The sequence below is a fragment of the Balaenoptera acutorostrata genome, chromosome 2 (assembly GCF_949987535.1).
Source record: "Balaenoptera acutorostrata chromosome 2, mBalAcu1.1, whole genome shotgun sequence".
Classification (NCBI taxonomy): Eukaryota; Metazoa; Chordata; class Mammalia; order Artiodactyla; family Balaenopteridae; genus Balaenoptera; species Balaenoptera acutorostrata.
In genome coordinates, this window is record NC_080065.1 from 59,238,208 (window position 1) to 59,382,386 (window position 144,179).

The 144,179-nt window shown below is 41.0% G+C and overlaps 2 protein-coding genes and 1 non-coding gene across 3 annotated transcripts; 2 read left to right on the forward strand and 1 right to left on the reverse strand.

The window, feature by feature from the left end:
* Nucleotides 1-833: 833 nt before the first annotated feature.
* MCCC2 (methylcrotonyl-CoA carboxylase subunit 2) lies at nucleotides 834-71,926 on the forward strand. The gene is made up of 17 exons (XM_057540246.1): nucleotides 834-1,118; nucleotides 4,468-4,534; nucleotides 12,261-12,345; nucleotides 14,516-14,617; nucleotides 16,764-16,891; nucleotides 19,968-20,080; nucleotides 38,055-38,168; nucleotides 44,910-44,974; nucleotides 49,920-50,019; nucleotides 50,130-50,225; nucleotides 53,397-53,469; nucleotides 56,419-56,499; nucleotides 59,362-59,424; nucleotides 63,455-63,611; nucleotides 64,495-64,609; nucleotides 66,464-66,549; nucleotides 69,255-71,926. Exons 1-17 carry the CDS (start codon nucleotides 990-992, stop codon nucleotides 69,370-69,372), a joined length of 1,692 nt encoding a protein of 563 aa, XP_057396229.1. The 5' UTR covers nucleotides 834-989; the 3' UTR covers nucleotides 69,373-71,926.
* TRNAY-GUA (transfer RNA tyrosine (anticodon GUA)) lies at nucleotides 12,470-12,542 on the reverse strand. The gene has a single exon. It is a non-coding gene; the product is annotated as a tRNA-Tyr (tRNA).
* CARTPT (CART prepropeptide) lies at nucleotides 66,468-115,392 on the forward strand. The gene is made up of 4 exons (XM_007175950.2): nucleotides 66,468-66,549; nucleotides 113,275-113,492; nucleotides 113,906-113,989; nucleotides 114,858-115,392. The coding sequence occupies exons 2-4, from the start codon at nucleotides 113,337-113,339 to the stop codon at nucleotides 114,963-114,965; spliced, it is 348 nt and encodes a 115-aa protein (XP_007176012.2). The 5' UTR covers nucleotides 66,468-66,549; nucleotides 113,275-113,336; the 3' UTR covers nucleotides 114,966-115,392.
* The last annotated feature ends 28,787 nt before the right edge of the window (nucleotides 115,393-144,179 follow it).

Here is a 144,179-nt window from a genome sequence, read left to right on the forward strand (position 1 = left end):
CCAATGTAATAGAATACAGAGTCCAGAAATAAACCATTGCTTATGAAATAAGTTTTCAAAAGGGTGCCAAGACTATTCAATGGGGAAAGGACAGTCTTTACAACAAATGATATTGGGAATACTGGATATCTACATACAAAAGAATGAAGCCACACCCTTACCTAACACCATATACAAAAATTAACTCAAATCTAAGACTTAAGTGGACTAAATAAGATTAATTTTTCCTCACTGTCCAGTGGATGAGAAATTGTGAGGAAGCTCAGATTTGTTATAGGCAAAGTTATATAAGTACGTTATAATTGTACATCTAAGTTGTAATTTATCCTACTAGAATTTTTATTTTTATTTACTTGTTTATGTTCTCTCCGCTTTACAAAAGAGGACGCTTTGCCTGTTCTCCACTGTATTCCCTGCTCCAGAAAAGCACTTGATAGGGGACATTAAAGACATATTTGTTGAATGAATGGTTATCTCCTTAAAGAGTTTCTTAGGGCAGCTTAATAAGCCTGTTCAGTTTCCAGCTCTCATATAAGGATAAGCTTTTTCAAGCCCCGGAACACCCTTTCTAGCAGCAGGGGAAGAAGAAAACAGCACACAGAAATAGCACGGAGGCCGACAACAAGGAAACTCAGCCGCAGCTTCTAAGCTCAGCATCTCGGCAGACTGGGAAGACGTAAAAGGGTCGCTCCACCCCGGTAACCGCAACGCTCCGGGGCTCGCGATGGGACAGGCCTCGCGGGGCTGCACCTCTGTCCCTTATTCGCTGAATTCGGGGGGCGTGGTGCTCAGCGCTGACCAATCACGGGCGGCGTGCGCCGGCACGTGCCGAGGCAGGCCTCAGAATCCGGGAGGTTTCAGACGGGTTGGGACTGCAAAGGCCTCGGCTGAGCTGTATCCCGAAGCGTGGGAGTTGGAGGGGAAAGCCTCGGCTCCGGACCGGCGCAGGCCGGTCTCTCACGCTCTTTCCTGCCTCTGTGCCTGCTGCCATGTGGGCCGCCCTGAGATTAGCTTTGCGGCCGTGCGCCCGCGCCGCTGCCCCCGCGCCGCGCGCCTATCATGGGGACTCTGTGGCGACGCTGGGCACCCAACCGGACTCGAGCTCTGCCATCTACCAGGTAGGGCGGGTGAGCGGCCCGGGCCTGGAGTACCCAGCCCGAGTCAGTGATTCCTCTTCACCGACGGCACAAGGCGTTGGCCAGACTGGGAAGCAGGTACAGGGTAGGCGCACTTCAACAGTCGCTGCTCTTTTCTCTGGATCCCCTGTCATGATTCTGGGACGCACCAGGGGTCGTGAAGTTTGAAAAAGAAAACAATTCCAAATCAGATACATTTTAGTTCACTTTTAGCACTGGCACTATACTTTGTATCTTTAAAATCAGTGGTTCTCAAAACCAGTGGCTCTCTGGTTTAGCAGTCACCTGGGAGCTTGTTGAATATACGGCTGCCTTAGCCTCACCCTGGACCTTTTCCGTCTCTGGGGTGGGGTCTTGGTGTTTGCATTGTTAATGAAGTTGGTGAGAGGGGAGGGCAGGGCCTTGGTGGCAGCCAGCTTTGGGAACAACTGGTCTAGCACAGCTGACCCTGGGTTGTGCTTATCAGACTTGAAATGGTTGGTTATGTTAATAGAAAAATATTTATCTTTAAATGGCTTTTCTTGGAATTGGGAGGTATCACAGCGTTAAAAAAACAACTCCTGGTTTGTGAAATATCAGAGCTGGAAATTTTCAGTCTGTCCCATGGTTTCTAAGCCTGTACAGATAACATTTAAATTGTGCAAATAACTTTCAGAGAAGACTTTTTCTGGCCACGCCGCTGCGGCAGGTGGGATCTTAGTTCCCCGACCAGAGATCAAACCCGCACCCCCTGCATTGGAAGCTCAGAGTCTTAACCACTGGACCAACAGGAAGGTCCCTCAGAGAATACATTTTAAATAATTCCTGCCTTTGGGAAGACAAGGAGGTTGAAAGGAAATCAGCAGGCTGAGGCAGAAACAGTATCCAGTGGGAGACTTCCAAAAGTCTTTAGATGTCCTGGGATCAGGAGAGAATGTTTAATTCAGAAACTTTAAGTGGTTACTGTGGTCTAGCCACTATTTTAGGTATTTGGAATAGATGTGTAGGAATGGAATCATAATTTTGTGGGGGAGGTGACAAGAAAGCAATGCATTGTGATGAGTGATGTCTAAAGCTTAAAAAAGGTGGTTGCAGGTAGGAGGCAAGGAGTGAGTTGGATCTTGAGTTGGGTAAGAACTGGCCAGGTTCAGGATGGAGAATGGGAGGCAAGATTATACAAACTAAAGGAGTTATGAGAACATAGGTACCAAGTTATGAAAGTGGTTAGTGGGAGTGAGAACTTGGAAGTCCCGGCCAGGGTGGGGAATTCATGGAGTAGATGGGATTGCTTATGCAGCCAGGTAGAGGAGGGAAGCCATGTGTAGAAGCCACATTTAGATTTCACCTTGCAGTCTGTCTGCTAAGATATTTAAATAGAGAAGTGGCATGATCCTGTGGACATGGTAGAATAATCAGTGTGACTGCAGTGTGGAGAATGGGTTTCCCACCATTTTGAATATGGCTTCTCGGCTGGGTGTTCTCTTGGTTGCTGTAGACCTCTGAGTGTTTTCCAGAGCTCCTGTAAGGTTACTTTAGCCAGTTTTGGGTTGTTTTGTGATGTCTCTGTGGGGGAATAAGGGCCTGGAGCTTCCTGCTCTGCCGTCTTTTTGAAGTCACGTCTCGGCTGATATATTTGACGGTGGCTGCTAGCTAGGGCTTAGGGAGTGTGAGCCTGAGATTATAACTTCTTTCTCTGTGTAAAATGTTGTATGTTCTGGTTCAGTCTGTGCGCCAGTAATTAGAATAGGGAAGTAGCTGTGCTATGGTGGAAAAAGCACTGGCTTAGTATTTCAGGTATGTTTAAAAGCTAACAAGCAACATATTTCCTGAGGGGGAAAAAGACCTGATGGAAATGTGCTAAAGTGTCAACAGTGGCCCTTTCAGTGGGCAGAAGAGACACTGTAGCATGTTGCTTTAAGAGCGAGTTTCTGGAGTTGGTGGATTTTGGTTTAAATCCTAATTCTACTACTTGTTAGCTGAGTGACCTTGGACTAATTACTATATTAGCCAGATTTTGCTTCAGTAATGCTGAGTAGCAACCAATCCCAAGATCTCGTTGTTCAAAAGAACAAGTAGTTATTTTTTGTGCTTGGATCTATGGGTTGGTTGTGGCAGTTCTGCTGTAGGACTGTAGTAGATTCAGGTCTGCTCTACTTGTTTCTTATTCCAGGACCCAGAATGAAGGGGCAGTGGCTGCTGTGGGATGCTCCTCTCATAATGGAAGGCTGGGGCACAAGAGGAGAGCATGGAAACACTTTGTCCTTCTTTAAGCCTCTTCTTGCAATTGGTACACTGTCACCTTTGCCCACATTCCACTCATCAAAGCAAGTAATACGGACAGATTCAGAGACTGTGGGGTAGGGAAGTGTAATCTCACAGTGAACCTTGGCTAGGATGGGAGGGAAGGAAGAATTTAAAATAAGTAGTACAGTTTACCTTATGGTCTAAGATGGCTGCTTAAGCTCCAGCTATTATGTCTGAGTTCCAGGTGCAAAGGAGGAGAAAGGGTGAATAGGTAAAAGGACACCCTCACCTTCTTGTCCTTTTTTTTAAGGAGCCTTTCTAGAAGTCATACCTAACAACTTCTGCTTATATCTCATTGGTTAGCGTTTAGTCACATGGCCACACTTGTCTGAAAAAGGAGGCTGGGATTATTTTATTTTTTTATTTTTTGGCCGTGCCGTGTGGCTTGTGGGATCCTAGTTCCCCAATCAGGGATTGAACCCATGCCATTGGCAGTGAAAGTCTGGAATCCTAACCACTGGACCACCTGGGAATTCCCCCCTGTTCCTTTTTAAACATAAAATAGAATCCATTTTCCCCCTGGGCTTTGTTTTTAAGTGTAATTTGTCAGTAAGTGTAAAACAAGTATTTCTGCATTGGTTGGAATCTCCTCACGATAGTGGTTGACGGGACAGAAAAAATAAGATGGCATTCTAACCCTCAAAGGGCTTATATTCATTGACAAAAGAAAACAAAACTAGAGATCAATTAAGTTCTGTAGATGTGTAAGGAAGGAAGTTGTTAAAATGAGTGGGAGTAGCCAGAAATTGTGTTGGAGATGAGATGGAACATCAGTTAGGCTTTAAAAAGGGGGTGAGATTTGGATAGATGGACCAGAGAGGGCGGTGGTAGTGCAGAAGAGCTTGAGCAAAGACAGAGAGGCACGAATTAATCTTTTTTACACGTTGGAGTTGGCCCAGCACGGAGGCCACACGGGTGGCAAAGTGGCCCAGTGTGGAGGCCACATGGGGTTGGCATGTAATGCTGTTCACCTTAACCCTTATTATGGTAAAAAAAAATCATTGCTTTCCTATAATACTCTCCCTCTTTTTCTTTGCTTCTGTTTTAGGAAAACTATGAGCAGATGAAAGCACTAGTAAATCAACTCCATGAACGAGCACAGAACATCAGACTGGGTAAGCACTCATTTATTCTTCAGTTTATGCTTTTAATTAAGATGTCCCTTGTAATTATTCATTTTAGGAAAAACTAGTAGCATCAAGCTTTTGACTCTTCAAGACTGTGCATTTGCTGTTGCTGGGAATGTAAATTGGGGCAGCCACTATGGAACACAGTATGGAGGTCCTTAAAAAACTAAAAAGAGAGCTACCATATGATCCAGCAGTTCCACTCCTAGGCATATATCTGGAAAAGATGAAAACTGTAATTCAAAAAGATACAGTGCACCCCAGTGTTCATAGCAGCACTATTTACAAGAGCCAAGACATGGAAACAACCCAAATGCCCATCAAGAGGCGATTGGTTTAAGATGTGGTATATATATCCACATAAATATATGGGTGTATACTCAGCCATAAAAAAGAATGGAATATTGCCATTTGTAGCAACATGGATGGACCTAGAGAATATCATACTAAGGGAAGTAAGTCAGGAAGAGAAAGACAAATATTATATGATATCACTTATATGTGGAACCTAAAAAATAATGCAGATGAATCTATATACAAAACAGAAACAGACACACATAGGAGACAAACTTGTGGTTACCAAAGGGGAAAGGGAAGGGGGGAGAGATAAATTAGGAGTATGGGATTAACAGATACAAATTACTATACGTAAAATAGATAAGCAACAAAGATTTACTGCATAACACAGGGAACAATATTCACTATCTTGTGATAACTGATAATGGAAAATAATCTGAAAAAAAAATATAAAACTGAATCACTTTGCTGTACACCTGAAACTAACACAATAATGTAAATCAACTATACTTTAATTAAAAAAACCCCTGCATTTGTTGGCATGCAGACATCTTATTTTTTCCTATTACTTGGACAGTTTTTCTGCTCTTATAGCACTGCCATTATTTGGGGGAAAGTAGAAATTCAGGTTCATCAGTTTCTTTTTTGGCTGCACTGTGAGGCTTGTGGAACCTCAGTTCCTCTACCAGGGATTGAACCTGGGCCACGGCAGTAAAAGCACCAAATCTTTACCACTAGACCACCAGAGAACTCCCTCATCAATTTTTAAAACTATTTCTTCTTAAGGTTTTTATTTCAGCCACAGCATCACACTGAAATTTTTGTTTCACTTGAAGCAACTAAAACATTTTCTGCCCATTAGTCATATTCATACTACATACCACCTTTTGCGTAATTGTGCATTTTCTGCTGTGTCATGTAATTTGGAAATAATTTCTATATGGGTTTACTGCTAATTAAATAAATGAGATATCCTAAAAACTTTGTAAATTGACATTTTTTATTTTTAAATTGTGGACATAATAGACATTTTTTTGCTTGGAAGAAATTGCATCATAGGGAGGAATATAAAATATTAATGTATAAACAGGTACCACATCGCATTCTATTGTGCCCTTATTGGTGTATATGACAATTTAGAAGGCTATGTGACTTGAAACTAATGGCCATTTCCAAAGTAAGAGTCTTAATATATTACAGTACCTAACTGAGAAGGAACTATATGAATTTTACAGCCTTCATTTAAAAAGAATTCTCCCCAGTGTCCTCATAAAGAATCTATTTTATCTGTAAACCTGTGGTTTAAGGGTATTGTTTCATTCCTGGGTATGATCTTATCACACTCAGAGGACAGACTTTCAGTAGAAGTCATTAGTGAAATAATTTAGCAAAACCTTGATAGATTTCTCTTTAGTTTAAGTAAAAATGTTTTTTATATTTTTTTCCTCTGAGGACTTTAAGGATGGAGGCAAGGTAATTAATTAATGGCAGATGAACAGAAAGACCATCCAAAGTTGTATATTCACTTGTGTAGGTGTTAGGGAAGAAATAAGCTCAGTATTTTGGTTCTTTGTAGAATTTTGAGGGTGGAAGGCTGGACTGGTTACTCTAATAATTAAGCAACTTTGGTCCAGTTATTTAGTCCCTCTTGTAAATTTTCAGTACCTCATTCATAACTTGAGACTTAGGAGTGGGTCTATGAATTATAGGCATTATTCATTCCAAGCACACATTGCTGTCTTCTTTTGACTTAATAGATTAATCAAAATTAATTGAAAAGACCAGAAATTAAATCCATTTGGAATATCTTGGTCTCTGTCTTTTGTACTATAGTAGTTTAGGATCAAAATCAATTAAATCCTGTAAAAGTTACCATGACATAAACAAACAGATATGCAACTCAGTGTGGGACCAGTTGAAGCAAAGACTTCATTCAGATGGCAGTAATTGCTCCCATTCTATCTATGACGGTACAGGGGAGAATTAAAAAAAAAACAAACAAAAAACTTCATATAGCTCCTTCTAAGTTAGGTATTTATAATATATGAAGAATATTGTTTTGTTGATGGCTGTATTCAGTCCCTTTGGATTTAAGTAACAAATATCCAAATCAAACTTGTTTAATCCAGAAACCAACAACCAAACCATGGAAAGGAAGTGCTGAATGAACCGGGGGGCTCCAGCCCCTCCAGGACTCACTGTCTCTGCCCATCTTCTCTCATTTCAGGATGTGTATGTATGTGTGGACTGCGTTCTCTCTGGCTTCTCTGTGAGGTGGGCAACCATGTTGCTGGCAGGTCAGGGATTACATTCTTACAGTTTACAATCTGAAGGAAAGATCTAGTTATCCTTTCATCTCCGATTTGGAAAACTTTGATGGGTTCACTTGGGTCCCATGTTCATTCTTTGGCCCAGCCACTATATCCAGGGGGATATAGTATAATGGTGCCAGCCTGGACCCATGTCCACCAGGGCTCAAGTGTACTGTGGCTGGCAGCTCCTGGAACTTCATGGTGGTGGCAGTACTGTTTTCAGGAAAAGGGGAAAGGAAAGCAAGCAGTCAAAAAGCAAAGAATGTCAATTACACTGTCCCCAGACCACCCGAATTTCTCTCTAGGGAGAGAGGGGTGTGTAAGTAGGAGGGTGACTTGTGAAAACAGGGGTAGTGGACATTGGTCATCCTTTTTGACCAGGTAGCTCTCGAACCCCTGTTCTAAGTGTGAGGAAATGGTGTTAAAAAATGACATGAGTTTTTGTCTACTGGGTATGATTCGAGAGGCAAAATATCCTGCTGGTAGGCTTTTCAGAATGATGACTAGAACAATGACTAGAAACCGTCTTGGAATAAGGTCTTGTCTCCTGAAGAAGACCCAAAACCCTTGTTGAGATGAAAGTATGTTTTGTTAGGGAGCAGAATTGATGAATTGGTCATTCCCTTTGGATGTTAAGACTAGAGGGTTTGAATAAGAGGCGGTAGAGTCCTCCAGCACTGAGCATCTGCTGGGGATGGCGGGTTCTCATCATCTGACGGTCTGGGCTCTAAAGGGGAGGAGAGGTGAGCATCTGCTGGGGATGGCGGGTTCCATCATCTGACGGTCTGGGCTCTAAAGGGGAAGAGAGGTGAGCATCTGCTGGGGATGGCGGGTTCCATCATCTGACGGTCTGGGCTCTAAAGGGGAGGAGAGGACTGAGCAGCGCTCCTTGGGAGGGAAGCCAGGAAAGGACAAAGCCTTCTTCACAGTGTTGCCTGGAACTAATACTGTTATGCCAGGAAAATGGATATTACACAGGTATATATAATTTAAAAGTAATATATGCTTATGTTATATAATGTATATATTATACTTACAGAAATTTTGGAAAATAGAGAAAAGTAGAAAGAAGAAAAAAAAAATCACCTATCAGTAATACCTCTAAACACACATTTAAAAAAATTATATTATGGAAGTATTGTTGATTTACAATGTTGTGTTAATTTCTGCTGTATAGCAGTCATTCACGCATATATATATATGTGTATATATACACACATTCTTTTTCATATTCTTTTCCATTATGGTTTATCACAGGATATTAAATATATTTCCCTGTGCTATACAATAGGACCTTATTGTTTATCCTATATGTATATCCTATATGTAATAGTTTGTATCTGCTAATCCCAAACTCCCAACCCATTCCTCTCCAACCCCCTCCTCCCTCGGCAACCACAAGTCTATTCTCTGTGTCTGGGAGTCTGTTTCTCTTTGTAGATAAGTTCGTTTTTATCATATTTTAGATTAATATGTGGTATTTGTCTTTCTGATTTACTTCACTTAGTGTGATAATCTCTAGGTCATCCATGTTGCTGCAAATGGCATTATTTCATTCTTTTTTATGGCTGAGTAGTATTCCATTGTGTGTGTGTGTGTGTGTGTGTGTGTGTGTGTGTGTGTATTTATATACACACCACATCTTCTTTATCGATTCATCTGTCAGTGGCCATTTAGGTTGTTTCCATGTCTTGGCCATTGTGAATAGTACTGCTATGAACATAGGGGTGCGTGTATCTTTTTGAATTATAGTTTTGTCCGGATATATGCCCAGGAGTGGGATTGCTGGATCATATGGCAACTCTATTTTTAGTTTTTTGAGGAACCTCCACACTGTTTTCCATAGTGGCTGCACCAGTTTACATTCCCACCAACAGTGTAGGAGGTTTCCCTTTTCTCCACACCCTCTCCGGCATTTGTTATTTGTAGACTTTTTAATGATGTCCACTCTGACTGACGTGAGGTGGCACTTCATTGTAGTTTTGATTTGCATTTCTCTAATATATAATTAACGATGTTGAGCGTCTTTTCTTGTGCCTGTTGGCCACCTGTATAGACATCCTGACTTTTATTTATTTATTTATTTTAAAAATAAATTTATTTATTTTATTTATTTATTTTTGTTTGCATTGGGTCTTCATTGCTGCATGTGGGCTTTCTCTAGTTGCAGCGAGCAAGGGCTACTCTTTGTTGCGGTGCGTGGGCTTCTCATTGTGGTGGCTTCTCTTGTTGTGGAGCATGGGCTTAGTTGCTCCGTGGCATGTGGGATCTTTCCGGACCAGGGCTGAACCCATGTCCCCTGCACTGGCAGGCAGATTCTTAACCACTGCGCCACCGGGGAAGCCCCATCCTGGCTTTAAAATTCATAAGATTTCCTAAGTAATTTTCAGATAAGAAGAAGGGACAGTGTTTCAGGTTGCTTCGAAAGTTAATCCTTGAAGTTTTCATTTGATAGAACTTCTGATAAATAAAAAGGTTGACAGTAATGAGTGGACTCTTGTCCTCCTTTTTGTCTTTTCCTTTCTTTCTGCCTCACTGCTATCTTTGTTTCAGATTTCTTCTCAGGGCACCGTCTTTGCTATCCCCTTTGGTTCCTGTTGGAGCATGTAGGATTGCTAGGAGTGGCTTAGTCATTTCTGTACATGTAACAAGGATTAACCCAGCTGTGTTATTCGTGGTAGCCAGAACTAAGTACTTTGATTAACACAAGTTAATTGAAGGGCTCTAAGTGTTTTGATAGATTCAGAGTGCTTAGTTTTTCTAAAACTGGGTAGTAACTTTATTGATACAGAAAAACACGAATAGTTTTTGGTGGTTGAAAGGGGGTCTTTTAATGACCTTAAGATAAGGCTTGTGTAGTTTTTAAAAAACTTACTTTACTGAAGTATAGTTGATTTACATGTCATGTTAATTTCTGCTGTACAGCAAAGTGATTCAGTTATACATATATATACATTTTTCATATTCTCTTCAATTACAATTTATTACAGGATATTAAATATAGTTCCCTGTGCTATACAGTAGGACCTTGTTGTTTAAGGCTTGTGTAGTTTTTGAAAACATTTGAAAATTCACGTTAAACTGCATGCAGGTAGTTCCAGCAATGCGTATAGCACCATTGAAGTGACCACACTTAGACATTTGTGCTGTGCACCCAGAGGCAGACAGCTATGTCGCGACTGCCCCCTGGTGACAGAGATGAAAAGATGCTATAAACTGTAAAATGCTTCCTGATTTTAGGGGTGTTAAAATGTGAACAAAATGTGTGTTTTAGAATCAGTGCAGTATGGTAAATGAGATAGAAGGAAAACATCAGGCTTTTCTGGCTCTGAGTCTGTGGGAGTGGAGATAGTTAATGCAAAATCTTTTAAGAGTAATCCTTGGAAAACTAAGGTGCTGTGACATTCTGTCTTTTTGTGGTGGTCCACATATCCTAGGCCAGTTTAAATGCCAGAGGAGCTGAATTCTGTGACCTGAGAATCCGTATCAAGGATAGCACTCTTTCTGGGTTTTCCTAATAAAAACAGAATTCACTAGGTGCTCGGAATAGCAAAGTGAAGCTCTAGGCAGAATTAGGAATAATGTTGCTTTAAGTACTAAAAAAAAAAAACCAAAACACAGATATATTTTCTTATCTCTTTTTCATCCCACCCTCCCCTGCCATGCTTTTCCCTGCTAGCCCCTTAGTGGATGCTTATGTCGCCAAACTCTCCAAAGACCCTCACCCAAGCCTGGTCTTCTTTGCAGTGTCTTAGGTTTATTTTTCTTTAATACTTACTTTTAAACAGCTTTATTAAGGTATAATTGATATAAGCCGCATTATTTAAAGCGTACAGTTTGATGAGTTTTGACATATGTATACACCCGTGAAACCGTCACCACAATCAAGACGATGAATGTGTCACTCTCAGAAGTTTCCTCTGCCCTTTGTCACTCTTTCGTCCTCCCTCTCTCCTATAACTATACACACCTCAGTAGGGCACTCTGAGTTCTTGGTGGCTGGGAGAAAAGAGGAAAGCTGTTTGATTTAATTCATACTATCTTGTAAGGCTTTGCCTCCCAGAATGATTTTCATTTTAAAAGATTAGATGTATGTTATGATTTTCTTAGTTACCTTAAGGCAGATTTAGTCTTAAAAATATGCCCTCTACCTTTTCAGAAAAAAAAAAAAATCCCCTTAGACGTAGGAAAGTCCTGATTTGAAAATAAGGTTGCACTACTTGGAGGCTTGTTTGAAATCTGTATGAACTTATTTGCTCACCTAAAAAACAAATAGCTTTCTTCAACAGCTGAACATTTCAGTAGACAAGGAGTATATTAAGATGGAACTCTTGGGCAACAGTGAAGGTAAACATATTAAGGTACAATTTGATCATCTGTTCTGATTATTTACCTTGGTTTGCTGAGAGTGGGTTATGGATATTCCCCAGGTACCGAACCCAGCTGTTCTCAGGCTGGGTGAGGTTTGGTGTACCCCTCACCTCAAGCAGCCTCACTGGGTTGGTTACCCCAGCGGACTCTTCAATTATTGTAATTTCCTTTAGTCTGGAGCAATGTCAGGAAACTCCGAAGATCATCTCTGATTCAGGATACTAACAAAAGGGGACTTTTAAATTGCTGTATAAGGTGTTCAATTCTCTCCTATTTGGGGGCCTAAAAATAGCACCTTTAGCTAAGTTTTGTTGTGCTTATTATGGAAATCATTTCTAAAATAATGCTTTTTACCTGGTACAAATGAAGTTAGGAACTTTTCAAATTTCACGTAGCATATAGGACAGTGCTAGTATTTATAGTAGGTGTAATAAGTGTGGTGGAGATGAGACAGTATTTGCAATGTATGAGATGCAGAGAAAAGTACTGCGTTATTTCCTTAAGTAATTACTACTGAATTTAGAAAATGTATAATATACTGTGGGCTCAGGGATAGATTGATTTTAAAAAATGCCAGTTTGAATGATCTGAAAAATTAGCTGTTTTTCACAGGATATGTTAAATTTTTTAAAAAGTACCATATTTTGGATTAAGTGTTATATGTTTTTCTGGTATTAAGTTTAATGGAGACCTTATAATGAATTCATCTAATCTAATCCTATTTTTTATCACAGGAGGTGGTGAGAAAGCCCGAGCACGTCACATATCAAGAGGAAAACTGTTACCAGGAGAAAGAGTTGACAATCTTATAGACCCAGGGTTGGTACATACCCAAGTTCTGGCTCAGGGTGTTCTCTGTTCCATGGTGCTTTCTTAGTTCTTTTTGGTTTTGTATTGTTTTGTTTTGTTTTTTGGCCATGCCACGTGGCTCGTAGGATCTTAGTTCCCTGACCAGGGATTGAACCCAGGCCCTCGGCAGTTACAGTGCAGAGTCCTAACCACTGGACCACCAGGGAATTCCCATCTTAGATAGTTTTATAAATAAATGATTTTAAATTCTGGTTCTTATCGTAAGATTCAACAACAGATGTTTATTGCGAGGCTACTGTGTGTCAGGTGCTGTTCTAGGTGCTAGTGATACATCACTGAACAAAATAAACAAAGTTCCTTGCCCTACTGGAATTTACATTGTAGCAGGAGGAGATAGAAAATAAACGATAAGTGTCATAAATTATATAGTATGTTAGAAGGTGATAAATGTCATGGGATAAAGAAAAGGTAGACCAGAGTATGGGAGAGAAAGATGAAGGTCAAGTTGTAGTTTCAAATGAGGTGGTTAGAATAGGCCTCATTGAGTTGGTGACATTTGAGCAAAGATTGGAAGGAGTGAAGAGAGATGGGCTCTAAATATCTGGGGAGAGAGCGTTGCAGGCGGAGGGCAGTGGCCAGTGCAAAGGTTCTGTGGTGGGGGCAGGTCACAGATGCTGATATGCTAAAAGGGCCAGAAGGCCGTGTGGTGTGGTGGAGGGAGTGAACGGGGGAGTAGCAGGAGACGGGCGATTTCGGTAAGAGGTTTGTAGGCCAGTGTAAGAGTTTGGGCTTTTACTCTGACAGAAATGGGGAGACTTTGTAGGCCTTATCTGACTTAGGTTTTAAAAAGTTATTCTGGCTGTTGTCTTGTGAGTAGACTGTGGGCCTTGAGGGTGGAAGCACCAAGACCAGTTAGAGAGAGGGACTTCCCTGGTGGTCCAGTGGCTAAGACTCCACGCTGCCAGTGCCCGGTCAGGGAACTTAGATCCCACATGCCGCAACTAAGACCCAGCGCAGCCAAACAAATAAATAAATAAACAAACAAACAAATAAATCATTAAAAAAAAAAGACCAGTTAGAGAGAGAAATGAAGGCTCAGAAGTATTGTTTCTGGGGACATGCACACACACGCCCAGCCTGGAGACAAACACCGTTAACACCTAGTGTGTATTCTTCTACACTGTTTTTATGCAAATGTGAATCACTTTTTTTTTTTTTTTTAAAGAAAAATGGAATCATACTAAATGTGGTGTTTTATAACCCCCTGCCTCCCCCTGTCCCCCGTCCCCCCACTGTATCCTGAACATTTAAGTGAGAGAATAATGCAGTGGTTAAGAGCCTGGTCCCTTATTACGGAGCTTATTAAAACCCAACTCTGCCACTTACTAGTAATTGTGTGACCTTAGACAACTGACCTAATCTCTGTGTTTCAGTTTCCTCATCAGTCAGTGGGGATCATAATAGGATCCATATCAGGAGGTAGTTCTGAGGAATGAATGAGTTAGTGTTTCTGAAGCTCCTAGGAGAGAGGCTGGCACGTGGTAGGTGCTACGTAAGTGTTAGGTGCTATTCTCTTTCTATATTAATAAACACATCTGTACAACATCTTTAAAAATAAGAACCTAGTGTTCCTTTGTATGGCTATACCGTATAAATCCCCAGGGTGGTCACACTAGATTTTTTTTTTTTCTTTTAAATTTATTTATTTATTTTTGGCCGTGTTGGGTCTTCGTTGCTGCTGGCGGGCTTTCTCTAGTTGCGGTGAGCGGGGGCTACTCTTCGTTGTGGTGTGCAGGCTTCTCATTGCGGTGGCTTCTCTTGTTGCAGAGCACAGGCTCTAGGCGCACGGGCTTCAGCAGTTGTGGCTTGCGGGCTCTAGAGCGCAGGCTCAGTAGTTGTGGCACACAGGCTTAGTGACTCCATGGCATGTGGGATCTTCCTGGACCAGGGCTCGAACCCGTGTCCCCTGCATTGGCAGGCGGATTCTTAACCACTACACCACCAGGGAAGTCCCCTAGATTTTGTTTTTGACATTTTTTTGGTAAATTTTATGTCCAACACGTGTATTTGAAACATTGCCCCATTAAAGAAAAAAATTTCCTTTTCCACATGTTAACTGTTTAAATATGATTTTTTGAAAAACGACATTAATTCAAGCAGCATCTTTTCTTCCGTTCAGGTCTCCATTCCTGGAATTATCACAATTTGCCGGTTACCAGTTGTATGGTGATGAGGAGGTCCCCGCCGGTGGCATTATTACAGGCATTGGGAGAGTGTCAGGGTGAGTATTCTGCCCACACTCTGCCATGTGCTTCAGGAAGCAGGCCGAAGAGGCAGGGTGTCCCGCACTCACTGCTCTGCATGTGAGCGTGTGAGTTTTATGCTTGTGATATTATTTAGGACTGAGGCTTCCTACCCAGACATGTGTTAGATTCATCTGTGGAGTGTGTGCATTTTAGCTCTTGAGATTCCGTGGAGGCAAGGGCCAGGGCAAGACTGTTTTTATCTTTTCACTAGAGCTGCTCTAGTGTTGGATAGTATGACTGAAAAAGATTTCACTCGTTTAAAAAGGTCTAAAGTAGTACTTCATAGTAATTGAAATTGACCTTTCTTACATAATCATATGGTTGAATATGGTCAGCACTCTTTCTCTGGCAGATGATAGATGTGCAAACTAGTTTAAACCAAAAAAGAATTTATTGACTCTCTTAACTGATAAGTCTGGGCCTAGCTGGGTCGAGGAGCACAAACGGTGTTACCAGGTCACAGGCTGGGTTTTGGTTTTGTTCCTAGGCAGGCCGAGCTGTCCACAGGCATCCTCGGCTTCTGTGCTATAAGCTTAGCAGCTGCAGTGGGCTGAGAGCTCCTGAGGGTGAAGGCCTGGAACCAGAGCCCATTGTTGAGCCCACAGCGTGGATGCTGAGTAGAAAGGCCTGGTCCTTGGGCTCACCTCTGAAGATGGGCTTTGGGGTCAGTCCTGCTAGAGCCACATGGATCAAAAATAGAGAAAGGGCAGTTTCTGAAAGAAAGTTTAGTTTTGTCACCAAAATAATAGATGCTGGGTAGGCAAAACCAATAGATGTCTAATACAGTATTTTTGTGGACTAATTTTATTTCTCATTCTGTAACATGTCTGTGACCTTTTAATAAGACAAGTAAAAGTGGTTATGTCTCTTGTCCAAGGTCGCATATATAGCAAGTGGCAGAGTCAGAATTTCACCCTAGCTTTGTCTGACTTCATAGCGTGGGCTCTTTCCTGTACCAGAGCTTCTTAAGCTTTTCTAGTGCAGCGCCCCCAGGGCGGAGGAGTGACCATACTCTGGAGATGTGGGGTTATGGCCCAGCACCCGCCAAAGCCTAAATTCCTTTTGAAGTCTAGTTTGTTCAATGTTAAAGTCATTAAAAATGTACATCCCACTCTATAAAATGTTAATTATAATGTGGAAAAAGGCTTTATATAACCTAGTGAATAAAACTGATGCTCAAAGGAGAGGAGCCACATACCCTAATAAAAGAAGTACAACACCACCTGAGGCCGTGTGCTCAGTTGCTGTTCTCTACTTCATTTTCAGCAAGGATTCAGTAAGTTTCTTTTTAGAATTCTAGAGAATATAAAGTGAGGTTAAAAAAAGCATCATAAATATAAAGATTAAATTTTGTAAAGACCACACTGTTGTTCTCTCCAGTTTCAAGCGAGCCTCTGATCTTCGGGTTTCCTGGCAATACTAAGCAGCCTCCCTTACTGGCCCTCTTCATTCACTTTCCTGCTTCTTGCGTGTTACGTGTGGGCCATGGTAGCTGACAGACTGGTTTTGGTGAGAAAGGGCACCACTAATGACTCATTATAGTATATGCTTTCAAAATACTATTTTAAAGTTTGTACTTATTGTTACTTTAAGCAAGGTAAGCGTTGTACTTTAAACTTCTTTTAGTTTTATAGAAAAGCATATGGCAGTGACATGAAGAAAATATGAAAAATAAATACTTTTGATGGATCAGTTTTCCTTTTTGAAAATTACCTTCCTAAAAGGAAATTTTAAAGGTTTATCATGAGGGATTTTCTCACCCCGAGACTTGGATTCCTTGTTGTTGTTTTTGTATTATCTTATTAGGACCCCTTCATTCAAAGAACCATTACGAAATGTGGCTTAGGTTGTTAGTTTTTCTCTACTACTATGGGGTGATGATTCTTTAAAAATCAAGTTAGAGTTTGTAAACTTATTAAAAGTGGTTCATTTTATATAAATAAATATGTGAACAGTGATTAAAACTTTCATATCATAAGATTGTCTACTAATGGCTGTCACTGGGGATATGTACTAGAAATTGCGAGGCTGTATTGGGAGTGTCTTGTAATGAGATGCAATTGGTCTTTACTTTGAAGAACTCTCTCATGTTCTCTTTCCGATGAAATTTCTGCCTTTCAGAGTAGAATGCATTATTGTTGCCAATGATGCCACTGTCAAAGGAGGTACCTACTACCCGGTGACTGTGAAGAAACACTTACGGGCACAAGAAATTGCGATGCAAAACAGGCTCCCCTGCATTTACTTGGGCAAGTCATGAGAATTGTAAAATAAATGATTATTAGCTAGAAAAATACAAGATTGTTTAGAAGTCTATATATATATGACATTATCAATGGATATTTTTAAAAAACTGTTGGCTTCTCTTATAATTACGGAAGAGACGCATATTCTTTGCTAAAAACTCTGGGAGAAAAAGTAAACAAGCACCACCCATAATAACATCACTGAGGAAGAATCCCTGACAGTATTTTGGGGTTTGCCATTTTTTTCTCTACATGAGTGGTGTTTTTTTCTTCTATATATTGGGTGGGCCAAAAAGTTCCTTTGGTTTTTGAGTAAAAATAAAAGACATTTTTCATTTTCACCAAGAACTTTATTGAACAATGTATTCACCATTTTGTTCCACTACCTTCTGCCATTTTTCAGGCAACTTCATAATTCCATCTTCCCAAAACTTTTTATTTTTTTGAGCAAAAAACTGTTCCAGGTGCTTTTTACAGTCTTCCAGGGAATTGAAATTTTTTCCATTAAGAGAATTTTATAAAAACCTAAATAAATGGAAATCCGAAGGTGCAGTGTCTGGTGAATATGGTGGATGAATCAGAACTTCCCAGCCAAGCTGTAACAGTTTTTGCCTGGTCATCAAAGAAGCATGGGGTCCTGCATTATCCGGATAGAAGATTATACCTTTTCTGTTGACTAATTCGGGATGCTTTTCCTAGAGTGCTGCTTTCAGTTGGTCTACTTGGGAACAGTACTTGTTGGAATTAATCGTTTGGTTTTCCAGAAGGAGCTCATAATAGAGGACTCCCTTCCAATCCCACCTTATACACAACATCACCTTCTTTGGATGAACACCGCCGGCCTTTGGTGTGGTTGGTGGTGGTTCATTTCCCTTGCCCCACAATCTCCTCCGTTCCACATTATCGTACAGCGTCCACTTTTCATCACCCGTCACAATTTGTTTTAAAAATGGCATGTTTTCATTATGTTTAAGTAGAGAATTGCATGCAGAAATATGGTCAAGAAGGTTTTTTTCCACTTAACTTATGTGGAACCCAAACGTCAAAGCGATTCACATAACCAAGCTGGTGCAAATGATTTTCAACACTTGATTTGGATATTTTGAGTATGTCGGCTATCTCCCGCGTGGTATAACACTGATTGTTCTCAATTAGTGTCTCGATTTGATTGCTATCAACTTCAACTGGTCTACCTGACCATGGACCATCGTCCAGCAAGAAATCTCCAGCATGAAACTTCGCAAACCACTTTTGACACATTTGATCTGTTGCAGTGCCCTCTCCATACACTGCACAAATCTTTTTTTGCATTTCAGTTGCGTTTTTACCTTTCTTGAAATAATAAAGCATAATATGCTGAAAATGTTGCCTTTTTTCTTCCATATTCAATATTAAAATGGCTACACAAAAATTCACCAATTTTGATAAGTTTTTTTAAAAAATGCACTGCTGATATGACAGCTGTCACAATACAATCTAACAAAATTGTTTCGAGTGAAGTTAAGGACAACTAAGCACTAGTTAGAACCATGTTGTGGAAAAAAACGAACGAACTTTTTTTTTTTTTTTTTTTTTTTTTTTTTTAAATCTTTTATTTATTTTTGGCTGTGTTGGGTCTTCGGTTCGTGCGAGGGCTTTCTCCAGTTGCGGCAAGCGGGGGCCACTCCTCATCGCGGTGCGGGGACCGCTCTTCATCGCGGTGCGCGGGCCTTTCACTATCGCGGCCCCTCCCGTTGCGGGGCACAGGCTCCAGACGCGCAGGCTCAGTAGTTGTGGCACACGGGCCCAGCTGCTCCGCGGCACGTGGGATCCTCCCAGACCAGGGCTCGAACCCGTGTCCCCTGCATTAGCAGGCAGACTCCCAACCACTGCGCCACCAGGGAAGCCCCGAACGAACTTTTTGACCAACCCAATATTTTGTTTTTCTGTTCACCATAATGGGTTCAAACCATGAAAAAATAATAGCTAATATATATGGGTCTCTTGAGTGCCAGGTACTAGGTTAAACGCTTGATTATGTACATAGTTTGAGCAGACGTAATTTAAAGAAATTTAATATTCAATGAAAGTAAATTTATATTTGGAATGAAAGTACATTTAAATCTAAGGATATTTTTAAAAGAACATAAAAGCAAGGCAGTTTAAAATTGGTACTTCCTGGATATTGGCTTAGTTTGTAAAAACGCCAGTATGTACTGTTCATTTTTATGGATATTTGAACAGGTACTGATGAGAATTTTTTCTCCTATGAAAGTGAATTTACCTCATTGACTCAGAGTGTGAACTGCTTTTCATGTATAGAAAACAGCAAATGAGGCCCCACTGCTTGCAGGTGCTGTGCCCAACACTGTAGGGGATGCAGTGAAGAGTATTGTGTTGTCCTTGTCTCTAATGTATTAAATATCAATAGAAGACTTCGTGGTTGCAGGCAAGAGTGATCGGTGTAAGACTAGCTAACTTTTTGTAACGTTCACTCTGTGCACTCACAGTATGTGCTGAGCTAAGTGCTTCACATACACTATTTCATGTCATCCCAATAACAACCCTATGGGATAGCCACAGTTACCTTCAATTCACCGGTGGGGAGACCGAGGCAGTAGACTGGTTCGGAAACACACCTGTGATCACACAGCTGTGAGGTAATGAAGCTCTGTTTTGAACTCAGCTGACATTCTTATCCACCATTGTAATCTGCAGTAAAAAGAGTACCAGAGGCAATGTGCAATAAAACTATCACATGAATTCTGTAGATGATTTTCAGATTGTTTTAAAAGAGAGATCCAATTTTAGCTGAACTGGTTAAGGATTTTTGGTGTTTCTGGGGCTAATCCTCAAGGGAGAGAATGTCCTAAACATTTCAAGTGGAATTCTGCACAGGGGTAGGAGAGCCTAATGTGTTTGAAGAAAACAGTACATTTTGGGGGGCTGTATTGAAGGATTGGAGAAAGAGGCTGTAGAAGAGTTTAGAAAGATAGGGCAAGTTTTTTGCGAATGTAATTAAGAACTGATGTTATCATTGAGATAAGTCTTCCTGTGTGTAGCATGTTTTGTTCATTGAGATATACTTATTTCTCTTCAGTTGATTCGGGAGGAGCAAACTTACCTCGACAAGCAGAGGTATTTCCAGATCGAGATCACTTTGGCCGCATATTCTATAATCAGGCAGTTATGTCTTCTAAAAGTATTATACAGGTAATTTCTCATTAATGAGATGTATTGCTTTTTGCATCAAATGTCTTTGCTAACCAGGTATTCTGAGATGACTTAAAACAGAATTTGTTTTGTTTTTTATTTTTGGCTGTGCCATGCAGCTGGCAGGATCTTAGTTCCCTGACCAGGGATTGAACCCAGGCCCTTGGCAGTGAAAACATGGAGTCCAAGCCACTGGACCGCCAGGGAATTTGCAGAACAGAATTTAATACAGAATTTAGTCTTTCTCCACAGAAAGCATCATAAGGATATCTCCAGTCAGATTCATCTGCTAAATATGGGAATACTGTTATGCTATAATAAAGGTTATTTACCAAAGGAAAAGAGTTTTTAAAAAGAAAGAACACTGAGTAAAATTGCTTTTTTAGGACTATACTCTGGAGGAGTTCTAGTATATATATGAGGAGACATGTACAAGAAAGTTCCTTGTAGCATTGTTTGTTATAGCAAAAGTTAAAGAACAAAGTAAATGCCCATTCATAGGAGTTATAATAGTTAGCTGTTAAAATGAATGAACTAGAATTGTGTGCATCAACAGAAATAAGCCTCAAAAAATATGTTGGGTAAAAAAAAAAAGTGTAGAATAAATGTATAGCAAATTGCTATGTATGCAAGTGTTAAATATATCAAATAATGTATTATGTATAAACAGGTACATGGGAATGATAGACTCAACTTTAGAACAGTGGTTACCTTTGAGGTGGGAGGGAGGAGGAGAATAAAGGCCAAGTAGGAGGTCTATAGAGGCTTCAACTGTATCTGAAACATTTTATTCATTTAAAAAAATTCAGAAGTAAGTTTGACCAAATGTTAAGATTTATTAAGACTGGGTATTAGGTAAAGAATATTTATTTTACTATTCTAATCTTTTTTGTATGTTTGAAATACTTCATAATACTGCTGCAACTCCTTTGTTTTTGTTTTGTTATTGAATTTCTTAAGTTTGTAGTAGTTTTATTAGTATTCTAATTAATTAGTCATCACTTGCAATTATTATATCGCTCTTCTTTATAATCTACCAATACAATGTGTTGTTATTATTTATTATATATTTTACTGTTATGTGGATACCTTGCGTATATCTATGCTTTGTTTATCTAAATAGAAACTTCAGCTTTGCTCACTTTTGCCCAGATGGCCCTTGCATCCATTATCTGTTATGAAATTCTTATTGTGATCTTTTGTCTTATAGGGGAAATTAGCCCATTTAACCTGGTATTATAATTTATATAGCTATACGAAACTTGTATTAGTTTCCTAGGGCTGCCGTAACAAATTACCACAAACAGGGTGGCTTAAAATAACAGAAATTTATTCTCTCAAGTTTCTGGAGGCTAGACATCTGAAATCAAGGTGGCGGCAGGGCCGTGCTCCCTCAGAAGGCTCTAAGGAAGATTCCGATCCTTGCCTCTTTGAGCTTCTGATGGCTCCAGGCGTTCCCTTGGCTTGTGGCTATGTGACTCCAGTCTCTGATTTGGTCTTCCCATGGTCTTCTCCTCTGTGCCCTCTCTCCCTTATAAGGACACTTGTCACTCGATTTAGGGCGCCCCTGGGTAATCTAGAGTGATCTTATCTCAAGATCCTTAACTTAATTACATCTGCAAAGACCCATTTTTTTTCGAATAAGGTCACATTCACAGGTTCCGGAGATTTGGGTGTGGACAAATTTGGGGCTTGGAGGGGCACCATTCAACTCACTGTAGACCTCTGCCACCTTGCATGCTTATTCTGTGCTCTTTCTCTTCATGTAGCTTTTGTGGGACTATATAAAACGTCAGCCCATCTAACAGATATTTATGGAGAAGCTACTGTAAGCCAGGCCCTGTACTAGATGAATCAAACCAGGTAGGGTCTCTGCTCCTGTGGAACCTGAAGCTTGAAGTGCTTTAAAAACTAGGTCTTTTTAAAATTAAAAGTGTCCTTATAATTTTGAGTAAGCAATATCTGCTTATGATAAAAAAATCTAAAATATCTAAGGGACATTTGACTGAATGCCTTCAGTTTGCCTATTTAATTTTTGTTTCCTAAAAATTTTAACATCAGTATTTCTTTAACTGAGCCACTTCTCAGCATTTATTTTAACCCAATAGGAAGTTTGTGGTTGAGGTTTGCCTTCTTATATTCTTATGAACCTCGTGGAATTAAAAAAAAAATCTTATTGTTATTGTATCCTAGTGTCCATGGTGCCTCTTCTCATCTTTTCCCCTTTTTTTATAGTTTATGAACTATAAACCTGATATCGCCACTGAAGCTATTGCTTCCTACTTTACTGAGAAAGTCATGTGTGAGCACTGTTCTATTAAAAACAATACTGCTTACTCTGTCTTTTTTTTAATCCCAGGAAGAATTGTCTCTGTTCTCCAAGACTAGACTTGTCATTTATAATCTTAATACTGATCCCTCATTTGTGCTTCATCATTAATCCTCTTTCTCTCTTTTGCTTTAATATTTCACATCCACTTAATTTTTTTTCTCACAGCCAATAATCATGTTGACTTCCTCTTTTTTTTTTTTAAAGGAAAAAGTAGCAAAAAATGATGCACAAAGAAAAGGACCTTTTCTAGCTTCTGCTGTTTTTGAAGCTTCTCTCCCTCCCTGGATTACCAGACTTCTTAAGGATTGGCCCAGCATCTTCGTTCCTGACCACTCACTTTCCTAAAAACCTTGCTGCCCTCGGAGGGTCCCGCTAACCTTAACCTCCTAGAGATTCTCACGCTGTACAACCTGTTGGTTTTGTTATTGTTCCCTTTCTTGAAATTCTCCTTAGGCTTCGTGCCACTGCTTTCCTTCTTCTCCCACTCTCTTCATTTAATCCTCCCAACCCCATTCAAGAACTTGTCCTTAGTAGTTTAATAAAATCTAATGATATACCTGTCATTTCCATGATCATTCTCTGGTCCTGGCCTCCATCCACCTCCACCTACCCTTGGGGTTCTGTTGTTTGGTTAGATTTCCTGCTGGTACCAGAGGCTCAGAGTAGACATTCCATATTTTTTTTTTTTTTAACATCTTTATTGAAGTATAATTGCCTTACAATAGTGTGTTAGCTTCTGCTTTATAACAAAGTGAATCAGTTATACATATACAATATGTTCCCATTTCTCTTCCCTCTAGCATCTCCCTCCCTCCCACCCTCCCCATCCCACCCCTCTAGGTGGTCACAAAGCACCGAGCTGATCTCCCTGTGCTATGCGGCTGCTTCCCACTAGTTATCTATTTTACATTTGGTAGTGTATATATGTCCATGACACTCTCTTACCCTGTCACATCTCACCCCACCCGCTCCCCATATCCTCAAGTCCATTCTCTAGTAGGTCTGTGTCTTTATTCCCATCTTGCCACTAGGTTCTTCATGGCCTTTTTTTTTTCCCCTTAGATTCCGTATATATGTGTTAGCATACTGTATTTGTTTTTCTCTTTCTGACTTACTTCACTCTGTATGACAGACTCTAACTCCATCCACCTCACTACAAATACCTCCATTTCATTTCTTTTTATGGCTGAGTAATATTCCATTGTATATATGTGCCACATCTTCTTTATCCATTCATCTGTCGATGGACATTTAGGTTGCTTCCATGTCCTGGCTATTGTAAATAGAGCTGCAATGAACATTTTGGTACATGACTCTTTTTGACCTATGGTTTTCTCAGGGTATATGCCCAGTAGTGGGATTGCTGGGTCGTATGGTAGTTCTATTTGTAGTTTTTTAAGGAACCTCCATACTGTTCTCCATAGTGGCTGTATCAATTTACATTCCCACCAACAGTGCAAGAGTGTTCCCTTTCCTCCACACCCTCTCCAGCATTTATTGTTTCTAGATTTTTTGATGATGGCCATTCTGACCGGTGTGAGATGATATCTCATTGTAGTTTTGATTTGCATTTCTCTAATGATTAATGATGTTGAGCATTCTTTCATGTGTCTGTAGGCCATCTGTATATCTTCTTTGGAGAAATGTCTATTTAGATCTTCTGCCCATTTTTGGATTGGGTTGTTCGTTTTTTTGTTATTGAGCTGCATGAGCTGCTTGTAAATCTTGGAGATTAATCCTTTGTCAGTTGCTTCATTTGCAAATATTTTCTCCCATTCTGAGGGTTGTCTTTTGGTCTTGTTTATGGTTTCCTTTGCTGTGCAAAAGCTTTTAAGTTTCATTAGGTCCCATTTGTTTATTTGTGTTCTTATTTCCATTTCTCTGGGAGCTGGGTCAAAAAGAATCTTGCTGTGATGTATGTCATAGAGTGTTCTGCCTATGTTTTCCTCTAAGAGTTTGATAGTGTCTGCCCTTACACTTAGGTCTTTAATCCATTTTGAGTTTATTTTTGTGCATGGTGTCAGGGAGTGTTCTAATTTCATACTTTTACATGTTCCTGTCCAATTTTCCCAGCACCACTTATTGAAGAGGCTGTCTTTTCTCCACTCTATATGCTTGCCTCCTTTATCAAAGATAAGTTGACCATATGTGTGTGGGTTTATCTCTGGGCTTTCTATCCTGTTCCATTGATCTATATTTCTGTTTTTGTGCCAGTACCAAACTGTCTTGATTACTGAAGCTTTGTAATATAGTCTGAAGTCAGGGAGCCTGATTCCCCCAGCTCCATTTTTCGTTCTCAAGATGGCTTTGGCTATTCGGGGTCTTTTGTGTTTCCATACAAATTGTGAAATTTTTTGTTCTAGTTCTGTGAAAAATGCCAGTGGTAGTTTGATAGGGATTGCATTGAATCTGTAGATTGCTTTGGGTAGTAGAGTCATTTTCACAATGTTGATTCTTCCAATCCAGGAACATGGTATATCTCTCCATCTATTTGTATCGTCTTTAATTTCTTTCATCAGTGTCTTATAATTTTCTGCATACAGGTCTTTTGTCTCCTTAGGTAGGTTTATTCCTAGATATTTTATTCTTTTTGTTGCAATGGTAAATGGGAGTGTTTTCTTAATTTCACTTTCAGATTTTTCGTCATTAGTGTATAGAAATGCAAGAGATTTCTGTGCATTAATTTTGTATCCTGCTACTTTACCAAATTCATTGATTAGCTCTAGGAGTTTTCTGGTAGCATCTTTAGGATTCTCTATGTATAGTATCATGTCATCTGCAAATAGTGACAGCTTTACTTCTTCTTTTCCGATTTGGATTCCTTTTATTTCTTTGTCTTCTCTGATTGCTGTGGCTAGGACTTCCAGAACTATGTTGAATAATAGTGGTGAGAGTGGGCAACCTTGTCTTGTTCCTGATCTTAGTGGAAATGGTTTCAGTTTTTCACCATTGAGGACAATGTTGGCTGTGGGTTTGTCATATATGGCCTTTATTATGTTGAGGAAAGTTCCCTCTATGCCTACTTTCTGCAGGGCTTTTATCATAAATGGGTGTTGAATTTTGTCGAAAGCTTTCTCTGCATCTATTGAGATGATCATATGGTTTTTCTCCTTCAATTTGTTAATATGGTGTATCACATTGATTGATTTGCGTATATTGAAGAATCCTTGCATTCCTGGGATGAACCCCACTTGATCATGGTGTATGATCCTTTTAATGTGCTGTTGGATTCTGTTTGCTAGTATTTTGTTGAGGATTTTTGCATCTATGTTCATCAGTGATATTGGCCTGTAGTTTTCTTTCTTTGTGACATCTTTGTCTGGTTTTGGTATCAGGGTGATGGTGGCCTCGTAGAATGAGTTTGGGAGTGTTCCTCCCTCTGCAATATTTTGGAAGAGTTTGAGAAGGATAGGTGTTAGCTCTTCTCTAAATGTTTGATAGAATTCACCTGTGAAGCCATCTGGTCCTGGGCTTTTGTTTGTTGGAAGGTTTTTAATCACAGTTTCAATTTCAGTGCTTGTGATTGGCCTGTTCATATTTTCTATTTCTTCCTGGTTCAGTCTTGGCAGTTTGTGCATTTCTAAGAATCTGTCCATTTCTTCCAGGTTGTCCATTTTATTGGCATATAGTTGCTTGTAGTAATCTCTCATGATCTTTTGTATTTCTGCAGTGTCAGTGGTTACTTCTCCTTTTTCATTTCTAATTCTATTGATCTGAGTCTTCTCCCTTTTTCTCTTGATGAGTCTGGCTAATGGTTTATCAATTTTGTTTATCTTCTCAAAGAACCAGCTTTTAGTTTCATTGATTTTTGCTATTGTTTCCTTCATTTCTTTTTCATTTATTTCTGATCTGATCTTTATAATTTCTTTCCTTCTGCTGGCTTTGGGGTTTTTTTGTTCTTCTTTCTCTAATTGCTTTAGGTGCAAGGTTAGGTTGTTTATTCAAGATGTTTCCTGTTTCTTGAGGTAGGCTTGTATTGCTATAAACTTCCCTCTTAACACTGCTTTTGCTGCGTCCCATAGGTTTTGGGTCGTCGTGTCTCCATTGTCATTTGTTTCTAGATATTTTTTGATTTCCCCTTTGATTTCTTCAGTAATCACTTCGTTATTAAGTAATGTATTGTGTAGCCTCCATGTGTTTGTATTTTTTACAGATCTTTTCCTGTAATTGATATCTAGTCTCATAGCGTTGTGGTCGGAAAAGATACTTGATACGATTTCAATTTTCTTAAATTTACCAAGGCTTGATTTGTGACCCAAGATATGATCTATCCTGGAGAATGTTCCATGAGCACTTGAGAAAAATGTGTATTCTGTTGTTTTTGGGTGGAATGTCCTATAAATATCAATTAAGTCCATCTTGTTTAATGTATCATTTAAAGCTTGTGTTTCCTTATTTATTTTCATTTTGGATGATCTGTCCATTGGTGAAAGTGGGGTGTTAAAGTCCCCTACTATGATTGTGTTGCTGTCAATTTCCCCTTTTATGGCTGTTAGTATTTGCCTTATGTATTGAGGTGCTCCTATGTTGGGTGCATAAATATTTACAATTGTTATACCTTCCTCTTGGATTGATCCCTTGATCATTATATAGTGTCCTTCTTTGTCTCTTGTAATAGTCTTTATTTTAAAGTCTATTTTGTCTGATATGAGAATTGCTACTCCAGCTTTCTTTTGATTTCCATTTGCATGGAATATCTTTTTCCATCCCCTCACTTTCAGTCTGTATGTGTCTCTAGGTCTGAAGTGGGTCTCTTGTAGACAGCATATATATGGGTCTTGTTTTTGTATCCATTCAGCCAGCCTGTGTCTTTTGGTGGGAGCATTTAATCCATTTACATTCAAGGTAATTATCGATATGTATGTTCCTATTCCCATTTTCTTAAATGTATTGGGTTTGTTATTGTAGGTGTTTTCCTTCTCTTGTGTTTCTTGCCTAGAGAATTTCCTTTAGCATTTGTTGTAAAGCTGGTTTGGTGGTGCTGAACTCTCTCAGCTTTTGCTTGTCTGTAAAGGTTTTAATTTCTCCATCGAATCTGAATGAGATCCTTGCTGGGTAGAGTAATCTTGGTTGTAGGTTTTTCTCCTTCATCACTTTAAGTATATCCTGCCACTCCCTTCTGGCTTGCAGAGTTTCTGCTGATAGATCAGATGTTAACCTTATGGGGATTCCCTTGTGTGTTATTTGTTTTTTTTCCCTTGCTGCCTTTAATATGTTTTCCTTATATTTAATTTTTGACAGTTTGATTAATATGTGTCTTGGCGTGTTCCTCCTTGGGTTTATCCTGTATGGGACTCTCTGTGCTTCCAGGACTTGATTAACTATTTCCTTTCCCATATTAGGGAAGTTTTCAACTATAATCTCTTCAAAAATTTTCTCAGTCCCTTTCTTTTTCTCTTCTTCTTCTGGTACCCCTATAATTCGAATGTTGGCGCGTTTAATGTTGTCCCAGAGGTCCCTGAGACTGTCCTCAGTTCTTTTCATTCTTTTTTCTTTATCCTGCTCTGTAGTAGTTATTTCCACCATTTTATCCTCCAGGTCACTTATCCTTTCTTCTGCCTCAGTTATTCTACTATTGATCCCATCTAGAGTATTTTTAATTTCATTTATTGTGTTTTTCATCATTGCTTGGTTCCTCTTTAGTTCTTCTACATCCTTGTTAAATGTTTCTTGCATTTTGTCTATTCTATTTCCAAGATTTTGGATCATCCTTACTATCATTATTCTGAATTCTTTTTCAGGTAGACTACCTATTTCCTCTTCATTTGTTAAGTCCAGTGTGTTCTGAGCCTGCTCCTTCATCTGCTGTGTGTTTTTCTGTCGTCTCATTTTGCCTATCTTACTGTGTTTGGGGTCTCCTTTTCACAGGCTGCAGGTTCGTAGTTCCCGTTGTTTTTGGTATCTGTCCCCAGTGGCTAAGGTTGGTTCAATGGGTTGTGTAGGCTTCCTGGTGGAGGGAACTAGTGCCTGAGTTCTGGTGGATGAGGCTAGATCTTGTCTTTCTGGTGGGCACGTCCACGTCTGGTGGTGTATTTTGGGGTGTCTGTGGCCTTATTATGATTTTAGGCAGCCTCTCTGCTAATGGATGGGGTTGTGTTCCTGTCTAGCTAGTTGTTTGGCATAGGGTGTCCAGCACTGTAGCTTGCTGGTCATTGAGTGAAGCTGGGTCTTGATGTTGAGATGGAGATCTCTGGGAGATTTTTGCCGTTTGGTATTACGTGGAGCTGGGAGGTCTCTTGTGGACCAGTGTTCTGAAGTTGGCTCTCCCACCTCAGAGGCACGGCCCTGATGCCTGGCTGGAGCACCAAGAGCCTTTCGTCCACACGGCAGGGACTGACTTCTCCCTTGATTCCTCTGTAGTGATGGAGACTTCCCCGCTGATGAAAAATTCCCTGGGATTGCAACCTCCAAGCCAGACAGCTTTCCTATGGACTGACAGAGAACTTGTCAAGATGAAACACCAGTCGCGTTTTTCTTCTGCACCATCTTGTCCATCTTCTTGGCAGTGCGGACCACCTCGTCCTCCACGGCCCCGGCAGGCCTGCCCCGCGCCGGGCCGCGGGGGACGGGAAACTAGCGGAGCTGGCGGGGCGGCGGGTAAACCCAGGCGTCGGCGAGGGCCCTCAGCAGGAGTGACCGAGGCGCTTCCTCACTCACGACGACTGCGACGGCGGGGGCGGCGGCGGCGGCGCTCCTCCCCCGCAGGCAGCGCCAATCAAGCTCCCAGCTCGCGGCGGCGGCAGCCGACATTCCATATTTAGCTGCCCCTGCTGATTTGTTCCTTCACCCATGTTTCTGTGTGCTGTTGATGGTACTTCCTTCTTGCTCTTTTCTCTAGGATTGAAACTTTGATGTCATCATTGACTCTTCTCTGCTTTTTCCCCTACTTAATCCTTTTAGGTCAGAAATATATATCTTCCGCATTTTTGTACCCCTGGGAGGTCCTTTTTTTTTTTTTAAATTAATTTATTTATTTTTGGCTGTGTTGGGTCTTCGTTTCTGTGCGAGGGCTCTCTCTAGCTGTGGCAAGTGGGGACCACTCCTCATCGCGGTGCGCGGGCCTCTCACTGTCGCGGCCTCTCTTGTTGCGGACCACAGGCTCCAGACGCGCAGGCTCAGTAATCATGGCTCACGGGCCCAGCCGCTCCGCGGCATGTGGGATCTTCCCAGACCAGGGCTCGAACCCGTGTCCCCTGCATTGGCAGGCGGATTCTCAACCACTGCGCCACCAGGGAAGCCCCCTGGGAGGTCCTTTGATGCTGGGCAGATAATCAATACATAGTAAACCTTTGATGAATCAAGTCATGTTGGTTTTTACCTTTGGATTGATCCTCTCCACTCCATTCCTACTGCCATCACCATAGTTAGTTCAGGCATTTTCTGTCTATTGTACACATTACTATTAGATTATTCTTTATCTAGTTCCCTTGTTCCAGACCAAACTTCATAGCCTGATACTTAAGACTTCGTGTGATCTGGTTCCAACCTAACTTTCTAGCCTTACTGATCATGCATTGTAAACTGCCGTCAGTCTGAAGCGCTTGTTATTTTTCATGTGCATCGTGACCTTTATGAGTTTCTGCTCAGGTCCATGCCGGACTCTCTTTCCCCCAGTCCTTCCATATGGGTTGATCTGAGTCTCCAACCCATTTTCCAAGGTGCATCTCAGATGCCACCTTTTCCAGGAAAGGTTCCCAGAATCCCTTACCGGAAGTGATCTTCCCCCACAACTCGCATAATTCTTGAGCTATACCTTACTAATGGCATTTATCCCTTTTATCTAGACATATCCTGACTAATTTCCCTTACTAGACTCTTTGCCACTTGAGATTAGAGACAATATTGGATTGTTTATATCCCAACGCATTTACTTACCTACTTAATAATTTATTATTTGAGTGAAACTCCTTAATAACCATTAAAGTGATACCTAACATACTGAGTAGTTCTATTTCCTATATTTTAATGTATGTTTATTATTATTATTATTACCATCATCATCGTTATTTTTGGCTGCGCCACATGGCTTGCAGGATCTTAGTTCCCCGAGCAGAGATTCAACCCAGGCCACAGCAGTAAAAGTGCCGAGTCCTAACCACTGGACGGCCAGGGAATTTCCAATATATTTTAATATTTATTTAAGACTTCGGTTTAGGTGGACTGTTAAAAACAATTTTTCGTATTTTCTACATAAAGCAATAACTGTTGTAACTGCAGTTATGTTATGTGTGCATTTTGATAGTGAGCACTAGCTTCCCTTACTTGTTCAATTCCTCTTCCTCCCCAAGATTGGTTTTTATTTAATGTTATTAACCTTGCCCTTTGTAAGTCCATTTATCCACTGATTTCTAAGAAGTATGTCTCTTGACAACCATATCTCTGTTTTTTCCTATATTTTTGCAGCTGTAAAGATGTGGCCAGATTCCTACAGACCTCCCAGGTTCAACAATTTTGTTTTTGCACTTGAGAAAAAACAGTTAACTAGGTAGTTACCTTTGTATTCTCTTCTGTTTCATTTTTCCTTACTTTCTGGTAGGTTTTAGGACCCTGGTTTGTTTTGAAGTTTAAAGACTTGGCGTATTGGTGTCCAGTGGTCTTTCTCTGAGCCTCATGTCCCGAGGATACCTTCTCTGGTCCTTCTCCAAAATCCATGCCTGATGCCGTGATGATCTTGGGGCTGTGCTTCTTTTATTTTCCTGATGTGGTTCCCATGTTGCTGGCTTTTTAAATGTGAGACTTACAGTTCTCTTCAGAAGTGGGATCTTGGTGTTTGTTTTCTTCAAGTCTTACATTACCATTAATTGTTATAGTCTAGTGAGAGTCTAGTCTAGACTGGTTTTGCTCTGATGCATTAATTCTCTTCCTCGTTTTACTGTGATCCTTACCACACCAGCAGCAAATGTTTCTGTTTTTTATTAACAGTTTATTTCTTCTGAAATAGCTGTTATTCACCTAGCTATGCTTAGTTGCAGCTCCTCAGGCCTTTCCCCCTTTTTTCTTCTTTGCACTTCTGCCTGTTTGTTCTTCTTTTTGGAGATGTGCCTAAAATTATTCTCAAGTGTCCCTCCCTTCCTCTTTTCTTAACTTTTCCCTCTTCCCTCCTTGGCTTAGCTCATTATTTTTGAAATTTATTTTCTTTGCTTCAGACCTTGGTAATTGTTTTGAGGGTCCTAGTTAGGATAAACACTGTATGTTATTATTTTAAAAAATGCATTTCAACCTGCTCATGAAGCCAGATAGGGTCAGGGGTAGAAGAAACCACTCTGTTTTTTTTTTTTTTTGTTTTGAGGCTCTCTGATAAAAAGATTGAGGAAGAAACAGAATGTTCTGGGTGAGATGGACTTTTTGTTCTCTATGTACATTTCATCCTATCCAGTGAGCACGGATAAGCATGTACGTTCTAGGGTCAGCAGTGTGATCGTTGGTATAGTTGATAATGTTCTTAAATTCTGGACAGCCATTGAATAGATACTTGTGTATTATGGCTTTTAGTTTTTAATGGTGACTCTTTAGGCAGAGGAAGAAAAAAGTGATACAGGCAGTATTTGCTTTCTACAATACTTTGAATGGAAAAAGAAGAAAGATGAGAGATTTAAAAAACATATAATTTTAATGGCTTTTCCACCAAGCAACTGGAAATCTCCCTCCTCAAGTTCTATTACATTTATCACAGAGAGCCTTTGAACTAGATAGTCTTCTGCAATTTTTCAGTGGAAAGATGGAGGTCTAAAGTTCACACAGCTTCTCAGAATTGGGTATGAAACCTCTTGACTCCCTCTCAGACACCCCTTCCATAGGGCAGGCTGCTGACCTACAATATGTAATTTGTTTTTGGTGTGATGAGAACCAGCCTCTACTTGTGCAGGCAAGACCTGGAGGGTAATGAAATTTTGCCCAAAGTTTTTCCAGACTATTACCTCTGTTTTGTAGCCTCTCGTTTCCTTTCATTTCCAGCTTTTGCTGTGCGGTCTGTGCCAGTGATGACAAAGATTGTTACTGTCAGTTACACATCATTCTTAGCCTACTTGCTGTTTTCTTGCTCTGGATTCAAGTGTTTGAGTTGCCATGGGGCTCCTGACCCTGCAAGAGGGATCTCTTGGCTTGTCCTTGTCACAGAGCAGGCCCACTTCACTGGTGACAGGGTGGATGGTGGCCTCTCAGTGGAACTCGTGGGAGCTGTCTTTTGTTCTGATGCACATGAGGGGCACAGTCATGTCTCTCCTGACATAGTGCCTGGGATTTGCCCACACAGCCAAACCTGTACTCTGAGCACGGTCGGAACAGCTTGTGGTCACGCAGCTTCCTTATGTCCCTTTAATGTCCCTTTAGTACAAGAAAGCAGCAGAATTTTCTTTCTGGGGTTCTGAATCATTTGTCCAGTGTGGTCCAATGTAAAGTCTTCATTGTACTACAGACGAATGCTTTGGGATGTGGAAAGTCATTGGTGCTGTTTGGGCCCTGGGGTCCCCATGCTCTGTGAGAAGCAGCAGTAGACACAGTGGCGGAGCTCTTGGTGCACGTTCACTCTATTTTGTGAGTGAAGGGCTCAGAATTAAATGCAGAAGAGGAGATTGTGTGACAGTGGTGACTTAACTGTGTTATTTTATTTCTATTGAGCTATATATATATTTTTTATAAATTTATTTATAAATTTATTTTTGGCTGCGTTGGGTCTTAGTTGCTGTGCACGGGCTTTCTCTAGTTGCAGCGAGCGGGGGCTACCCTTTGTTGTGGTGCGTGGGCTTCTTATTGCAGTGGCTTCTCTTGTTGCGGAGCATGGACTCTAGGTGCACGGGCTTCAGTAGTTGTGGCACTCGGGCTCAGTAGTTCTGGCTCACGGGCTCTAGAGCGCAGGCTCAGTAGTTGTGGCGCACAGGCTTAGTTGCTCCGCGGCATGTGAGAGCTTCCTGGACCAGGGCTCGAACCCGTGTCCCCTGCATTGGCAGGCAGATTCTTAACCATTGTGCCACCAGGGAAATCCTTGCTTTAGCAGTATTAAGTTTTGTGTCTGTTAGATACTTGGAACTAGAATAGCCTCTCTTTCTTATTGATGAAAAATTTGAGAATTTTGATTCCTGTATACTTAGTGACTCTAGCTCTTGTATTTTTTTTAAATTTTATAAGTTTTATTGAGGTGTAATTTATTGAGCTATAATTCACATACCATAAAATTTACTCATTTAATGTGTATAATTCAGTGGTTTTTAGGGTATTTACAGGGTTGAATCAATTTTAGAACACTTTTATCACCCCAGAAGGAAATGCCATACCCACTGGCAGTTAATCTCATTTTTACCCAGTCCCACCAGCCCCTGGTAACCTATGGATTTGCCTATTCTGGACATTTCATATAAATGGAATTGTGCTAAGTGGTCTTTTGTGCCTGGTTTCTTTCACTTACCATAATGGCTTCAAGGCTTATCCACGTCTTTCTCTTGGATTTTCATCACTCTCTGGGATGGTACAGAATGCTGATGCTGGTCTGTCTCCCATCTCTGGACTAGAGGAATAGTTCACAGATACATTAAAGAGCAACAGCGACAAAGCACTTCAAACAGAGACTTTCCTGGGTCTTCAGATGGGCCTCAATTGCAGGCGCTTAAGGGAGATGGTTTTTGATCTCTGTATTAGTTCTCTATTACTGCAGAACAAATCACCCCCAAACATAACAGTTTAAAACAACAACATTTATTATCGCACAGTTTCTGTGGGTTAGGGGTCTGAGCACAGCTTAGCTGGATCATGGGACTGACTGCAGTCCTCTCAAGGCTCCGCCCCCTACCTCGGTCATGTGGCTGTTGGTAGGATTCAGTTCTTTGCAGAAACCCCTCAGTTCCTTATGAGCTGTTGTAGGTTCTTTCCTGTGTGGGCCTCTCCATACAGCATGTCACAGCATGTCCGCTAGCTGCATCAGAGTAAGCAAGCAGGTGGGCGAGAAGGAGGGCCAGCAAGACAGAAGACACGGTCCCTCATACCCTGAGCACAGCAGTGATGTCCCATCACTTGCCATATTCCATTCATTAGCAGCATGTCACCGGATCCACTGCACGCTCAAGGGGACGTGATCATACAGGAGGTGAATACCAAGAGTCTAGTATGGCAGGGGGCAGGGCGGTGGCGTTTTAGAAGCTGCCTACCACAGTCTCCTACTCTGTTACTGAGCAGAAGTCTTCTGTATATGTTTGTGATGCCTCACCTGGTGTCTGAGAAGTGGATTGTTGATTTCCTTGATTGCAGAGATTCTGTGGCGAAAAGGCATCTGAAGTGTTCTTAGGAATATGGTAAAATTCATTTTGTGAGAGAGCATTTGTGATAGTTAAAAAGGGGCTTGGAGGTCTCAAACCATAAGTTTTAAAAACAAGATAGAGGAGAATACAAAGTGAGTATGGTATTCTCTTCCCCACCCTCCACCCCCAGTCTAGGTTCAGAGATGGGGGAAGATCAGCCAGCAAGACAGAGAAGAATCAAAGGAGGTGGGACTGGGGTTTAAATGGGTCCCTGATGTGGAGCCCGGCAGCACTGCCCCTTGGAGCTGCAGGGTACAGAGGGGCTGCAGCATGATCGAAACCCTGACTGCCCATCTCAGACGGACATTGGAAGATCCGAGGGCTGGAGAGACTGTTGTTTGCCTTATGTGCTAATAATTTGTCAGCTATTGACTTGAGAGACTTTTCTGCTAAATTGGTACATCTTTTCTCTCTACCCTGAGATGACAGGATGACATTTAGTTTCATTTCCCTCATTTTTGTCTTACGACATTTTGACAAAATAATTTGTCTTTGCTCCATCCCCACCCCCCAACCCCCAGTCCTTGGTCTTGGAACACCACTTGCTGGCAGTTGCTCTTCTTTTCTCTCCTTTTGCTCAATACTTGTTTTCATGGAACCCTGCTGTGCCTCTTTAGTTCTTTAGAGCTTACTTTTGAAAATTGTCCCCTTTCATACTCTTACATCATTGTGACTCTTCTCTAGTTCCTTGACTTCTTTTTTTGATGGTGGATTCTAGTGTTCTAGCGCAGAGAACAGGGTGATAAGGTGAAATCGTGTCCTTTGCTTCTGATATAAACTTAAAGAAAAACCCATAAAATATTTCAAACTTGAAGAAAGTACAGAGAATAATAGACCAGAACACTCATGTACCCTCCACTTGGATTTATGAAGTACTAACCTTTCCTGTGTTATTTTTTGCCCCAGATTTTTAAAGAATTTATTTATCCACAGTATCCCTTTCAAAATATTGTATTGACGGACATGTTGGCTATTTGCATATTTTGCTATTATAAACACTGCTATGATGAATGTTTCCTTGTGCTTGTGGGCAAGAGTTTTTCTAGCCATAGATATCTTTAAAACAGACTTCTGTGGGGAGGTGGGGTGTGGGTGGAGGGAGAGAAATAAGTGAGGGGGATTAAGAGGTGCAGATCTCCAGTTGTAAAATAAATGAGTCATGGGTATGAAATGTACAGTGGGGGGAATATAGTCAGTAATTATGTAATATCTTTATATGGCGACATACTGTAACTAGACTTATTGTGGTGATCATTTTGAAATGTATAGAAATATCAAATCCCTCTGTTGTATTACAGTAGCTAACAGAGTGCTGTAGGTTGGTGATACTTCAAAACCAACCAAAGAAACAAGCCCATAAAAAAAGGGATCAGGGCTTCCCTGGTGGCGCAGTGGTTGAGAGTCTGCCTGCCAATGCAGGGGACACGGGTTCGAGCCCTGATCTGGGAGGATCCCACATACCACGGAGCAACTGGGCCCGTGAGCCACAATTACTGAGCCTGCGCGTCTGGAGCCTGTGCTCCGCAACAAGAGAGGCTGTGATAGTGAGAAGCCCGCGCACCGCGATGAAGAGATGGCCCCCACTTGCCACAACTAGAGAAAGCCCTCGCACAGAAACGAGGACCCAGCACAACCATAAATAAATAAAATAAATAAATAAAGACTTTCTATTTAAAAAAAAAAAAAAAAAAAAAGGGATCAGATTTGTAATTACCAGAGACGAGGGATGGGGGGAAGGGGAATTGGGTGAAGGAGGTCGAAAGGTACAGACTTCCAGTTATAAGATAAATAAGTAATGTGATGTAATGTGCAATATGAATAATATAATTAACACTGCTCTATGTTATATATGAAAGTTGTTAAGAGTAGATCCTAAGGGGTTTTTTCATCATAAAGAAAATATTTTTCTTCTATTTTAAATATTTTGGGGACTTCCCTGGCGGTCCAGTGGTTAGGCTCCGCTTTTTTTTTTTAATTTGCCACACGGCATGTGGGATATTAGTTCCTCCACCAGGGATTGAACCCGAGCCCCCTGAAGTGCAAGCACGGAGTCCTGACCACTGCACCACCAGCAACGTCCCTAATGGATATTTTCTATAACTTACTAAGAATCATTTCATGCTATATGTAAGTCAAATCATTATGCTATACACTTTAAACTTATACAGTGCTGTATATCAATTATATTCCAATAAAACTGAAAGAAAAAAAACTGGGTGATTGATAAGCAAAACCATAAATGATAAACACTTCTGTAGTATGTTGACAAAGAAATGTTACAGCCATTTTTCATAACGTTACATGAAATAGGGGAAAATGCCTTTTGTGACAGCCATTTAGATGGAAAAATGTTAACTCATGCTGCCTTTCACTTTTGGATTAATACTAGTGTGGCTTTTTTTTTTTCCAGAACAGATACTTGTATGACTAGAAGGAAAACTGATGGCATATTGGAATTAGCAAAATCTACTTTCATGTGATAATTTAAGAAAATATTCACCACATACTTCTCTTATTTTTCTCTGTGGTTTATTCCTGTCTAGGGGTAATCAGCAAAACCCATATTTATTATGTGTCATACTAATCTCTAAGCAAGAATTTTTTTTAAGCTTTTATCATGGAAAGTTTCAAACACACACAAAAGTAGAGAAAATAGTACTGTGAACCCTCAGGTATGCATCACCGAGCTTCAACACAATGGACTTTCTTTTTAGCAAGATTTTCAATTGTGATGCTAACATTAGTTTTATATTTAGAAAGTCTTATATTCAGGGTAACACAAAATTAACATTACTCATTTGGAGAATTATTTCAGTATTCCTATGAGGTAAGTGGCAATTGTTTAGAGGACTTACTATTACTGTTGTTATTATTATTAGATTTAAAAGTTGTCCTTTTAATATAATTTTGCTAATTTATGGATGGATTGTGAGTTTCTTCTCTCCATTAGTTGCTCAGGGTAAAGGTCTGTTTGGCCAGTCTTCTCTTTAACAGGGAGATTGTCCACAAGCTTTGTAAAGTGTGACATAAGTCCTTCAAAATGCTTTGATACAAAAGTTAGGAAACTATTCTAAACACTTAGAGGACTACATTTTAAAAATGAAACACAGGGAGTTCCCTGGTGGCCTAGTGGTTAGGATTCTGGGCTTTCACTGCCATGGCCCGGGTTCAATCCCTGGTCGGGAACTGAGATCCCACAAGCCGCACGGCACAGCCAAGAAAAAAGAGAGAGACACGGGTACAAGCTAGTAATATCCCCTGGTACTGCAGTGTTTGTGGAACTGTAGATCCAGGGACTGTATAAATTCACTGTCTGAGCTGTACTGCATGAGTTTCTTGTGTGCTTGGATTCCAGATAGCAGTGGTCATGGGCTCCTGTACAGCAGGAGGAGCTTACGTGCCTGCGATGGCTGATGAAAACATCATCGTACGCAAGCAGGGTACCATTTTCTTGGGAGGACCTCCCTTGGTAAGAAGCTAGTTGTTTGTTTGTTTCTTTTGGTAAGAACATAGTCTTGTTTGCTTACTTGCTTGCTTGATTGAAGTAAAACATGCATAATATGAAATTTACCATTCTAACCATTTTTAAATATACAGTGCTCTGGCATTAAGTATATTCACTTTGTCGTGCAACTATCACCACCATCCATCTCCAGAACGTTGTTATCTTCCCAAACTGAAACTCTGTCCCCATTAAACACTAATTCCCTATTCCCCACCTCCTTCACTGCCCCGACAACCATGATTCTACTTTGTCTATGAATTTGGCTCCACTAGGAACCTCATTTAAGTGGGATCATATAATATCTGTCCTTTTGTGTTTGGCATATTTCACTTAGCAAAATGCCCTCAAGATTTATCCATGTTGTAACATGTTTCAGAATTTCCTTCCTCTTTAAGGCTGAATAATACTCCAATGTATGTACATACCACATTTTGTCTGTTTATCCATCAGTGGACTTTTGGGTTGCTTCCACTTTGGGGCTATTTGGAATAAAGCTGCTGTGACCATGAGTATAGAAATACCTGTGTGAGTCCCTGCTTTCATTTCTTTTGGGTATGTACTCAGAAGTGGAATTGCTGAATCATGTGGTAATTCTATGTTCAAATTTTGGAGGAATCACTTCATTCCTCTTTATGGCTGAATAATATTTCATTGTATGGATAGGCTGCATTTTGTTTATCCATTTATCAGTTGATGGACATTTGGGTTGTTTCCACTTTTTGGACATTATGAATAATGCTACTATGAACATTCATGTATAAGTTTTTATATGCGCATGTTTTCATTTCTATTGGATATAAACCTACAAGTACAATTTCTGGGTCATATGGTAGCTCTAAGGTTAACATTTTGAAGAACAGCCAAACTGTCCAGAGCATATTTTGCATTCTTGCCAGCAGTGTGTGAGGGTTCTGATTTCTCTACATTCTCTCCAACACTTGTTACTGTGTGTCTGTTTGATGGTAGTCATCATAGTGGGTGTGACATGGTACCTCACTGTGGTTTTGATTTTCATTTCCCTAATGGCTAATGATACTGAGCATCTTTCATGTGCTTGTTGGCTATTTGTATATCTTCTTTGGAGAACTGTCTATTCAGATCCTTTGCCCATTTTGTAATTGGGCTCTTGTCTTTTTTATTGAGTTGTAAGAATTCTTCATGTGTTCTGGATACAAGTCTCTTATCAGATGTATGATTTGCAAATATTTTCTTCTATGGGTTGTCTTTTCACCCTCTTGATGGTATTTTCCTTTGAAACATAAATGTTTTAAATTTTGATGAAGTCCAATTTTTATATTTTTTTCTTTTTTTTTTGCTTGTGCTTTTGGTGTCCTATCTGTGAAGGTATTGCCTATTCCAAGGTTGCAAAGATTTAATCCTTTGTTTTCTTCTAAGAGTTTTATAATTTTAGCTCTTACGTTTGGGTCTGTGATCCATTCTGAGTTGTTTTTTGGTGCGGTTTCAGGAAGGGGTTCGACATTTTTCTGTACGTGAACATGCGTTTGTCTCAGCATCATGTGTTGAAAGGACTATCCTTTCCCCCTTGAATGGTGCTGGCTGAAGAAAAATACTTGTACTTATCTTTTCTTCTACTCAAGGTCAATAACAAACCAATAAATTGTTAAGTGAAAACAGCAAGGTGCTTACACATAGTGTGTTCACTTTTGTGTAAAGTGAAGGGGGGGAATTATACATTTGTAAGCTTGTATACGCATAAAGAAACTGGAAAAGATAGAGTAAATGTTGTTTAAATGCAGAGGAGATGAAGCAGGGTAGGAGAGAGACCTTTGACTTTCCGAGTCTTGTGAAAACATTATCTTTTCAAAAGGTTAAGTCCCCCCACCCCGCAAGAAAAAAGAGTTAGAATAGCTATGAGTGGTGCTCTAAATTTTTAATACTAGCAAGCTTTATGCATCACTGGTAGGGCAGCTACATGATTTGCAGACCCCAGTGCAAAATGAAAATATGGGACCCTTTGTTCAAAAAGGAGAAAACTACTGTTAAAGATACTAAAATATGAAACATGTTCCCTTCTTCTGTGGTCTTTCTACCAGTCATGGTGTTTTTATTTGTTATTTAATGACAGGCCCCACCCCCCACCCCTGCCCCCGCCCCCTCCAGGCATCTCTCCTTCCCATGGGCCCACCATGTCCCCAAGGATGTGCTGCCTCCATGTGAGAATGTGCTTGGTACCCAGATGGGGAACGAGCAAAAGGCTAGCCCTCAGCATCCCCCCCGGCGCCCCCCCCAACACGCAGAGTGGCCTGTTGGAGAGCACACCTCAGCACTGCCAGCCCAGGACAGTGATGGAGCTGCCATGCTCTTCCCTGAGACACCATGGGGGGCACACCTGACCTCTGATCCTCCCTACACCTGTGTCAGGCCCCCACTGGGGGCGGGTGTAACAGGTGCTAGGCAGGGGTGGGGAGGAGAAGGTAGGGCAGGACCCAGGGCCCAGGCACCAGTCAGCAGGGAAGCAGGGAGCCAAGAGCCCATCCCAGGGAGATGGGGGGAGGCAGACTGCGCAAGATCTGAGGCTCTAAACCTCAACACACATGCTCCATTGTCCCATCAGACTTCACTTACAGAACACAAATTCAAAGATAAAGTTAGACTTTCACTAGGGTGACCACTGAGCATTAAACCCCAAGCACAGGGCCCTTCTGAGAGTGGGACCCTGTGCAACTTCACTGGCCACCTGCCCGTGATGCAGGCACTGAGGACTGGATTATGTCATCCTCGGCGCTTCCTCGTCTCTCCTTTGGACGTCTCCATTGTGATTTTCAGGAAAGCAGTTGTCACCCTGCTTTGCTTATGTCACAACATTATCCTAGACTTCAGAGTGATAAAGAGAGGCTGGGTGAAGACACAGGTAATTTCTACTGATTACAACAAAGCATCCCATTATGTAAGTAAAATCCAAGAATATTAAATAGGTAAAAAGAATAATGTCAAGGGACTTCTAAAGCTATAATAAACCTACAAGTGGAGTAATTCAACCATAAAAAGGAAAGAAGTTTTGACGCATCCTACAACATGGACAAACCTTGAAAACATTGGGCCAGACACAAAGAACAAATATTGTGTAGTTACCCTGCTATGAAATATGTAGAATAGGCAAATTCATAGAGACAGAAAGTAGATTGGCTGTCGCCAAGGACTGGGAGGGGGTAGAATGGGGAGGGACTGCTAATGAGTACGGGGTTTCTTTTGGGAGCGATGAAATGTTCTGGGATTAGGTGGTGGTGATGGTTGTTATACAGCCTTGTTAATATAATAAAAAACACTGAATTGTATTCTTTTAAATGGTAAATTTTGTGGTATGTGAATTATATCTTGAAAAGTAAGTTTATTGCTTCAAAAGTCTGTCGGGGCTTCCCTGGTGGCGCAGTGGTTGAGAGTCTGCCTGCCAATGCAGGGGACACGGGTTCGAGCCCTGGTCTGGGAGGATCCCACGTGCCGCGGAGCGGCTGGGCCCGTGAGCCACAACTACTGAGCCTGAGCGTCTGGAGCCTCTGCTCTGCAACAAGAGAGGCCGCGATACTGAGAGGCCCGCGCACCGCGATGAAGAGTGGCCCCCACTCGCCGCAACTGGAGAAAGCCCTCACACAGAAACGAAGACCCAACACAGCCAGTAATAAATAAATTAAAAAAAAAAAAAAGTCAAGGAATTATCTGGTTTTGGAATATTAACACAAGTTTATTAAAAAGAGTACATTAAAAGATGTTATACTTTGATGTAAAATAAGTGTATTTTCCAAATGATTGTGTTAATTTTTAATAAGTTTTACTGAGGATCAGATAAGCCTGAAGAGCTGCCTTTTCAAATGCATTAAAAGTCTCAAGGCTTTATTCAAAAAGCCTACAGCATAATATTAAATATTATTCTTCAATATTTCTCTAGCTATGTGTGATAGCAATCGTTGGTTAATTTACCTATGTGTAGTAAACTTTCCTGGGTAATTCTTGTTTATTTTTCACTAGAGAATAAGTAAAGATATGACTAAAATTTTAAAACATCTTTTTGGGAATATAGGTAGTATCATAATACTGAAATAATGCTAACTGTTTTCAAGAGAAGATTTTGTCTAAAGGTCAGCATTACAATGCCTATTCAGTGGATTCAGATTTAACTTGTGCCTCAGAAAGAAGCAACGTAGCAGCTGAAGTCTGCAGTTCTGTTAGAGAACTAAACCTTGTTCAGTAGTCTACCATCAAAAGGCTGTATTTACAGGTAGAAAAAGAAGCAGCAGCAGCCTTATCTGCCTGAGAATTCTAAATTTTGATGCTTGTTTCACTGAAAATTGAGAAAAGGCTTTGTAGGTTTCACACATAATGTGGGGTTGTAGCTTTCAGTAGCTAACCTGGTTGGAAAAAAATGCATACTAATAAGATAAATTTTTTTAACTTCTTATTTTATATTGGAGTATAGTTGATTAGCAATGTTGTGATAGTTTCAGGTGTACAGCAAAATGATTCAGTTATACATATACATGTATCTATTCCTTTTCAAATTCTTTTCCTATTTAGGTTGTTACATAGTATTGAGCAAAGTTCCCTGTGGAATAAGACAAATTTTTGAAGGAGTTTTTTTGTTCTCCTACCTTTTGTTTATCATCCGAACTTGTTTTTTAATAGAATGAGCAGTTTTCATTTTCTCTTGGACTTTTATCATCTTTATACATATCACAGTTTCAAACATGTTGTGGGTGTTCCATAAATATTAACTGATGACAAATCTTTATTTTTTCAGTTGCTATCAGTCAGTTCCCTGAAAATGAATTATCATATATCAGACGTTTATTCGTTTTTATAACTTTAAATATCCAGACACCTCTTATAAGTAGTTATTGTCTGGACTGAATGTTATTTTACACCAAATTTTTTGGGAAGAAGAGAATCAAGAATTTAGTTCTGGGGGTGCATAATTGGAGGTGAAAAATTTAATTACCTCTCCCTGTGGAATAATATTTTATTTAAGACAGAGCTTTTGATGTAGTGAATAAGTAATTTCTATGCTGTATTTTAGATTAGTGTTCCTTATTCTAATAAAAGCTTTTCTTTTATTACTTGAAGAAAAACAAATCGACCACCCCAAAGAAGTAGGAATCAATAAATGATTCCTAAGGGATCAGGTTGGCATTTAGCATTAAATGATTTTTCTTGCTTTTTCTTGTTCGAATTTCTCAGGCTATAATTGTCATTCTTTTTAAAAATTATTATTAATTAATTAATTTATTTTTGGCTGTGTTGGGTCTTAATTGCTGTGTGTGGGCTTTCTCTAGTTGTGGCGAGCGGGGGCTACTCTCGGTGCGGTGCGCGGGCTTCTCATTGCGGTGGCTTCTCTTGTTGCAGAGCACAGGCTCTAGGTGCGCGGGCGGCAGTAGTTGTGGCTCGCGGGCTCTAGAGCGCAGGCTCAGTAGTTGTGGCGCACGGGCTTAGTTGCTCCGCGGCATGTGGGATCTTCCTTGACCAGGGATCAAACCCGCGTCCCCTGCATTGGCAGGCGGATTCTTAACCCATACGCCACCAGGGAAGTCCCTATAATTAAGTCATTCTTAATTTATTACTTAAGGTTTCTTTCTTTTTGGTCATATTATGCTGAATCTTAGATGTGGGTAATCATGGAGATTTTTTTCCCCCATCTTAAAGATATTATACCTTTAAGAGTTTGTTTTTGATAGTCACTGGAATTTTTCAGCAAAGGTGAAAAAATAACGTTACTTCAATATAGGTAGTGTGTCCAAAGATGAATAAATCACAGTTTCTGCCATCAAGGAACTCACAGTATAGAGGAGATGACAGAGACACATGCAAATTACTGACATATAGTCTGGTAGGCGCCATGTTGGAGGTGTAGGTGGAATGCTCTTGAACCACAGATGAGCAAACATTGCTCTGTTAAAACCATGGAGTGTTGTTAATGGTTAAAAGGCCTGGGCAGGTCAGGGAAAGCCACACAGAGCAGATAGGGCTTGAAGGATAATTGGAGATTCACCGGGTGGGTGAGAGGGAGAAGGGAGCCCAGCAGTAGGATCAGCATGTGCACCGACACAAAGGCTTTAACATGGGTGTGGAGGCAGAATAATGTAGGGGAAAGAGAGTGTGCTTTCAGACCAGGAATGTCTGGGTTCAAATCAGGTTCCATCCCTTGCTCAGGGGCTGTGGGCAAGTTCCTTAGTGACTGTGGGTTCATGTTTCTCGTCTGTAGACTAGAGACAATATTATCTAGGTTTACCTAGCTGGATGGGATGAGAAACAAAATGTCTAGTTCTAGGGAAGAAAGAATGGTAGGTATAATCAGGTTAGGAGGTGTGTAGGACAGCATTTTAATACAGTAATTCCCCTACATACGAACCTTCAAGTTGCGAACTTTTGAAGATGCAAACGTGCCCCTGTATGCCAGCTGTTGTACTGTACTACTGTACTTTTCAAGGTACTGTACTGTAAGACTAAAAATATTTTCTTTATTTTTTGTGTTTGTTTGTTTTTTATGTATTATTTGTGTGAATAGTATTATAAACCTATTACAGTATAGTACTGTATAGCCGATTGTGTTAATTGGATACTTAGGCTAACTTTGTTGGACTTAACAAACAAATTGGACTTACGAACGCGCTCTCAGAACGGAACTTGCTTGTTTGTAGGAGACTTACTGTATCTCTGATGGAGAAAACTCACCATTGACTTTTATCCTTGTTGTAGGTTAAAGCAGCCACTGGAGAAGAGGTGTCAGCTGAGGATCTTGGAGGTGCTGATCTTCACTGCAGGTGAAACAGAAGCAGTTGTTTCTTTCCAAGATTGATTGTCACTTGTTTGTTTAAAAGAAGTGTTAAATTATTTTTTCCAGGTGTTAAACTTGCCAGATCAAACCAGTTTATTTGTTCTAGATCTGCTCTTTTAGGGTCCCGTTCTTTAGAGTTCCATTTCTAAGCAAGAACATCAACTTTTTCATTATAGCCTAGAAAGACTGGAGAAACAGGTTTCTTATTTATTTAACAAACATCCATTGAGCACCTGTTATGTGCCAGGCACTGTTTAGGTATTTGAGATAATAAGATAGACATTGTCTTTGATCTCAAAAAGCTTAGAGTCTAGTCAGAGAGGTGGGCAATAAAGAAATAATCACCAAAAAATTATATAAATACGTATACATGATAAGGGCTACAAAGAAGTATAGGCATATAGAAGGTGGGGCTAACCCAGTGGTGTGCAGGCATTATGCCTTTGTTTAATTAACACTTGTTAAGTGGAGCACAGGGTGCTGGATGGTGAGCCGTGGTTCAACAACAGACCACAAGAGGATTTGAAATAGAGAAGTTTATCAGTCACAGGTCCTGGAGGAAGTACACAGCACACCTTGAGGGGCCACATGAGGCAGTCCAGGCAGAGTGCCCAGAGAGAGAGACAGGACCTGGGGTACATGTTTTTATTAGGGTCCATGGTTGGAGTGCTTTGGGGTCCCCTGACTACAGCTGGATTGGTCAATCAAACCAGAAGATTGGGGTATTGGTAAGTTCCATGGGGATTTTATCTAAGCATACAGGTGCAGAGAGGCAGGGGAGACTGTTGATCTTAAGGACTGTTGGGGAAGTCATATGAGGACTTAATTTGCTTGTGACTGAGCTGCTATCTAGGGCTTGCTTGAGGGGCTAGTGTCCATTGAAGGTCCATGCAGACTGCTTGCAATGCTGGGGAATAGCTTAGCTCAATAGCAGGTAAATGCTTAGCTGATTCACTGAGGAGGGAAAATGTCCTGCTGTGTGGCATCTGCCAGTGTCTGTGGTATGAATTATCCCGCCATAGCTGATTTTAAGCTACCAGCGGGACACCACTGAACATGGAATCAGGAAGAGATGCACACAGTTGGCTCTCATGAGTCAGGCATGAGCCGCTCCATCACATCGCTGGTCTTCCCATTTCAGGTTAGAGTTCAGGAGTAAGAAGATCATCTACCTCCTAGAATTTTGTGAGAATTAAATGAGATGGTATGTGTAAATTGCTTGAAACAATACCTGCTTTAAAATAAGTACCTGTAATTGTTAACTGCCATTATTATTATTGTTTATCTTCGTAATTGGTCATTAAATGTTTTGGACTTTTTCTTTTATGAGCAATTAGGAAACCATCGAAGAGTTTTAAGGAGAGATTGTGCTATTATTAAACATTTCATTAGAAAAGAAAAAAAATCCCTCTGTCTGCTAAATGGAGAATGAATGCTTAGAGGGTTGGCAGTAGTGTGTGTGAGGGACCAGTTGGGTGGTTGTATCAATAGCATACAACTATTGCTAGAGTTGGGTGAGAGGTGCCGGTGGCTTAGATAATTATGGTGGTAGTGAACGGAGGAGGGGAGTAATCAGATTTGTGCTCTATTTTAGCGGTGGAATTGAAGGACTTGTTGATGGATTTCATATATGGGGCACAGTAAAGTGAGGTGACAAAGATGATAACATAAAATGGTTTCATTTCCTGAGATTGGGAAGATGGGGGGAGGGGCAGAGTTGGGGATAGGGCAGGGGGGTCAAGTGTCGCTTTTGAACCTGCTAAGTTAGAGATGATCCAGACATCCAAGTAGAGATGCCGAATAGGCAGTTAACTGTAAGAGTCTGGAGCCCAGATCGGTGCTCAAGAACCATCAACATAGAGGTGGAATTTAAACCATAGGACTAGGTGAGCTCACCCTGAGGTGAGTGTAGATAAGGAAGAGGGCCCAGGACTAGACCCTAAAGAATCCAGACATAACTGACAGGTAGATCTAACCATTGAGCTCGGTGGCCTGGGAGGTGCAGTAAACCTTTCTTTGCTTTGCCAAACCACAAACCACGGAGGCAGGTGACTGTGGGAGCAGTCTAGTAGGTGGGAGATGGAAAATAGGTACAACGTTTCCACCCTCCTATCAAAGAACACTGCCTTGCCTTTTGAAGAGTTGGCTAAGGAACCTACCTTTGCCTCAGTTTTTCATTCAATCCTTTCTTTTTGAGCACTTATTTGTGGATAGATTGATTGTACTAAGTGTTATGAGTAATACAGAAAAATTTCAGGCCTAATCCCTGCCCTCAAGGATTTATAATTTAACTCGGCAGGTAAGAGATATAAATGAATGAACTAAAAAACAATTACAAAACAAATAAGCTATTATGCTTCCGGTTTTACAACTAGAGGCAAAAGGAGGAATGATTAAGGGAAGAGCTGGAGCAGAAGGGAAGAGCTGGAGGTAGGCAGAGAAAAGCTTCGAGAGCTTGAGTTCTCTGCCTGGGTTTAAACAGAAGACTTGCTTATTTCGGTGAACGCTACTGTGAGCAGAGATGCAGCATTTCTCTCTTATCTGGCCATTTACTGACCATTTCAGGGAGACAGTGAAGTAGATGTTTCAGCCTGGAGAGAGAGAGGATGTGGGTAGAATAGAAACAGGACAAAGTGGGCTGCCACTGTTTGTAGGTGCTTAATCAGGGGAAGGAGATGAAGATAGTATTTGAGGAGCATTAACTAAAAAAATTTTTTTGACAGTTTAAAAAAAGTCATCTGGTGCCCATAAAAGGTGTAGGCGGTATATCAAGTTAGGCGTGTAGGTTCTAGGATTCATCTTCCATTTGCCTCACTTGTTACCCTTGTGACTAGACAAACTACATAACTTCCCAGAGCCTCATTTCCTCATCTGTAAAATGAAGATATGAATAGTTCCTGCGTCACAACACAGTGTCTGTGGCATACTAAGTGCTCTATTACTTTTAGCTATTATCATTCATAATAGCCTGTTTAAAATCATGGGACAGTGGTTAGATGGTGATGGCTTTTTTGGGAACAGTGTCATAAAATTTACTAGTCACAACTTGCTTTGGGTTCTCTCCGTCATTGTAAATACGTATTTGTACGTCTCTGATTCGTCATCCTTCATAGTTAATTTGACACAAAGCTTTACATAGTAGAGTGTCTCATCAAAAGTTTTCCCTTTCCTGTTGTTTTCGTAAATGCTAGACAGTTTTTAAAAGAAGGCATTATAGGACTTCCCTGGTGGCGCAGTGGTTAAGAATCCGCCTGCCAATACAGGGGACACGGGTTTGAGCCCTGGTCCGGGAAGATCCCACATGCCGCGGAGCAACGAAGCCCGTGCGTCACAACTACTGAGCCTGCGCTCTAGAGCCGGCGAGCCACAACTACTGAAGCCCACGTGCCACAACTGCTGAGCCTGCGTGCCTAGAGCCCGTGCTCCACGACAAGAGAAGCCACCGCAATGAGAAGCCCGCGCACCACAATGAAGAGTAGCCCCTGCTCTCCACAACTAGAGAAAAGCCCATGTGCAGCAATGAAGACCCAATGCAGTCCAAAATAAATAAATAAATAAATAAATAAATAAATGGTTATTAAAAAAAAAAAAGGCAGCATTTTATTTTAAATATTTACTGATTTGGAAGCAGTCCCTTCTGCTTTTCTTTGCTTACTGAGTTACTACAGTGTAGCTAGAAGTCAGCAATTGTAGCTGATATTTGTGAAGCATTTGGAAGACAGGGTCAGTTGTAAAACGTCCTACTAAATTAAAGAAACTGAAGGGTCTGCTATTTGCAAAGGGTTGGAGGACTATAAAGAGGAGCACACATGGTCCTTGCTCTTGTTGAGGAGCACCCAAGCCCGAGGGGGACAGTGACATGAAACCACTGTGAGAGCCCAGTTCTAAGACGTCGCCTAAGGAGTTGGTGTTTTCCTTAGACAAGACATCAAAATTTAGATTGCGGCAGCTTAGTTCTTGCTCATAAAATGAACTAAAATTCTGTTTTTTTCAGGGGTTGTGTGTGTGTGTGTGTGTGTGTACACACACACACACACACATATATATATATATATATATTTTCTATTTTTTGGCTGTGCTGCGTGGCACGTGGGATCTTATAGTTCCCTGACCAGGGATCGAACCCGTGCCCCCTGCAGTGGAAGCGTGGTGTCTTAACCAGTGGACTGCCACTGAAGTCCCTTTAGGTGTATATTTTTGCCTGACTTCATAGTTTTTTTTTTTTTAATACTTTATTAGAAAGTCATAGTACATCTACAAGTGAAACAACAAGCCATCTAATTGGAAGCAGAGCACGCCCATGCTTTATTCACGTTGCACTTGAAATTGAGCAGGCCCTTACCACAGTTCCATGTTATCAATACCCATTTTCACCATTGATCTGAGGAACAGCGTTTTCAAGCCTTCGTGTGTGCTACCTGCAGCAGCTTACTCTTGGGGTGTAACTTGGTAAGGAAGGCCTCAGCAGTCTCTCAGAAATGAGAGGCCATAGTTGGCATCTTCACTGGGGTCTCAGTGAGGTACGAACACTTTTTGTTGTTACCAACTACATCACGAAAGCATGCCAGCTGTGGTTGAACTTTATCATATGCGATTTTGTCTGAGGTGTATGGGATGAGCATTAAATAAGGCCCTGTGGTCCAGTAGAAGAAGGTCAAGATTGAAAAATAGAAGGTGTGGGTTCTTATGCAGGTACTGGTGGTCCTAGGACAAGGTACTTAACTTTTGTGTACCTCAGTTTTTCCTGTTTGTAAAACAAGGTTAATACTGTTTTGCCAGGGACGTTATGAAGATCAAATTAGATGACAGTTATTAAAGTGTTTTGGAAGTAAAAAGACGTCATCCTTAGATGAGAGAAGATACTTGGGGTTTAAGATTTAATTATTTTCCTTTTCCCTGTTCTGATTCTTTTAGTGTGCTTTACTCTGTAGAAAGTCTGGAGTAAGTGACTACTACGCTTTGGATGATAATCATGCCCTTCACTTAGCTAGGAAGATTGTAAGGAATCTAAATTATCAGAAGAAAATGGATGTGAGTTGGATCTGTTCTTATATTTTTTATTTTCCCAAAGCATTTTGGCTTATGTCACCTTGAAATAATGTCTTTAAATAGGCTAATGCGATTGTTCTATATTTCTGCAGGTTACCATTGAACCTTCTGAAGATCCTTTATTTCCTGCTGATGAATTGTATGGAATAGTTGGTGCCAACCTTAAGAGGAACTTTGATGTCCGAGAGGTGTGTAAAGTGGAACTGTGAGCTGTAAGCTATGCTATCATAGTTTATGACATGTGTTTAAACTTTGTTTGAACTATAGGCTGTGTGTATCCGTTTTCAAAGCTGAAGTCTGTTTTAGGTATGTTCATCCCTAAACTAAGGGACTGTTGTGGGTCTCAGTAAGGAATGACATATAAGGGAAAGATATCTTACTAAAAGAAAGAGGGCAGGGAAAACCTCTTAATTACTGGAAAGTTTTCATTGCACGATGACTAAGCTTGCTTTGTTCATAACTCCATATTCCTGTGGACATTAGGAATGATGTAGCACAACTTTATAATTTCCATCTATTTCTTTTTTGGGTTCTTATTTTGGGAAATGGATGAAATGTCAGTAAGTTGTTGAAAGGAAAAAACATACCCTTTTAGATCAATATGACATGAGCAAAGATTAGACATTTGATTGCAGTTGAAGATGTTGCTATGGTTACAGATTGTCTTCTGTAGTCTAGATTGACAATTTTTAGTGCTTGCATATAGCATGTAGTCTTTTATTTTGTTCAGTATCCATATCTGGTAGGATACTTTCTAAATTAGGAAATTGTCCTAATATCAGATTCTGTGCCTTAATATTTTGTTATGTTTCCCCTTGACTATAAAACTATTATGTACTAACTGTGAAAAATATAGAAAATACAGAAAAACATAAAGTTGCTTGTAATTCCACCATGCAGAGAAAGCAGCCAGTATTTTTGGTGTTTTGGCTTAGTGTGTATGTATACATTTTTATGTAGTTCAGATAGTATATACATACAGACGTATATTGATATATATATATTTAATTCTACTTTTTCCAGTTTAAATTAGAAACATCTCCCCATTATTTAAAACTTCTTCATGAAATGTTTTTTGTGGTTAGGTCCTGATTCTTATACTAGTACCTGGTGACATGGTAGGCACTCAGTAAATATTTTTTTGGATGAATTGAAGAATGTAATATCTCACTTATGGATATGTACAAATATTTATTTAGGCAATACCCTATTATTGTTAGAGGGTCTTAAATGCTGGATTTTAATGGAACTTCAACTGGTACTTCACTTTAGCAAGGTAATTTAGTTAACTGTAAGTTTTAGAATTAGGTTTTTAGTTTGACTTTTTAATTAATTACAGGCACAGAAAAAAACGGCACTTACAATCTGACGTGCCTGAAAAATGAGTTGTTCTAATAGTCAAGTTTTCTAGGTGGCTAAGGATTCATTCTTTCAAGCATAATCACTTTTTTCATTTATTCGACAGTATTTATTGAGTGCTTTTTCCGTGAAGGTATTGTTTCAGGCACTAGGGGTACAGAAATGAGCAAAACAGATGTGAATCCATGCCTTCATGGTAGTTCAATTTCATTTTAATGGATATCTTTTTATAAAGATAGACTTCTGCCTTCTTAAATTGTATCCTGGACTTCTACCTTTTGCTGATTCATGTTCATCATTGTGATGTTAATTTATTATATTTTTCTGTAATTGCAAATAAGCCTTGTATGGAGGTCTTACTAGCATATGGAGCTGTGGGACAACATTGGGATATTAATTGAAAAACCCAGGTTCTAGTCCTTGTTTCCCTAGTCAGTGGTACTGGGGTTGAACCTCTCTTGAGCATTGATTTCTGCTCCTAGAAATAGGAGTAGTGCCATATGATATGTCTGCTTCCTAAAGTTTGAGTCTTTGTGAAGATGAGTTAGTATATTTTATGTGGCTGAGTGGACTTCATTGTAAAGCAAATAGAAGGGGGTTTCACGTTAAGTGGCCCTAGGTTGCTCTGACCTTTTGAGTGGCTTTGTCTTTGTGTGGAAGAATGGTCGTTGCTATGTGTTTGTTTTTCAAAACGTGTAATTTTGGAGCCATATAGCACTTAGGCAACTGTTATATCTCCATTATATTATTTGACCTTTCAGGAAAATAACTAAAATATAATTCAAAGTAAGCTATTCACTCATTTTTCAGCCTTTGCAGCTTATAAAATAAGGCTTTGATTGATGTGGTAAACAGGAAAAAGGAAGCTCAAACTGGATTGAAAAAATGATGTGTAGCATCTAAAATAGTTTCTGAAAAAATTTGGAATATGCTTCATGTTTAGAACACTTTGAAATAGTCCTGATGTATAATGATGAATATGGAGGATAAACTAGTAACTTTGACTCTGTGTAGATTAATTATATGTGTGTATGTGTATGTGTATCAGATTCAGAATCAGTGAACCTTTATTGAAGGCTTAATAATAATAGCTACCTTTTGATGAGTACCAGGCAATGTTATTAGCTCTTAAGTATTATTAGTATTGTTATTACTTTTTTTTTTTAAACAGATGAGGAAACTGAGGCTTCAGGGATTTTAGGTAACCAGCCTGTGACTCTAGTTTCCCAGTGGTAGAGCTGGGAGAAGCTGGGAGTCAGAGCTGGTTCTTCATCTCAGCATTATTTTCTTAGGTTCCTTTATTACTAGTTCATCATATCTTCACAACTTTGTTCCATCTTTGCAGAAGTGAGAACCGAGACTCAGAGGGGTTAAATGCCTTACTCCAGGACACATAAATCATATGTTATACCCTAGGTTGGAGCCTAAGTCTTCTGACTCTAAGGCTGGACCTTGCTTTCTTTCTTCTTCTTTTTTTTCTTAATATAATCTTTTAATTGAAGTATAGTTGATTTACAATGTTGTGTTAACTTCAGGTGTACAGCATGGTGATTCAGTTATATATATATATATATATATATATATATATATATATATTCTTTTTCAGATTCTTTTCCCTGATAGGTTATTACAAATAGTATTATTCCCTGTGACACGTAGTAGGACCTTGCTTTCTGATTGAATCCCTGATTCTCAGCCAGTACATTTGACAGCCCCTGAAGCTCTGAGTCTAGCAACCAGCCCATGTAGTCTCTGTGCTTCTCTGGTATACAACATGGAGCTGTTGCTTTTATAGTGAAGTGTAAAATCAGGGCCCAGAATGACTTCAGGGGATTAACCATGCATGTCAAGTGAAATTCTACTGAGAAGACTTTCTGAGTAGGGTGAAATTTTGTGAAAGTGACAACTTCATTACAAATTTGTTTTCCTTACAAATAACTTGAATGCAAAAATTCTTTTATGATATAATTGCTCAGGGACATTGTTATTTTTCCTCTTAGGTCATTGCTAGGATCGTGGATGGAAGCAGATTCAATGAATTTAAAGCCTTATATGGAGACACATTAGTTACAGGTATAAAGATGAAGAACTGAAAATGTGAACATTTTATGCTGCTTTGAAAATAAGTGATCTTTTGTCTCATGGCCCTGATGCACTTGGCATGAGCTTTGTTATTTAGAGAGGTATAAACGTGTGAGTCAGTACTCAAAAGGAGCTGTTTTGTAAAGATCACTTGTAGCTGAATGCCTTCATGGATCCAGAATTTAAAATGATGAGGGCAAGGTGCTCTGATCCAGACCATTATTCTGTGACTTTGTAGCATTAACTGTATAAAAAGGCTCTTAGCATAGTAAAATTAACAAAAATATTTGTAGTTTTTAAAATTTCTCTGGATGACTATAATTATTTTGAAAATTTCAGCACTGTCTTCTTTATTCTTTAGTCTTCAGTTCGACTGTGAAGTTACGTGTGATGTTTTAGTTTCCCAGAAGACTGTAGACTGAGTTAAACCTTCTCACCACCTCTGTGTAGGTCTTATGCTGATCTACACAAAGACTAGATTGAGAATACAGGACAGAATACCAAGTCTGAAAAAAACAAAATAAGAATGTTTATAAAAGTTAATTCATTCACCTAAACTGTTAACGTTTGTAGGCCTTTGAAGAAATATTTGAAACATAGACACCAGGTCCATAGTAATCTATCTTGGACAAATGGCAAAACAAATTTGGGCATTTTACTTGGTCTTAAAGAAGCTCCAAAATGTAGTAGTTAATCTGAAGACAGCATATCAGAGTAGAAAAAACAACTAGCTGCAAAAATCCAAATTGCAAATATACATTGAGGCTTAAGGATAAGTCACAGCAGTTTCTCCTGGTCTGATTTATGAGCAAGAGAAGGGTTCACACTGGAAGTGGAATTTATGTGTTTGTATTTAGGTGTTTAAGTGATTAAGAGCTTTTTCTTTGATATATAGACAGGATTTGTCACCAAATAGTTCAGGATGTAACCCTCATTGTGCAGCAGTTTAAAACAAGTCAGAAGTGTTTCTGCTTCTTTCTCAGAGACGGATGGGCTGTCTTTGTCATCTGTTTTTATGTATTTGCCCTGGACTTGCTAAAATGCTTATGGTACCTTTGCCCCCTAAAATACCAGTGGTAGATCTACCAGATGGCAGATCTCCATCTCTTCTTGTCTGTACTGGAATTCAAATAAGGTTTGGGGCGGGGGGTGGGGGGGGAGTGAGAGGGAGAAGAGAGGAATGAGAGGGTGAAGGGGGAAGGAGAGAGCATGAGGGGAGATGGGGGGATGAGAGGGTGAGGAGGCAGTAAGAGAGGATGAAAGGGGGCATGAGGGGGAGGGGGCATGAGGGGGAAGGGGCATGAAAGGAAGAGGGAAGGATGAATGCGGGGGCCATGAGTGGGAGTGAGGAGGGAGAAGGACAGATTTTTCTAAGTATCAGGTGTCTCTGGCAGTTCTTACAGCTTTCCTCCTGCCCCTGCACTTGCCATAGGTAGGCCTAGGAGTTTCGTAGACATTTTGCTTTCTTGTTTGGCCCATAGGAAGTTGGTGAAGGTGCTTCCTCCATGGGTGACCCTCGTGTAGTGGGGCATGCGCCCTACTCAGCAGGACTAAGGGTGGATGGAAAGTTTAAACAGCTCACAGGACAGAACACCTTCAGGGGTAGCACCGTGCTGCTGAGACACGTGCGAGATTCCCAGCTCTTTTTGTGGGATGGGTCAGGACTCAGAGTGGATTGTTAGAACTTTGGGGAGGTTTGCCCCTCTCTGAATTGCCTCTGTAAATGGCAGTGCCATTTAGGCTGTGTAGCCTAGGGTTTTGGCTGGGATTTTAGGTCTGAAAGACCAAGAGAAATCAAGGTGACCGGCAAATCAGTGTTTCATTTTAACATGTTAAATAAACATAAGGATTTAAAAAAATAAATCAAGACAAAGCCAGAGTAAAGAACAAAAATAAGTCTTAAAAATCTCGGTGTTCTGGCTTGTCAGTAGGTTGACATTCTCTCTTATCCATTCACTCTTCGAGCACCTGCTTTGTGTTGGGCGCCCCATGCCAGGGGCCTTAGTGGCAGCCTGTCCAAGCTTGAGCTTGGACACAGAGCCTGGTCCAGGAACTTTGGCATTGAGCTTCCTGTGACCCCTCTCACAAGCACAGTTTGTTGACACTTGGCTTCCAAGTATTTGACACCTATTTTTAGTCAAGTAGGTTTGTTGAAAATCACTCTTGGGAAGGTCTCTAGTCACATCCTTCATATTTACAAAATAGCCTCCTGGAATCACCTAAAGTGTCTACTTCACAAAATAACAGGGTTTTCTTCCCCCTTTTTCTTCTCTCTTATTTCTCTGTGTGTGTGTGTGTGTGTGGAGTGGAAGTGGTAGTGAGACAAAAAACTTGTGGAAAGGAGAAAGAAAAAGATGCAAACACAGAGAAAATGAAAGTGTAGTGATTTATTCTTCTTCTAAGCTTAACTGGATTTCTTACCTTAAACTCGGTTACCACCAGGCTTGACTGCATTCCTGCTTTTTAAAAAAGTTTGTCTTTGTTGAGTTTATCCCTTTTATTTCAAGGGCCTGTCATTACCTCAGGTGTTTTAAAGCAAGCTAGTCACCTGAAACTGGCTGATGGCTCTGAACATTGACCTTTAAAGGGATCTGTGTCTCTGATTTGTTCTATATCAGAATACCCTTCATGTCTGGTACATAGTAGGCACTCATATATGTTACATGAATGAACGGATGACACACTAATCCAATCATCTAACCAAACTGGTTGGTCAGACAAGTGGATAAGTTTATATGTAACACACCCCTTTCAAGAAAGCAAAAAACCCAGACTCCGGTACCTTAGAAATAAATTAAGCCATGAGCTATTTTGTACCATAGACGAAATCTCTACATTTTAAACATTGATTTGAAATTAAACAATGTATAAATATGTCTGTTCGTTGTGAATTAAAAGCCCTCTGAAATACATACATCTTTTTTTCAATTTTCTTTTGAGGATTTGCTAGAATATTTGGATACCCAATAGGTATCGTTGGAAACAATGGAGTTCTCTTTTCTGAATCTGCAAAAAAGGCAAGTACTGTTAAAAATGTTTCAAGGTTTTTCTGTTTTAATTTAAACGTTATCAAGTAATGAATGAAAATTATTACATAAAAGCTTTAAAATATTTAACCAGATGCCTTAGCAAACAGAACATTGTGTGCCTATACGTGTGAACATGTATGTGTGTGCGTGTTAAATGTTTGAAACAGCTTTAGGGAGGTTTACGTGAATATGATGAACTGTCTTGAGCACTGTTAAAAATACAAATGTTTGTTTTAGGTAAGTTCTTTTAATACTTGAATTATAACTGCTGTGGATGACGTATACATTTTCTAAGAATATAGGAATACTTGTCTTGAAAGTGTTTCATGCACTCGAGGGGTTCAAGCATACTATTCATATGGTTCTGAGACATGATCTGCTCTATTCTATCGCGTAATCAGTTTAACTTGATTATATTTTCACTTTTTGGAAACGGAAAGATAATGGGTCTTGTTACTGAAGCTCTGGTTTTAAAAGAGGGAATTCATGAATATCTTTTGGCTTAGTATTCAATTTCATACATCATTGTCTCAGATTTACCTAAACTTGGATAAATGTAATTCATGTACTTACTTTTTTTTATATATATAAATTTATTTATTTATTTATTTTTGGCTGTGTTGGGTCTTCGTTTCTGTGCGAGGGTTTTCTCCAGTTGTGGCAAGCGGGGGCCACTCTTCATCGCGGTGTGCGGGCCTCTCGCTGTCGCGGCCTCTCCCGTTGCAGAGCACAGGCTCCAGACGCTCAGGCTCATTAGTTGTGGCTCATGGGCTTAGTTGCTCCGCGGCATGTGGGATCTTCCCAGACCAGGGCTTGAACCCGTGTCCCCTGCATTGGCAAGCGGGTTCTTAACCACTGCGCCACCAGGGAAGCCCAATTCATGTACTTACTTGATAAAATATTTTCTTAAGAAAATAAAAAGGTTTAGCCTTGTTTTTCCTCTTCAAATGATAGAGTGAATAACAAGGTAAAAGTTCTCTTACTGAGGCAGGTAACAGGCAATTAAGCACTTTCATACCCTAATTAGGAAGAATTTGTCTTTGGCAGAATGTTTTATTAGTAAAGTTAGTTTCTGGATTTTGCTATTCATTCTTGTTCCCCCACTGAGATTATAAGACGAAAATAAGAGAGTAAAAATAAAGAAAATAAAAGTCATCTACATTCATGCCAGAAATAACCTTGAGTAACATTTTATTATGGTTCCTTAGTTTTTTCTATTCCCCTTCTTTTTTTAAACAAAATTGGTTTTGCCATATATAGAGAAGTTTTGCTGGTTTTCACTTAATAGTATGTATAGTGAGCGTTTCCAAAAAATTAAATATTTCTAATACACTGAGTTTCTTTTTAAAGTTTATTTAATTTATTTATTTTTGGCTGCATTGGGTCTTTGTTGCTGCATGCCGGCTTTCTCTAGTTGCGGTGAGCGGGGGCTACTGTTCGTTGCAGTGCGCGGCCTTCTCATTGTGGTGGCTTCTCTTGTTGCGGAGCACGGGCTCTAGGCACGCAGGCTCAGTTGTTGTGGCGCACAGGCTTATTTGCTCTGCGGCATGTGGGATCTTCCCGGACCAGAGCTCGAACCCGTGTCCCCTGCATTGGCAGGTGGATTCTTAACCACTGAGCCACCAGGGAAGCCCCTAATACACTGACTTTTAATGACTATATAATATACTTATTTCAATAGAGGGTATGTCAGACTGAGGCCAACAAACGCCACCTTGTTTTATTTGTTGGCTTGTCACAGATAAATCCGGGAGGAAAGCTATGTTTGGCCTCTGTCTGACATTTCATTTGTTGAAGTAAACCCCACAAGTCTGTGTGATTTCCTCATTCTCACATTTGAGGTCGAGCAATTGCTTTGCAATCTTGTACTTGCCAAGGCATTTCCAGCTAAGTTAAAGGCATGTGCAAATAGAGAGTAAAATATAAAGGAAACAGCTTTAAGTGTTTTCTTACTCACATAATCTTTAGAAGATAGGGAAAGGAATAGTTATATTTTTGTGTCATTAAATAACTAATTTCCTAAACTCAGGGTTAAAAGGTGTCTAGCAGTCATCTAAAATCCCATTTGGGCTTCCCTGGTGGCGCAGTGGTTAAGAATCCGCCTGCCAATGCAGGGGACACGAGTTCGAGCCCTGGTCTGGGAAGATCCCACATGCCATGGAGCAACTAAGCCCGTGAGCCACAACTACTGAAGCCCACATGCCTAGAGCCTGTGCTCTGCAACAAGAGCAGCCACCGCAATGAGAAGCCCGCGTACCACAACGAAGAGTAACCCCCGCTTGCTGTAACTAGAGAAAGCCCGCGCGCAGCAATGAAGACCCAACGCAGCCAAAAACAAAAAAAAAATCCCCTTTATTTCAAGTATGTTGGTAAGAAAGATATATTTTACTATAATCTTGGTGCATGAAAGAATTTCAAGTGATCGTCAAAACGTAGGTATCCCAGCAGGGTTTATATTCTATCTTTTTTAAAGTGGAGAGCCAGAGAATTGCCTTACGGTGAGGCTCAGAAATTCTCATTGACAAGCAGTTCTTTCTTCTCTGTTCCTGAAGTTTCACTTGCTGTTTGGAATATTAGTGGTTGACTTCATCTCTGACACAGGAGTTGGCCTACAGTCATGTGCCAGTGATCACACAGGTGCCTGTGCAAAACAAGTACAGTGCAAATTGTAGTCACATGTTCCATTGACAGTGGGTCCCCATGGTAGTATTATTATTACTGTTACTATAAGGTCAGACTAGCCAAGCAAAGGGTACTCTTTCTTTGACCCAAATGTGTTGTTTGCAGGGTAAATGATGATTAGATTTGTTAACCTCCCACTAAAAAGATTTTTATTTTATTTGTTTATAGGGAGCTCATTTTATCCAGTTATGCTGCCAAAGGAATATCCCTCTGCTGTTCCTTCAAAACATTACTGGTAAGAAAATAGCTTGGACTTCTCTGGTGGCCACGCAGTGGTTAAGAATCTGCCTGCTAATGCAGGGGACATGGGTTCGAGCCCTGGTCCGGGAAGATCCCACATGCCACAGAGCAACTAAGCCTGTGCGGCACAACTACTGAGCCTGTGCTCTAGAGCCTGTGAGCCACAACTACTGAGTCCACGCCGCAACTACTGAAGCCTGCACGCCTAGAGCCCGTGCTCCACAACAAGAGAAGCCACCGCGATGAGAAGCCCACACACTGCAATGAAGAGTAGACCCTGCTCTCAGCAATTAGAGAAAGCCTGCATGCAGCAACGAAGACCCAATGCAGCCAAAAAAAAAGAAAAAGAAAATAGCTTAACCAGTTTGGTTGCATTTATTTGAGAGCTGCAGTGTCCAGTATGGCTCATGTATTGGACAGTGTGGACATAGAATGCTTCCATCATAACAGCTTTATTGGACATGCTCTCTCTAGATTATCTTTAAAGGTTAACACTTCAAGAATCTTGAATATTTGGGGGAATTTATCCATGTTTTTGAGTGAAGCAATTTCTGAGTTTCAAGTGTATCACAAACATTTGAGTGGCCTTCCTTTACTCCTGCACATGTGCACCCACCCAGCCAGAAAACAGTATTCTCGGCCAGTAACACTCTCATTAGTGCTGGATGGTGTTATCTGACCCATGGTCTCTTTCCCAGTACTTTGTTCCCCATAAAGGATTTTAAGTACATGCTGTGGTCCTCCCTTTTCCTTATCTTTCATTGTGCAGTTAATTCTACCTGAAGCAACATCTTTTTTTTTTTTTTTTTAAACATCTTTATTAACGTATAATTGCTTCACAATGGTGTGTTAGTTTCTGCTTTGTAACAAAGTGAATCAGCTACACATATACACACGTTCCCATATCTCCTCCCTCCCGCATCTCCCTCCCTCCCACCCTCCCCATCCCACCCCCCAAGGCGGTCACAAAGCACCGAGCTGATCTCCCTGTGCTATGTGGCTGCTTCCCACTAGCTATCTATTTTATATTTGGTAGTGTATATATGTCCATGACACTCTCTCACCCTGTCACATCTCACCTCTCTCCCTCCCCATATCCTCAAGTCCATTCTTTAGTAGGTCTGTGTCTTTATTCCCATCTTGCCACTAGGTTCTTCATGGCCTTTTTTTTTTTTTTTTTCCCTTAGATTCCGTATATATGTGTTAGCATACGGTATTTGTTTTTCTCTTTCTGACTTACTTCACTCTGTATGACAGACTCTAACTCCATCCACCTCATTACAAATACCTCCATTTCATTTCTTTTTATGGCTGAGTAATATTCCATTGTATATATGTGCCACATCTTCTTTATCCATTCATCCGATGATGGACACTTAGGTTGTGAAGCAACATCTTAAATGGACATGCACATCCTGAACCAAAGTCTGGGATTTGAGGGTTTTTTTTAAAGATTATTTATTTATTTATTTAATTTTTGGCTGCGTCGAGTCTTAGTTGTGGCATGCGGGCTCTTTCGTTGTGGTGCGTGGGCTTCTCTCTAGTTGTGGCAGGGGGTTTCCTCTCTCTAGTTGTGGCGCGCAGGCTCTGTGGCACGTGGGCTCCAGAGTGCATGGGCTCTGTAGTTTGCAGCATGCAGGCTCTCTAGTTGAGGCACATGAGCTCAGTAGCTGTGGCGCACGGGCTTAGTTGCCCTGGCATGTAGTATCTTAGTTCCTTGACCAGAGATCAAACCCACGTCCCCTGCATTGTAAGGCGGATTCTTTACCACTGGACCACCAGGGAAGTTCTGCAATTTGTGTTTTGACTCCAAAGAATGATAAGACCAATGTCAACTGTCTGATTTCATGTTCCATGGGTGATCCTAGCATGACGGATGAAATGATTTTTAAGGGCTCTTAGGGTTCTAGAGTTCTTCTTCCTGGCATTCTGTGATTCTCCTATTTATACTTTTTGTGTGTTGCATGGTGCCTGACAGATAGGAGGCACTCTGATACGTTGATTAGCTAAAAAAATGTTTCCCCCAGTCTTCTAAGTCAGGGGTTCCCACCCCCGGGCCGTGGACTGGTACTGACCCATGGCCTGTTAGGAACCGGGCCGCACAGCAGGAGCTGAGCGGTGGGCGAGGGAGTGAAGCTTCACCTGCCACTCCCCATGGCTCGTATTACTGCCTGAGCCTTCCCCTCGCCCGCTGCCACCCCGCTCGTGGAAAAATTGTCTTCCATGAAACCGGTCCCCGGTGCCAAAAAATGTTGGGGACCGCTGTTCTGAGTCACGTGTGGTTATCTCAGGTTCGAAGGAAGGAGAGGTCCTTAATTAGTTGTTGGGATCAGGCATGCCTTTGTGAGAAGGAGTTTGGCCTTGACAGTCAGCAGGGCTTTACATAGTACTGGTGCTAAAACATCTTCATCTGGTGCTGTTCTTAAGTTTAAGATATTTGGTTAGATGACTCTTGAGAGGAGTTATATCCAGATGGCAGCCAGAAAGGGCCCTATGTGGCAAACCTTCTAAGAGGGCAGGTAAAAGTACTCTGAAGCTTCACTAGGCCAGAGACCTTGTTTCTAATAATGACTCATGATTTATTAACCACCAGTAAGTTAAACCGTGTGCTTGGAAGATTCCTACATTTTCGCTGTGCTTTATTTTTTGTTGGGTTGGGGTCAGAGAGCAGAGTTTGAGTTTGGTTTTGCAACATTGCATTTGAGGGACCTCAAATGTATCCGTTTGGAAATATATGGTGGGCAGTTGAAAAGTCTTGAGCACCGAAGAGGTGTGTTAGCTGGAGGCGAACGTGGAGACATCCTCAGAACATGGAGATGGCGTTTAAAGCTGTGGGAATAGATAACACCCAGAGAGAAGAGAAAGGGCTCAGGGATAATCTTTGAGTAACTCTAATTTCTTCCACAGAGATGAGAGTAAAGGAAGAAAGGCAGCATGATTATGTTGTTCTTTATGGTGAGAAAAAGAAGGGTTAGAGAAAGGCGAGTGAGATGGCCTCGGTCTTCTTTTTCAAGGCAGAATCACTCACGGGGACTAGACACACAGTGGGGTGATAGGGTGGTGGGTGGTGGGTGAGGGCTTTTAAAGAGAGTCGATATTTGAGATAGCTATTGTGGGAATGTTACAGGGAGTCCAGATAAAATAGATAAAGGAGTCTCTGAGCTATTCTGAGGGCCCAGTTCAGAGGGCAAGGCAGGTGACCAGGGGAAGCAGATGGTGCCTGGTACGGGCAGGGCTTGTTACATCAGTACTGTTGTATCCACAGCAAGTACAGGTGATCCATAAAACATGGTTTAATTGAATTGGATTACCCATTGCTGGAGATTTGCAAAGCAAGAACGGCGACCATCACGTAGGCACGTGAGTCTTTGGGTGCAGAGGGAGACAAATGAAGCCTGATGCGACGTTTATAAGGTGAAGAGGAAGAACCCCAAGGCCTGGAAAGCCCAGTGACGCTGCAGACCAGTTTCAACAGAGCTGGGTGGGAGCTTGGAGAAGTAGAAGGATCCTACAATTATAATGAGAATTCTTTTATCTTGCTATTGAGTCGCTGACAGGGACTCAGCATCTCTATGAAACATTAATTTTATTTCATCAAAGTGTTAAAGCAGCACTTCAGAAGGAATAATCTATATTTTAAACCAGGTCGGTGAATCCTAAAGCCCTCACAGTTGGGCTTGCCATAGTACTTTTTCCTTAGCTTGCCATATCCTGTTCTTTCATCACCAAGCTATTGTTCTGAGATAATTTCTTGAAGATACGTTGTATTCTTATCTTGTTTGAGGATCTCTGTGTGCGTCCAGATGAACCATTTAAACAATTTTTTAAATGATTAGAGAAAATTTTATTTTACCTTTTAATGCAAATTTATGGGGGGCATATTTCACATATAAATATTTTATTAGGGTGAGAGGCCTGTTGTAAAATATAAGGTTGACAAGCTGTCCTTCTAGTACCTTGGTGAAAATGACTTCTGCGCACTAATCTCATCACCCTGAGGCTCTCTTTCTGTTCTTTTCTCACAGGATTTATGGTTGGTAGAGACTACGAAGCTGAAGGAATTGCCAAGGATGGCGCCAAGATGGTGACTGCCGTAGCCTGTGCCAATGTGCCGAAGATAACTGTCATCATCGGGGGCTCTTATGGAGCTGGAAACTATGGGATGTGTGGCAGAGCATTTAGGTAGGTGGTTGTCATGATTTTCTCTGAAAGAATGAATCATACTTCAAGTATCATTATGAATGGTCAGTTTACTTCAAGGCTATTTGAAATATAGAATGACATTCACAAATCTTAATCAGTATACCATAATTTGTATCATCTGGAGGGGTGAAATGAAATTCAATGCTAAAAGTACCACTTGGAAGAAATCCACAGTGGGAATCAGGAAATATTTTGAAATGGCTGATAATGAAAATACTACATGTCGTAACTTGTGTGATGTGTCTAAAGTCTTGCTTTGAGACAGGTGTGTAGACTTAATTATATATTATATACTGGAAGAGAAGTAAGGCTGAAAATCACTGAGCCAAGCAGCCAGCTGAAGAGGTTCAAAGAAGAGCAGCATATTAAAACAAGAAAAATAAAAACAGGACATAATAAAGTACAAACATTATAAAGATAGAAGAATCAGGAAAGCCCAAAGTTGCTTTGTTTAAAAGGGTTAACAAACTTGAGAATCCCCTGTGAAAACTAAAAAATAAAGGGAGAAGGCACATATCACCTATTTTAGGAATGGAAAACAGCACATAACTGCACATAATAAGAGGATATTTTGAATACCTTTTAGCCCAGTAAATTTGGATGAAATGGAAAAATACTATTTATCAAAACAGACATCAGAATCACCTGGAGAGCTTAAAAATTCTACCATGCTGAAGCCCCACTGATGGAGATTACTCTGGGGTGGGTTCTAGGCATTGTTTTTTTTTTTTTAATCCCCACATAATTGTAATGCGCAGCCAGAATGAAGAACCACTGATTTAAAAGGTAAACATGGGCCTCTGAAAATCTCTGTGTAGTACAGTGAATTCATTTGATCATTCTTTCCTTTTTCCCCCCATAGCCCAAGATTTCTCTACCTGTGGCCAAATGCTCGCATCTCAGTGATGGGAGGAGAGCAGGCAGCTAATGTGCTAGCGACAGTAGCAAAGGACCAAAGAGCACGGGAAGGGAAACAGGTAAGTGCTGTTTCTTTGTCTCCGGGTTTGACTTTCACCAGAACACTGTGGAGCCAGGGAGCAGCATACCCAAAACCCCTCCAAGTTTGTGGCTAGGATTCCAACATTCAGGGCCTGGCTCTATCTAGAAGACGCTGACCTGGAAATTGTTTTAGCAACTTAGACTTACACATTCTCCATCTCTCTTTTTAGAGCCATTTCACTTGAAGTACCTTCTTGTGGTAATTTACAAACTTTTCAGGATCTCCAAGAAAACACTTTAACAAACTCTTGTCTCTGGGTGCCTGAGGCATGAAGATGTTTGATTCTTAGTCATTTGCAGTTAGTGAGATTTAAATAAATCTGACTTATGTCTTTGATTTTATGACCTAAAGCAGCAGAATTTTGTGTCTCCTATTTTACTTTTGGATTGTTGTTAAGGATACCTCTAGTGGGAGGTCCCCGTCGTGTAATGAGAATTGAATACCATTATTATACTGTGAAAGTATCAATGAAGAAGGAGAGAAAGGGCACTGGAAGCTTAATGAAAAGCAAATCAGCAAATAGCTGCTTTTGAGATGGATTCTTTTGTTTGTGTCTCTGTTAGAGATTCATCTGAAATTTTGCCTTACATTTTATTATAACTTACAACTATTTTGTGTAAGCAGCAGGCCTATAAAATGATTGGTGCATGTTCCTAAAGTTGCTTAGGGGTACTGTTTCATCGTAACAGGGCATAATGTGGAGGAGGCCCTGCCTTCTCAGACTCTCACTTCTGCCATTTAGAGATTGATCATCTGGTCAACCGCCTAGTTTGTGGAGTGGGGATAATATAAAGCCAGAGGGTGGTTCCTGCCTCCCTGAATGCATCGCATCCATGCCTCACATCCCCAGCTATCTTTTCCAAGCAACAGTAACTCTGCAGACTTAAGTTGAAGTTTCAGGTGCACTTTAGTACTAACTAGTATCCAAGCAAAAGGAAAGCTTTACTTTTGTGTGTATGTAGTGGGGAGTGGGGGATATGAAATTCTACCTGATATTTTGAAGGCATGTCTTAAATTCTAGCCCAGCATGGTGATATCTTATTAAATAGTTGTGCTTTGATTAATTTGATATACAGATATATGAATTCATCTATTTTTATATGTGAAAGGAAAGTATAGGATTTTAGTGGTTCTCCCTCCAAATTCTGGACCTATAAATGATATTAAACGATGAAAGTACATAAAAGGTTGGATTTATTTGAAAAAAAAAATCACTTGGTTTTTGGTGTGGAATATTTTTTAAGTTGAAAATACTTTTCAGGATTTCAAAATTAGTTTGCATAAAGATTTTAACATCTGAATTATCACTTGTTTCTGGCAATACGGATGGGCAAGCCATTAAATTTTTAATTAGGGAAAAATCTCAGCTATCTGGGAAATTGAAGAGGTTATTTAAAATGGGCCTTATTGTTTTATCCCTTTAAGCTTTAAAACGTTTAACATTTTAGCTGTTTTGAATGAAAATACCCTACTGTTCCACCTCCTTATACAGAAACTGCAAGATGTAATATAGCCCTTTGTTATATTGTATAATTCACATCCATTGCTATACCCTGCTGGAATATGTGATACCTTTGGTTTTGACCTGACATTAAACAGCCTCAGGACATTGGCTCTGGTAAGGGGGATATAACAGTGCACTAATTTGATACTCATGTCTCAGGTGAGATCATGTATATTAAAGCATCCCACGTAATCGATACATCAATATGCAGATGTTGGTTGTAACATTATCGTTCATGAAATCTGTTGCCCCTTTTTTCTTGAGGTTCTCTTGAGTGGATCTGTTGTTCCCCTGCAGCGGCCTTACTCATTGTGCCTTTTCTTTCAGTTCTCCAGTGCTGATGAAGCAACTTTAAAAGAGCCCATCATTAAGAGGTTTGAAGAGGAAGGAAACCCTTACTATTCCAGTGCAAGGTGAGAGCCAGAGAATAACTGACTCCTTGATGGGCACATCTTGGCAGTCAGGGCAGCAGCTTTACAGAGATCTGAGCAGTTGGTGTGATCCAACCCACATGGGAACCAAAAAATAACGTTTGGACACAATTTTGTACTGTTGTTTCTATAATGGGAATGCTTAGTGCTGAAATGCCGCTCCTTCTCCCAGGCTGGGCTTTGGATCCATCACCATTGGTCTGATTCTGCCACTCTCCACCCCTCTTCCCTTACCCCGCTCCTAGTTGAAGTGGTCCAAGGCCTGCAGGAGCACCGTGGCCAGAGGTGGACCGCACTGGGGCTGGGAAGTTGAGAGCTATAGTTCTGGCTGTGTCACCTTCAGGAATTAGTTCTGCACTAATGGGTTCCTGTCATCCCCCTCTCTGATTATTTTGTTTTTACCCCATTTAAAGATGAAAATGGTTGCACACTTACTGACACTTGTTAACAAGTGAGCTTGTGCATTCAGAAGGTGATTATTCATAGCCAGGGTCCACATGTCAACACTAAGCAATTACTTCACACACCATGGCGGCTCTTATTCTGTTTGTTTCTTACACCACTTAAATGAGGTAATAAATTATCACAGCTGTCCCCGTTGGAGACATGCGTGTGCTTTCATAGCTCTTTTTTCAACAACTTCAGTGTTCTACATTCTGAAGAATAATTGAAGCTTCATGTTTTTCTTTTATCCCTTGGGCAGATGGAAAAAAGAAAATAACTATTTGTGTCCTTTAAAAATTGGGTTATGCTGTGATTTATGCCGTTTACTGTGAAGGCAAACTGGAGAGGAGGGAGAAAAGAAAATCAAAAGTTAGAATCCATGTCAGTTCCTGAAATGCATCTTTTGTGGCAGGCACTGCTCCTGATGTTGGGGGGCAGGAAAAATTGAACATATTTATTTCTCAGAGCATAATTAGTTTCAAAATTCAATTAATACCATTTGGGATTTTTGAAAAGCCTGTTTTCTCTTCTTGTTAATATGTATTTCTACAAGCAAATGTACAGGTATATTTTGCTGTGGTGGGTCATTGATTCACTTAATTAAGAACAAAATATTTTGTAGTCTTTGAGAAGTAAACGTTCTTTTTACCATCACTTAAATAGGCTTACATAGTAGCCAGTAGAAGCAAAGAGGAAATAGAAAATCATATAAAAGGTTAAAGAGAAAAAATACATTGTAAGCTCACCTATAGTTTTTCGTTTGTTTTTACATAAGACTTTGAAATTCACAAGGACAGTTAGAGTATTACACTTTGAAAAATAGCATATTTTGTGTGAACCATTAATTTGTTTTTCAGCCCTGGCTAAGTCATCTCTTAAGAAAGACTGAATCCTTTATTATTTTCATACTTACGTTATTATTGTTTTTAGTGGATTATATTCAAGACAGGAGAGCATGTGGCCCAGATAGACTTATCTTTGGAAATTAATAGTGAAAAACAACAAGGTTTTTCTTCTGCTGTGTGGATGTTTGACCCTTCTGCTGGAACAGTTGGTGGCACGGAGACACCAACTTTGTTTCCAAGATGAAAGGATTTTCAAGCCAGTTTATGGTGCCTTCCCTCGGTTAATAAGTCTCAGCTTGACAGTAAAACCCTGTGGTCTGTTTAGGCTTCAACGTGGCTAGACCTGTCTCTTCGGAGAGCTCTGTCATCATCTGTACAGTGCTGTATAACCTCCTATGTTTTTCTTAATCCTTACGTGTTACATGTACAGCATGCCAATTTTCTTCTGCTCAGTTGTTTTTATAATCAAGCGTTTCCAGACGTTTGATTAGGGCCTCTTACCTGGAACGGCCCCAGCACCATCGTGCTTGCTATGTTACTCTGCTGTAGGCTTCAGAAGGGAGTGTAATCAATTGACCGGGTGACAAACTACAAGAGAAATATTTTTTTTTTTTTGGCTGTTGATACTTTAAGATCCCTATTATGAATATTTTATGAGCAATGATTTGATTCATGGTCTGTCGATGTAAGTATGGTTTAATAATTGATGCTATGTCCAGATACTGAAGGCAGTTTGTTTAAAGAAAGCAAAACTGCCACCCACTAATGACCTTTAAAAACCAATATTTCTTACTCATTTTTTTTTTGTAAATGTGAGGTTGTCCATGGAAAGCAAACTAAGATTTCTACTTGAGTTTCTTCTGAAAGCAGTTTAAAGCCATTACTTGTTTTTCCTATTGTAGCAAAAAATAAAGAACTACGTATGAAGGTATTTATTTTATTAATAAAATGTACTGAAGTCTATTCAGTAATTTTCATAGTTTCTTAAGAGTTTGGGAGTTCGGAGGAATATACCTTTTCTAGTAGGGACTTTGGTTGGAGACTGTTACCGTGGTTTATGTGGCTCTCCATAATAATAACAGTAATATATCAACTTGATTTGTATGTTTGTGTGGGCGGAGGAGGGACAGGAAAGTTTTTCCTGAAATAAATAAAACCAGGGTTTATTTTGAAGTTCCTTGCAGTAAGCTGTTCCTAAAGCTGTGTAAGAGTCATGTTATTTTTCTTTCTCTCTTTATTCCCCTCTTGAACATTGTTTCCATTGCGAGATTATAGTAGCTAATCAGTAGATCCACATATTACCTGAAGGAAAACCTCCTTGGCACTTTTGGGCATAGGGTGTATAACTGGTGGTTTGGTGGTGGACTCCTAATCACTCGGTTTTTCTTCTTTTATCAGGCTGTGGGATGATGGGATTATCGATCCAGTGGACACCAGGCTGGTCCTGGGTCTCAGTCTTAGTGCAGCCCTCAACGCACCCATCCAGAAGACTAACTTCGGTATCTTGAGGATGTAATTGGAATATAAAGCATCTTCCATTGGACATGTACCAAAAATTAATAAATTAGTAGCCTTAAAATTTTAGACTTTTTCAATATGTGGCTATTACAGTAAAATTGTTTTCTTACCACAGTGCATTATACTTTTCTACCTTTAAAAAAAATCAGTGAAGATATTTATTTGATGCAGCTCAATTCCTTGTAAATTCTCTTAGAGAAATTTTTCTATGGCTCAGCTTTACTACCCTGAAAAGGAAGAGAATAACTTAGAGTTATCCTTTCTAAGCCATAAGTACTATGAAAAGTTCTGTAATCTGTAAATTCCAGGTATTGTTGAGATTTTTAACATAAAGTTGTATTTCCACTGAACTGATTGCTTTGCAGATTATGCATGGTGATATTTTAATGTACTTTTAAAAATAAGCATCTGTTACTTTTCCCTCCAGCCACCACCATCCTCCTCTCCACAGTTGTCAGACTTCTTGTCTGCACTCTGGGCTCTGTTTCCTACCCGTTCTCTCCTCACCCTCTCGTTTTCTGGCTTCTACTGCCAACAGCCCTCTCCAAGGTCACCACTGACCTCCATGTTCCTGAAACCAGTGGGTCCTTTTCTGATTTTACCTGATTTAATTCTCTGGGGCATTCAAATCAGTCAAGCACTTCCTCCTAGAAATTCTGTCCTTAGCTTCCATTGCTGTAACACTCTAGGTTTTCCACCAGCCTCCGTGGCCATTCTTGTTCAGCTTCCTTTGCAGGCCCCATTTCCTCTGCTCATTCCTCCTTCCCTTTACCATTTGTCTTGATTTTTCATTAGTCATATGTGAATGCATTCTTATTTTGAAAGATACAAATAGCACAAAAGTATCTCATTATTTAATTATTCTTATTAAAATAATAATTGTGGTAAAATATACGTAACATAAAGTGTACCATTTTAACCACTTTTTTGTGTGCAGTTCTGTGACATTAAGTACATTTACATCACCACCATCCATCTCCAGAACTTTTCATCATCCCAAATTGAAACTCTATTATTAAACAATAACTCCCCATTCTCTCTTCTCCCTGCCGCTGGCACATTTCCTTTTTCCTTTTTTTTAAATTGAGATATAATTGAATATAACATTATATTAGTTTCAGGTGTACAACATAATGATTCAATATTTATCTGCACTGCAAATGATCACGAAAATAAGTCTAGTTACCATCCATCATCAAGCACAGTTACAGACTTTTTTCTTTTTTTTCCCCTGTGATGGGGACTTTTAAGATTTACTCGCTTAGCAACTTTCAAATATGCAGTACAGTATTAACTATAGTCACCATGCTGTACGTTACATCCCCAGGACTTATTTATTTTGTAGCTGGAGGTTTGTACCTTTTGACCCCCTACACTCATTCTGTCCACCCCACGTCCCTCTCCTTTCTGGCAAACACCAGTCTGTTCTTTGTATCTATAAGCTTGGTTTTCTGTTTTGCTTTGTTTGTTTTGTTTTTTAGATTCCACATATAAGTGAGATCTTATGGTGTTTGTCTTTCTCACTTCACTTAACATAGTGACCTCAAGGTCCATCCATGCTGTTGCAAATGGCAAGATTTCATTCTTTTTTATGGCTGAATTTTATTCCTCCTCATCCTTGAATGTATGTGTTTTACATGGCTTGATTTATTCTCGCTGGGCCATTTCAGCCCTTCTTATGGTTTTAGTTGCCATCTAAATGGGGATGATTCCTGTGTTGACAGTTCTTAACACAGTTCTCCCCTGAGCTCCAGACCTGTCTGTCTAACAGGTCTAAGGAACCTCAGACTCAATCATCAAGTTCTACTGATTTTTGCCTCCTAACTGTCCCTTGAATTCCCCTACTATTTTTGTCTTTTATGCAGGCCTTAGAAGGGGTCTACCTGCATCCAGTCTTACCTAGTCCAGTCTCTCCATCACTCTGGAATTAGAATGGCCATTCTCAGGTGCACATCTGTCGTGCTGCTTCCTTCCTTACTTCTTTCACTGGTTCCCTGAAGGGCCAGACTCCTCATGGCCTCCACGGGTCTTGATCCTCAGCTCTTCAGTCTCATCTCCCTGACTCCTCTTTTCACTCTGGGTGCTCCACCCATTCTAGACTTCTTCCAGTTCCTTAAACCTATGAAGTCCTTGCCCCCTTAGAGCCTACGAGGTTCCCTGTGCCTGAACCGTTCTCTTCTCCCTTCTGCTTAAACACCTATCTTTTGTCTCTGTGATTTCCCTGGGCTGGGTTAGACACCTGTTGTGTGCTCTTGTAGAGCACCATCTTCTTCCTCTGTCACTTCCTCTGTCTTATATGTTTATAAGAAATACAAACATTTCTTTAATATTGCCCTCCTGCTAGAATGTAAGCTCTGTGAGAGCAGGGATCCACCTGTTTGGCCTGTATCTCCAATGCCTGGCACTTGTAGATGCTCAAATATTTGTTGAATGAATGAAAAGTCCATATTTTAATTGTATCCTCAGGCCACATCATTTTAAAATAAAGTGATTGATCATATGATCTAAAGCAACTATCAAATGCTTTGCTAATAAAATTAATATTTCAAACATTTGTGTGTGATGTTCAGTTTAGGCTGCAGTGTGTATCAGAAGTCAATTTAGTTTTTTGAGAAGTATATAGATAGAAGATCACAATTCAGGGGTAAGTTGCATTTTCAGAAGAATGTTGGAGGAGGTCATGGGGAGGATGTGACTGCCAGTTGACCCCTGACCTGCTAGATGACCTCTGACCCAGAACCAGCCAATCAATCGTTGGCTCCTCCCCGCCTCCCCTACGGCCTACCATCCCCATAGCTTGCAGGACGAAGCCTTGAGAGAGTAAGATGTTGCTGAGACCACCTGGACTAAATACGTGACTGAACCCCGATAAGGCCTCTATATAAACTTTGAAGATTCTGGCTGGCGGGCGGGGAGATCCCCTCGTCTTGCGGCTGCCACCGCCAAGCCTCATTTGTGAGTTCCCTGGCCTATTAAACCTGCCACCTCCCAATCTGGAGCGGCTGCCTCTTTCCTCAGCTCTCCTAGCCCTGCGCGTATGGCGGCTAGTTTGCCAACCAACAAAGGAACACGGTGAGTATTTTTAAATAGTAAATTATATTAAAATTTCGGTTAACATTTACAACCAGGTCAGAAAACAAAATGATTTTTTATCAAGACTAGTTGGTATTCCATGGGTAGGAACCATCCACAAGTCAAAGATTCATGAATATTTTAGGAGTGTTTTTACCTTTCTCTCTTTAGGAAAAATCCCGGTCATCACTGGCACCACACTTAAATTAATTAAATTATTTTGTATGTTTTATCTGATAAAAAACATTTATAACATTTTACCAAAATAGGCAGCCTTTTTTGTCTGCCCTTACGGCTATATTTACATAGAATTGACATACATCATTATGTAACTGTAAGGTATGCAATGTGATCATTTGGCACACATATATTGTGAAGTGATTACCTCAATATGGTTACTTAGCACATGAATCACGTCACGTAACTACTAATTTTTTTTAATGAGACTTTTTTAAACATTTTAGTTATTAAAAATAATTTCAGCTAGGATAATATGAGTAACTTAGAATTTTGAGAAATATACAGCTAATTAGTCTCTAAATTAGCCCTTCTGGGCACTTACAGAATGAAAAAGAGACAAAATTACTTCTGTTTTTCAGTTTTCAAGAAAAATGTTTTCAAATGAGAATTTGTTGCACTAGCAGAAGGCACTGTTGAATGTGCAAGTGAAAAACTGATCATTCACCAAACATGCATGGTTACGTGCAAGGCACGACTAGAGGCCGTATATTACATTTACAGGGCCAAGAGCAGGTTTTTGAATGATTTCATTAATAAGACTTTTGGGAGGGGAGATCACGTGGTTCTTGTTAGTTGTAAAATGTATTGATAATGGTGTTCTGGAAGGATGATTGTTGACTGTCCTGATCAAAACTGGATCTCTAATGATGGGCTCTGAAATTCAGTATTTAGAAAAATGGCAAGAAAATGAACTAGACACTTATGGTCTCCTGTCATTTATAACATTTATAAATGGTACAAATTAAATACAACTAATATTTAATGATGACATTGTTTTTTTTTGTTTTGGAAAAAAGCCTTTCGACAAACACTTAAAAATAATTTATTATTTAATGTACCTCGGATTCTCTTGTATCTGGAATCAGGATGCTAAGGATAAAGTTGTTCTTGTAGCTAAATGAAATTTCTGTCTGCCTTTGACCTTTGTAGGCAAATGTGCATTCCAGATGAGGACGCTTATAATCAACGTGACTGTATAATTGACCATTCACTCTGGGCCACTTGAGAGTGAAAGGGCCCTACTGCTAATAATTACACTGGGAAACAGGTGTGAGCCAGGACTGACCAGGCAGCCTGGATGTATGGTTGCTCTCTCTGTAACTCACTATCATGGACTGGGTACTGATGTTACACGTCAGGTGTTGATAATTCTTACAAGCCAGTATTCCAGATAGCTGCTTTGTAGCTTTCGTTTTTTAAAAAAAAATTGTTTCATTTATTTATTTTTGGCTGCGTTGGGTCTTCATTGCTGCGCATGGGCTTTCTCTAGTTGCGGTGAGCGGGGGTTACTCTTCATTGTGGTGGCTTCTCTTGTTACAGAGCATGGGCTCTAGGCGCACGGGCTTAGTAGTTGTGGCGCGCAGGCTCTATAGCGCAGGCTCAGTAGGTGTGGCACACAGGCTTAGTTGCTCCGCGGCATGTGGTATCTTCCTGGACCAGGGCTAGAACCCATGTCCCCTGCATTGGCAGGCAGATTCTTAACCACTGCGCCACCAGGGAAGCCCTGCTCTGTAGCTTTTTAGTGGCTTAAAACAGAATTATTCTCTTACAGTTCTGGAGATCAGAAGTCTAAAATCAAAATGGCAGGGCTGCATTCCTTCTGAGGCTTTGAGGGGAAAATCTAATTCCTTGCTGATTTCAGCTTCTAGAGGCTGTCTGCCTGATGTGTAAATTTTAATATAGATTTCAGTATGATATCAAACACATGATATGCTTTAACATTTTAGAGAGCTATGTAATTGACTCAAGAGGAGAATTTACCATAAGGCAGGGGTAATTTGATTTTCTGTGGCAGCCAGCATTTCAGTATGTCTGGAAGCTTTTTCTTTCACAAAGATGACCCAAATCACAGGTTTGAGCTTATGTTAATGGAGGGGAGTGTCTGAGAGAGGACAAGGTCTTAGAAGGTGGGGATTTAATGGAGAACTTATTGAAGAGAAAACGTGACCAAACTACTTGTCAGAAGTAAGCTGGAGAAAAGACATTTTTTTTAAATGTGTAATTGAGCAGATATTAATTGTAAGATGTGAACAAGTAGAATTTTGGAGAACTCAGACTAGTATCAAGAGGTTTCTGTAGAAGATGTATTTGATATTTTCAACTATAGCTCTATTCATCACATTCCTATAGCTGTAGGATAATTAAAAATAACTTTTGTTGCAAAATTATTTATAATTAAAAATCCAACAATGTTATTTGTAAAAAATTTAGAGACAGTGAAGAAAATAAAGTAAAATTCTCTGTAATTTCACCACCTAGAGATAACTGCTATTAATATTTTCTTGTATACTATTCTCTTTTTTCTATCTGTAGGAATTTTTTTCACAAAAATGTTATTCTGTAATCTGCATTTTCACTTAATGTAGTATAAGTGTGTTGACATGTTTTCATGTCATTTAATATTTCCTCTACAATAATTTTGTTGTTGCATGATATTACATTGTATAGATGCCCTGTTTGATTTAACCACTCCCTTATTGTTGGATACTTAGGTTGTTTCTGGTTTCCCACTATTATAGATAATGCTGCAACAAATATCTTGTAGTTTCTTTATATGACTGTGATTATTTTGTTAGTACAAATTCCCAAAAGTGTATGCAGACTTTTAAGGCATGTTGCTAAATTGTGCTCTATAAATGTACATTTATGGTACAAGTACTGCTGGATATAATGATGACCCTGGTGCTTTCAGATACTGAAATAGCTTCTAGTAGAATTAAATGGTTTACAAATCGAGTGTTTCCTTTAATTTTTAAAAATTGTGTCTAGGTGACAATGTCACATCAGTAACAAGTTGTGAAGACTCAGCATAAATGCATGGGAGACGTCATGGTCGTGGAAAGAACACTAGACTGAGAAGGACTGGGAGAGGACCAGTTCAGTCCTAGTTCTGCTACTAAAAAGTTGTGTGAACTTGGGGAAGATGGCAGGGGACCAAAATCAGCCTCTCTGACCTAGTAGTTTTCTTTCTTTTTCCAGAGGCCCAAGTTTTCTTTCCACCTCCTCAGGTCCCCTTTATCTCTGCCAGTACTAGGGCAAGTGGGCAGAGGAGGTGAGGATATGAGGGAAGGGAAGGTCTTAGAAGGTGGGGATTTAATAGAGAACTTTCTGAAGAGAAAACATGACCAGAACTACTTACTAGAAGTGAAGCGGAAGGGGAAAACAAAAAGGGCGTGCTAAAGACTTTTCTTAAGTTAATTTTTTTTTAATATTAATTAATTAATGTATTTATTTTGGCTGTGTTGGGTCTTCGTTTCTGTGAGAGGGCTTTCTCTAGTTGTGGCGAGTGGGGACCACTCTTCATCGCGGTGCGCAGGCCTCTCACTATCGCGGCCTCTCTTGTTGCGGAGCACAGGCTCCAGACGCGCAGGCTCAGTAGCTGTGGCTCACGGGCCCAGTTGCTCCGCGGCATGTGGGATCTTCCCAGACCAGGGCTCGAACCCGTGTCTCCTGCATTGGCAGGCAGATTCTCAACCACTGAGCCACCAGGGAAGCCCAGGACTTTTTAAATTCTACACGTAAGTGTATGCACTAGCTGGCTTGGTAAGACTGATGGTGGAGAACATTTAGCAGGATGATGATGCATTCTTCAGCTTTGTCAGAGTTTATTTTATTCAAATGAACAAACACTTACTGAAGGCCTACTGTCTGTCTGGCTTTGGGATGGGATGCAAAGATAAGTAGAGCACGCCCCCTGTCCTCTTGTAGCAGTGAGGCAGTGACTTGGAAGGGTCTTTCCACCTGCCTAGTACCCCTTCAGCTCCTCTGCACCTTCATTCTCATTTGGGAACTACCCCTCTCCTGTGCGATCTTGGTGAGCATGTCAAGCAGAGAGTCCTGGTCCCTAGCCGAGAGCTGGACACATGACCGAGGCTTGGCCAGGCTGACTCTCTCCAGTGCTTTGACTCTTGAGCGGAGGGACAACGATGGGAGGCGCCTGGCCCTGAGTTGTTCCAGTGGAGTTGATGAGGCTGGTCGTTCATTCTTGCTCTGGGCTCCCTGGCACTAACCTGGTTGCTGGACTCTGTGAGCCCGGGGTATCCTGGCATCCTACATTTTCCCAACAATCTTTGAAAAAAATTTGCCACCGTCAGGCTCCAGAGCTTGTAGCAACAAACACTAACTGGTAGCATGTTCTGCAAGCCATAGGTTAAAATAAATTCCTCTATATTTTCCAACTTGGTGAAAGCTTTACTGCCTGCACTAAAAACAAGACTTTTCAGAAATGAAACCATTGGAACACTGAAACTAAGTAAAAAAGATAATGTAAACAGAAAAGTAAACTGAAGGTATTGACCCTCAGACTCAGAACATTCAAAGGAGAGTTGTAACTTCTCACCACCGTCAACAGTGAGGCTGGATTGGGTGTTTAAATTGCCACAAGGGAAACTCAATTATTTTATTTTTAAGAACGCTGATTTATTTGAGTATTTCTACTTTGTATATTTTTTAAGGATTTATTGTTATTTATTTATTTTGGCTGCGCCGGGTCTTAGTTGCGGCACGCGAGATCTTTGTTGCGGCATGAGAGATCTTTTTTTTAGTTGCAGCATGTGGACTCTTAGTTGTGGCACGCATGCGGGATCTAGTTCCCTGACCAGGGATCGAACCCAGGCCCCCTGAATTAGGGGTACAGAATCTTACACACTGGACCACCAGGGAAGTCCAAGGGAAACTCAATTTATTGCAACCTTTTGATTGCTGAAATAAGTCACTGAATAAGACTTTAGGTTACTTTTAATTGGCAATCTGGTTAAAAAATCTGACAGTCTTCCATTGGGGATAATTTAAAGCCATATCAAGAGACAGAAAGTAGAACTAAGTGACTTCGTAGATAGCCTTAAGTGACCTTTTGGGTAGCCTTAAGACCACAGTGCTGGTCTTAAATGAATGGTAAATATATTGTCCATAATCCCTTCTGAAACGAAAACACTTTGCATTTATTATATGGATGTTTGCAAGTATTTGTGAGGCTCCTTTTTTTATTTTGGAGGTATTGGTATTTTTATTTTATTTTATTCCTACTTTGTCTTGATTTTAATGTGGCCTGCCTTCTAACCTTCTCCTTCCACCATGAGGGATATAGGAAAGGTAACCAGAGGATCAGGCTCCTAGAACTGAGCCCTATAAGTAAAGGGACAATGGAGTCTTCAGACTGCGTCACAATTTAAATCTATACTAGAATGGATCTAGCATTCTGAGTAGGAGAACTTGAATTGCTTGCTGGACAGAGAGCTCAATTTGGGATCAAGGGATTTGGGCTCTTTTCTAGCTGGTGGTACTAACTAGCTGTCTAATCTTGGGCTAGTCTTTCCTTATCTTTTAATATAAGGGTGGGACTAGATTAGTGGTTTTCCACTAGAAACAGCTGAGGAGGTTTAAAAAAAAAATCGTTGAATTAGAATCTTTGGGGCATGATGGGATATTGTTTAAAGCTCCCTGTAACTGCTCTAGAACAATGGTTCTCAAATTCAGCTGATAGCAGAATGGCCTGGAGGACTTCTTAAAATACAGATCTCTGGGCTCCACCTCAGATTCTGATTCCACAGGTCTGGAGTGGGCCCCAGACTATGCTTTTCTAACACATTTCCTGCTGATGCAGATGTTGCCCATCTGGGGATTGTGCCTTGAGAACCACTGACTGCTCTAGATTATCTTGAAGTTCCTTCTAAAGTTTTAGGATTCTAAGATCAGTTTCTGCTTTGGTGATATGATCATTCTGGTATGTTTTTGGTTAGGTACATTTCTCTCCCTCTCCCATTTTCAGGGTAGGGTGAATTTGTCTTAAATTCTAAGCCAGTGATTCACAGCCTGGACTGAACATTAGAATCACCTGAGGAACTCAGCTTACGAAAAATTCTGCTGCCCAGGCTGGACCCCAGATAATAAATCAGACTCTTTCAGCTCAGGATGCAATTAGTAAAGCTGCCTCAAGTGATCCCAGTGTGTGGCCAAGGCTGAGAGTCACTTCACAGGGTAAGGCGAGGTCAGGAGATTTCAAAATGGGGCCACTGTGCATCTCAAGACACTTCCATAAATTTACGATCTTAAATTTCAGATCGTATATACATTTTTTTTTTTAAGGTATAGCTCACAGCTCAGATAAAAGTTTGCCTTATTTTGACGTCTATATGTACCTTATTTCAGGCTATTTGTTGAAAGTGGTTACCAATAGCTAAAAGTTTCTAATGAGATTTTTTTCAAGATGATGGAAAGAAATAAGATCAGAGCAAAAACAAACACCTAAAAACAGGAGAAGTATTCTGCATCATGGGCCATAACAGCAGCTGATATTTTGCTTCCACAGAATTGTTTTCTGAGTCAGTTCTTTATGCCTTAGTGCCTTTGTTGTAACTTCTCAGTGAATTAAACAGAGGGTTTAAGTCTCTGAGGACTTCTGTCAGTTCCTCACTCCCAACCAACCGTAACTAGATAAAAAGGGGAATATTCATCCACATGGATGGTTGATAACTTGAGGTACATTTAAAACATGTTTTGTTGTGGCAAAACATACATAAAGATTTTCCATTTTAACTATTCTTAAGTGTGCAATTCAGTGGTAGTAGGTATATCCACACTGTTGTGTGGCCATCACCACCACGCATGTCCAGAGCTTTTTCATCATCCCAAACTGAGGCTCTGTATTCATTACAAAATAATTCCCCATTCTTCCCTTTCCCCCAGGCCCTGGTAACAGCTATTCTATTTTCTGTCACTATGAATTTGCCTGTTTTAGGTATCTTATATAAGTGGAATCACACAATGTCTGTTCTTTCGTGTCTGGCTTATTTCACTTAGCATAATATCTTCCAGGCTATCCGGAGATTATTTTTGATCAGTTGTATCCGTGCCACAATTGAGTTAGGTCCATAAAGGTATCAGCCTCATTTCAATTAAACACACACACAGGTGATGGAGAATACTCCTATTTCCCTGGAGCCTTTAGGCAACCATGTGGGATGGGCTGAGGCAGTATATGGGATGGTCCTGCGCCAGGCACCAGCATCCTCCTAGTTGCTCAGTCCAGATACATGGGTGTCATTGTGATTCTTCCCTCTTCCTTACCCTGACATCCTTATTCTTGCCCAATAAATGTTATTGATTCTACCTCTCAATAGCTCCCTAAATCCTCCTTCTTTATCTCTCAACCAACCTCAGTTCAGACCTCCATCTCTTCTCACTTGTATCAGTACCAGAGCCTCCTAACCGGTCTCCCTGGTTATCACTGCCATCAGTCATTACATCATTAATTCACTCAACAAATATTATATTGCACGAACATTTCTTGTCAGGCATTGAGCTGGCCTCTTAAGTTACAGAGCCTTGTGTATAGCCATTTGAGCCATTTGTCTCAATAACATAAATCTGATTGTACCCAAGCATGTCTGATTCTAGAGGCCAGCTTTCCCCAGTCCATTCACTGCCTTCCAATAAAGGATGGACTAAAGATTCAAGACTCTTGACAGGTGAAATTAAGGAGTCAAAACATCAAGAGGAATTTTAAGAGTAATAAGTGCATAGTCCTACATCTAATTCTAAAGGAGGATAAAGAGCTTATGTATAGAACTGGGGAAACCTGGCTTTGCAGCAGTTCATATGGAAAAAAAAAACCCCTGAAGTTTTGGTTATCGGCAGGCTTAATAAGGGTTAACAGTGTGATGAGACTCCTTATAAGAGCTAGTCACACTTTAGGCTGCTCTAATTATGGCCATAATAATGCCTATATTTAAGGCAAAGCATTGTCTTCAGCTCTATAAGCTGTATTCTAGGGAGAATATTAACAAACTAGAGGGCATGCAGAGCAGTGGTTCTGAGGCGTAGAACTGGGCCTTGGCTGAACTTGTGGAGTATGTAAAAAAACACAGATTCCTGGGATCTACCCCTGGGTATTTTCAGGTGATTCCAATGTACATATTAGGTCAGGGACCACTGATATGAACGAAATAAACAGTATGATCTGGAAAATATTGAAGGAACTTAGAGAGGGAGGACTATGGGGAAATGTAATAGGTGTTTCCAAAATCTGAAGGGCTGCCATTTGCAAGTTGAGATGGCAGCCCGAGGGGAAGGTGTAGAGTGATCAGGGAAGCTTTAGTAAGAATTTACTAATAATGAGAGCTGTGTGGTTATGGACCTAGCTGCCCCAGGAAAGATTAGAGGAGCCCAGATGTCAGGGATGCTGTAGGGTGGTAATTCAAACTTTAATGTGCCTATGAATTGCCTGGGGATCTTATTAAAATGCAATTCTAATCTACTAGGTTTGGGGTAGGACCTGCGGCTCTGCATTTCTATCAAGCTTTTACCGATGCCAAGACTTCTGGTCTGTGGGCCACACTCTAGTAGAAGACTGTAGGGGATGCTGGTACTGGTTGGCCAAATGACCTAGAGGATGTCTCAGGGCAGAGTGGGTATTTAGGAATGATTCGTTAATTGAAGATGGAGAAAGCACGCTACCAAAACTAGACTGGTATCCTTTAGAACTTTTGGTGTGGACCATGCTTTAACTTGTTTAGTTTACTTCTTCCAATTCTCTAGAATCTAGTTATTGTAGATGAGTGACCAAGAGCATGATCTTCAGAATCAAATAAACTTGAGTTTGTGTCTTGCCTTCCTCATTACTAGGATTATGAAGCTGAGCAAGTAACAACCCACCTGAGCCTCATTTTCTTCATCACTGATAACCCCTCGCTGAGTTTTTACGAACATTTCATGTGCTAGTGTATGTAAAGCGCTTAGTGTAGAGCAAGTGCTTGAGGAATGCTGTCTGTTATTATATTTATTATTCAGTTAAACATGCATGGGCTCTGCATTGTTACCCTTCCTGGGCCTCCTATGTTCTTAGAGGATTCTTGAGTGCTCTGCCCACGGAGTGTGCCTGTGCGATCTCAGAAACCAGGTGTTCTCCCAGATTTCTATGAGATTAACTGGAATTACGTTTTTGTAGGTCTTATGTCCTTACTGTTAGCATTTTCTTACTTTCACCTTCCAAAATCAGGATATTTTCTCTACTGATTTTGAACAAAATTACCAGTTAATATAGTTTGATTTCCTGACCCCGTAAGTTAGTTTTTCCATTGAGATGTTGTAAAGGATGCTAATGGATGTCTGCCCAGTGTCCATCCTCCTGTTTTCTCTCCTGTGGAGCTCTATTTGTTCTTTCTTCAGTTGTTCATACTTATGAATGCATGCACATGCCTCGGGGAAGCCGGTCAGCCCTCAGCCCCAGGTGGGCCTTCCTGGTTTCCAGGTTTCCCATTCTCTTCCCCAGTGATTAGCCCAGGAATTGGCATGGGAGGAAGTCTGTAGAAGGGTGGTTCTAGGAGATGTTTCTTTGCTCCAGGGAAAAGCCAGAAATTTGGTCTCTTTCTTCTTCTGGATCTTGTCCTGTGGGGATGTGGCTCTGGGATTGGAGACTTGTTGCTGCCCATCAAAGGATGAAGCTGACATTGTGTGTGGCAGAGCAGGATGAAAGGATCTGTGTCCTTGGTCACAACATTGAGTCACAGAACCACCATTTTGAAGCTCTTCCCTCCTCTCTTTCTTTGTCCATTCATACCACATAAATATTTGGATTAAAATTTAATGGGGAATATTTTCAAATATGATTTGCAAATTCAGGATCAGTTCAAAGACTATGTTAACTCTTGGTCATCTCCCTCTCCAAGTCCCACCCACACATGGCAGCAGGGAAATGGGCATGGAAGTACCTGAGGCATCTGAGGGGTGCTATTCAGATCCTCGTTCTGTCCACACCTTTATCCCATGGCCATTAAACCCCAGGAATTCATCTTGTCTCTTTGGTTCTTAGTGGAAGATTTTTTTTTTCTAAACCTCCAGATTGGGCTTCAGTACAATATGGGGCCATATATAACTCTTTATACCCCAAGGTAATAATGATAACTGATAGAATAAATGAAAAAGCCTGTGTCAGTGTGCTGTCCTACTACTTGAGAGCTGTGTGAGGTATGAGCTTATGTATCCTCACTGCTGGAACTTGGAATTGCAAGTGAAATAGGTCCTGAACTACTGAGCTATGGGAACCATGAGTGTGGAAAATAACTCTTTTCTTTTTTTACATTAAAAAAAAATCTTTATTTTTTCAAGTTTTATTGTGTACAATTGACAAATAAAAATTATATATATTTAAGGTGTGCAACATGATGTTCTGATACACATATATCAGAAATGGTTACCACAGTGGAGCTAACATACCTATCACATCACATAGTTACCATTTGTGTGTGTGTGTGTGTGTATGTGTGTGTGGTGAGAACACTTAAGATCTAGTCTCTTGGCAAATTTCAAGAATACAACACATTATTAACTATAGTCATAATGTTGTACATTAGGTCACCAGAATGTACTAATTTCTAACTGAAAGTGTGTGCCCTTTCACTAACATCTCCCCATTTCTCCCACCCTTCAGCCCTTGGTCACCACCATTCTACTTTCTGTTTCTATGAGTTTGACTTTTTTAGATTCCACATGTAAGTGAGATCATATAGTACACTCTTCACATTGTAGGCTCCCCCTGACCTTTTTTTTAATATATATAATTTTAATTAATTAATTAATTAATTTTTATTTTTGGCTGTGTTGGGTCTTAGTTTCTGTGCGAGGGCTTTCTCTAGTTGCGGCAAGCGGGGGCCACCCTTCATCGCGGTGCACGGACCTCTCACTATCGCAGCCTCTCTTGTTGCGGAGCACAGGCTCCAGACGCGCAGGCTCAGTAGTTGTGGCTCACGGGCCTAGTTGCTCTGCGGCATGTGGGATCTTCCCAGACCCGGGCTCGAACCCGTGTCCCCTGCATTGGCAGGCAGACTCTCAACCACTGCGCCACCAGGGAAGCCCTCCCCGACCTTTCTTAAGAACAGTTTTTGATCATACCATTCTCTTGCTTAAATACTTTTGTTGGTTCTCTGTCACTTAGGGATAAAAGTTACATGTCTTTCTTTGGTATCCTTGAGTGTTCTGGGCCTGGCTTAAATTCTTTAAAAAAAAAAAAAATCAAATGACACCTACAAATGGTTAAAATAAATAGAACAAGCAGTCTCATAATAGTCCCCTGATCCACTTTTCTCATCCATCTTTATCCATAGAAGCAACCACTTTTAACCATTTCTATTTTGTTCTTTTGGTGATATCCCTATTTAAAAGCTTATATTAATATTTCTTTGCTTTTCAGTTTTAGAAATCATCTATTTAATTCTTGCTATGATAAATTAAAATTTTAACTCACTTACACAGCCATCCCCATCTCCTCTTTTTCTCCCCTCAGTATAGTTATATTATCACAAGTTCATAATATTTTATCAACAGTTTTAAAATTCAAAAGTCTATGAAATCTGAAAGATTTTTTTTGAAATCTTGGTGTCAAAACCCATTTGCTGGCAAATTCAATCTCTAACCTATCTCATGTGTGGTTAATTGTGATGAAGCATCTACAGAAGCAAGTATCCTTGGGAACAAGTGGCTGCTGCACTTGACCATTGTGGCAGTAATGATGGCTACAGAGGACAGTAGCCTGGGATGGATTCTTCTGGGTACTTGGGAGCACTTAGAGAAAGAAAATGACAAGCTTAGATGTTTAAATTCTCAGCTCTAGTTACAGAGAACCAGAGAGCTTCTAGGGCAGCCCTAAAATAATCTCATTTCTTAAAGCCACGGAGCCAATCTAGCTGAAAATGAAATAGAAAATTTAACTGAATTCACAGCTTTGCCATGTCTCTCTTGTGACAGAACATTGAGAAGGAATGAAGTCTTAAGACTTGGATGGGGACATATTTCGGGCTCAGGTAGAGTTGAGAATCTCAAATCCCCAAGTCATTTCAAACTTCCCTTGTTGGTGGAAGCAGGCTACCCTTCTGCATCTGAGAAGACTAGTCTTCTCTAGCTTGAAGATAGTAATAATTTTACTTGGGGAAGTTGCCTTACAAGAGGATGCCAATCATCGTCAAGACCCACTCCAATCTCCCCTTGTTGTCACTAGATCCATAATTAGGTTGACAAGCACAAAGTCTGACATGGGAGGAAATAGCTAATACTGCTATTGTCGAACACAAAAGATGTGAGCTGCTGCGACTTGCTGCGTCCTCATTTAACTTTCCTCTTTGGCCTTTGAAGAAGGCAGAAAAATCTTGGAGAATGACTGTAGATGATTGTAAACGTGATTGCAATTTTACATGCTCTTTCAGGTATGGTGTACATGCTGGAGCAAATTAATACAGCCCTGGGCACCTGGTATTCAGATATTGACCCAGAAAATGCTTTTTTCTCTTTACTACTTTGTATCACCAGACGCAAATTGCTTTTACCCAAAAGAACCAACCGTATATTTCCCCAGTCTTGCCTTGGGTCTACCCAATCTGTTCTGCCTTCTGTTATAATATGGTCCCCCAAAGCCTTGGACATTTTGACATTCCATGCAACATTATAATGGACCACAATTTTGATGCCGATATTAATTAGATCTGATGAGCACAAAGTAGCAAGTACTTAAGATGCCTTAATGAGACATATGTGAACCCAAGGTGGGAGATAAAGCCTGTGAACATTTAGTGGTCTGTCTCCCTAGTGGTTTCTGGGGGTCCAGTTGAAACAGCTCCTGCAAGGTAAAAGACAGGTTGCTGTATCTTTCGTTGTCTACCAATAAAAGGAGGCACAGCACTTGGTAGGCCTTTTTGGATTTTGGAAGAAACATATTTGAGTATGGTATTACCACCCTTTGTAACTTTTTTTTTTTTTTTTTTAAATTTTATTTATTTATTTATTTTTGGCTGTGTTGGGTTTTCGTTTCTGTGTGTGGGTTTTCTCTAGTTGTGGCGAGCGGGGGCCACTCTTCATCGCGGTGCGCGGGCCTCTCACTATCGCGGCCTCTCTTGTTGCGGAGCACAGGCTCCAGACGCGCAGGCTCAGTAGTTGTGGCTCACGGGCCTAGTTGCTCTGAGGCATGTGGGATCTTCCCAGACCAGGGCTTGAACCCGTGTTCCCTGCCTTGGCAGGCAGATTCTCAACCACTGTGCCACCAGGGAAGCCCCACCCTTTGTAACTTTTCAGTTTTGGATGAATAATAGAGCAAGAGAAGGGTAATGATCCGGCTGCAGAGTCTACCATGCATGGTGTTGTGAGAGAATGTTTGCTCGGTGAACTGAATTTCAGCTAATTTCCAGTTAAGTCCTGCCCCATTCCTGCTGTCCTTCACACATTCTGAGTTTGGAGCCTATTGTACGTAGCAGAAGCTGTTGCTACCTGGCACCACATCCCTGCAGCTCACCTCTGAGTTCACCTGCAGTTCCAGTTCCTGTAGATACCAACAATGTCCTACTTCAGGTACCTGCCTTTCCTTGCTTGGAGGCTTTCTCCTGGGTCAGGAGGGCTTGGCTCAGCAAGCAGGGCAGCCTGAAAGTGCTGGAGGGTTAAGCCTCCAGGGACAACCTTCAACCAGTGAGGGATGGAATTTGTTGGATAAATACTCCAGCTCTGAGGTGCATTACATCCCCACTGGGATGGAGCCCTAGTTGCCCACTAATAACCTTCAAATGAACATGCACTTGATTGGCTTTTTCTCCCTTTCTTTCCCATCTCCCTCATTATGCTTTTTTGGGATCACCTTCCAAATAAACTACCTGTACACAAGTCTTTGTCTCAGGGTCTGCTTTGGGGAAGCCTCAAACTTAGATGTCTGACATCTACACTGCTTCATGAGTCAACACCGTTTCTAGTGCTTTCCACCTTGATGCATCCACTGATGACCTCCTTGCTGTATCTTTGTTTTTGTTTGCTTCCTCCTTTTGTGCTCCTTTCTGTGATTTTATTGGCACGTAAAGGGAGCGAGGAGATACATGTCCTTGCTTAGTTTGCCTTCTTCAGTCAAAGCCTGCCTAATCTCTTTCACCTGATTTCCTGTTCTGCCATCATTTGACCATAGTCCCACAGTCATGGAACCCTCAAATCTGTTTCCCTCTTTCATGCCTTTGCACGTGCTCACCCCCAACTTGGAATTTTATTCTCCTTGATTGACTGACAAACACCCACTAAACCCTGAAATTTCTGCTCAAATGTCAGCTCTTCTATTACATTTCCCCTAAATTTCCCCTCCCTCTTCAAACAGTTAATGATTATGAGTTCACTATCTGTCTCCTTTACTTGGTTGTATGTTCTGCAAGGGCAAGGACTATGCCTGTTTATCTAGTGCTGTATTCCCAGTTCCTGATACAGTGCCTGGGCTGGCACATAACAGGTGCTTGATAAATATTTGTTTAATGAACGAATGAATTCATTCGTTAAGGGTAAGAAAGCCAACTTGGCTTGACCTGTCAGCACTAGAGCGAGATCCAGTACACAGGTGGACCCTCCAGAGTGACTTCAGGGGAGCTGTCTCTAACTCTTTGGGGGAAGTGTTTCCAAGATGAACATTTGGGGCAGTCAAAAGGAGGCTGTGGGGACAGCGGATTAGTGGTAGGGACATGGGTAAGAAATGAGGTTACTGTGTTCTGTCCTAGTGTTTGTCTATTGTCACCTTGAAATTGGTGCTAACAATGAGTTGATTTTGTGATGGCTCAGTCTCTCACCATTCCTTTACCAGAGGCTGCGTGGTACCAAGGTGAAGAGCTGGAACTGAGTCTTGGGTTTGCAGCTTCAGCTCTGTCATTTCTTCATTTTGTATTTGAGGGGAGGGTACTCGAATTCTCTCTGTCTCAGTTTCATTATCTATTGTGAGGATTATAGTGAATATGTATTATTTATTATATTATTATATATATGTATGTATTATTTATTATACATATGTATTATATAGTCACTTAGAGCCCATTCAGGGCACATATTAAGGCCTAAGTATTAGGTTTTATTAATATAATAATTACCAGTGACTAATGCAAGATTCTAGGAGGTCAGCTGGTTTGCCCATAGCCACAAAGGAAGCCTGGGATGGGTCTAGAGTGATTACTATACTTTGAGATTGATGAACCATTAAAAAAAGTCCCAGCTGCCAGAGGCCTGCAGCCACTGGCTGCACGTCACTGAGCAAGAGGACTTGTCAGAGGCATATGCAGAGCTGTGCCTGGATCCAGGCAACAAAATGGGATGATTCATAAAGTCTGTTTGATTTCCATCACCCAAGCGCCAGTGTATTTGGCATCAACAGCTGGCTGTTCCTGAAGGGCACATTCAAGCCCAAGTCGCTGTGTTTTGTCTCTGTGGACACATGGATGCAAAAAGGAACTGAGTCTTAGAAAAATTTATCCCTTGGTATTGAAAATGCCAGCAGACTTCCACTTTGGTTATCAGACATTAAACTGTATTAAAAAGTGAATCTAAAATTTCTTCAGGGATGATAAACATTGTTAAAATTGAAATAAAAGTGATTAATGTCAAAGCTTCAGGACCCAAGCTTCTCTGGTTAAGTCACGGGCTCATGATGAGGATACCTGGCTCTCATCTAGTTCAATTCTCTCTATGGACCCCTATGGACTATTTGCCTATGTCCATTTTCTTTAAAAGTTTGCTCAGGTGGGTTTGGTTGCCTCCATATATATTTTAAAAAATTTATTTATTTACTTTATTTATTTTATTTTTGGCTGCATTGGGTCTTCATTGCTGCACGTGGGCTTTCTCTAGTTGCGGCGAGCGGGGGTTACTCTTCGTTGTGGTGTGTGGGCTTCTCATTGTGGTGGCTTCTCTTTGTTGCAGAGCACAGGCTCTAGGCACGTGGGCTTCTGTAGCTGTGGCACGCGGGTTTGGTAGTTGTGGCGCACGGACTTAGTTGCTCCATGGCATGTGGGATCTTCCCGGACCAGGGCTCGAATGCATGTCCCCTGCATTGACAGGCGGATTCTTAACCACTGCACCACCAGGGAAGTCCCAGCCTCCACATTTTGAGTTGAAAGGTGGGACTAAGGAAGTAGACCAGAGTCAAAATGTTAGAGGATATTTTTATTCCTGGAAGAGCAGCAGGTGAAAATGGTGAAGTCGGCCTGCATCTCTCAATGATGAGTCCTTCCTTTCTTTATTTTTTATTATTTATTTATTTTAAATTAAAAAAAATTTTTGTATACAGTTTTTAAAGGTTTCACTCCATTTATGGTTATTACAAAATATTGTAATATTCCCTGTGTTGTACAATACATCCTTGTAGCCTTTCTTGCTCCCAGTAGTTTGTAACTCCACTCCCCAGCCTCTATGTTGCCTCTCTTCCCCCTCTCTGTACTGGTAACCACTATTTTGTTCTCTATGTCTATGAGTCTGCTTCTTTTTTGGTTATATTCACTAGTTTGTTGTATTTTTTAGATTCCACATATGTGATAATGTACAGTGTGTGTCTTTCTCTGTCTGACTTATTTCACTTAGCATAATGCCCTCCAAGTCCAACCATGTTGCTGCAAATGGCAAAATTTTGTTCTTTTTTATGGCTGAGTAGTATTCCATTGTGTGTGTGTGAGTGTGTGTGTATACCACATCTTCTTTACCCATTCATCTGCTGATGGACACTCAGGTTGCTTACATATCTTGGCAATTATGAATAATGCTGCTGCGAACATTGGGGTGCGTGTATCTTCTCGAATTAGTGTTTTTATTTTTTTCGGATATATACCCAGGAGTGGAATTGCTGGGTCATATGGTAGTTCTTTTTTTAGTTTTTTTGAGAAACCTCCATACTGTTTACCACAGTGGCTGCACCAATTCACATTCCCATCAAGTGTACGAGGGTTTCCTTTTCTCTACATCCTTGTCAACATTTGTTATTTGTGTTCTTTTTGAAAATAGCCATTCTGACAGGTGCAGTGATATCTCATTGTGGTTTTGACTTGTATTTCCCTGATGATTAGCGTTGTTGAGCATCTTCTCATGTGCCTGTTGGCCACCTGCATGTCTTCCTTGGAAAAATGTCTATTTTTCTACCTATTTTTTAATCAGGTTGTTTGATTTTTTTGATGTTGAGTTATTTGAGCTGTTTATATATGTTGGCTGTTAATCCATTATTGGTCATATCATTTGCAAGTACTTTCTCCCATTCAGTAAGTTGTCTTTTCATTTTGTCAGTGGTTTCCTTTGCTGTGTAAAAGCTTTTAAGTTTAAGTAAGTTCTCCCTTTCTTTAAATATCAGTTATTACTTTGAATCATATAATTACTGTCTTGTCTCATATTTTTTGTTTTAATTATTTAGTAGTTGCTCTTGGGTCTACAATGTGCCTCTTATCACATTTTGCTTCAAATAGTATTGTACAACTTCCTGAATAATATAAGAACAGTACTAGAGTTTGCTTCCATTTTCTCCTGCCATCTTTTGTGTTATTATTGTCATATCTTTTAATTTTACTTCTGTTATAAAACCTACAATACACTGTTATTCCTTTTTGCTTTAAATTTTAAATTATCTTTTATAGAAATATAAAAAAAAACAACAAAAAGTTGTTTACTCAGTTATATACCTCTGATGCTCTTCATTCCTTTGAAGAGTTTCCTGAATTTCCATCTGGAATAATTTTCATTCAGCCATAGGAACTTCTTTTTACACTTGTTTGTAGTGTAGGTCTGCTAGCAACAAGTTCAGCTTTCATTTTTCCAAAAATGTCTTTATTTAAACTTCTTTTTCTTGGAGGGGGGGAATAATAGTTGGTTAAATATATACATCCACAGAATCAAACATATGTAACTGTTTAATGCAGAAATGCATTTAAAGACATTTGCTGTGTGTTAAGTGGAAAATAGCAGTTTATGGAGATGAATATACAGTATAATGTCATTTTATATAAAATTATATATGTATATTTAATCACAGAATAACCCTGGAACAATATACATGGGACTGTAAACAGTGGTATTTCAGTGAAGTGTCCTCTTGCATATTGGAATTTTCTAAAGTTTCTAAAATGAACCTGCCTCACTTTCATCATTAGAAAGTAAAGTTTATTTGTTTAACCTATTTGGTTTTGCCTTCAAATCTTTTCATACTATTAAAATGCATAACTCAATAGAAGTAAATGTCATTTAAACTGTCTCCTAATAATACAAATGTTAATTGGTAGGATTAAATTTAAAGCATGTTCATGGATTCTGGGCTTTGCAGATATGAATGACAGGAAAAAATGAGACATTTTGTAAGAGTACTGGGAAAGCTAAAAGGGCAGTGCATTGACTTCACATACTAATCAAAGTTGAAGAAATCTTTTTAAAGAGATAAAATATTAGATAAAATATTAGGGATACAGTTCTGTTCAATTTCTTTTCTCCCCTCCCCCTCCTGAGGCCTTGTTTCCCCCTCTTTCTCTAATGAACTTCTCTCAGCAGCTAGGTGTAGCTTCTTCCAATCTGCATAAAAATACTTTTACATAATACATTTATATGCTAGTAGCTAGTACGTGGTATTATTATAATATATATGTGCTCTTAAAGTTTCCATAAATGATGTCTTACATAAAATTCTGCATCCTTTTTTCCCCATTCACATTTTATTTTGACATCTATCCATTTTGATTACAATAGAAATACAGGCAGCAATGTGGTTAGGGCCACAGGATCTGAAGTCAGCCTGTCTGGGTTGGATTCCAGTCCTACCATCACTAGTGTGTGACCTAGGGCAAATTCCCTATTTTCTTTGTGCCTTAATTTCTTTATCTGTGACACGCATGTTCTTGTAGTCTTTACTTTATTGCACTGTTGGAGGAGAAATTGAGTGAAACATGTAAAGCGTGTAGAACAGTGCCTGACACAGAAAGAGCTCAGTAACTGCTGTTTGTTGTTGTTGATGTTATGAAAGATGCCCCTGGCTGTCCATCACTGAGACAAAGATGCTGAATTATTTATTTCTATCACTGATACAGATTTCCACAGAATCCCTCTTGTGTTCTCAAGCAAGCATTACCAACGTTGCTGCATGGGGGGTGGATTTGAAATCATTAGCCATAGAACAGAAATTTGTCCAGTTATTCCATGGTAAACACTTGATAAATGTACAGTCTTGTAAACGTCTAGATCACTTCTTTTAATTCTTGTGTAGTATTCCAGCAGAGCAGTACATTTCCTTAGGGTCGGCATTTAGGTTGTCTCCTTTGTTTCTCTAAACACAGTGCTGCAATATTCATCCACGACCATGGGGGCGTTGTGCACATGGGAGAGAACAGAATTGCTGGGTTGGGACTGAACCCAGGCCTGTTTAATGCCAAAGCCCTCAGTTATGTTTCTCTCACTTACAGGGTCCTAGGTAGAGACAAACAGTACATTCTGAGAATGGTGATGACCCACGACCAACGGAAAAATCCCCCAGAGGTGAACATTGTCCCGAGAGGCAATGGCAGCAGTCATCCAGAGAGGTCTTTGGCCAGGGAGACATTAAAAATCTCCTCGCTCCATAAATGAATCCACGTTGAACATTTAGCTGAATGTGAACACGTGAGACCAACAGAAAAAAAAAAAAGATCTACAGGGATATTGTCACACAAACAGTTTTTATTGCTCCAAGAGTCAGGGTTTGTTAGCAAACAAAATTTTAATTTTATTTATTCCCTTGATACTTAATTGTAGATATTTGCTATAGACTTGAAAGAGTGGTGATTTGTGCGGACAAGATGTTTTAGACGTTCTTTCTTTTTTTTTTTTAACATCTTTATTGGAGTATAATTGCTTTACAATGGTGTGTTAGTTTCTGCTGCATAACAAAGTGAATCAGCTATACATATACATATATCCCCATATCCCCTCCCTCTTGCATCTCCCTCCCACCCTCCCTATCCCACCCCTCTAGGTGGTCGCAAAGCACCGAGCTGATCTCCCTGTGTAGACGTTATTTCTTTTTCAGTCTGACATAGTAAGTCTTATTACTGAGCCAAAAACTATTTAGTTGTCTGTATATCAAGGAGGTCAAGAAATTATTAGATGGTGTGACTAAGAGGTGGAGTATTTCAAAATGTCAAATTAGTGAAGACTGATAGAAAAGGAGAAAGAAAGGGGCAGAGAGAAGACAAGAAAGAGGACTTCACTGGGGTGGGGATGGGGCAGTAGCAGAACATCCTGGTTTGATGGAAGGACGTTCAATACGCAGCAGAGAGGACTGTCCATTCTCTCTTGTAAAGTCCATTTCTAGGGACAGACTCTACAATCTCCCTCAAGCAGACTTTTCTTAGCTTTTAGCAGGCTGAAAAAGAAATCTGAAAATTCAGGTTTAGCCCCACTTCCTCTCCTTCAGGCCTCTGAGGACCGTGATGACAGCCCTGAAGGTGGGTCTGGAAGCTTATGCTCGCCTCTCCAGGCCCAGGGAGTGGAGGACATGGTGCAGGTGCTGAGCCTTTCCCTCGGTCCTCAGTCCCCTTCTCTGGGCTTCCCCTTCTCTTCCCGAGTCCCTGGCCTTCCTACTCCCCATTTTTCTACCTAATGCATCAAGACACCTGCAGAGGTGCGGGGATGCCCCGCTGGCAGAATTGTGGTCCTTGGTAGTGAGCTCTGCAGCTGGCTTGCCGAATTTTGTAGTCCCAGCCTGCACCTCCTTTTCCTCTTCTGGGCAAAGATGCAAATGATAGCACTCACTCCATAGGGTTGCTGTGTAATGTGGGTAAGACTCAGCACGGTGTCGAGAAAGGGCTCTGCCATTATGATTCCTCAGGACACAAGAAGAGCACTTCAGTGTGATTGCAGAGGAAGAGGGGAGTAGCCTCAGCCTGTGAAAATTCAGGGCTTTGCTTTCGCTCATGCCTATCCCCAACCCTAACCTTAACCCTGGTGTCTCAAGTAGTTTGAGAGACACTCACAGACGACAGGCCTTAAGTGGACCCCTTACTTCTTTGAGTTGGTGGGGGGCTGGGGCAGCTGGACCCCCCCCACTCCAGGCAGGTCGGTTCTGGTCAGGAGCAGCCTGTGTCTTAAACCTTACAGCCCTTATCCTTTTCTATGTGTGCGTGACATTTGGGACGTTATCTTGAATGACCTTAGGGTTAGCTAGCTAGTTGAAGTAAAGCAAAGGGTAGAAACTTGCCTCAAAGATGAAGTTAAAGACAGAAAAAGCAAACTGCGCTTTTTAATAAAGCAGTTTAAGGAAAAAACAGCTTACAGGCATTTTCTTCTGTGTGCGTGACCCAGCTGTGATGAGGTCTAACCATTTTTCTCATTTCTTCCCTTTTTCTCTCACCTGCTTTGTAGACAATGTATGTTATCCGGAATTATCCTGTCACCATTGTGATAAGGATCATGATTTCAATGAGTAACAATAGACAACAAAATAATAACAATATCCACAGATATGTTTCCCACAAAATTCCTTGGTTCCGTTGCTATTATTTTGGGTTAAAATAAGTCATTTAGAAAAAGGAAGAAAGGAACAATTAGTCTATGGTACACTAAAAAGAAATACTGTAATACATGAATTCCCAGCTTATAGCAAACTTACTTTACAGAATTTTAAACTAAAAACAGTCAATTAAATAGATAATCTTTTTAATGACAACCAATATGACTTATGAAAGACCCTGGGGATACAGAATCTATGGAGGATAGAAAATAAATAGATCAAAGAATGGCAGATAAATTATACTTTATGAGAGTTAGGTCTGTTTATCTACTCTTGATGAATAGCTTTTAACATATTTTCAAGGTTTTATAGGAAAACATAGCTGAAATCCCTTCTCATCCTATTTTTTCAGAAAGGCAGTGTAGTGAGTAGAAAGGATGTGGGCTTTGCATCAGATCTGCTTCAAATCCTGGCTCCACCACTCATCCAGCTGCGTGATGGTGGACACATTACATATTCTACCTGAGTGTCCTGTTTCCCACCAATCTTTCAGGCTATTGTATGTTATACACACACACACACACAACTAATTAAGTATGTTTCCCCAAGATTCACCTGCATGTGGGTTTTAGCTGAGCATCCACTGATGGCATGATTATCCAATGAACACATTACACACCATTCCTGTTGAGTTATAAATGGTGACACTAGCAAATTACAGTTAGGAATGCTGATAAGTGTTGTAAGCATTTCTAAGTCTTTATGTACTTAATCTTAAAAAAAATTAGAATCTCTATAGTATATAACATTAAGCACTTATTGTTTATTGTGATCTCAACTCAGTGTGTAAAAGTGTTTCTATGCAATGTATGTGATTCTGACTCTGTCACAGGCTGAACTCGTCTGAATCTGCTAATCCTTTTTTTTTTTTACAATTATTAGTTTTATGTAGTTATCATTTGCTCTCTCAAGAGTTTAGCCATTGGGCTCATTTGTAGCAGCAAAGAGTAGAGGCCATAAGCTTGGACTCTGAAATCAGACTGCTAGGGTTCGAATCTCAACTCTGCTACCTACTTGCTGTGTGACCTTGGGCAAATTACTTACCCTCTCTGGGCCTCAGTTTCCTCATCTGCAAAAAAATGGGATAATATATAGTGTTGTTAAGAAGAACTAAATGAATTAATCTTTATAGGGCCTGCCCTATTCTAAACTGTAATTGCTATAAAGTCTGAAAGAATGGGGCTTCTCTGGTGGCGCAGTGGTTGAGAGTCTGCCTGCCAATGCAGGGGACAAGGGTTTGAGCCCTGGTCTGGGAGGATCCCGCGTGCTGCAGAGCGGCTGGGCCGGTGAGCCACTGTTGCTGAGCCTGCGCGTCTGGAGCCTGTGCTCCAAAACAAGAGAGGCCGCAATAGTGAGAGGCCCGTGTACCGCGATGAAGAGTGACCCCTGCTTGCCGCAACTGGAGAGGGCCCTCGCGCAGGAACGAAGACCCAGCACAGCCATAAATAAATAAATAAACAAATACTTAAAAAAAAAAAAAAGCAACAACAAAACAAAAGGCAAAAACAAAACAAAAAGCCCTCGTTTGCTGAAGGCAGTCAGAATTGATTTCTGTTTCTAAAAAAAAAAAAAGAAGTCTGAAAGAATGAAATTATTAACTTTACAAATGATTTGAAATGGATAAATAAAATACTTTAATAGTAAATTCATACTACTAAGATACTATTAATAACTATTAAATTAATAACTTAAAATATTAGTGCAGTGTACATTATTCATGATACAGCTGTTTAAGAGAAATATCTATGTAATTCATCTGACACATAGTAGATATTCAGTAAACAGTAGCCATTTATTACTATTATTATATAATTCTATGATAATAATTCTATACTACTAATAATTATCTATCAGGAAAGGAATATATGCTGGATTGTATTTAAAGGGCACCCACTAGATTCAGCTCTGTCTTAGAGCTTTGAAAGAGCAGCTTATTGAAAGCACATTGTTTTCAGGCTCAGCAGAAATGTGGTGACTCACGCTGAGCACTGTCACTGTTTGAAAGCCATGTCATCAGTATCCTGTGTGGTGTGGGAGCTGAATGTGGGTGACTGGGGGCTGTGTGAGTAGGTGGCAGGAGAGGGTCTCAAGGCTTTTGCCCTCAGGCCCTTTGTTCTCCTCACTGCTCCCGCAGGTCCAATTTCCACGCAGCAGCCTTGAGAGCTGTCTGCCTAAGGCGGCTGGTAATGAGGCCACCTAGATGGGGACAGGAAGTGGACACTGTGGCAGTGGATGGTGGTTTTTTTTTTTTTTAACAGTGATAATGTTTGTAATTTCAAAGCTATTTTTTTTAAAAAAATTTATTTATTTATTTTTGGCTGTGTTGGGTCTTCGTTTCTGTGTGAGGGCTTTCTCTAGTTGTGGCAAGCAGGGGCCACTCTTCATCACGGTGCGCGGGCCTCTCACTATCGTGGCCTCTCTTGTTGTGGAGCACAGGCTCCAGACGCGCAGGCTCAGTAATTGTGGCTCACGGGCCTAGTTGCTCCGCAGCATGTGGGATCTTCCCAGACCAGGGCTCGAACCCGTGTCCCCTGCATTGGCAGGCAGATTCTCAACCACTGCGCCACCAGGGAAGCCCTGGATGGTGGATTTTAAGCTGGTTACCTCCCCTGGCTTTCTCGGTGAACTTTGAGTTCAAAAGCACAGAGATGGTGGCAGGAAGAACTGATGGAGCTATGCGGCAAAGGGCTCAGACTCACCACTCACAAGCTGTGTGACTACTTAACCTCTCTGAGCCTGAGTTTCCTCATGTGGAAATGGGAGAATAATTCCTGATCCTCAGTTTAAATGAGAAATGCCTGTCAGGTGCTTTGCTCAGTGCCTGGCCTAGAGTAAGGGCTCCGTTAGCATACACGGCGGGGTTCTGATGTCAAAATCTATTGAGTGTAACCCCTAAGACACTAATGCATCTTGTCTTCAGAGCTGGTCTTCAGTAAGCTCTATGCTATCCTAAAAATTAATTAGGTTGTTATGCCCCCCTCCTCTTCACTACAAAATTGTAAAAGGTTTTTTCCATTTGTCTAATGCAATGTATTTTAGAACTAAAATTTTCCCAGTAGGTGCAGCTATAAAGGAATAAGCTGTCTGACGACAAGACCCAGGCTTAGTTCAGGGAAATGGCCCTTGAGATGCAATCAGTGGGTATTACCAACAGCCATTTCAGCTTGATCTGTCTGATTGCTAGGAAAAAGAGATCCTAGCCATTTCTTTCTGGAGGCATTAAGTCGGTATTTTCCCGTTCTTATGATGAAGTTCATGCTGTGCAGCATTGGAAGTCCAGTGCCAGCTCATGTGTGATGTCACCCAGTGCCCACAGTCACTGACTGGCACCGTCCCAAACTCTGGTCATGCCGGATGTCCTGGGCAGCAGTGGCAAGGCCTTCCCTGAGGCTGACCTGTGGTGGGGTTCAGCAGGAGCCCCAGAGCAAAGACCCAGCATAGACTCCCTTTGGGAAGAAAGTTGGGAGTGAGGGGCCAGGAGTTTAAGGTCTCAGAATAAAGGCAGAATTGTACCAGTTGTGCAGTTTGAGTCTCCCTCTGTAGACACCTAGCCATGCTTCTCTGGGTGTGTGTGTGTGAGTGTGTGTGGGTGTGTGCGTGTGTGAGTGACAGTGCCTGTACGGGAGGTGTGATGAAGAGGGAGGGGGAGGCACAGGCGTCTATTTCCATCCAGTCTGCTTTCCAAAGGCTTTCCTGGGGGCGGGGGTGGGGAGGGGGAAGGAAGCCAGGAACACAGCTGCAAAGGGGCCCTGAGACATTGCTGGACGTGCCAGGTGTGTGGGAGCATTCGCACCAGTTTGGCCGTGGGCAGGTGAAGGATGGCTGACTGCAGATAGCAAGAGCTCCACATGGCAGGGGAGTGGGTGGCGGGGGCTGCCCAGAAGGCTGACCTTCCACTTGTTTCCTCATTCAGAACTGTTCATTCCGGGGCTTCCCTGGCGGCTCAGTGGTTAAGAATCCACCTGCCAATGCAGGGGGCACGGGTTCGAGCCCTGGTCCGGGAAGATCCCACATGCCACAGAGCAACTAAGCCTGTGCGGCACAACTACTGAGCCTGCGCTCTAGAGCTTGCGAGCCACAACTACTGAAGGCCGCGTGCCTAGAGCCCGTGCTCCGCAACAAGAGAAGCCACTGCCTTGAGAAGCCTGCGCACTGCAAGGAAGAGTAGCCCCCGCTCGCCACAACTAGAGAAAGCCCGTGTGCAACAAGGAAGACCCAACACAGCCAAACATAAACGAATAAATAAATAAATAAATTTATAAAAAAAAAAAGAACTGTTCATTCCTGAGACGCTCTGTGCCTGGTGCTGTTCCACTCAGGCCAGAAGCTCGTCCTCGCTGAGTTTGCAATCTATGGAGGAAAATAAACCTTTGGCAAGGAAACAAATTAATCCATTTCAGATAGTGGTAAGTGCTCTGAAGGAAATGGAGTTCTGTAATTAAGAATAACAAAGGACAGCTATTTTAAGTGGCTGTCGAGGTGACATTAGAGCAAAAGACCTGGAGGATGAGAAGAAACCACTCGGGAGTAGGTGAGGGTCAAGGGGAGTGGCCTGAAATGAGGTGAGTGGAGGCCTACAGCCTAGTAGATGCTCAAAGAACCAGTGAATGTGGGTGGAGAGGGCAGCAAGGACCAGCTCACTCTGCGTCTTGTAGGCCATGAAAAGAGTTAGGAATTCAAAGTGCGAAGTAAGCCTTCAAGGGATCTAAGCCGGGGTAGAACATTTCGAGTTCCAGTTTGGAGCGTTCTGTGCTTTTCTCTTTTATAGCTCATCTCACACTGTACTGGAATTGTTTGATGTCCCCTCATCCCACCTCCAGTAGCTTACCCATGGCTTAAGGGTCATTAAATGTTTATAATTCTCCACCATCAGCCCTGAATGCATACGGGCTCAACAATTGTTTGCTTAATAAATAAACTACAATGAATCTTCCAAGAAGGGAGTGCAGGTCTTTAGGTTTGGAGTGTAAGTATACTGTCTCCAAGAATGTCTGCTTTGAAGGAAATTGTTAGGGAGGAAAATCTTTTCCTCCAGCCGCTTAGATTCAGTGACTGGGGACCTGCAAATTTGACTGACATTAGATAGATTAACAGGCTTAAAAACACAGAATTTTTATTAATATTTACATGCATGGGACTTCACAGAAAAGAAGTGAAACTCAAAGAAGCAGTTAGACTTGGGAGCTTATATACGCTTCTTAACAAAGGAAAGAGAGTTTGAGCTTCAAGGGACAATAAATTGTAAGGAAGTGACTAGGAAATACATGGGGGAAACTAATGGAAGAGGAGGGCTATTTTAGTAAGCGTTGTTTCTGCAAAACTCATTGCTGTCTCTCTATCTTCGGTGATAAGGGTCACTCTCCTCTTCTGGTACAGGAGAGGGGGATACCTTCACAAAGAAAATATTATTTTCTGCTTATAGGCAGATAAGGGGAGGGCAGAGAACTCTTTCTGTGTTTATTGATTCTCAATTGCCTTCAGCTCAAATTCTTATCAAAATAATCCTTATGCTAAAGTGGCATGTTGTGGGGTAGCATACCCTGACCTCCTTCCAGATCTATTTGCACACGAAAGCTCTTAATTTTAAATAATCAGTTACAGCTAATTCAAAAAGATACATGCACCCCAGTGTTCATAGCAGCATTATTTACGATAGTCAAGATATGGGAACAACCTAAGTGCCCATCAATGGATGAATGGATAAAGAAGATGTGGTATATATAGAAAGAATATTACTCAGCCATAAAAAAGGCTGAACTCTTCCATCTTGCACAACATGGGTGGACCTTGTGGGTATTATGCTAAGTGAAATAAGTCAGACAAAGAAAGACAAATACTGTAAGATTTCACTCATGTGTGGAATATAAAGAAAATAAACAAACAAAATAAATGAATAAGCCAAGTCAAACAAAAACATGTAGATATGGAGAACAGAGTAGTGGTTACCAGAGGGGAAAAGTTGGAAGGTGGGGAAGGCAAAATAGGTAAAGGGTTTCAACTGTATGGTGATGGATGGAAACTAAATTTTTGGTGGTGAACATGCTGTAGTGTATACAGAAATAGAAATATAACATTGTACACGTGAAACTTATATAATGTTGCAAAGCAATGTCACCTTCATAAAAATAAATTAACAACAAATCAGTTATATTAGTTAATAGTCATACCCACTCCACTTCTGGGCCAGGGAATCTGAATCAGAGGTGGATATCTTGGTAAAGAGATACAGAGCAGAGAAGTATTCATAAAAAGCTGCCTAACCACTGATGGGATGTCATCTCCTCAAGAAAACTTGTTCTCTAATGTGGGAGCTCAGGTAAAGGACTCTGTGTTGTTCAGCTTGTCCTCCTCAAGGCCTTAGTAGAGTGGTTGGAGATAGAAGTCACTACATGTCTGTAAATTAAACTGTACGTAAACAGATTTCGTGGAAGGTTGTGAACCGTGAATGTAGCTGCTTTGTGGAATGCAAAGCCCACCAAGATGGAAAATGTAATTTCAGAACTGGCTGTGGGTGCTGGAGGCAAGATAGGGCTTTGCAGAAAGAGGCTGGGAGAAGGTGCCCTGGGTGACGTTTTTCGTCTCCTGGGTGATGTTTCTGTATCTGAAGAGGATGAAAAGGTAAACAGCACACAGTCTCATCCTTAAGGTTAATTCTGTTGGGAGACTGTATGCAGACTGCTAAAGTGCGGCATTTTCACATCCTGGTGAACTGATTGGCAGGTGCTATAGTAGATATAGTAATACGTGATGTACCTGAGGTATGTGGGAAGGAAGGCAGAATTCAGAGGGCAACAGGAATCACTAGAGGCTTGGGAAAATGCTGGAAGGAGAAAAGAGCTGTGAAGGGAGGGGACATTTGTTACCTGTGTTCCCTATGTGGAAGGAACATGTATTTGCCAGCTGTTGCAGATAAACAAAAGGAATTTAGAATTAAATTGGGTGTTTGGAAGAGCTCTCCAACTGTAAGTGTTCTGAGATGCTTTAATTCGATTACAAAGGGATGAAAATCGTTGCCTTTTCTGATTGGGAGTTTATGGAGTGCCTTCTATGTGCCAGGCACTGTGCTGAGTGCTCTATATTCATTTTATGTCATCATTACAGCTCTATGGGGGAGGTATTTTTATGCCCATTTTATGGATGTGCAGTCTGGTAGATGGCTTGGTTTGTCTAGTGCCGTACAGTGGGTAAGTGTCTGGCTTCAGTGCCTGTGCTTTTTCCTATACATCACACTCTCTTATTGGTGGTCCTAACAAAAAGGCTCAACAGTGGTCTTCTGGGGGTTCAGTTATTCCCCGTCTTATTTTTGTTGAGTTTCTTCTGAAGTCCTGGACCCAGTGGCACGTCCTTGTCTAAGGCCTGGGCTTAGGGTTCCCGTAAGGGTTAGCCTCGGGCTCAGAGGTACCCCTCTTGGTTATGGGGATATTCCTGTGCTTCCTCTGTAACCACAGTCTTATTAAATGCCAACTAAAGATACAAGGGTATAAATGAGAACCCACCTCTCTTCCCCATATTGATGGGGGCCAGTGTTTACCAGGTCGTGCAATCAAGCTCTGTAGACCTGCTCTCTCTTTCCTTAATTTTGTTAGTTTATCCTGGAAAGAAAGAGAGAACCAGATCATCTGAGGACCCATTGTAGGAACTGCTGTGAAGGGGAACCAAGGCTATTGCCTTGTGTACCTTAAAAGAGTTTCATGTTAAATCAGTTGTCAACATTTTAAAATCAGGAAGTTTCATGTAAAAATCCAAATTTCCATCTATTGAAAAACCAGAAGTTCTACCACTCTCTATTGCCTTGTATATGGCCCTCTTCATGCCTTACCTTACTGGCCCTCTTAAATATCTGAGTTTGCAGCCCCAAGGCTAGAACAAAGCTAATTGACCCAAAGACTAGTTCAGTGTAGGCACCAAGAAGGCCATCTGATCGTTGAAAGAATGAGATACGTCTGGCTTCCACCCGGGGAGTATTTATTTATTTATTTATTTAAACTGAAGTATAGTTGATTTAGAGTGTTGTGTTCATTACTGCTGTACAGCAAACTGATTCAATTATACATGTATATATATATCTACTTTTAAAATATTCTTTTCTATTATGGTTTTTCATAAGATATTGAATATAGTTCTCTGTGCTATACAGTAGGACTTTGTTGTTTACTCATTCTGTATCTACAGATGCCCAATAGGTACACGAAAAGATGTTCAACATCGCTAATTACTAGAGAAATGTAAATCAAAACTACAATGAGGTACCCACCTCACACCAGTGAGAATGGCCATCATTAAAACGTCCACAAAAAACCCCCAAATCTCTTACTTCAATAAATGTCTTGCAAAAAAAAAAAAAAAAAAAAAAATTGGAAACACAAGTTTGCAAACTAAAAAAAAAAAAAAAATTCTGTGAATAACAAATGCCGGAGCGGGTGTGGAGAAAAGGGAACCCTACTACACTGTTGGTGGGAATGTAAGTTGGTGTGGCCACTATGGAAAACAGTATGGAGGTTCCTCAGAAAACTAAAAATCGAATTACCATATGACCCAGCGATCCCATTCCTGGGCGTATATCCAGACAGAACTATAATTCAAAAAGACACATGCACCCCTATCTTCATAGCAGCACTATTCACAACAGCCAAGACATGAAAACAACCTAAGTGTCCATTGGCAGATGAATGGGGAGCTTTTAAATGGCCCTTGCCTGGGCACTACCTCAGGCTGATTGAATGAGAGTCTGAGGCTAGATAGGCATTACTAGAAAAGCTCCCAGGGTGGTTCTAATCTGCAGCCAAGTTAGGAACAATAAGTAGGGCTTGCCCATAAGTAGCACTCCAGACTCAGGTCTCTATGTCAGAGAAATGGGCTTATGAAGTCTTGCATCAAAGTTGCTGTTTTTACCTGTCTCCCAGCACCTCCGGGGTAGCCCCATTCACCTCATCCTGATTTACTCACGTGTAATTGGGCTCTTTTGACTTTTATGTTTGCACCTCCAGTGCTAAGACTTTATAGAATTCTGGAGAAAGAGAGAAGATGAGAAAGGAATAAAGAGTTATTTCAAAGTCTTCCTTTGAAATGCTCAAATATCAAGACTGTTTTATGGCAAATATTAAGATTCCTAGGAAACAGGAAACATTTAGAAGCTACTTACTCTTTTATGTTCACCCTTGCTTCAGAAATGAAACATAATGATAAAAAAATACAATAAACTGGACAGGTTTCTTTGAAGTCCTTTTCATCTGCTAAGGAGAAATTTCATTAGCAAACACTGGAGGACATTGGTCTCTGTGGTTATCTGGTGGCTGCTGTGGACAAAGCTCCAGCTTTTGTCCATTCCAACCCTCACTGCAGGGCTCTGGGCAAAGGCCATGTCCATCAGCGCTGTCTTCATCCAGGGCTACCCTGGCCAAGAGTGCAAATGGCAGAAAATGACATTTGCATCTGGGTACAAAGCATCACAAATGCTTGTCACTGTGGCTCCGCAGGGCCCCCTCCTCATCAGTCAGGCATGTGGGGTTTTGTGTCCTCATAGGCTGAGATCTTTGCTCTTCCAACGGCTAAAAGGCCCTAAGCCCTCTCGTGTACCTGACATTAAGGTCTCTGTCATAACATGGCCAGTCCCAGTTCACATTTCGAAAGTCAAAGCTTGCACTTGGAGACTTAACCTGCCATTTTTGCAGCTTCCAGTGGAAAATGACCTGGTTTTTCAGGGAGCAAGGGGGAATCTTGACCATTAGGCACTATCTTTTACTGTATTTAAAAATTATTTTAGAATTCAAGTTTTACTTTCTCCTTCTCTTTTGCTCCCTCTTTTTTTTTTTAACCCCCTTACAAAAATGATCAAGTTGATAAAATAAAATGGAAGGAAGGTATAAATAAGAAAACACTAGTTTTTCAGAGGATTTGGGTCCAACTTCCTTCCCACTTGTCTGGGGACCTGGATCCAGTTACTTAAATTATCAATTTTATTGCCTACAGAGTTAGGAACACAGTATCTGCTCAAGGTGAATACAAATAAGTCTTTCTTCAAGGTTTAATTACTTATTATATTTTGGGGGCTTATTTCTGCATGCTAGGAGCCCTTGGAAAGCCCCTTGAGATGTGTTCATGACCCCTTAGATCAGGGGGCCATGGAAGTCTTTGCTGAACTGGCAGTGACTTGACTCTACCCATCTATACTGGGTAGAGTCTATATAGCTATTGAGCTATTCATGTTTTATGAACAAAGTGTATTGGAATCTTGAAAAGATTTGGCCTTGGAGATCTTTGTAGGGCAAAGCGTGCTTCCTTACACCTCACTAGATGATGCAGAAATCCCTGAGCAGTGCTCTTCAACCAGGGGGTTATATCATTCAGGTTATATCAGAATCACTTGGGGCAACTTTTTCCAATGACACTAGCATTCCCTGAAGAATCCTCAGTTTGACCAATCCCTTGCCAAGAGCACTTTCCCCTCTTCTCTGCTCAAACATTCCATCCTTCCTTGACCTACCTTTCCAATTGCTCCAGCCTAAAGAGCTTGTCTTCTGTGCGCTTCTTATTCACTCATTGTCCAGATGATTTATTTGACAATCAATTAGCAATTGATGGCTAGCTTCTGTTTCAGTTGAATGCAATTTGTCTTGCTATTTAATATTTCACTTATCTCTGTCTAGTGGAAATAATACAGATCTGAGTTTTAGTTCTGGCTTGACTTCTAACTGTGTATCTTAGGCAAGATATTTAGACTTCTTGGGTTTCAGAGCCCAGTTGTTAAATTCTGCAATTCTCTTCTTTACCTCACCAGTCAAGCCTAGGTTCTTGCACAATTCGTGTTAATCAATTTTTTTTTTCTTTTTTGACAGAGTCATTGTGGTAGACGGTTTCTAACATGGTTCCCAATGATCCCTGCCTCTTGATAGTCACACCTTTATGTAATCCCCTGCCCTTGAGTGTGGGCAGGACCTAGTGAATAGAATTTGGCAAAAATGATGGGATGTCACTTCTGTGATTAGGATAGGAGGGACTGGGCCTGCTCTTTTGTTAGCATTCTTTTTCAGGCTCTTCTCGCATGCTTGCTCTGATGGAGAGGGCTACCTGGAAAGAATTGAGGGCGGTCTCTAGTCAAGAGTCAGCAAGTAACTGAGGCCTCAGTAAAATAGCCTTTGAGGAAGTGAACCTTACCAACATCCACTGAGTTATCTTGGAGGTGGATCCTCCTAGTTGAGCCTTGAGATGACGGCAGCCCCAACTCCTTCTGATTGCAGCCTTCTGAGAGACCCTGGGCTGACACCTTGATTGTAGCCCTATAACAAACCCTGAAGGACCTAGCTAAGACACACCTGCATTGCTGAGCCACACCTGCATTCCTGACTCACAGAAATGGTGAGATAATAAACATGGATTGTTTTAAGCCACTAAGTTTTGAGGTAATTTGTTATGTAGCAATAGATAACTAATATTATCTATGAGTTGTGTTGATGGATATGGTAGTCTGTCTACCTGAACGGGTCAGATTAAGCTAAATTATGCTGCAGTAACAAATAACCCCCCAAGCTCAGTGGCTCATATCTACAAAAGTTTATTCCTTGCTCACACTCTGTGTCCACTGAAGGTTGGTTGTAGCTGTGCTCAATATTTTCCTCCCTCCAAAACTCTCCATAACCTAGGCTGACAGAGCTGCTCCTTTTTGGAACATTGCCAATCATCATGGAAGAGGAAAAAGAGAGCAGGGCCAAGTATGTACTGACTTTTAAATCTGCCCCATGAAAACAACACATCATACTTCTGCTTAGTATTTCACTGGCCAAAGCAAGTCATGTGGTCACGTATGAGTTGAACAGGACCCAAAGTATAATCCTACCCCAGGGTGGAGCACTAAATAATCGTGAACAGGAACACAACGTATAATATACCATCAGAGAGAGGGGTAGCCACAGACTGCCATGATATACAGAAAAGAGAAGGAATAGCTCATATCCTCAGATGAATGAGAGTAGAGGCCCCAGAGCCTAAGAGAGGAGAGTACTATTAAAGAGCTCTCTTTTCCAGAGAAGGGTGGAAAATTAAGGGAATATGGGGTACTGAAGAAAGCTGAGGAGTTTTTAAGCATGTCCATAATCTTCATTGTCACATCTCTAACATCCCCCTAAAAGAGTCAACTCTTTGGCAAGTGCAGCTTTAAGACACGCCCCTCTGTCCCCACTCTTCTAACTGGATTGCCTTCCCTAAAGTCTCTAAGCTTCTTTTGTATAGAAATATAAGAACCTTCCTTGTCTATAATACTGTTCATAAAGTTAAACTGGGTTTTCAAACAACTGTCTTCCAGCAATCATTAATAGGAGAGGAAAATGTTGACATGTTACCTTGGGCAAGCTTGGCATTCTCTGGATTGCAGTCTTTTCAAAGTCCACTCTAATCTCCCCTTCCTGAGTAATAAGCGCAGTCCCTGTGGATGTCCTGCAAATGTTGGAGGAGCTCAAGGAATGCTTCCTAGCCCATCCATCTCAGAGGCTGCCAGTCTGGCTTTAGAGAGGCAGTTTGATGGGAAGAACAGAGACCTGAATGTCAATACATCTAGCTTGCAGAACAGGAGAAGTGGGGTCTGACTTAGCTGGTAAGCCAAGCCAATGTGATGAATGTACTGTTAAAACCAGAACCAGATTAAACTTCTGTTGATGTGCAGTGGAGAAATGTCAGGGCCAGAGAGCTTCTAAAAAGTAGAGGAGAAACTTGTTGAAAATCTTTCTTCTTATAAAATATACTTTTGCCCTCAGGCCCTGCCTCTTTGGATCATGCCAGATGGTATTCTGTTTCTCCTGAGGTTATAGTTTATGTCAAAAGAAATAGACTTCACTTTGATGAGTTCTGAAGGAGGCATAGAAGAGTCCCAGAATAGTCGTTTTTAAAGTGACCTTAGATGCCGTCTAAGCCAAACCCCTGTCCAGCACAGAAGTCACTTCTTCATGTCTCCATGATTTGGAGATTGGTGATCAGGGACAGGTTTTAAACTTCCTAAGAATTTTTTTAGGATTGATCCTATTCCAGTTTTCTTTCCATATTGCACCATGGTGAGTGTGAGGGGAAAGCAATGAAGTAGAAGTCTATAAGAAGAGCATGGAGACAATATCCTTCTTCCTAGTGACAAAGCAAGTTTTGCATTTGAGAAAAATTTTCCATTTTGCAACTGAAATGCCCTGAGGAAATGTTGAGAGAGGCCATAGTCTGAACCTCAGAAATCCTACCTCTGAAATAGACTACTATGAAACAGTTTTACCCCTTCTGGCACATTTTTTCCCCTCACACAAGGGTGACAATGGTGTTTCTGGATAGTAAATTGGTAGTACTTTTAAGCTGCTTGGATGAAGCTATTCTGCAATAGATTGTGTGCTTTATTGGATGGTCATCTTGTTAGTGTCTAAAGGTAATCTTTCATTTCATAGCAACTAATGTTCTCCTCCTCATCTGTGTTAGGTGCCATGCTACATACTGAGAATACATAGGTGACTAGATATATTCTCTGCCCTCAAAGATCTTGTCTAGCAAATGAGATAGACATAGGATAATATGATGTAATGCAGGTTAGGTGTTTTAATAAGTATATGTACAAAGCTCTATGGAAACAAAGGCAAGGCAAACCTGGTGGTGTGATGGAGCAGTGGATGAGGAGGGCTTCAGGTAAGATGCATCTTGAAGCATGAGCTTTTTAGATGTTCAAGGTGAGGTTCATAGGGAAGGACATGGACAGAGGCAGAGGTACAAACATGCAGAGAACATGTGGTAATCATTAATGCATTCTAGGTTCCTGGTAACACTGTGCTTCTTATTTTGTCCCTTTTACCTTGGTGGAGCCATGTGACTAGTTCAGGACAGTGAGTTGGAAACAAAAGTGAAATATCACTTCTGGGCCAAAGCTTTTAATAGCTTGTTTAAGACTGTCCAGAGCTCTTTTTTCCCTTTGGAACACAACCAGAAACATCAGACATGGTGAATGTTCTGTCAGTCTGGGTCCTTGACTGACCATGATGATCACAGCACTCCATCAACCCTTGATGTACATGTGACATGAGTAAGAAATATACCTGCTTTTTTCAAGTCACTGAGATTTTTGATTGTTACTTAGCATAACCTAGTCTATTTCTCTAATTCAATGCAAAATTAAGAAATAAGTATGGTGTGCCTGCAAAATAAGATACAAGATATCTGATGGGACTTGCTGGGAATGGAGAAAAATGAGATTGGAAATATGGGCCAGGACCAAATTATGAGAAACTTCGACACCATTTTTGTGAAGTTAACTAGAATCTATAGGCAATGAGCAGCCATTGAAGGATTCAAATTGCTCACTATTAAGTCATAGAGTTCATCTCTTGGGGCATCCTAGTCTGCTGCTTTAGTGCTAACCCTATACTTCCCGTAAGCTTAGGAGATCTGGATCCAGAAGAGTTAGAGGAGAAGACGGGATAGATGTGGCACAGGGAGTGTGGGCTAGGTGTGGCACTCCGTCTGCTGTGTTCCAGGTGTGCTATGCAAAAGAAACCAGAGGAAGATTGCTTGCTTTGTCCTGGGACAAGTATCTCTTCATCAGTGATTCCTCCTTATATCCTACTTTTCTTAGGCTAGACCTTTCAGGTCAAGAAGCTTGCTTTTAGTGTTAGTATTTTAAAAATTGAATTATTTGGTTTCATCTATTCTCGTGTTTCCTGTTCATTGGATCCAAAATTGGAACTATTTATTGCTGCTTTGGATGTTCTTTTTCTGCTCTACAGTTCCTTTTTTAGTCATGTTTCCCATTACACGTTGCCACCTCTCAGATTCTCCATGTAGCCTACTCACCAGCAAACCAGATCAGTCAGTGTTCCCTGAGATGTCGTTGCCTCTGTGACTTCATTTACATAGCCTGCTTGTACCCGAGTCCCCAGAGTGGGATGTTTGGTATCACTGAAATTCTACCCACCCTCTAGGACCCACCCACATGCCATTTTTTTGTGAAGCTTCCTATCGTTAGAGGGAATTAATCTCTGAATTTTCTGGGCTTCTCCTCTATTAGGACCCTAAGTTCACTGAGTTGTTATATTATGGGTATTGGTGGGCATGACCAGACCCAAAGATCAAGGGCAAGAATTTGTCTTGATTATCTTAGCAGTCCTCCTAGTACTTAGCAGTGTTGTGAACATATTGGCATTCATATTTTTAAAAATTGAAAACCTTGAAATTGAAAGCCTTTTAACTGAAAGCATAAAAAAATTAATGAAAAGCTTTGTCTAATTTCCCCTGCTTTATTCCTTCGGAGGCTGCCTGTAAAGCACATATTCTTCCCTACTACGTCTCCAACACCTCCCAATTTAGCACCAACACCAAATGTCCTTCCCTGAAAGATTATTTTCTTTCACATAGTGATAAAGATGTTTAGTCAGAACAGAGTGAACATCAGTTCCTTTGGAAGGAAGGCTCTGGACTGAAAGTCAGTAAACAGAAGATGAATGCCAATGGAAAGTAATCTCTCTTCCAGAGGCAGGGAGGGTGGAGAGCAGACAATGTAGAAATGAACGTGTGCCACCTGAGAGATTATAAACGTGTACCAAAGGAGACAGAATGATGTTTAACTTGGGGGGAAAGTGCAGCAAGCACAGGTAAAAAGAAACAATCTTAAATACAAATATTTAAGGATTTAAGGGACTTCCCTGGTGGTCCAGTGGTTAAGAATCCGTCTGTCAATGCAGGCGACATGGGTTCGAGCCCTGGTCCGGGAAGATCCCACATGCCGCGGAGCAACTGAACCTGCGCACCACAGCTACTGAGCCTGCGCTCTAGAGCCCGCGAGCCACAACTACTGAGCCTGCGTGCTGCAACTACTGAAGCCCGCACGCCTAGAGCCCATGCTCCGCAACAAGGGAAGCCACCTCAATGAGAAGCCCGCGCACCGCAATGAAGAGTAGCTCCCACTCAACCGCAACGAGACAAAGCCCGCGCACAGCAACAAAGACCCAACACTGCAAATAAATAAATTAATTAATTTAAAAAAAAAAGAAGTTAATGAAACTGAGAAAGTTTTACTGTTGAACAAGACTTGGTTGTGGGGGGTAGAGAGGGTGTTAATGGACAACAAAGTAGTCTGACATTTGAGCAATATGACAATTCAAAAGGCTGGTGCTATTGCGGGCCATATAGGAAAAGAAATGATTCAAAATTTGAAAGAAGGAGGGAGAGGGAAGTACTGGAATTTGGAATGTCATTTTGGTGTCTGATTCTCCATGGTCTTCTCACTATTTAACACTTTAGGGCTCCAGAGTTATCATTTAGTAATACTGACCAGCCCCTGTATTTTTAGGGCATTTAGACCAGAACCAGACTCTCTTCTCTTGCCAAGTCACAAATCAATTAATGGGTTAATTAATTAATTTTTTATAGTGAAAATTTTAGAACTCCAAGAGATAGGCAAAGGTCAGAAGAGGTTTTTCCAATCTTTTTAATTTGGATAGCAGTACATTATAAGTTGATCTTACTGGCACTAGTTTCTCAGCTCTCTGCTGATGAGATTTCTCTTCTTGAGCTATTTCAAAGAGCAGAACGGGAGACCTACTCTGTCTTAGGAGGAGTGATTGAGAGATTTGTCTACAGTAAATCTCCGTAGACACATCCTGGTCACTGCTTCTCTTTTGAGAGGTGACTTGACTCCCATTTCTATATCTGAGATGAGAAGTAGTGATTAAATCCACTTATGACTTTACTTGCTTGGGGGTATCAAAGGTGGGTTTTTTTTCTTTCTAATGGAGTCATTAGAAAGTAGCAAGAATACATAAATTCTCCTGCCAGGGCATGGTGTACAGACTGCAGAACATCTCATGCTTTTGTGCTCTCCCTTGTTATAACTTACATAAGTTATCTTTGGGAATAAAATGGTCTAAATCTTATTGTACCATATGATCCCTAAAGATAGGTTATCAAGTCATTCTATTCATAGATGAAAAAAAGCATGGTAGCGTGTAAATGACCAAGATATCTGTGGCTTGCTTCACAGAATTGTCCAAGGGTCCCTTTCCCAACCCCTCAACTAAATGTGGTGTCCTCCTTCCATGAAGAGGATAGCACCAACCAAACGTCAGCAGGACTTGAACTTTGAGCTGTTTTTCCAATAGAAGTGGCGCAAAGGAAAAGCTATTGTTTGTGTCTGGATAGATCACAGTTTGAGAGAAAGTATTACATTGGGAATATCCCCATCTTTGCAGAAGGATGGGCTAAAATCTTATTAGGGACTGTTTTTCTTCTAAAGCTTAGAATACTTTCATCACTGGAGATGGGTTTTGCAACAAGTGCCAACATGTGTCTGTAAAGTTTGAGTGGAAATATGGGCTGCTACTGAAGTTTTATTGTATAGAATTGCAAGGTATGTGTGAAAGGCAGAGCTACGGGAGGTGCTAGATTAATTTTCAAGTTGCATTTATCCCAAAGGAAAATGTTTTGATGCTGTTAATATGTGTGCCAGTTATTAGAGGAGATATTACTTCTTTTTTTCTTTTGAGATATTACTTCTTGAATTGCTTCCCAGTGAGCATTTGAGTAACAATTAAATACTTGATAAATGTAATAACCAGACACATATTATGCATTAACTATCCCAATGACCCAAAGCATCTGCTAAACAATAAATCTGTGGGAGAATAAATTAGTGGATACTTTAGATGGGGTGGTCAAGGACATTTAAACTGAGATTTCAATGACAGGAAATAGTCAATCATTTGGAGATGAAGCAATACCATTCTAGGTAAGGTAAGTAAGTGCAAAGACCTCAAAGTGGGAATGAGCTTGGCCTGTTAGAGGACCAAAAAGAAGGCTACTGAGGTTGGAGTGGAGAGGGCAGAATGGTAGGACATGAGGTTGGACAGGGGTACAGATCATGTAGTACTTGGTAAGTCAGGATAAGGAATTACGATTCCTTGCTTAGTATGGGAAGTAATGGGAAGCCATTAGTGTATTTTAAGGGGAAAAGCATTCTGGCTGGGGGTGACTTATGGATTAGAGGAAAGCAAGAGAAGATGAGGTGGGATAGGGGGTAGGCAAGAAGTAGGTTGGGGCAGCTGTCCAGGACTCGGGTGGTAGTAATGGGGATGGACGAGAGTGGATGGATTCAGGAGCAGCTGAGAAAAAGAGGGTGTGGTGAGAGAAGAAGCCAGGTGGGCAGGCAGGTGGGATAAGCCTCTAGGTCTAAGTAGGAAAACATTGCCTCCCCTACCGGAACTTTCATTTGCGTTCAGGCTGTAGAGACTCCAACCTCTGAAAAAACAGAGTCTTCGCAAGTCACTGAGGACCTGGCTCACCACTGACTTTTAATCTTTGGAGATATTTCCATAATCAGGAAGTTGCATTTTTTTCCACCCCTTTTTTCTTTCTTTCTAGTTAGGCTTCTTAGATATCAGGGGTGGGCAGTCGGTAGGAGGGGTTCTGAAGATGGTTGAATTTGCCCTGAGGAAAAGCCAAGACACTGCACACACAGCCACTTGTCTGGTCAGCCTCAGAGTTCGAAGGAGAGGCTTGGTGCTCATTGTGCTATGGGCCAGGGCTTTTACATACCTAATCCGTCATTCCATTCTCCTGAAAACACTGTGAGGTACATTTTAAAATTCCAGTTTTACAAAAGAAAAGGGTGTGGCTCAGATATGTTCTTCATGTTGTCCAAAGTCACCCAGCTTGTAAGTGGTAGAGCCAGGCCTGAAACCAGAACCTGGCTCTCTACCCTCTCCACGCCGCCGCTGAACTGGGGTTGGTCTCTTTGCCTTCTTTTCTTATTACCACACAGACTCCACCAAAGAACCCAGCATGAGAAAGGCCATGCTTTCTCTTTCTTTTATGTACTATATTTGCCTCCCCTCCACCACAGAGTACCTCGTAAGGTGCTCAGCAAACACGCCTGCCTGGAGGCAACACCGTCTTCTTGCTGCCACAAATGGGGCTGGGATACGAAGCACGGCGGTGCTGGGAGTGGATCGTGCCGCCGCTGTGGCTGCTAGGTGATGGGGAAGGACTCTTCTGTCTGTGCCTTGACTCGAAGGCATTTTCTGTTTCCTAGTCCCCTCCCTCTCTCCATCCCTCACCTCTTGCCCCTCGACTTCAGCTCAGGCCCCTGGGGAGCGTCTCTTGCCGCGGGGCTGACAGCACTTGGGGGCGCGGGGTCCCTGTTCTCCGCGCTCTGGCCCATCTGTGCGCAGAGCCTCGTTCCGGGGCGCCTGGAGCCCAGCGGGCATTGACGTCAAGCGGCGGCGAAGCGCTGCCTACAGACGGTTGACCCGGACCCTCCTCCACACCCCCTTCCTTCATCGCCCCCTCCTTCTTCCCTGCGCCCAGGCTCAGGCTCGCTATAAAAGGCGGGAGCGCGGGTTGCCCCCGTAGCGCCGGATTTCAGCACCATGGAGAGCCCCCGCCTGCGGCTGCTGCCCCTCGTTGCCGCCCTGCTGTTTCTGCTACCTCTGCTGGGCACCCTAGCCCAGGAGGACGCCGAGCTCCAGCCGCGAGCCCTGGACATCTACTCCGCCGTGGAGGATGCCTCCCACGAGAAGCAGCTGGTCTGTATCCCCCCCCCCGCCCCAGACTCCCCTGGGCTGCCGCGAGGTTCCTTCCTTTGTGCGCGTCCTTCCTCTCTCCCTGCCTCCCCACCCCCATTCCTAAGTCAGGGCCCGGGGAGGTGGGCACAGATTCCCGGCTCCCGCTGTTACCCACGGGCTCCGGACAGTCTGTAGAGCGAATCCCTGATCCCGGCCCCTCGGAGCAACAGGAGTCTCCGAGGCTCCTGGACCTGCGGTCAGTTCGTGGGACAGCGCTCGCTGAGTTTCCACCCCTTGAACATCCGTCTTTGTGGAGTGCAGGGGAGGGGTGTGTGTGGTTCTGGGGTTCCTTATAACTAGGGCTGGAAGAGCGCACCGGGGCTGGGCGCACAGCCAAGGCGGCAACTGGGGGCTCTGCGGGCGCTGTGTTGCAGATCGAAGCGCTGCAGGAAGTTCTGAAGAAGCTCAAGAGTAAACGTATTCCGATTTATGAGAAGAAGTATGGCCAAGTCCCCATGGTAAGGCTTTGGGGTCACCCCTCCCCATGCTTTTCCAAGAGGAAATACACCACCTGGAGTCTTTTACACAACCTTCTCTCCAGGGTGTGGCTAATAATTCAGATAATGGGTTTGCAGCATTCTGCGGGCTCCCCTTTGTTTCCACCGTCAGCCCTTGCCCCTTAGTCTCTAAGGTTAAAGAGTAGATCGGCCGTTTCGGAGGGTTGAACAGCTTGTACCAGGAATCAGCCCTTGGGTTTCCGTGGAAAGCAGTATTTCCTAAAAATGTGCTTTTTTCACCTCACGAAGAATTCTCTGAGTTGGAAGAGCCCTTAAATCCAGTCAGTGCTTGTTCCCCTAATTTTCTTCCTGCCTTCCAGACCACTGCCAGCTTGTTAACAATCTAAGTTCTAGGGTCAAAAATCTTGATTCAGGTCTGGTCACCTTCCTTGAAGAACACACACACACACACACACACACACACACACACTTTAATCTTTCTTCTTGGGGTGAGGAGGTGAACATAGGTAGCAGGGGTTGTGAGAATATATAGGTCTATTGCTTATCTCTTAGATAAAGAGGTCTTGTTGATGTTTTTTTTCTTTTGGATGAGCAATTAAAGGAGCTAGGAAATGTAACTTCCCCACAAAAGGTAGAAGAAAGTAAGAGGGGTTCAATAATTTAAATTTCTTTCTTTTTATGTTCTCTCACTGAAATTATAAGCACAAGGCTCTCCTCGTTTCAGGCCTGACTATACTTAGACCCATGGTGATGGTGGTAGGGTTCATCTGTCTCTCCCATGAGGCAGACTTTGTGTTGATGGGGAGACGTGCCTGTTGGGAGCATGGGCATGCTTGTGCAGGATGACGACACATTGTGTTGTTCGCAGTGTGACGCGGGAGAGCAGTGCGCTGTGCGAAAAGGAGCTAGGATCGGGAAGCTGTGCGACTGTCCCAGAGGAACCTCCTGCAATTCCTTCCTCCTGAAGTGCTTATGAGGCGTCCACCCTTCTCCATAAGTCCCCCTGCCCCCACTTTCCCCAGAGGACCATACCTTCATCCCCGGAGTTTGGCTTTAGCAACAAAGTTTGCATCTCCCTCTGAGGAAAAGGGGGCTCTTTTCCTGCTGTTTCCAAATAAAAGAACACATTAGGTGTTACTGTGTGAAGGGTAATGCCTTGTATGGTGTTGATACGTGTGCAAAGTATTCTATTCTTATTTTATCTGTCTGACAAGCTTTTCAAAGCTTTTTCAAATAAAAAGCTTTTACTTTTTATTTAAGTAAAGAAGGAGAACTTCACTTTGAAAATTGTATTTTTGTAGGTGGCATGACAGGATGAAAATTAGATCAGGTAAATCTGGTAGATGACATCACAACCTGGAAAATAAATCACCCCAAGCATCACAAATTGAAGCATGTACAAATTATACATAATAAAGCGTTTTTCATAATTGCTCATAGTGCTTTGTTGTTTCTGCATAAGTAATTTCAACAGGAATGGCGGCATTAATCATGCTGTTGTTTTCAAGGAGAAATATTTTTAAAATAGCAGTCTATTGGGAAAACGGCACCGCGGCTCCAAGGAGTTTTCATCATTAATTTGGAGTTTGCCACGCAAGCTTTTGTACACAATTTTCCTTTGATTGCAGTGGTGTGGTGTGTGTGTGTGTGTGTGTGTATGAGAGAGAGAGAGAGAGAGAGAGAGAGAGAGAGAGAGAGAGGGAGAGAGAGATGAAATAAAATGAAGATGGTTGGAGTTGAGTTGATATATTTTGTTTATTAAACGCTTTAGCTAGAATACTTAATTTTAACAGGGAGACCAATACAAGAGAAATTGTCTCATACTTTAGTCACATTAAAAGCAATTTGAAAAATTAGGACTTTTGTTTTGACACCTCTTTATTAGAAGATATGCATTGGTTAAAAAAAAAAAAGTGGGCTCTTTGGGAGTTGTTGTTTGTCCAAAGGAAGGTAAATAGTTATTTCAGGTACCCTAAGGATGTGAGACACAATCATTCGCACTATTTAATACACCATCTTGGAAATATTCTCGCTTCAAAGGAATAACAGTCATTTCAGTAAATAGTTTTGAGGGGAGCAAGTGAAAATTAATGGGGGCAGTTTCAACGCAAGAAATACAAAAATCTTAAATGTAAAGTTTAAGAGTCTTAAAATGTTTCTGAGTGCTTACCCGAGGTCACGTTTCTGGGGGTTTAAACCAAACTAAGTAACATTTAGGTAGAAGCATCATGAGAGGAACAGATGCTTTTTCCTAATGCAAACTCAGGAGGCACCTGCATAGTAGTAGAATTTAAAAATAAAGTCCCTTCACTGATTCTTGGGGACCTAGAGTATGCTGTTAAAAAATATTTTCATACACAATTGGTTTTGCAGTGTTCTTATTGTTACTGTTATCATGGCTGGTCTTCCTAATAATCTTGCAAGATACTGTTATCAGTCCTCTGCCCCCACCCCAGAGGAGAAAACAGACACCAAGAGAGGAGACAGAACTAGCTCAAGTTACCCAATCCTAAATCATGATTTCAGCTCTAATTTCTCTGACTCCAAAGATTTGTCTTTTCTCTCCATGTCACTCCAGAACAGGCTGTATGGACTCCCAAATTCCCCAGAAGCTCTTCTTTCTTTAGTAGAAATTAGCTCATTGGGATGCCAATGTATTTTGGGAGGGTCACACTTCCATTTGAATTCCAGGCTTTAGTTGTGATTGAAATGTGTTGCATTTTCATCTTTAAAAACTGAGAAGAGTTATTTAATAGTTTCATAGTCCACTGCTTTTCCAGAAAGCATTTCAGTTGAAATTCTTTCTTCTCGAGTACCTTCACTCTTCCCATTCGTGTCAGTCCTACCTAAATAAGATGAGGCAATTGCTTTAATCCTTGGTTAGTGCACAGATAAGACCCTCAGGGATAACACTTAGAACTGCTTCCTATTTCACCCTGGAATGTTTCACCCAAAAGCAAGAAGTGTTGGAGGAATTTGTAGTTCAAAGAAAAGAATAAGAATGTTGCTCTAACCCCCTTTAACTTGCTCACTCACCCCTACCCCTACTATATCATCCCTCCTTTCTTGTTCAATACAATTAAAGGGTATGGACTTATGGGGGATTGATGATGGAGAATCTGTGGGCTCAGTATGAAAAGGCTTTTTCCAAAAATTTTGTGCAGGTGCCCAGATTTTAAGTTCATAGTGCTAGTAACATTTTTACATTAACAATGGCAACATTTAATCTCAAGTGGCTTGTTAGAAGTAACTTTGCCTTTTCATTTTATCAGTATTAGAGCTCCTCTTCCAATAGAATGTCTTAGTATGTTTAATGATTGAAGGTCCCTTTGGTAGAGGACAAGAATATTAAAGATCAAGAAAGTTTAAATGAGAAAAGTTGTCGCCCATATGGAGGCTTCCATGTGTGTGCCTTAGAGACCTTTTGAGATTGGCTGAAAGATCAGGGGTCTGAAATTTGACAAGCGGCTCGATCTAAAGATCTGGGGAATAATATTACAAGGCATAGGAATGGAGCAGTGTTTCTCACAGGGGCCTGGAGATGATGTGTGAAACTTCCTGGAGGACTTTTCCCAATTGCATACAAACATTCCCCTTCCCATGATGATTACTGATATTATACCCCTCACCCTATGCCAGAATCTGGAGGGCTGCGAGGGATACATAGTCTACCTGTGTACCTGTACCCTCTCCCAATCCTGAAAATGGCACATTTGACTCTAGGTATTGACAAAGATTCTTTGCTTGACCAAACTTTAGTCAGCTTCCTGAACCTTGTCCTAGACCCATCTGTGTGCTTCCTTGTAAAATACAGTATTAGCAAGAACCCTGCTAAGTCAGTTTATCAAGAACTCCCCACCCTGGACATCTGATCACTCTCCAAATACGATCAAGTTCCTTACCCTCCACCACCCCCGAGGTGATGTCTGATCACCCTGGCCCACCTTCAGCAAAGATCCTGTTAGATCAGTTTAGCCAGGATCTCCCCTTTTACCTCTTAATAACTTTCCATTCATAGACACCCCAACCCTGTCCCTTGGCCATAAATTACTACTTGTCCATGCTGTATTTGGAATTGAGCCCTGTTCTATACTGAGGTCTCTTTTCCATTATTGCGACAGTCCTGAATAAAATCTGTTTTTATGGCTTTAACTACTGTCTAGCTATAGTTTTTCTTTGACAGTTTGAAGTGTAGTTAGGGAAGGGGGTTTAGGATTGTTTAGTTTAAATAAGATCCTCAGGTGGTTCTGCTAAGCTTCCTGTTCTAGAACCACTACAATGCTGAGCTAGCTTTTAATATAATTCATTCATTCCACACTTTTTTGAGTACCTTCCATGTGCTAGGTACTGAGAACATAATGGTAAGTAAGATAGACATAATTCCTGTTCTCATAGAGTTTATAGTCTAGTGCTTGATAGTCTAGTGGTGAGAAAAATTAATAAGAAACAAACAAATAAAAATTGCAAGCCATGAGAAATTCCATGAAGGACATTGTGGTATCAAATGAGTGGTCAGGAAAGGTGATATATGAGCTGAGAGTTGAAGGATAAGGAACCAGTCATGTCAAAGACAGAGTGGTTGGAGTACTCTGCCACAAGGGCTTCAGGCAGAGGGTTTGACATGTTCCAAGGCAGGATAGATGTTGACATGCTTGAAGAACTGAGAGAAGACCAAGGACTCTTAGCAGATGAATGCCCCACGAGGAGAGGCACAAGTGGCTACCCCTGTGAACAGTTCTTTGGGCCCCCTTGGGTGTACACAGTTGCCTTAATCAGGTGCCAGGTGAAATTAACAGATGTTCATAGGTTAGGAATTTCTCACGGGAAAGTAGGACTAAGAATAAGGAGGGTGGTTGTCCTGGCATCAACTTTTAATCATCTTTGTCTCAGTGATGGATGAATATAATTCTCTCTTGCCTGGCTAATGTGTGTTTATGGTTTATTTCCTTTACCTTCCTAAGTGTGGGTGTGCTTTTTTTCAGGGTATCTAGTTTTGAGGGTCTATCAGCAAAATTTTTTTGGCTTGAAAATAGTGTATGTAAATATTTCTAGCTGGTGTTCCCTGCACTATTGAGAAGAGGAATCAGAAGAAAGGAAGAGGTTACAAATTTAGAAGAAAGAGGAGATAATTGATGAAGCAAGGCTCTTGTCAGGGATGAGGGGATGGGATTCAGAGCCAAGAAAAAGATTAGTTTGAAGGAGGAGTGGGAAGGTGGGAGAACATGATGTGCACGGATGCAGGTGAATTTGTAGGTGTGTTGGCAGGAAGTTGGGGTGGTTATTTATGGCTTCTGTTTTCTGAGGGAAGAAGAATATAAAGTCATTCTGCTGAGGAGGAGAAGCAACTTGTCCATTCAATAATTATATATACACCATATAGAAATTGATGATAGCCAGTGTGGAACCTAGAAAAATGGCATAGATGAACCGGTTTGCAGGGTAGAAATTGAGACACAGATGTAGAGAACAAACGTATGGACACCAAGGGGGGCAAGCGGGGAGGGGTGGGTGGGTGGTGTGATGAATTGGGAGATTGGGATTGACATGTATACACTAATATGTATAAAATGGGTAACTAATAAGAACCTGCTGTATAAAAAAATAAATTAAATAAACTTCAAAAATTCAAAAAAAAAAAAAAAAAGAAATTGATGATAGCCAGGTCTCTGCCATAAAGTGAGAGTTTCACCATAAGACGTGATACATCTAATACTACACAGAGAGAAAAATCAATTTAGAAGGCACAAGAGGTGAGTTATCAAGGCTTGCAGACAAAGTGGTATTTGAATGTTCTTTGAAGAGTGTGTAATATTTCAAAGGGTGAAGATTGGGAAAACTTGTTTAAGGTGTGGGAAGTAGTGTGAATGAAAGTACACAGGGAAAAGAGAATGCAGTTAGAAATAACTTGAGCACTGGGTCCATGTGGTGTAAAATGATGAAGGAGACAAGTTTGGCTCAGATTGTGGGGTAAGGGGCCAAGGCTTTATTCCTGGTAGCAGAATGATATGATCAGGGCTGTGTTTTAGGAAGCTCTCTGATAGCACACTAATGGAGGGACCAGAGAGGGAGACATGGGCACAGAAAGGGCAGGCGGGAGGATATTGCAGTAGTCCAGAAAAGAAGTGATGAGGGCCTGGATGGATAAGAGCAGTAAGGATGGACAAGAGTGACAAAGAAGACATCGTTCAGGAAAAGTCTGAAGCGGTGGTTTCCCAAAACTCTTCTGTTTGTAATGGTGTTTTATTTCATCTTCTATGGTAAAGTGGTGTGGAAGTTGGGATACCAAAGCTAGATATATCCAATTTCTACCTGTTTTAATTCAAAGTTTAGCATACTTGCATTTAAAAAGTCAGGTTTATTTGGGTATAATTTATATACAATAAAATTCATCCTTTTGAAATGTACATTCTCTATAAAATGTTCTTTCTTTTATGAAATGATAGTGGAAATAGATGGTTGTTTTCCTAATGTTTCCATTAACAAAACAAAATTTGGGATCTCTATTTTCAGATGCCAGAATTTGGGGGGAAATTTGACTGGTCTAGAAAATCTGGAAATCTGGAAGCCATTGAACTCCTGGAGACTTGTGAAATGAGGAATCTGAAAGGCTGGGAGGATGGTAGATGCCAGAGAAAGGAGACATGGGGAGAGATGCTTGCAGGGGGGAGAGAGGACTGAGGTTTTGAATCTCTAAGGAACCTGGAGCTTCTCTAGATTTGCTCTAGGTTCCAGTTCAGGTGTGGTTTCACCAGAATGGAGGTAAGGGCAGGGCAGCACTGCAGTGGAAGCAGGAAGCCTGGTTTCTAGTCATGGCTCTGCCACTCGTTACCTGTGTAGCCTTGCAGGGATTCGGACAGGCTGACATCTAAGATTCCCCTTCCAGGTGAGGTATTTGGAGACTGAATTCTACTTTATTTGATCATATCTAATATTCTATGTTTGAGCAACTGGGAAATAAAGCAAATATGCCTCGGTCTAAATTGGTTTTGACTTTATTTGAACTACAGGCTTTAAGAAGAAAGATTAAACCTAAAATCACCTCAATTTAAGTTTGGATTTTAAAATAACTAATAATTTTCTTCGTATAGGTTTTAGAATTTTTTCAAGTTTTAGATTTATTATTTGGTATCTTTTTGTTGCAAGTATGTATGCTTTTTAATTCTATCATGTTTCATAACTGGTTTATTGGTATATAGGAATGTTACATATCATGTATAAACATGAGATCCTATAATGTTTCTGAACTTTCCCATTAGTTAGTTTTAAATATGTTTTATATATTCTCTTGAATTTTCTATGTAGACAATCATGTTATCTGAAAATAAAGATAGTTTTCGCTTCCTTTCTAATTCTTATCCTTTTCTTACTGTTTTATTACATTGACTGGGTCTGTCAGTGTAATGTCAATGGTATAGAGGTGACAGCAGGCATTCTTATTTATGCTTGATTTCAGCGACAGTGTTTCTTAAGTTTAACAGGAAATGTGTGTGTGTGTGTATTAAAAAAAATATATACCCTTTCTTAGACTGAGGAAGTTTACTTTTATTCCTGGTTTGATAAGTTTTTTTTTTTTTCAAAAATAAATGAGTATTGAGTTTCAAAGATTTTTTTCTGCATTTATTGAAATAATCATTTTATCTTACTTAATCTATTAATATTTTACTTGACCTTTTAATAATCTGACTTAATCTACATCAGCCTCTAGCAGACTCCATGGATACATGCTAGTGGTTGAGCAATCAATCTTGGTGGAGTTCTAAGGTGGAAAGATCAGGATTGGAGTCTAAGATTCCTCCATGTCCTACAGCCATAGCCCTTGATCCTGCCAGGTGAGCGGCTAATACTTCTCACAGCCTGAGGGCCTGGATCCCTTTCTGAGAGGCTGCAATCTGATTCTTCTATGCCCTGGGCGGGCAGTGGAGGACCACATACCTGCTCCTACTCTTGTCCCCATCACAAATTTCTCCCAGCGATGCTTTTCTAGACTTGCTGTTTTTGCTGCCGGTCCTTCACCTTGTCTGCTTGACATGCTGAATTTATTGATAGATTTTCTAATTTATTGATAGCTTTCCTTCTTTCAGTTTACCTCCATCTCCAGGTTTTCCTCTCCTGTCACTGCTACTCCTACAACTACTCCTTTTCCTGACTCCTCATGGCAGCTCTATTGGGTTGTGTAGTAGAATCTTAAACTCATAACTGGTATCTTCTAGTCTCTTTTAAAATAATCTAGTATTTTATATCCAGGTTTTTAACATTTAAATTTTTCTATATTTTTACCTTAGGAGTAATATGTTAACATTTGCATTAAACTACCCAACCAGTAGCAACACTTTTCTTGACTTAATTCTAAGTTTTATTGGTATTGCTCATCATTGATTCTTCTTAACATTGTCACAATTTTTGAGTTCTTTATTCCAATTCATGGGAATCTTTCTTCGAGCACCTTTCTGGGGACGGGGTACTTGGGTATTGTGTTTCTGAATCCTCGCATACTTGAATTTGTGTTTATTTTGCTTTTTCAAAAAACATAGTTTTTATTAATTGATGTAGAAGTGTCCTGTCATGCTGTTGGTCTGTCGTTTCCTGGCATTGGGGTAAGGGAAGTCTTTCACTGTAATTGTCATTTTTTTGTTGTTGTTGGAGTGTTGTCTCTCCCTCAGTATCTGAGTAGAGATTATTTCCTATACTTGCACTTCAGAAATATCACTCAGGGTATCTTGGGGTAGGTCTGTCTCCATAATCTTGCCTGAATCTTGTTGAGCCCCTTCAATGGAAAGATTCTAGATTTTCTTTGGTTAAGTGAAAGATATTTTTCTCATTTCTTTGATTATTGTTTCTCTGCTGTATGTTTAGTTCTCTTTCTGGGATTCTTTTATATAAATATAGAATCTCTTATATCTGCTGTATGTTTAGTTCTCTTTCTGGGATTCTTTTACATAAATATAGAATCTCTTATATCTATGTTTATGTGAACTATATCTTTTCTCCTTTTTACCTTGATCTTTTCCCTCTGAGTCCTGGGGAAAATTTTTGAGGTGGTTCTCTAATTCATAATTTGTTTTTTTTAAATTTAATTTATTTATTTTTGGCTGTGTTGGGTCTTCGTTGCTGCGTGTGGGTTTTGTCTAGTTGCGGCGAGTGGGGGCTACTCTTCGTTGTGGTACGCGGGCTTCTCATCGCAGTGGCTTCTCTTTTTGTGGAGCACTGGCTCTAGGCATGCAGACTTCAGTAGTTGCAGCACGCGGGCTCAGTAATTGTGGCTCGTGGGCTCTAGAGCACAGGCTCAGTAGTTGTGGCGCACGAACTTAGTTGCTCCACGGCATGTGAGATCTTCCCAGACCAGGGCTCGAACCTGTGTCCCCTGCATTGGCAGGCAGATTCTTAACCACTGCACCACCAGGGAAACCCCATAATTTGGTTTTATTCAGTAACTCATCTTCTGTTCACTAGATCAGTCCCCACAAAGGAAATTTCCTCAAACTCCCTTTTCTTGTGGTTCTGATGTAAAAAGCAAATACTCCTGAAAGACGCAGACCACTCATTTACTCATGCTAATGTTAGGGTGGGTTTTCCACAGCCTCTTTTTTGGTGACGGCAGAAAGACTGAGGTATCAGGGCCCCATAGGGAGACACTGGAACTAGCTTTATCTGCTTCACACTTTGCTAAAGCCTGGCTGGAGATCTCAAAGGCTCAGCACACACCCCCAAAGGGAAAAAGAGTACCAAGGGCTCCAAGATGGCATGTGGGAGTGGCACCTCTCATTCTTCAAATCACATCATGATTGGAGGAGTGGTTTTCTTAACCACATGCAATATGGAAAGAATTTTTGTTTTTATTTTGCACTTAGTAAGGGTTGGGGGAGAGAGAGGGAGAGACAGAGAGTGAGAACGCTTGTGTGCTGTGTTGGGGAAGGGTTGAAGAAGAAGTCGTTTGGAAAAGGAATCTATGGGAAGAACATAAATGTATGTCTAATGAACATTTATCTAGTTATTTGCTGTATGTTTATGTATATTAGAAACCTTTCTTCCTGCTCGCCAATGAATTCTTCAGTAAATTCTTTGTTTCTCAAAGTAACAATTGATGTGGTTTCATTGAAAAAAATGCTTATCAATATTTCTTTCCTTTAGCCAATAGCTAGCATGGTAAGATAGCTATATCCATTCATTCATCCCTTTACTCATTATTCAACAAACATGTTTTAATTGTAGCATAGTTGATTTACAATATTATGTTAGTTTCAGGTATACAACATAGTGATTCAATATTTTATAGATTATACTCCATTTAAAGTTACTGCAAAATATTGGCTATATTTCCCTGTGCTGTACAATATATCCTTGTTGCTTATTTATTTTATACATAGTAGTTTGTATTTCTTAATCTCTACCCCTATCTTGCCCCTTCCCCCATCGTGCCCCTCCCCCCTTTCCTCTCCCTCCTGGGAACCTCTAGTTCTCTATACCTGTGAGTCTGTTTCAACAAACATTTTTTAAAAAAATTTATTTACTTTTGGCTGCTTTGGTTCTTTGTTGCTGCGTGTGGCTTTCTCCAGTTGCAGTGAGCCGGGGCCACTCTTCCTTGCAGTGTGCAGGCTTTTCATTGCCGTGGCTCCTCTTGTTGTGGAGCACAGGCTCCAGGCGCGTGGGCTTCAGTAGTTGTGGCACGTGGGCTCAGTAGTTGTGGCTCGCGGGCTCTAGAGTGCAGGCTCAGTAGTTGTGGTGCACGGGCTTAGTTGCTCCACGGCAAGTGGGATCTTCCTGGACCAGGGCTCGAACCCGTGTCCCCTGCATTGGCAGGCAGATTTGTAACCACTGTGCCACCAGGGAAGTCCTCAACAAACATTTTTGAGCACCTACTCTGTGTCAGGCTCTGTGATAGTCTCCAGGATAGAGTAGAGAAGAAAACAGTCAAGTGGCCACCCTCAAGGAGCTTATGCTTTTATGTAATAGAAGGCCCTGTTTAAGTGGGACCCATGCAGGTGGATGTAGGGAGGAAGAAAGATTCCTGCTATGGCATTGAATCCCTCTCCCCTGAGAATTTGTCCTGATAATCTTTCTTTTACCTGTTCCTACATGGTTCTCTTCCCTGTCATTTTCCCAGGTTGCCTGTAATTCCTTTTGTCTATGTATCTCAGCTCTTGACATTTGTTTCCAACCTGTTGGCTCTGATAACCCTCTTTGAAACACTCTTCAGCTACACTTTGGCACTGATTTCCTAATGCAGTTCTCAGTTTTACCCTCTGGCCCCCAATATCTGTGGTTGCTGTAAAAGACCCACTACTCCCTCCCCACAGTGTTCTAACAGGTCCCTGGGGCCAGGCCTAGTTCCCACTTAGCCATTTTATGGGGAGAATCTGATAGTATCCACCATCTGCCAGAGGGACCTTCTCCCGGTCGTAATCCTTGAACACTTCTGTGTGAAAACCCAGCCTGCTTGGATGAGAGAGGCTGAATCTGTGTGTACAGACTCTGGAAGGCAGAGCTACACACATGGCTCTAGTTCTCTGTCCACCATCCCTGTTTCCCCAGAGCACTTCCACACTGTCGCCAAGGACAACTGCACACAGGGGCTGTCTGCCGTCTGGATGATTGAAACCATTAATAATTTACCAAACTCTGGCTGCTGCCTTTCATTAATTATCGCTCTGCTAATGATGTCCCTCAGGAAAAGGGAAAAGTAATTTCCCCTCCAGGCTCAGTGCAGACAGATCATATTTCATAATATGTGGGCATTTGCCTTGAGTTCCTTTGAACCCTTCCTTCACCGAGAGAGAGGAGGTGAAACTAGGCGTAATAAGATAAAGTGAAGCAGGTGAAGATCACTGTTTGAATATCAATGTTAATGTGCTGTCATTTAGTCTGTCTATTCTGTCACCTAGGAGTTGGGGTCACCTCTACCGAGACGTCTTCTCAGTACAGGTGGAGACTTTCTTAAAAATGTGACACCAGGAACTGGACACAGCGCTCTTAAAATGAGACAGTCTTATAAAGCCACTGATGCCCTGTTAAGATGATGACACCTGCTCTCTAAGAAGGCAGTTTTTTTCCCCCATTTGATCCGACCTTGTTGACCCAAGGAGGACTAAGTGAGTTTAAATGTATGAACAGTACCTGAACGCAATAAGTATTCAATATTCCAAAGAATAAAGGAAAGTCTGCATCATTTCCTATGCTCTGAATTTGTGGCTGGCTTCTATAGGATTTGTTTCAGACATTGTGGGACATAACGGAGGAGTTTCACTATTGCATCTGAGGAACTGTCAGGTCACTCCTGCCCTCTTAGCAAGAAGGAGGTGTCTGGAGGTGTCTGGAGGTAGACTCCCAAATGGGATGTCCCACATCAAAACAGGCAGGGAAGCTTGAGGCTAAATGTGCCAAAATTTTACCAGCCTTTTGGATCCAGTGTGTAGTTATAGGATACTGAACCTGTTTTGGAAGTCTGGCAATTTTTTCTAGGTTGGGAGAAGGGAGTATGCATTCACCCAACAAATATTTGAATAATAAGCACTGTCCTAGGTGCTAAATTTTTTAAAAAAGTTTTTTGTTTCTAACTTTATTACTATTTTTCATAACAAGTAAAATAGAAAATAACAAGAAAGTCATCACTCCTGTTTATTGTTCAAGACTTTTGGGGGGGGTGTTCCTTCCTGAATCTTCCCCATGAGACTGATGCCTGTTCTCCCCCGTGTGTGTTCTAGCTGGAGCTGTCTCCTTTGGAATGCTCCCTCTGTTAATGCAGTGAGAGAATCTGGAGACTTCTGCCCCTTGGGAGGCTTCCTCCTCCTCTCTCTCCTAGGTAGGTAGCTTTAGGCCAATACTGGGGACCTTTAGGGAAAGACTTCCCTCTTTGGGGTGTGTTTTCCCATAGATTTATCTTTCCCTGTCTCTTTTCACCCTGGTGAGATCTTCAGGACTAAGAGAGGGTATGGACCTAGAGACAGTGGAACAAGGAAGCCACTCAAATGGTTTTTGAATCAGGCTGCTCAATCAATCAATCTAGACCAGCCAAAGCAAGACCCTGTGAAATATGGTCCAGTCTATTCATTCAGCGTTCCTCAGAGAAGGTGGGGAGCAAAGCTCTATCTGGTAATACTAAATATTTTGGCTTTATCCCCTGTGTTCATATCTTTTACAGGGATCTAGCTAGGGTCTCTTTGACCTTAGGAGGCCGGTGCTGGAGAGTTTAGGGGTCTCATTCCCTTTTTCCTGTTTCTTTCCTTCTTAGACACACATTGGTGTATTCTGCAGACTGAGCTGGGTATATCCTCAGGGGAAAAGTCCTACACAAAGAGTGGGGCTCCTCCTTCACTGGGAGACCTCTCACAGTGACACTTCAAATCTCACTTGCAGCTGGATGCTGCTGGGCAATACCCACCATGGAGCTGGTCATGTTTGAGTTTTGCAAGGAGGGGAAGAGGTTTTTGGCTGAGGGCAGGTTTCTTAGTGATTGTATACAGGTAATGCAGTTGCATTTCCTTGTAGGCGAAGTCTCAGGCAGAGATCCAGGCTGTTGCACTAGGAGAGAATGTAATAGATGGAATCTGGTTTTGATAAAGTCAGGGATCTATTTTGGGGCCAGAGCAGGCTTATCCAGAACTGTTATCTGCAGCACAGTCATACTTCTCTGGGGCAAGGACATTGTGAATAGTAAAGAGTTCTGCTGTCTGGTTAGCGAGATCTAACACTGGCATCGTTTCTTGGACCAGAACAAGTTCCTCCAAAACTAGACTGGGCTTCTGAGCTTGGTGTCAGGCATTTAACCATCATCATATTTTCCTTTGCCCTGCTTTTCAGCAATCTTATTTCTGGTCTGTCACTCTAGATAAAGTAGATCTTGTTGCAGAATAAAAATGGGTAGTATAAGGAATATTTGTATTCACAGAGTCACAAAGAGATAATGTATAGAAAAGACTGAGAACATAGAATCTGGGCCCTGATGGCCTGGGTTTGAATCCTAGCTCCATTACTATTTAGATAGATAACCTTGGCCAAGTTACTTAACCCCTCTGAAATTCATTTTTCTCATCTGTAAAATGGGGACATAAATAATAACAACCTTTAGGATTGCTGGGAAGATAAAATGTTAATGTGTGTTAAGTACCTATTTGTGTCTATTTAAGTGTTGGCTTTTCTAAAAAAATGTGGTTAATCGTTTACTACTTTTTTCCCTCAATAGCTTCCCAAGGACAAGGACAGTGTTTATCTTGCTCACCACTGGGTTGCCAGAGATAAGCACAATGCCTAGAACATGATAGAAGTGCAGTGAATACTTGTAGGAGAGAATGTTTTTAAATAGCTTAAGGTTCTTCAAAGTCAGAGAAACAAAATAGTTGAGGAATCCCTGGGTTTTGGAGTTAAGAACATGGCCAAGGATATGTTGTGTTTCCAGGGTCCCTGAGGGGTAGGCGTGGCCTGTACCAACAGCTGCACCAAGGCCTTTGTGCTCTGCTGTATTTGGAGAGATAGAGAAACTAAGAAAATTACAGGAAATAGAATTGTGGGAGTAGGAGGGGCTGTGTGCGTGGCTCACAAGAGGATGTGGATTATATTTGTAAGTAGAGCCTAACAATCAATTCAGAAAATATATTTTCCTACCGTTTCCAACTTTTAGAGGCTGCCCGCTATCCTTGACTCGTGCCCCCCTTCCTGCATCTTTAAAGTCAACAACATCAGGCAGAGTCCATCTCATGCTGCCATCTCTCTGGTTCCCTCTTCTAATGTTCTCTTCTACTTTTAAGGACCCCTGCAAATACTTTGGGCTCACTGGGTGTTGTTTTCTCTGCCTAGACTATCCTCTGTTCTCAGGTGCTGGGCTGGGGTGTGGCTCTGCCCTTCCTGACAGCTGACCCAAGCCATTGGCCTCCACAGTCACTCTTGGCCTGGTCAGACCCAAACGCAGGATGCTCAGCCTGTCCCCCATGTTTTGTACCTTCATAGATTTGAGATCTTGGGTTTTCTAACAACATCCTTACTTTCTTAAAATTGAAACTAAATAGACATTTTTTAAAAGGACAGAAATTGGGGCTTTCAATAACTCTAAGTTGTCACTGAGGTATAAGGAAGGTGAAAATAGAGAAAAGAAGACAGAAACATGAAGCTCCCAAGAGCCTTGGTACTAGGCTTGGGTAGAGTAAGTGATTATTTGGGGATTTTTATTAGAATAAAATTAAATAAGCTGCTTGACGATTGACGACTCAGGCCACTTTTGGTGAAAAGGCAACATCTGTGGACTGATATGGCCTCAGTATCCCAGCATGATGTTGCCAGAAAAACCCAATAACATCTATTTTCCACTGTACCTGGCAAGTAAGATGATTGACTATCTCCCCATGAAAGATGAAATGTATACGCACGTGGACAGTGAAGGAAATTGCCACTGAAACTTTCTCTAGCAGTCAACAGGACAGCTCGTAAATTTTGGGCTCTTCTCTTTGGAAGGTGAACCAAACTGCAGGAGTCCCCAGGGCCTGATGAAGCTGAGGGCTCTTTGACTCTGACCACTGCTGATGTCATCCAGGTTTCTGCTTGTCTTGATTAGATTGAGAGTAGCCAAACACTGCTCATTAGACAGATATTGATTTTGGCCAGGAAGTTCTGTCATCAGTAGTAATTACAATTGCTTTTTAGATTTATTAGATCAGGACATCTAATAAATTCTCCATGAGTCCTCTCCCCACTTTTTGCTGGTATGTGGAATAATCTCACCAAGTTATTTCTGAGAAAATGGGCCCTAAAACAGAACTTAACATGAAATGCAAACTGTTGCTTTCCTCTTTACTGTTCTTCATGGGAAACCACCTTCCTAGCTGTGTGGCCTTGGGCAAGCAGTTTATCCAGGCTACTTAAGTAGGCGCTGTACCTCTTTTTCTACATTTGTACAGTGAGAAAAATAATTGTACCTAGCTCTTGGGTTTTTGTAAAGATTAACCAGACTGATTCACTAAATACTTAGAACACAAGAACACATAGTAAGTGCTTAATAAATGTCAGCTATCATTGTTACTGTTATCATTGATGAACATATGAAAAGACATCTGAGACATATATTCTAGAGAATAGAAATGGATCCTTTTAAAGGTTTGTACTGAGGCAGTGCAGAAATGAACAGAGGGTTTGGGGATTAACTGAGTACAGCAAATTGAATCCCATATGTGTTGAAGATAAAAAGAAACAAACTTGTCTAATTATAAAGCATTGCATATTTATGTAGAAAACATACAATTATACAAAAAGAAAAAATATATCCAAACTCTACAATCCAGAAATAACCACTCTTAGCATTCTGATATTTTTTCTTCCAGATTTTTTTTTTCTTTGCATCTATAAATACGTGTATTTTTAAAGATATTTAAGATTTTGTGCTATGTAGTATTATTTTAATTTTTATATTTTATTTTCTTTATTATGTTTTATATATGTCAAAATAATATGACATATATGTAACTTATAGAGCATAATGATATAATGAACCCCTATGAATATACTCTAATCTTTATTCTTCCTCTCTACCCCCTGAGGTAATGACTATCCCAAATTTTGTGTTTTTCATTCCCTTGCTTTTAAAATAAAAATTGTTTTATCTATGTCCAAGTAATATATTATTTGTTTTTGAGTTTTATAAAGAAAAGCATCATATTGTCTGTAATCTTCTTGAAATTGATTAAAAAAAATCAACATTCTATTTCCATAAATGGATATAGCTTGATCCATCTTGCTGTATTTGACAACAAATCATTTTCAGTTCTGTATAGTATTGTATTGTGTGCTTATACCATACTTTACAAAAATCCATTCTTCTGATGATGGATATGTATGTTGTTTCTAGTTTTTTGCTATTACAGGGCTGCAATGAACTTTTGTGTACATGTCATATAGGGCAGTGTCAGTTGTTGCCTGAAAAATGGTTAGAAATGCAAATTTTTGAACTTCATCCAAGACCTATTGAATCAAAAACTCTAGGATGGGCCCAGCAATCCGTGTTTTAACCAGCCCTTCAAGTATTCTGATGCTTGAAGTTTGAGAACCACTGCTGTAGGGAATTTGTTTAGGTGTGGACTTACTGGGTGAAAGGGTACACGAATGTTTAACTGTAGAGACTATGGTTGTTCACTAGTGTAGCCACGTGTAGCTAGTGAGCTCTTAATTTTAATGTAGCCAAATTTATCACTCTTTCTTTTGTTACTGCTTTTTATGTTTGTTTTTTCTTTTTGGCTGTGCCATGTGGCTTGTGGGATCTTAGTTCCTTGACCAGGATTGAACCCGGGCCCCTGGCAGTGGAAGCTTGGAGTCCTAACCACTGGACCGCCAGGGAATTCCATTTTTATACAAAATATCGTTTGAGAAAATTTTCCATGCCTCAAGGTCAGAAAGATATATACCTGCCTGCATTTTCCTCTAAGAGTTTTGAAGTTTGGTCTTTCAGATTTGAGTCCTTAATCTATGTAGAACTGCTAGATTCCAGAGGTAGGAATCCTATTCCATTTTGTCCTCCATGACTAACCAACTGAAACCACTAGGTAGCATTTTGGGGGGCTCCGAGGAGTGCTGGTTCCTTATGTCTCAGTACAGAAAGAATTCAGTGAGAGGCAAAGTGTTAGATAAGAAGTGATTTATTAGAATAGGATGCTTGTGAAGCTTAGACGTGGGTGGGTGAGAGGGTGCCTTGCCCCAGGAACTTAGTGGGCTACTGTTTTAAAATCAAAGGAAAAATAAGGAGGGGGACCAGGAAGAAAGGACCATTTTCTTCCTCATTTTTGAGGAGACATCATGCTTCCATCATCACTTCCTCCCCCATGTTGGGTGGGGGAGTTTTCTTGTCCCTACATGGTCAAGCAGGGACTGTCATAGTGCCATGGAAATAAGCAAAAAGGTGGTAACATATGCTAGAAATGGTAAATTATGCTAAATGGTAAATTATGCTAAATGGTAAATTATGCTAAAAATGGTAAATCATCTCAGGTTTTAGTATAATGTCACCTTTTCCTAATATTTTTGTTTTTAGTGCACGCAATGGAGTGTGTCCTAGGAATCATTAACTTATTGGGCTCACTGGGCAGGATGTGGGTCTCACGCCACCATTGTTTTATTGTTCTGGGGCATATCTCATGCTTCTATTGTATGGTTTTCTGGCTAAGCAAGCCTGCTTGGTTTTGTGGTTAAGTAAACCTACTTTCTTGAGTGATCATTAATTTACAGGGGTCTCCCCTACTTTTATCTTTACTTACAGTCCCCTAGTGGGGTTAACTATTTAATTACCTACTTTGTCCCTTTACTCTGTCCCCATCACAACTGTTTCACTTCCTTTTAGACAAAGGGAGGCTATTTCTCATGATCTAGAATGCCACCTTTGTAGTAAATTCAAGATTCCACTTGTGCATGGACCTGATTCTAAGGTCTCTGTTTTGTTTCATTGGTCAACTTATCCATTTCTGTGCTGGTATCACACTGTTTTAATAACTAAAGTTTTATAATAAATCTTGGTATCTGCTAGGACAGTCCCTTCAACCTAACTGTCTTCAGGAGTGTCTTGGTTATTCTTGATCCTTTGTTCTTCCATATACATCTTAGAATTGGCTTTCTAAGTTCTCTGAAAAAAAAAAAATCTGTTGGGATTTTGATTAATTATCTTGAATCTATAAATCAGTTTGGACTATACTGATATCTTTATGACATTAAGTTGTCTTTCTTATTAAACATGGCACGTCTTACTGATTATTTAGATTTTCTTTAATGCCTTCCAATGAAATTTGGAATTTTTCTCCATATAGGTCTCATGTATAGCTTTCAGATTTATTTCTGAGTATCGTCTGTTTTTATGACTCTTGTAGATAGAATCTTTTTTATTTATTTATTTTTGCATCCCGTAGCTTATTTATTTTATAGAAAAATTTTGTACCTTAGTAAGTCTTTTTAAAAAATTTTATTTTATATTGTAGTATATTTGATTTATAATGTTGTGTTAGTTTCAGGTGTGCAGCAAAGTGAGTCAGTTATACATATATCTATTCTTTTTCAGATTCTTTTCCCATATATGTTATTACAGAGTACTGAGTAGAGTTCCCTGTGCTATACAGTAGGCCCTTGTTGGTTATCTATTTTATGTATAGTAGTGTGTATATGTTAATCCCAACCTCCTAATTTACCCCTCCCCCCACACCTTTCCCCTTTGGTAACCGTAAGTTTGTTTTCTAAGTCTATGAGTCTGCGATAGAATCTTTTTAAATGTTATGTTTTCTAGTCAATGATTTCTGGTGTATACAAATGTAATTACTTTTTGTATGTTGATCTTTTAGCCAGGCTCCTTGCTAAATTATCTTATTACATCTAATAATTTTTCTGTAAAGTCTCTGAGTTTTTTATGTAGATATAATTATATTACCCTAAGTAATAATGGTTTTCATTTTTTCTTTTCAGTATTCTGCCTTTAATTTGTTGTTATTATCTAACTGTGCTGGTTAGAACCTCCCACACTATGCTGAATTAAAATGATAAAAATGGGCATTCTTGTCTTGTTCCTTTTCATGAAGGTAATGCTTCCTAAATTTCCCTATTAAAAATGATGCTTGCAATGGATTTTATGAAGATATCCTTTAGCAGGTTAAAACGTTCTCTTTCCTTCCTAGTTTGTTGGGAGGTTTCTAGAGACTATAAATACATGTAGAATTTTGACAAATGTTTTTCTTGAACCTGCGGAGATGATTTCTTTCTAATTTAATCTGTTAACATGATTAATACATTCTTGCATTCTTGGCATATATTCAACTTAAGTTTGATGTATTATCTCTCTTTAAATTCTAGCTTAAATTTGCTAACATTTTGATTGGCGTCTTTGCACTCATGTTCATGAATGTAACTGGCTTATTATTTTCCTTTCTTGTACTGTACTTGTCTGGTTTTGATATCATGATTATACCAGCCAACTTAAATTGAGGAATATTCTCTCTTTTTTTGGTATTTGGAAGAGTTTATAAAATGTTACAATGATATGTTTCTTGGAAGTTTGATAGGATTTTTCTATAAATTATCTGGATTTGGTGATTTCTTTGTGGTAATAATTTTAATTACTGATTTAAAAGCTTTAATATTTATGGAAATTCTCAGGGTTTACATTTCCTGTTGATTCAATCTTAGTAAGTTTCCATTTTTATGAGTTTTTTATTCATCTAAAATTTCAAATATATCATCAAAAAGTTACTCATAGTGTGGACTAGGAAAGCAGCCTGCCACATCAGTAAATAAAGGATGTTGTAGCTACTCCCAGAAGTGAGCCCTGAGGGAACTCAGGAAAGAAACAAGGAATGCCCACCAGCTAGCAGTCAGTCTGCAGCCACCCCCAACGGTGCACCCTGAAGAGAGTCAGGATGAGAAAACAAAGGATACTGGCCCCAGCTAAGGTCCTAAGAATGTCTGCTGAATAAAGCATAACTCTCACCTTTTAGGTTGTGCATTTTTTTTCAGTTGACAATAGTATTATCTTTTTAACCTCTGCTATATATGCAGTTATGTTTACCTCTTCATTGCTAATATTGAGCCTTGATCTTATTTTAGATCAATTTCTCAGGAGGTTTGTTATTAGTTTTTCAAAGAGCTCATTTTAGCTTTGCTTATGCTTTCTATTGTTCCTTTTTTAAATTTCACTAATTTTTGATCTTATCTTTATTTCCATATTTTATTGATTCTAAGGTATATAATTTTTCTTATCATAACATACCTCAAATGTGGATGTGGCTTTTATTTGTTGTCAGCCAGGTACCAGTTATGACATACTTGTCATTGCTCTGCATATGCAACCAAAACTTGTAGAAAGGAACAAAATCCCCAAGACAGTAGTGGCACACTCTCTTAAGAAATGCTACATCGCTCATGTTCCTGATAGCACAGAAAACAATATTATGTAGAAAAATTACAGACATTGATAACTTGGAGTTGAAAAATAATTGAACGATATGTGGGAAAAACTATGTCTAAGAATATAAATATAAAATAACAATGCATAAAATCAATAACACTTCAAATTAAATGAAATATATTTTCTTCTATTTGGATTCATTTTGCTGTTCTTTTCTAATTTCTTATGTTGAATGCTTAGCTCATAAAGTTTTAGCCTTTTTATTTTCTAATATAGATACTAAAGACTATTGTTAAATCAGAAATGGTGAAGAGTGCAATCCGCTATGACTCTGCTCTCAATTTGAACGTGTTGGAGTTTTCTCACACCACCAAGCAGTTCTCCCGACAACTCAGTTCAACTCTGACACCATCTACCTGGAGATAGCATCACATTCCACAGGTTAAGGGCTCAGTCTCACAAGACTGCCCCCACTTCAGATGCCAATTGCAAGTCCAGGTTGTTACCTGGGCTTCTGACTTACTGGCTATAAATCAGAGGTTCCCATGATCCCTTCCTTGTGTTTGATTAATTTGCTAGAGTGGCTCACAGGACTCAGGAAACCAGTTTACTCATAGATTACCGGTTCATCACAAAGGATATTAAAGGATATATATCAACGGCCAAATGAAGAGATACATAGGCTGAGATCTTAAACAAAGGAGTTTCTCTCCCCATGGAGTTTGAGGCCCAGCACAGTGGCACGTGGTAGCATTCTGATTCCCAAACGTGGAAGCTCTCTGAACCCTGCTCTTTTGGGTTTTTAATGGAGGCTTCATTACACAGGTGCGATTGATTTTATCATTGGCCATTGGTTATTAAACTCAATCTCTCTGAATGTTAAGGGGTAGGACTGAAAGTTCCAACCCTCTATTCATGGTTGGTTCCCGTGCAACCAGACTCCAAGCCTACCCCATCTTTAGGAAATTTGTAATTCACCTTGTTAATATAAACTCGATTGTAGTTGAAAGGGGCTCGTTATGAATAACAAGACACCCATTTAACCTTTATGGCTCTGAAGTGATTTCAGAAACTGAGAACAAAAGACCAAATATCATAGCAAAATATGCTCCCATTGCTTAGGAGATTCCAAGGGTTTGGGGAGTGGTCAGAAGACCAAATATATATTTCTTGTTATGAATCACAATCTTTCTCTCTCTCTTTCTCTCTCTCTCTCTCTCTCTCACACACACACACACACACACACACCCCAACAGGAGACTTAAGACCCCTGGGTTGAGACAAGCACTATTTACTATTCAGGTCAAAAGCAGCAGCCAGAGTAGCTTCATGGCACTGGTTTCTCAAGTCCACATCCCCATGGGGTGAAATGCTGAGACTCTGATAGTACATGTACATGCAATGGAGAGCATTTCAGGAGAACCCTGAATTAGGAAACTGACTTATAAAGAGCTGCTGGGATCTGCCCACCCTCCTTTCAGAGAGAGATTGCTCTTATCCTGGAATGTAAGCAAATCTGCAGGCAGGGAGGAAGAGGTCTTTATCTTTATTACCCAGGGTTGCCTCTGGGGAGAGAGATGTCTCTAAGCTTTACTATCCTGGAATGTCTCGCTTATATAAACATTAGTTATGAATGTCTTCTCTCAGAGGACCCAGACTCTGCAGAAACATGACATATTCATGGAGATTTCATAGCTATGTTTCCATTAAGTACTTTCACTTCATCATGCAATTAAAAAAAAGGTTTACAAGTATTTTGTCATTTTATTTTTTCATCTTTCCTTCTTGCATCCTAGTCTATTTTTATGGAAAATTTTCATTTTTGCTGAGGTTTATTCTTTAGAGTTTTTTTTTAATGGATGCTACATTGATACAACTTTTTTTTTTAATTATTAGCACCTTTAATTATTATTTATTTATTTGTTTTTTGGCTGTGTTGGGTCTTCGTTTCTGTGCCAGGGCTTTCTTTAGTTGCGGCGAGCGGGGGCCACTCTTGATCGCAGTGCACGGGCCTCTCACTATCGCGGCCTCTCTTGTTGCAGAGCACAGGCTCCAGACGTGCAGGCTCAGTAGTTGTGGCTCACGGGCCTAGTTGCTCCGTGGCATGTGGGATCTTCCCAGAGCAGGGCTCGAACCCGTGTCCCCTGCATTAGCAGGCAGATTCTCAACCACTGCGCCACCAGGGAAGCCCCTAGAGTTTTTTTTTTAAGTGAAGATTTGTTTGTGGTAAAATTTCTCCATTATGAGACTTCTTATTTAAATCCTAAGGAGAATGTTGATGTGTTTTAAAGCAGACAGAACCTGGTTAGGTTCAGGCCTCTTCTCTATGGACTATGTTTCCAATGTCAGTCAGTTTGCACTTCTACTTGGATCTGTCCTGCGTGTGCCCCAGCCAGTCCAGGACCCTGGCAGTGGTCTACCTTATAGTAGAGTTCTCAAAGCTTTTAATATACTCTTCAGAGTCAGATCCATGTATGCACAGCTTGGAGTTGAGTCCAGAGTTTTATACACAATTTTGTGAGATCTCTCTCTTGAGCTCTTTTTTCTCCATGATCTAACAATTTCCAGTTGATTCAAGTACCCGTTCCTAGTCTTCTGACCCAAAACCTGGGGTCTTAGTTTTCTCCTTCTTCTGTGTCTTTTCCTTTACTGCACCTCCACCCAAGGCAAAGCAATGGGGGGGGGGGAGGGGGGAGAGGGGACAGAGAGAGAGAGAGAGGAAGAAAAGGAACAGGTATTTATCCCATCCTCCTATCCTTTTCCTCTGGTCAGAGAGAAGAATTCCTCTCCCTGGGAGTTGTAAGTGCCCGTCTGGCCACTGATGTCATCATGCTGCTGTTGTGTGGTCCCTGGAGTCTGGGTTGAGAGAGAATGGGGAAAAAAAGAACATGGTTTTCCCTGTACTCTCTCTGACCTTTAGAATTCCCCTTCAGACCAGAAAGAGAGGGCTTCTCTTGGCATTCTTTCTTTCCTCACCCAACTTTTGAGCTGCTTTTTGAGTCTAGGCTGGGTAATACTGGAAAGGAAAAAAATCAGATACTCAATGCCAGTTTAGTTTGTAAAATTTTGGCCTCCTTCCACAATCTGTTATCAATCTTTAAGATGCCTCAGATAGCTGTCCCACACATTCTGGCCATGGTTTGTAGTTGTATTCAATGAGAGACAGATACAAATGTGTTTACTCCATCTTGTCTGGAACCAGGACCCCATTGTCATTTTGATGATGGTTTTGTTGGGATTATAGCTCTGAGTTGATAGTTATTTTTATTTCTCTTCTAACTACTCATTGCTGCTGTTGAGAGATTTGCTCTCAGTTAAACTGCGTTACTTTGAATGTAACCTATCAGTTCTTTCTGATTACTTTTCAGTATCCTCTCTTGTCTTTCTGATTCTGTTTCACTACAACATATCTAGGCATGGATTTCTTTTTTCTTTTCCCTTTTTGAGATATGTTGTGTTGTCTAGATTTGTGGATTCATGATTATCACTAGTTCTGAAAAATTTCCGGTCATTATCTCTTCAAATACTCTCTTTTCCATCTTTGGTGTTCTTTATTCCCTCAGACTCATGTTAGATATATGTTAATGTATTAATCATGTTTTTTTATTTTTTATATTTCCTAGTGCCTTGATGTCTTGGGGACCTGCTGACCCAGGAGAAATTGCCCCTGCCAGGGATAGCCAATTCCTAGAGATAGTAGATGAGTCACATGGGAACGTGCCTTTCACATGCAAACTAACCAATCCAAAGCCCACAAACCCCACCGCCTCCTCTATTGAGCTGTCATACTCGGGGCCAATACCCCCCTGCCCTAATCACCCCAAGGCCAGGTACCAGACAAGTAGAGACAGCTCCTACATCCCAGAGCCCACTGAAATTATTCAAAGTAGCCAACCCTAAGCCTGCTTACCCTGCCTCACCCATTCCTTCCTATGGAAACCACAATAAAAGCTCTTGCCCATGTTTCCCCCTTGTTCCCTCTGCCTTCTAACCAACCCGGGGCTTCCCTGTGTAGTCCTGTGTGGCACATTATGCCCTCTGTTTCTAGGGATCTGTGGGTATAACAACTTCTTTCTTCATGACAGTCACTTTTGTGTTTGCATTTCTTACCACACCTGATTAAAACAAATCCCAGACACTCTCAAACACTTAGACCTTCTCAACCTATCCTGCCTATCTCTTTTCTTCCCTTTGTATTTTCCATATACTCACCTCTCTGTGCTGCAGTCTGGATAATCGTTTCACCTCTGTTTTACAGTTTACTAATTCCCTTTTTTTTTTTTTTAAAGATTTATAGATTGATTGCTATGTTGGGTCTTCGTTTCTTTAGGAGGGCTTTCTCTAGTTGTGGCAAGCGGGGGCCACTCTTCATCGCGGTGCGCGGGCCTCTCACTATCGTGGCCTCTCTTGTTGCGGAGCACAGGCTCCAGACGCGCAGGCTCAGTAGCTGTGGCTCACGGGCCTAGTTGCTCTGCGGCATGTGGGATCCTCCCAGACCAGGGCTCGAACCCGTGTCCCCTGCATTAGCAGGCAGATTCTCAACCACTGCGCCACCAGGGAAGCCCCTAATTCCCTTTTTATTCTTACAAGTTTCATTAGTTTTTTTTCAAATATGTCTGCTATTCCTTACAGTATCTTGTTTTTTGTTCATATTTCAAATTCCATTATTTATTTATTTAAATATTTTCTGTATATCTATTGTATATTTTGAGTCTGAGAGTTCTAATACTATCAGCCTCCAGGGGTCTAAATCTATTGTTTGTTTCCATTGGCTGTCCCACATGATGGCTTAATTTCTCAAGGGCTTGGTTAACTTTGTGAGTTTATTGCCTGACCTTAATTCTGCTAGCCTGAATTGAAGATGCTTGGAGGATATGAGGTGCTATTGACATGGCACTACTTTACCTTATTGAGTAGTGAAGAATTAACCCTACCTGAAGATCTGGACTTTTCCCTCAGCTACTGGAGGGTGATCTCCAGGCCTTTGGAATACTATGTCTGATAGGAGTGTGTTTGTTTGCCTAGGGACTTTGGCCACTAGAGAGTCAACAGTGTGATTTATACTGGGGGCATTGGGCCCATTATCACTACTATCAGTTTTGCCTCTCAAAGGGGTTGGAGATTATAGGTATCAGCCTGACCTCTGAGAGGGCTGGAGACTAAAGGTCATCCACATGGGATATATGTTGCTAACCTAAAACAATAAAACAGCCAGTTATTTTACCAGAAAAATGGGTTTATATGGGAGCAGTGAAGAATTGCAATTCGGGACATGCAAATATGGCAAGCCATATTCAAGTTTAGTAAAGCAAAGGAGAGGAAGTTTTTTTTATAGAGGAGAAGGGAAAATTGGGAGAGGCTGTTATAAACAAAAAGTCCATTGGAGGAAACTGGGAGTTCAGAGTATAGTGGCTTTTCATTGACTGAGTGGTAACAGTTTCTTACTAACCGAACTGTTGTCAGGCAAAGAGAAAATCTTTCTTCCTCCTGCTGACATAGTAAAGTAGTGTCACTTCCTGCTGGAGATGTAAGGTATGTCTCTTCCTGTTGGGATCTTTATTGGTGCTGAGTGGTATGCATGTGAAAGCTCCATCCTTCTTCTGGACTCCATTTTAGTGAGGTTTCCCTTTATTAATTTTCACAGTATGATTGAGCCCAAATGAAAACTCTAGGCACCAAAGGCTCAGGTGAGCTTCCCTGGATGGCAATACTTAGTGTGTATTGTCATACATTAATATGTCCATGATTCCATGGGGAGAGGACCGTGGAAGCTCCACATTTGGCACTTTTCCTGGACTCTGCCCTATGTGCTTCTTCATTTAGTTTTATATTCCATGTTGTCACTTACTGTGTCATCAGTATTGTCCTCTATTGAAGTAATTCTGGCAAAAGCTATATTAGTGGCAGCTTGGCATAGCTCAGATCACAGTTATCTTTTGCCTGAATTCCTTCAATGGCCTACTTACATTACATTGTCTCCTCCGAAGCATTCTTTACGTTGCAGGTATAGCAATTGTCCAAGATGGCAAATCTGATCACATCAGTCTCCTTAATGCAGATGCCAAGGATGGAGCTCAAGTAGCTGTCTTGGATTGTGAGGCAACAATCCAATGGTAATATGTGGAATGGCAAGATAGGAGTCCAGGTCAGTGAAGACTCTGTGGGGTTGATACATCAGCTCAGAAATGTCCACTTTTGGACTCTTACTTAAGAGAGAAATAAATTTCTCTTTTTTTTCCCAGATGTCTGTTTCTTTCCCTAGTTTCCAGTACTTAACTGGTATGTAGAACTGGCCAACTTGCATCTTTTACACATACTGTTCCATCTGCCTGAGTCAATCTTTCCCTGGTCAACTCCCCACCCATCCACAACTTGGGAAAAAATGACTGCTAGTCACCTGAAGATTTTACCTTAAATGTTTTCTCACCCTTTTTGCCTTCTTCCCTCCCTTTTCACTGCCTCCTTTCAACCCTCGTGGGCTTTGCATGCCTGTCTGCTTGACAGGACACCCCTGTTACTTTTGGCTGGACTTCAGGCTACTCACTCTCTAAGTACCAGAATTAATTTCTTAGGTAGAGTTTCCCCCATGAACTGAAGCTGAGAGCCTGCTCTACCACGTGAAGAGCTCCATTTCTAACCCCTAGGTCTGTCTTTGGGGCTTCTCTAGCCAGTTTCAATGTACCCTTTCAATCCCAGTTGCGTCCTGAAATGATAGTACCTGAGTTAATAGTGCTGTCTTAGCTGTAATCACTGAAGAGAGCTCTATTCAGGTTGTAGAGTGCCATGCATCATGCCTGGTCCATAGGAGAAGCATGGTAAATAAACAGAAGTTCACCAGAATGGCTGCATAGACATGGAGGTGTTTGTCTAGGCTTAATGATAACAACAATGATGATGTCAGTTGTAAGAGAGGGAACACTGCTCCCTCTTCCTCCCACTCAAGAGCACTGACCTCTGTCCACCTCCTCAAGGGCTGAAGACTTGCTGATCTGATGATGGAACAGAGTCCCAGACAATTACTTGTGTGTGAGGGCATTGTGCCTTGAAAGGTGCCATCTTTGGGTCCCCCGCCTCTCTTGTTCTTTGTCATTCTCCTTATTCTGTAGAATTGGTAAACTGTCACTTCTTCCTCTTTCATGTTGAGTCCAAGGAGTTGGATAATTGGATCCTGGGGGGCCCTGAGGGTCATCCATCTCTTTATTCCCCTCCATAGGAACTTGTAAGTTCCTACATTCAAGTGCATGGGGAAGAAATAAGTTCAATGAAGGTCTCAAGCAGAATCTACTCTGCATTTTTCACAGAGCTCTTTTCGGAACGTCAGGCATTTGACAGCTATTCATGAATTGTTTTGATATGTTCATTCTGCCACTGAACCTTGCATATACCTTCCTAGAATCTTGCTGTGGGGAGTAGATGCGATTGCAGGGCAGAATTTGTCATTCCTGGGTCTCTGACCGAATGACCATGAATAGAGTGAAAACAACCTCACCCTTCCTCCTAATAATCATTCTGAGGTAAGAACTCATCATGCAGTGATGGCTTCCAGCTCTGAGTGGTCACCACTGCTGCTCCTGAGGGAGAAGGAACGAGGAGGGGAAGGAGGAGAGAGATGGTGAGCTGCCAGAGGCGAGGCGCTGGCAATCAGAATGCCATCCATTACTGAATGCCTGATGCAGCTTCCACAGGTTGCCTCCAAGAGTAATTCCTTGTGATCCAAGGTCCAGTTTCACCGAAGAAAGGGACCATTTATTTTAAGTGACACTAAACAAGATGACAAGTGGAGAGGAGCAAGTTAAAAGATTGACCTAGAGCTGAACTTTTCCCACCACTTGGGCAGGCAAAAGTCTTCCCTGACGAGTTACTCCACTCCCTCGCATTGGCTGTGAGCCTCTCTGTAGCATCCTGGATCAAAAACAAACTCCACACAAAACCTCAGCAGTATTTATGGAATGAACGCCACTGGTGAGCTGGCAATGAGGTGATGATGTTTGGCTTTTATTAAGTCTCCTAAGTAAATGAGTTATCATTGGAGGAAGTAGAAGCACAGGCATTATATTGTTATGAGCAGCAACAATCCAATGAGTGGCCCCCAGATCACTGTGGGGCAGGGAGGCGGCTCATGGAGCTGACAGGTCTGTGGGTGTCTGTATTCTCTCAGCTGCCTGCCGCCAGCTGCTGATATCCCTGAGGCGAGGCGAGGGGTGTGGCCTAAGAAGGACTTGCTGTTCCACACAGGACAGCTATCAACTGCTGCCGGGTCCCTCATTAGGAACTTCTCAACCTGACCCTCCCTGGGTGACAGCTGGTGTTTTCCTGCCACAGAGGAGGGAGGTGAGGCAGAGAGAGAACAAAGTCCTAGAGTGACCCTGGGATAAAACCCGGACTGGGACTTGATGTTCCCACTGCTTCCTACTGGCCCGTTCTGACTCCTGGCAGGTGCTACCTGTGAGCAGGGGGCGGCATGTTCTCTGCCATCACTCCCATCACTTTCTCCACTAACGAGCCTCTGGCCCAGGCAACTCAGAAAGTGATTGGCATGTCTTTGGTCCCAATGCTGGACTCATTGAGATGGTCCGGATAGATGTTTGTGTGTACAGGATGATATGGTTTAGCAAGGCAGACTACCCAGGCTGTGTTATCTGTATTTCTGTATAATATTGTATCCTTCACCCACCCAAGGATTATGGGATAAGCCAAGATAAATAGACATAACAATCAAAGATCAATATCCAAGACCTAAAGAAGCAAATAGAATCTGACCACTGGAGGTACTTAGCAACATCCAGATTTTGAGGAAGGAGGTCCAATATCATTTCTTGGAGATATTGATATTTGGATTGATGGGCTGACCATTCTGGCTCTTCTCCTGGAATAGAGTGGCTAAGGGCAGGAGGGAGGGGCTGGGGTGGAGCAAAGGTGCACATCTGCATAGCATAGGATTGGGATAGACAAACACTGCATCTGCTCCAAGCTGCATCCACCCTCATTCCCAGTGGAGAAACTGAGGCAGTTTAGCAGTTTTACCAGGGCTGAAGATAAACATATCCTTTCTGTGTATTCAGGTTATCAGCAGAGACCCTGGTTTGGATTTCATTTCTGTCCTGTTTATGAGAGGGAGGTGACAAGAGACACAGGGCTCATCTAACTACCCTTGGGGCTGGCAACAAACAGGGCTGGGATATCCCATGCCGCCTCCCCTGCATCCATCAGGCTTGGTCCAACACCCATTAGACCTTAGGTGATCGTCCACAGGCTTAGATTAATTACACAGGACTGTCTCTTTTATCTGAGCTATCAAAGGATTCTACAAAACCGAATGACTGTGGTGATGTCTTGTAGGCT

Coding starts and splice junctions, on each gene's coding strand:
- CARTPT (XM_007175950.2), top strand. CDS start 113,337: ATGGAGAGCCCCCGCCTGCGGCTGCTGCCCCTCGTTGCCGCCCTGCTG. Junction 113,493..113,905: donor CCTCCCACGAGAAGCAGCTG/GTCTGTATCCCC, acceptor GCTGTGTTGCAG/ATCGAAGCGCTGCAGGAAGT. Junction 113,990..114,857: donor AGTATGGCCAAGTCCCCATG/GTAAGGCTTTGG, acceptor TGTTGTTCGCAG/TGTGACGCGGGAGAGCAGTG.
- MCCC2 (XM_057540246.1), top strand. CDS start 990: ATGTGGGCCGCCCTGAGATTAGCTTTGCGGCCGTGCGCCCGCGCCGCT. Junction 20,081..38,054: donor CTTCTAAAAGTATTATACAG/GTAATTTCTCAT, acceptor CTTGGATTCCAG/ATAGCAGTGGTCATGGGCTC. Junction 59,425..63,454: donor GTTCCTTCAAAACATTACTG/GTAAGAAAATAG, acceptor CTTTTCTCACAG/GATTTATGGTTGGTAGAGAC.